The following is a 144,179-nucleotide window of genomic DNA, read 5'->3' on the forward strand; positions in this document are numbered from 1 at the left end:
GGCAGCATGTCATTAAGGAGCCCATTACCTATGGCATGCCCTTTTCTCATTGCTACATCAAGGTGGTACAGGAGTCTAAAGTGACACACTCAATGTTTTAGGAATAGCTTCCCCTCTACCGGCAGATTTTTGAACCCATGTATTTTTTTTTTGTACATGTATATATGCAGCAGCACATTACAAAACATTTCATGGCATATGGCAATGATGAAATCCGATTTTGATTCTCTTTATTCTTCTTCATACATTGCCTCACTTGCTGAGTTCCTCTAGCATTTTGCATATAATACTAGCTTCCTTCCTGGGGTGCATGGGGTGACCAGGGAAGGGTAGCACCCCTAATGAAAGGACTTGCTGTGTCCATTCTGGTGCAGCACACTCACCTTTGGTGCTGACTGGACATGCAGCTCTCACTAGCCATGTTTATCCAATGCAAACAAAGAAGACCCTAGTTGTGATGACTACTGATATCACTGGACACAGACATCTGAGTTTTGAGAGTGGAACTGCCTCAATACAACTACTTTTCCACTTTAAAGATTCCCACACAAGTTTCTTGTCATTATAGGATATGGCAGACAAGCAACACCAGCTTCCTTCCATTAAGACTCACCAATGAGAAATAGATCCAGGCTATCAGTATTTCAAGTCACCTTTGCTTTGAAAACTATTTTACAAAAATAAATTCTGCTTGATGAAACTGAATTATGACTGCATCAATATGTTAAATGTTATAACATTAAGTATACATTTTACCTTCAAGCTAGAAATTTACAAACATCTTAGTTAGCACAACCTCTCTCACCTAACAATTAAATGTTGACCGGACTTTTTAAAAAGCCAGAAAATCTATTATCTAAGAGATAGGCCATCTTAACTATAGTGTGCAATATTCTAGTAAACTCTGCCCTGGACAGTCCCAAGCCCAGCTGTAAAAGGAGAGTTGGGCATGGAGCAAGCAGGAATCAATTCCAATTGCAAGCTTTCCAAAGAAGTTGCTAACACTACTTCCATATTTTAATTTCTTTCTCTGGAAGCCAATTGGCACCAGTTACCGTGGTATTCAGGGGTAATTATTGTATTGCTTTTTTCTTTCATCAAACCTTTGAACCATCAACATTGTTTGAGCTGAATCAAAATTCAGATACCATCTTGGAGATGTGTACAAAGATTAGCTTTGTCACGTGTACATTGAGACAGTGAAATGCATTGTTTGCATCAAATCAATCAGCGAGAATAGTGCTGAGCTGCTCCCAACGCCAACCCTAATTGTAGGCCTTTGGAATATGGGAGGAAACCCATGGTCAAAAGCAGAACAAACTACTCACAGAAAGTGGTGAGAATCAAACACAAGTCATACAGATAGAGCTGTCGAGTTGCACTAACCACTACACTACAGTGGTTAATATTTCGCATTTCCTTTCAAACATTTAAGCTAGCATTCAGCCCCTTGAGCACATATCTGCAGTTGAACACCAACTAGAAACCTGATTTAACAACTTACGAGGTTCAAGTCAAAAAATTCTAATTAATTGCTAAATTATTTTTAACCAGCAAACCATTTCCTAATTACTGTTAATTCTGCAATGCAATTTTACTGGCACTTTAAGCATTGTACATCAATGCTAAAATTAAAAAGTACTGCAGATACTGGAAATCCAAAACAAAAACTAGAAATATTTAACCAACATCTGTGGAGGGAGAAACAAGTCAGACCATCTCATCAAGATTATCTTAATTCCTTGTACACAAAAGCACAGCTGAAATGCTGGGCATTTTTAGATCCATTAGTTGAGAATATTTCTGCACCTGGAAACCAAGCTAAAAATATATTAAATTTATGAGCAACACACATCAAAGTTGCTGGAGAACGCAGCAGGCCAGGCAGCATCTCTAGGAAGAGATGCAGTCGACGTTTCAGGCCAAGACCCTTCGTCAGGACTAACTGAAGGAAGAGTGAGTAAGGGATTTGAAAGTTGGAGGGGGAGGGGGAGATCCAAAATGATAGGAGAAGACAGGAGGGGGAGGGATAGAGCCAAGAGCTGGACAGGTGATAGGCAAAAGGGGATACGAGAGGATCATGGGACAGGAGGTCCGGGAAGAAAGACAAGGTGGGGGGACCCAGAGGATGGGCGAGAGGTATATTCAGAGGGACAGAGGGAGAAAAAGGAGAGTGAGAGGAAGAGTGTGTGTATAAAAATAAGTAACAGATGGGGTACGAGGGGGAGGTGGGGACTTAGCGGAAGTTAGAGAAGTCGATGTTCATGCCATCAGGTTGGAGGCTATCCAGACGGAATATAAGGTGTTGTTCCTCCAACCTGAGTGTGGCTTCATCTTTACAGTAGAGGAGGCCGTGGATAGACGTGTCAGAATGGGAATGGGATGTGGAATTAAAATGTGTGGCCACTGGGAGATCCTGCTTTCTCTGGCGGACAGAGCGTAGATGTTCAGCAAAGCGGTCTCCCAGTCTGCGTCGGGTCTCGCCAATATATAAAAGGCCACATCGGGAGCACCGGACGCAGTATATCACCCCAGTCGACTCACAGGTGAAGTGACAGGTGAAAAAACGCCATCCCCTTCTCGCAATTCCTCCGTCTCCGCCGCATCTGCTCTCAGGATGAGGCTTTTCATTCTAGGACGAGGGAGATGTCTTCCTTTTTTAAAGAAAGGGGCTTCCCTTCCTCCACTATCAACTCTGCTCTTAAACGCATCTCCCCCATTTCACGTACATCTGCTCTCACTCCATCCTCCCACCACCCCACTAGGAATAGGGTTCCCCTGGTCCTCACCTACCACCCCACCAGCCTCCGGGTCCAACATATTATTCTCCATAACTTCCGCCACTTCCAACGGGATCCCACCACTAAGCACATCTTTCCCTCCCCCGTCCCCCTGCATTCTGCAGGGATCGCTCCCTACGCAACTCCCTTGTTCATTCGTCCCCCCCATCCCTCCCCACTGATCTCCCTCCTGGCACTTATCCATGTAAGCGGAACAAATGCTACACATGCCCTTACACTTCCTCCCTTACCACCATTCAGGGCCCCAAACAGTCCTTCCAGGTGAGGCAACACTTCACCTGTGAGTCGGCTGGGGTGAGATACTGCGTCCGGTGCTCCCGATGTGGCCTTTTATATATTGGCGAGACCCGACGCAGACTGGGAGACCGCTTTGCTGAACATCTACGCTCTGTCCGCCAGAGAAAGCAGGATCTCCCAGTGGCCACACATTTTAATTCCACATCCCATTCCCATTCTGACATGTCTATCCACGGCCTCCTCTACTGTAAAGATGAAGCCACACTCAGGTTGGAGGAACAACACCTTATATTCCGTCTGGGTAGCCTCCAACCTGATGGCATGAACACCGACTTCTCTAACTTCCGCTAAGGCCCCACTTCCCCCTCGTACCCCATCTGTTACTTATTTTTATGCACACATTCTTTCTCTCACTCTCCTTTTTCTCCCTCTGAATATACCTCTTGCCCATCCTCTGGGTCCCCCCCCTTGTCTTTCTTCCCAGACCTCCTGTCCCATGATCCTCTCGTATCCCCTTTTGCCTATCAGCTGTCCGGCTCTTGGCTCTATCCCTCCCCCTCCTGTCTTCTCCTATCATTTTGGATCTCCCCCTCCCCCTCCAACTTTCAAATCCCTTACTCACTCTTCCTTCAGTTAGTCCTGACGAAGGGTCTCGGCCTGAAACGTCGACTGTACCTCTTCCTACAGATGTTGCCTGGCCTGCTGCGTTCACCAGCAACTTTGATGTGTGTTGCTTAAATTTCCAGCATCTGCAGAATTCCTGTTGTTTGACAAACATTTATAGCTTATTCTTGTCCAAGGTAATATTCATGGAGTGCTCAGATTTGAGTGCAGTTGGAGCCCAAGGATTGGGAGCAATTAACTTAGCCAAAGTGAAGAAAGATTGATTGAAAGAACCAAAATAGTAAGAATATACAAGGAACACCAAAGCAGGTTGTGAAAGATTCTACAAATTATGTAGAGATAAAGATTAATGAAGACAAATGTGGATCTATTAAGGTTAACATAATTTACAGCAAGATCCCAAAAATTGCAAAGTAACCCATTTCCACCAGGTGCATTGGGAACCTCAACATCCCAAAGATTAACTGATGACAGATAAGATTATTCTGTTGGGAGAAGGCATGGATTTGATATTACAAAACAATGGCATAAATAACTTCAGAAATGCTAGGGAATTAGCAAAAAAAATTGAGAAGTTAATGGTATCCCAAAGAAGCCGTGGTCAAAGTGTATCTGTTTGGACTCCAGCTATTGTGTTATCAACTTTAATAGGGAATCAAATGTTTTATTTCCACACTTGCTGACATGAAGCTTGGGCAGAATGGTGATAGTACTCAGTTAGAAGGATGCAAGGAGATTTCAAGGTGATTTTAATAATTGAGGGTGTTAATACATTGTATTTACCTACATTATACCGTATATGCTACATCATCCTCCAGGAGAAACAAAAACAAAGGCAGGTTTCTTTTAAAGCAATTTAACTTCAGTATAAAAGCAAACTGGTCTTCAATAGATATGGAAAACACCAAATTAACCAAAGAAGCATTGGTAAATTATTTCAGAGTTCAAAACCACCAGCTTCTTCAGCAAGTTAGACTTCAAAAATCTGCAAGATAAAGGCACTCTTCATAATTGTGCACTGAACTATCAACAAACTTGCATTTAAATAAGCACCCTTTAACATTAAGATATTTCTCAAAATTTGTTGTTCCATGATCAGGCATGGCCCTAATCACCTCAGCGAGAGGTCATCGATTAAGGGTGAAAGGTAAAATATTAAGCAGAATCCAAGGTGGAACTTCTTGATCAGTGGGTGGTGCATTTGTGGAAGGAACTGCCAGAAGTGGTAGACATGGGTTTGATTTCAACATTTAAGTTTGGATAGGTACATGGATGAAGGGCTATGGTCCAGCTGCGGGTCAATGGGACTAGGTAGAATTGCCGTTTGGCACAAACAAGGGCCCACTTGTGCTGTAGTGTTCTATGACTATGGTGTTGGTTTTTGTACTGAAAATTTTGTCAGATTGATTCAAGACCATTAAACTAAAATTACAAAAAAGTTTATGGTTGATTGACTGCCTATAAATAAAAAAACTTTTAAGTTAAATTATTAAATGTTACTCTCAGTTGGCTGATTGATATTTTTACAAAATGACAAGATACAGTAAATCAGGAACTCATAACACTTAATAATAACTATGTACAGTGTATGAATATATTTTATTCCACTTCAGGACAAGAGATCATTGCTCAACTGAGATTAAGTACATCCACAGAAGATAAACAAAGATGATTTATGCCAATATTTTTTAAATGTAGCACTTTAATTGCTGATGCAGCAGATATACAAATCAGAGAGCTGAAATAATAACTGCAGCACAGGCCCACAATCAGAAGTGAAAGTGTTCTTTTAAATCACAGCCCAAACAGCAACAAGTGTGATTGTGTTGTGACAAAGTAAACAATACAGCACACACGTTGGACAAATAAAAAAATCTGAAAATACTAGTTTTATTCACAACCCAAGTGGTACAGCAGGACCTTTTAGGTGGTGGTTAAGTTATCATGTTGCTCACAATCTGACATTAAAACAAATAAACAAAACCATAGCATAATTAAGCAAACAATGTATGAGCAGTACAGATGGTTGGACATACTGTAAACCTTCCATTAACTATTCTGCAACTCCATTTATAGATTCCAGCCACATTTTTTCAATGAGTCTCCAGCAGATAACTCACTGGAACTGCGTGTTTTTACAGGAACACGAGTAATGAAGGCACAGCTAGTGTAAGCACAGACATGTTGCACAATTTTATTTCTATCATTTTGTATAAAGTCCACATTACACTCATCCAGCTACAAAACAAATCTTTCCACAGTTTTATACATTTAGACAACAGGGCTGAAGAGAAGGTTAATTACTTTGGTTGATTGTTCTCCAGCAAGATATTTCTAAACAAATATTGGTCTCTCGGCATTTTGCTGTTCCTAAAAGCCATTGGCGGTGTCTCTAATACACGTTATTCTGAAGAATCCAAATTCTGTAGCACTGGAATGACAAATTCTGGGACTTCTATGAACTCCATTCCATGAACAACCAATTAATAGACAATACAAGAGTACCAACCATATTCTGAACTGGCTGATTCAAGGGCTCATGATTAACCAAAAAAAGTTAATTAAAATTTGTCCTACCAAGAAAATACAAAACATTATAAGGCTGTTAAGTAACTATTAGTTGTCTATAGTAAGCCAGTACAGTGCAGTTGTTCCTCAAGGCCACATAAGCAGACTTCACTGCTGTTTACACTCAGATGGTGGGTTTGAATCCTTCTGTTGAGAGACAGAAAAGCAAATTGGAATCATCAGAAACAGACATGGCTTGAATAAAGTATCTGCAGCACTACAAACATCCTTTGAATCTTCAACTAATATAACAAGTTCAAGCACATATACTGAAATGCAATTTGTATTCTACAAAAGTGATTAGTGACTCTGGTTGTAACATCTGAAATCCACTGCACTATTTGGGGAAAATAGATCTTAGAAAGCAGGGAAACATTATCTTTATCTACATATACATGAACAGGATTTCCAAACAGAGGAACACACAAGACAAGAGCTCTTTATGAACACAAAGCAGCCTATTGAATATATACCAACACACCTTTCAAAAGGTATAAAGTGAGTGATTATTAGTATGAAATAGGGAAAGAGGGAAGTATGGAAAGCATCTTATTGGCCAAAACCCAAAGTTGTATCTAAAAAAAATCTCATACTAGGAAACAGATCAATTTGAATTTGTTCGACTTCCACACATTTCCACCCAAGACATTGCAGAACAGAACACATGATAGCTACGCTTGGAGCAAAGTCAAATTTTAAACAAGCCAAAAGAACCTATCATTTTCTTTAGATCAAAGTAATATTACATTTTGAAGCATGTAGATTTAATCATTGTACAAGACACTAAATGTTTGGATCATTCTAAAGAACACCAAAACAAGCCTGCATATTCAATTGAGGCTTGGAGACAAGTTTATATCTTCCAGACAAACACACACTGACCAGACAAACTAGTGACACTACTCATTCTGGTTCAATTGAACCAAGAACAAAAAGGAGGCCAACATTTTGGATATATTGGCAGAATGTGGAATCTGAAACTTCAAAATATATTATACATTATTAAACAACACATACAAAATGCTGGAGAACTGAATAAGCCAGGCAGCACCTATAGAAATTAGCATAGTCAATGTTTCGGGCTGAAACCCTTTGGCAGGACTGGAGAAAAAAGTTGAGTAGATTTGGAAGGTGGGGGGAGGGAGAGAGAAATGCCAGGCGATAGGTGAAACTTGGAGGGGGAGGGATAAAGCAAAGAGCTAGGAAGTTTATTGGTGAAAGAGACAGAAGGCCATGGAAGGAAAAAAAGGCGGGGGGGGGTGGAGGCGCACCAGAGGGAGGCGATGGGTGGGCAAGGAGATAATATGAGAGGGAGAAAGGGGAATGGGAAATGGTGAGGGGGGACATTACTGGAAATTTGAGAAATCAATGTTCATGCCATCAGGTTGGAGGCTACCCAAACAGATTACAAGGTGCTGTTCCTCCAACCTAAGTGTGGCCTTATCACGACAGTGGAGCAAGCCAAGGATGGATACATCGAAATGGGAATTAAAATGGGTGGCCACTGGGAGATCCCGCTTGTTCTGGAGGATGGAGCGTAGATACTCAGCGAAGCAGTCTCCCAATCTAGGCTGGGTTTCATTGATATATAGGAGGCCACACCAGGAGCATCGAACACAGTATATAACCCCAACAAACTCACAGGTGAAGTGTCGCCTCACCTGGAAGGGCTGTTTAGGGACCTGAATGGTAGTGAGGGCTCTAAACAGCCACTACAATTCAGGGCCCCAAATATTGATGATCAAATCCTCCAACATTCAAGATAATTATCGATACCTTCAAATGCTTCGTAGTTCCTAACGTGAAGCAGTGAAATAGTTTCATTTTTCACTCCAGGTAACTTCTGGCATCTCCAAGCCTATTGCTTCAAACTGTAGTGAGCCAAACAGTTCTGAATCATCTTACTACTTATTTCTCACCAACTCAGTGACAAAAATCACTGCTTTTTAAATACAAACACATGTAACTGACGCTTAAAAAAAAACTGATCACTAAATACGGTAATGTCTCACGACCATGCAAGTGCATACAACTGATGCTACTTAAAACTGTACAGTAAGTCTCCTGTCCCAATTAAGCAGCATCGTACCATATTTCTGGATTACACTGTAATTGAATAGAATGCTTGAGCAAGCAAAGAATAAAGACATCTACATGCCAAATGATAACTCCAAAACATGACTGAAACATTGCTAGTTTGTAATTGTCTCCAAAATGTGCAGCTTAAATTCAAAACTCCACTGCATGCAAGCTAACTCACACTAGGTCTTGACATGCGTCAGCACTGGGCTTAGTTATCCATAGTGGTCCCTGCATCAGCAATACTTTTTCAGGCTGTTGCAATTCATTTAAGCTTCTATTGCACTGGAGATCAAACACTTCATTAACTTGGGGATTTCGAAAACAAAGGACAACATAAAAAACTTATTGTACAACACCATGTGTTAACTAAATTTTTTGTGAGGGGACAATGGGAAGTGGTGTACATGTAGGCAAGGGTGATCGGGCAATAAAAGGAGAGGTAAACATTCAGATTTCAGTGTACAGCAATTATCATTCAAATCATGTCCAATCAAGTCATTTAGGGTTGCAGTGGCAGGTCAAGTCATTATCATAAATGAAAAGCTAATTGCTCTGTTCTCTCAAAACTAGCACAATTCAATCCCCTCCTGCAGCACTAATATTACTTGATTAAAATGTCATCGCTTTGAAAAAAAGCCAGGAATTAAAAATTTACGGTATCCACATTTAATTATTGTAGTTACGAGCTTGATTTTATGACGCTGCCATGGAACCATCTGTTGTAAAGACATATGCCTGATAGACTGTTCCGGTGATTCTCTTTCCTCCAACACCTAGTCCTGCCCTTCAGTTTTAGTCAGCAACAACTCATGTTCAACTTCAATCTATGTACACAACACGCAAACTCCAGAAAGTATCACTTGTTTTAAGTTTAGCACAATACAGGAACATCAACAATGCTAATCTTGAGATGCTCACATACATTGAAGAGCATACAATTAGAAACACATGAACTTATATTCAGTATAAGCAGTTTGTTGAATAAAACTCCTCAAACACAACTTCAATAAACCTTCCAATCTCTAAAGCTAATTGATCACATTCAGCATCACTTCTACAAAAATTTACACAGCACGCACTACATCTAGCTGAATTTTAAAAATGATTTATAAACTGATGTCTCACTGCAGTAATTATGCCAGATTGGATTGAAAACTAGAAAGTCAAAACATTGACAGTTACTGCAGCAAGAACAAAATTAAGATGCCACTAATTAGTACTTGACAAAAGCATGTAGTTAGTTCAAGTATTATGTAATAAAGATCAGCAAGCCTTACCTACCAGGGGTAGGGTTATTTCTAGCCATCATTTAAACCTAGTAAGGAAAAATTCAAAGAGCAGCTGACATGAAAGTACAAAACTTGAAACTAGTTACGTTCAAATTCCAATTTAACATACTAATTCTGAACTAATAAAGCTAATCTCAAAAGGTAATTTGTATTATACTATTGAAATATTAATAATACAAATAAATCTCAAGGAAAGTTAGACATGGACCTTTTCAGAAAATTATGTACTATTCAAAACTAGAAGTTCCAGCAATTTTGCAATACACAAATATCAATATGAAAATCCATGTCAAAACTTCCCAAATGCTTTAAGAATGGGGAGAAAAAGATTGAGAATCTATTCACAATAGCTCCTGGGACACGGAGCTAAGACATTAATGAGCAAGGCAATTTCACAGTGTAGTCACTGCCATGGAGGCATCAATTACACAAATGACCATGCAGCTTGTTAAATGAAATCAAGGAGTCAGAAATCTACTCCCTATTTTAGGGAAGGCTCTGAAATGCTGCCAGTGAACACTGAACAAGGAACTTTCCCTAATGAACTTTCCATGAATAACACTATCTAGCTAAAGAACCAGGGTGACAAAACACTCAGAAATAAGACAAAAGCACACTGGAAACATTTTAAGAAAACGACACTAGGGCAATGCTCAACTATTACAACCTCTAATCTTTCTAAAGATGCTAACTGAGCTGTTGAATGTTACCACCATTCATCTTTATTTTAAATCCATAGAAAGTCTCAATCTTAATCTGTGGTTTGAAGAAATATTCAATTTCAGGCCAGTGGGCCCAGCAAACCTGCCCTACTATTCAGCATAATCACAGCTGATCATTCATTTCAGTGCTCTGTTCCCACATTCCCCCCATTTTCCTTGATCAATTTGGGCTCCAGAAATACCTCATTGAATACACTTAATTATTTGGCTTCCACTGCCCTCAGGGTTTCTATTCTTAATAGCATACTCTGGGTCCAAGGCTATGAGCCCATCTTGGACTCCCCCAAACACTGAGAACATACTTATCTTTCCTCTAAAACTAGTCCTGCCAGCCCAGGAATCAAGTCTGCAAAATCTTCATCAAACTTCAGTTTCTCACACAAGGAGACCAGAACTGCCTACAGAGGAATTCTGGGAAGAATCTCCCAAGGAATCCCTGTTCCTGTAAGCAAATCCACTTTTAAAGACAGCCAACATGTACCCCAACTACTTGCTGCGCCTGAACATTTGCTTTCTACAAACAATTTTCTTGAATATTGGTCTCATTACATGCTCCCTTTTCCTCTTAAAAAAAGTATGGATAACTCATACAAGATTTGGATAAACTCATCAGGACTAAAATGCTGTTTATTCCTTTCCACAGATGCTGTCTGACCTGATCCAGCATTTTGCCCATGTCACTCTGGATTTCTGGAATCTGCAGAATCTTGTGTTTATAATATGGATAATCTCCTTTTTATCCACAATCAACCGAATCTGCCATGCACTTGCCCACTCAGCTTGAATCAATGCAGACATTTACACTTCAAACATTTAACGCTATAGAAATTAACAATTTTTCAAGGAAGTGATCCCAATTGTAAAATACTCCACTAAATTTGCTCAGTTTCCAATTTTCCCTCCCTTGGTACAATTAAACAATCCAATAGCTTCATGTTTAACTACAAGCATCAATTTCTCCAAATCAACACTTCACATTCAACTTCATTTGCTTCAAACACAAAATCTGCAGATGCTGGAAATCCAGAGCAGCATACACAAAATGCTGGAGGAGCTCAGCATGCCAGGCATCAGTAAATAGTCAATGTTTCAGGCAGAGACCCTTTCTCGTTTGCTTACTTTTTAACCCAGCAAGTGGGCAATTGTAGGTAACTTTTTACTGGGGAAGTTACTTACCTGCTGGATTTGGTATTCTTGCTTGCTTTCTCATAATCAAAAGTAAGCCCAGCAGGCAAAGCAACTGAATATCTATGGAGATCTCCCATTCTGGAATCACACTAACCACTAGTTGCCAATTTTTATTCTTCCTGTTTTATAGCTTGTTTTAATTGGCCTAATAACAGCAGACCAGAGACTAAAAGAAAACATACAGCCACAACTTGGCCAATGCAGAATATCCACATGAATTCAAATCATTTACTTGTCATTCAACTTGTATCTTTGAAGATGGCATGCCACATACGGGGTTGACTAACTTGCAACCGTCATTTTGCTTTGCAGTCCATCTTTATAAGATTTTCCATTCCATTACAGATGTAATGAGATTCATCCCCCACCAATCTTCCTGCATCAATAACTAGGCAAGTTAAACCTCGAGTACAAAACTGCTTGGTCCATTAGCCCCACAGCCCACTTAGTTAAAAAGACATCTGTAAAATTATCCTAGTTTATCCCCCAAACTATTCCCTTTGAATCCTTCTCAGTATTATCAAACATACTGCCAATTTCATTGAGAAACTTCACTGACAACTCATTATATCCTAGAAAAACTTTTATACAAGATATTTGTGTCATAATGTCATCTTACTTCAATTCACTGTTTTCTATACTAATTTATCATTTAAAGCCAGAGAAATATAGCATGAGAAATTCAACCACTGAACTAAACAATACACCACCTCCAAGAAAGGTTCTGTCATTCATCCATACACTAGAGGCAATATTCAATGGCCAATCAACTAACCTACTCACACATTTTTAGGATGCAAGAAACTGGAGCATCCACGGTAAATCCATGCAGTCACAGGGAACACACAAACTCTACAGACAGGACTGAATTCAAGTAGCTGCACAACTGTACCAACCAAAAATTCTGTAGATCCCAATTCTTTACCTTCCATTATTTGCAAAAATTTCTGGGTGTTCAACATTTCAGATTTCTACTCATTGCAACATCAAGCACAATCATTTAGCAAAGTTGAACTTAACTGCCAAACGAAACTAAACAAGTTTGGTTTAAAGTTCCCTGCCCAATATTGTGTTGACAAATGTTTAATTAACCTCAACTCAGGAGCAGTGAAATAGGAAAGTCATTTACTACCACAAATAAGCTGCAATATCACACCAGCTGTAAATTGTTTTATAGAACAAAATTGAGCTTCACTTTTGATAAATGAGCTCAAAATAAGGACTGAAATTTCTAAAATTGAGGTGCTGATAGTGTGAAAGATGCAAAAGGAAAAGCTGATGGATTGAATTCCCAGCTCAGTATTGCATGATATACTTCTCCAAGGATTCCTAGCTAACTCATACATTACACTTCTACTGCCTTAAACAAAGTTATGCTGAGTCCTCCACATATTGTTGATCTAGTCAGAAGTGTCATATTTATTTGAGAAGTTTCAACTGATGTTTAAAAAGTGTTCAGCGTACATACCTCTACCCTGGTTGCATTTTCACTTTATAATACAATCAAAATCCAGCATCTTTCAACTAATATACTCACAAATTTCCCCAACTACTCAGCCATTTACAAATTAACAAATATTCAATTGACCAGAACATTTCCAGTTGAATTGCCAGAACAAAGTACAATAATTTTTCATGACATGGCCAGTTTCCAACTAATAAACATTCCTATGTGAATAGTCCCCTATGGAGTTAAATTGTATCTGCTTCCATCACCCCTTTAGGCAGTAGATTCATTTCTCCTTATCTCATCTCTTAAAAACTTAGGGTAACCAGTTATCTTAAATGTGGCCTCTGGTTAATGACCAATTGAAAACTTTTCCTTATTCACTGTCAAGCGAATGACTTTTAATGTTTTCATTAAAAATCACCTTCGACTGAATAAGGAACCATTTTCACTAAAAACACTTTAAACAGGTACCCTCAGGTGAAAATAATAATATTACCTAAATATCACAGGTTGCTGTAGCCTTGTACTCAGTGTTCATCACCCATGAAGTCTAGATTTTTGATATGCATTTCACTTGTTAAAAATAGCTAGTGAAACTTGCACTATCATAATCAGGCACATGAAATGAGTAATGCATTATATCAATACAAATAGTTGCACCATTCTCTTTAATTTGCAACAGAAAAACATTAAGGAACAATAACATTGTTAGGTAGCTAGAACATACATTCAGCCAAACAATAAACCTTCAGAATCCTCTATTCACTAATGAAGACTAAACAAAATTATTCACTATAGACACAAAGCAGTTCAGTAGCACAGCCAGCAGAGTTACAGCTCCAGCCAACTGGGTTCAATCCTGTGATCACATGAATTTCCTCCAGGTGTCCTGAATTCCCTCAATGTTTTAAAAGCATACAAACTGGTGGGATAATTGCCCATAGTGTGTAAAATAGGGGAAAATAAAATGGGATTAAAGAAAATGGGATTTTATAGCCTTTGTGGACTAAACTATTTCAGTGCTGAACTCTGGTTCTAGGTACATTGGCAGAATCATCCAGCCAGGAAGCAAGCCTTTCCACCCTCTGAATCCACGCTGATTGCTTTCTTGTTTACTTACATTTTTCTTCCCAATGCATACCTCACCCACTTTTATAATGGGATGGTGCTTATTAAAAAGTAGGCAAAGGGACAAAAGTTATAAGAACATCAGTTTCAGAAAACAGATCTGAACAAAAGAAAAATATCATTATGCTGTTGCCATTCATACAAATAACCTTGACACTAAATTGATTAAATTGAAGAGTACTTCAGAAAGCATGTGGTGGAATTCATGTCTAAATTTTCCAGATGTAATCAAAATAACTAGATGCTGAGGTACATCCAAGGGTGCGCTGGGACACACCCTCAATGGTGTAACCAGGGTGGTGGGGAGAAGTCCTTCAACATCAGACACCCTTGCCCAGGACACCCAGCCAAGGTTGATCAGACCCCAGCTTGTGTCCCAGCAGCACTGGTCCACGGGTCACACTTCTAGATCCACAGCCATCTGGAGGCTCCCTCATAACAAGTATGATGGGTCAGATAGCTTGATGTTTGATATTTTATTAGGAGTATTATGGGTAAGGGAGATGAACTTACGAGCATGGAGCAGTAAATGGAACTACAATGCTGTGACTTTTACAGAAACTTGGTTGAGAGGGGCAGGATTATTATACCAGATTTTCAAAGTTTTAGGAAAGATAGATACGGTGGCAAAGGGTGGGGGAAGGAGAGAGTTGCATTACCATTCAGGGAGAATATCACAGCTGCACTCAGGAGACATAAAAGAAGGGTCAGATATCAAGTCCATTTAGCTGAAATAGGAAGGGTGTAATCACACTGATGGGATTGTACTACAGACCCCCCCAGTAGCTACATAAATAATCAGATTACAGAACTGTGTAAAAATAACAGGGTTGCTGTCATGGGAGATTTCAACTTCTCTAATATAAACTGAGACCTTCTCAGTGTAAAAGGTTTAAGTGGAGCAGAATTTGTTCAGAGTATCCAGGAGGAGGTTTCTTATATCAAAATGTAGATGATCCAACAAGAGAAGGGGCTGTACTGGACTTGATGTTAGGTAATGATTCTGGCCAGGTGTCTGACCTTTCAGAAGGTGAACAGTGACCACAACTCCTTAACTTTCAGGATAGCTACAAGGATAGGTATGGCCTTTGGAGTTAAATTGGAGTAGGGCAAATTATGAGGGCATAATGCAGGAACTAAGCCTTAATTGGGAATACGTTTTATCTGCCAAGTCCACATCAGACACATGGAGGGTGTTGAAAGATCGATTGCACTGAGTACAGGAAAGGAATGTTCCTGTTAGGAAGGAGGGGTGGGATGGAAAGATAGGTGGTCCAGAGAGGCGATGAATTTAGCCAAGTAAAAAAAAGCTTCAGAAGTTAGAACCAAATGGAGCACGAGGATTCTAAAAAAGCCAGAAAAGTACTAATGGAGAAAATTAGAAAAACCAGGAGAGACCATGAAAAGTCCTTGGCAAGTAGGATTAAGGCAAATACCAAGGCATTCTATGCGTACATCAAGAGCAAGAAAATGTCTAGGGAGAGGGTGAGACCACTCAAGGATTGGTTGGCGGGGGGGGGGGGGGAGAGAGGAGAAACATGACGACAGTTGCTTGGATGCAGAGAATGTGAGTGAGGTACTTACTGAAGCAAAGTACTTATTATTTACCATGAAAAAGGATATAGAAGACCAGGAGATCAGTGCTGAGTGTACAGTGGAGTTAGAAAGTTCGTGAACCCTGTAGAATTTTCTCTATTTCTGCATAAATATGGTGTGAAGGAAGAGAAGTGGGTGTAGTTACTGTTACAAGAGAGAAGTTGCTCAAAAAGCTGAAAGACCTAAAGGTACATATGTCACCTTGACCAGAGGAACTGCACCCTAGGGTTCTGAAAGAGGTAGTATTAGAGATTGTGGTGGCATTAGAAAAGATCTTTCAAAAATCATTAGATTCTGGCATGGTGCCAGAGGACTGGAAAATTGCAAATGTTACTCCACTCTTTAAGAAAGGGGGAAGGCAGCAGAAAGGAAATTATAGACCAGTTAGCCTGACCTCAGTGGTTGGGAAGATGTTAGGAGTTAATTGTTGAGGATGAGGTGATGGAGTACTTGGTGATGCAGGACAAGATTGTACAAAAGTGAACATGGCTTCCTTCAGGGAAAATCCTGCCTGACGAACCTGTTGGAATTCTTTGAGGAGATTACAAGTAGGATAGATAAAGGGGATGCAGTGGATGTGGTATATTTGGACTTTCAGAAGGCCTTTGACAAGGTGCCACACATGAGGCTGCTTACCAAGTTAGGAACCCATGACATGAAAGGAAAGTTACAGCATTGGTTGATTGGTAGGAGGCAGCAAGTGGAAATAAAAGGATCCTTTTCCGGTTGGCTGCCAGTAACTAGTGGTGTTCCGCAGGGGTCAGTGTTGGAACCACTTCTTTTTATGCTATATATAAATAATTTAGATAATGGAATAGATGGCTTTGTTTCCAAGTTTGCAGATGATACAAAGATTGGTGGAGGGGTAGGTAGTGTTGAGGAAACAGGTAGGATGCAGAAGGACTTGGCCAGATTAGGAGAATGGACAAGAAAGTGGCAAATGAAATACAATGTTATAAAATTCATGGTCATGCACTTTGGTAGTAGACATACGCAGACTATTTTCTGAACAGGGAGAAAATCCAGGAACCTGAGATGCAGAGGGACTTGGGAGTCCTTGTGCAGAACGCCCTGAAGGTTAACTTGCAGGTTGAGTCAGTGGTGAGAAAGGCAAATGCCATGTTAGCATTCATTTCAAGAGGTCTAGAATACAAGAGTAAGGATGTGATACGGAGGCTTTACGACACTGTTGAAGCCTCACCTTGAGTACTGTGAACAGTTTTGGGGTCGTCATCTTAGAGAAGATGTACTGGCATTGGAAAGGGTCCAGAGGGAGTTCACAAGGATGATTTCAGGAATGAAAGGGTTATCAAACAAGGAATGTTTGATGGTTTTAGATTTGTACTCACTGGAATTCAGAAAGATGGGGGGGGGGGATCTGATTGAAGCCGTTTTAATGTTGAAAGGCTGGACAACAGATGTAGAAAGGATGATTCCCATTGTGGGAGAGTCTAGGACAAGAGGGCACAGTCTCCAGCACAGAGGGGCACGCTTTCAAAACAGATGCAGAGAAATTTCTTTAGCCAAAGGCTGGTGATTTTGTGGAATGTGTTACCACATGCAGCTGTACAGGCCAGGTCGTTGGGTGTATTTAATGCAGAGGTTGATAGGTTCTTGATTAGACAGGGCATCAAAGGTTAAAGGGAGAAGGCCGGAAACTGAGGTTGAGGAGGAGATAGAAAAAAAATGGATCAGCCATGATTGAATGGCAGAGCAGACTTGATGGGCCAGATGGCCTAATTCTGCTCCTATGTCTTATGGTCTTATATGACCTATATAAGTGCTTAAGGAAGTAGCCCAAGAAATAGTGGATGCATTAGTGATAATTTTTCAAAACTCGTTAAGATTCTGGACTAGTTCCTGAGGATTGGAGGGTGGCTAATGTAACTCCACTTTTTAAAAAAGGAGGGAGAGAGAAACCGGGGAATTATAGACCGGTTAGCCTAACGTCGGTGGTGGGGAAACTGCTGGAGTCAGTTATCAAGGATGTGATAACAGCACATTTGGAAAGCGGTGAAATGATCGGACAAAGTCAGCATGGATTTGTGAAAGGAAAATCATGTCTGACGAATCTCATAGAATTTTTTGAGGACGTAACTAGTAGAGTGGATAGGGGAGAACCAGTGGATGTGGTATATTTGGATTTTCAAAAGGCTTTTGACAAGGTCCCACACAGGAGATTAGTGTGCAAACTTAAAGCACATGGTATTGGGGGTAAGGTATTGGTGTGGGTGGAGAATTGGTTAGCAGACAGGAAGCAAAGAGTGGAATAAACAGGACCTTTTCAGAATGGCAGGCGGTGACTAGTGGGGTACCACAAGGCTCAGTGCTGGGACCCCAGTTGTTTACAATATATATTAATGACTTGGATGAGGGAATTAAATGCAGCATCTCTAAGTTTGCAGATGACACGAAGCTGGGTGGCAGTGTTAGCTGTGAGGAGGATGCTAAGAGGATGCAGGGTGACTTGGATAGGTTGGGTGAGTGGGCAAATTCATGGCAGATGCAATTTAATGTGGATAAATGTGAAGTTATCCACTTTGGTGGCAAAAATAGGAAAACAGATTATTATCTGAATGGTGGCCGATTAGGAAAAGGGGAGGTGCAACGAGACCTGGGTGTCATTATACACCAGGCATTGAAAGTGGGCATGCAGGTACAGCAGGCGGTGAAAAAGGCGAATGGTATGCTGGCATTTATAGCGAGAGGATTCGAGTACAGGAGCAGGGAGGTACTACTGCAGTTGTACAAGGCCTTGGTGAGACCACACCTGGAGTATTGTGTGCAGTTTTGGTCCCCTAATCTGAGGAAAGACATCCTTGCCATAGAGGGAGTACAAAGAAGGTTCACCAGATTGATTCCTGGGATGGCAGGACTTTCATATGATGAAAGACTGGATGAACTGGGCTTGTACTCGTTGGAATTTAGAAGATTGAGGGGGGATCTGATTGAAACGTATAAGATCCTAAAGGGATTGGACAGGGTAGATGCAGGAAGATTGTTCCCGATGTTGGGGAAGTCCAGAACGAGGGGCCACAGTTTGAGGATAGAGGGGAAGCCTTTTAGGACCGAGATTAGGAAAAACTTCTTCACACAGAGAGTGGTGAATCTGTGGAATTCTCTGCCACAGGAAACAGTTGAGGCCAGTTCATTGGCTATATTTAAGAGGGTGTTAGATATGGCCCTTGTGGCTACGGGGGTCAGGGGGTATGGAGGGAAGGCTGGGGCGGGGTTCTGAGTTGGAGGATCAGCCATGATCATAAAAAATGGCGGTGCAGGCTCGAAGGGCCGAATGGCCTACTCCTGCACCTATTTTCTATGTTTCTATAATATGATTGGATCTTGACACAACTTAAAACTGGATAAAGAGAACCCGATTAAATAATTAACACAAAAAACTTTATACTTATTCATTTACTTGTTGAGAAAAATGATCCAATATTACACGTATTTGTTGGAAAAAGTGTGTGAATCTTTACATTCAGTAACTGATGTGACCCCTTTGTACAGCAGTAACTTCAACCGAACGTTTCAGGTAACTAATGATTAGTCCTGAACATCAGCTCGGAGAAACTTTAGGTCATTACTCTTTAAAAGCTGCTTCAATTCCGGGACATTGATGGGCTTCCTTGCATGAACTGCTTGCTTCAGGTCCTTCCACAACATTTCTATAGGATTAAGGTCAGAACTTTAACTCAGCCATTCTAAAACACAAATTTTCTCCTTTTTAAACCATTCTGTTGTTAATTCACTCTCCTCTTTCTGATCACTGTCTTATTGCATTATCCAACTCCTATTAAGCTTCATGTGATGGACCACTACCCTGACATTCTCCTGTAAAATATCTTGATACAATTTTGAATTCATTGTTCCCCCAATGATTGCAAACTGTCCTGGCCGAGTCAGCAAAGTAGCCTTAAACCATGACTCTCCTTCCACCATGCTTCACAGCTGGGATGAAGTTTTGATGTGCAGTGCCCCTTTTCTTCCAAACATAGCAAGGCACATTTCTGTCAAAAGTTCAACTTTTGTCTCATCTCTCTACAGAACATTGTCCCAGAAGTATTGTGGAACATCCAGGTGGTCTTTTAGAAACTTGAAACATGCAGCAATGTTTTTTTTGGAAAGCAGTGGTTTCCTCTGTGGTGTACTTCCATGAACACCATTCTTGTTCAGTGTTTTTCTTATAGGGGACACAGAGACTTTAGCAAGTGCTAGATCTCCACAGGTCTTTTTCTGCTACCCTTTGGTTCTTTATCACCTCCTTCAGCATTGCACTGTGCGCTCTTTTGTGAGCTGTGCAGGATGCCCACTCCTCAAGACAGTAGCAACAAATTGTCTCAGGACAGGAGACAATTTCTCTTACTGTGGACTAATAAACACTCAGGTCTTTAGAAATGCTTTTGTAACCTTTTCCAGCTTCATGTATTGCTATAATTCTTCTAAGGTCCTCTGAAAATTGTTTTGATTGAAGCATGCTGCACATAAAAGCTTTAAGAGCAGGCTCTGTCAGTAGCCTGTTTGTCCTTTTTTTTTAAAAACCAGGCACCTCTACAACTTACACCTGATCATAGAAACCATAGAAACTACAGCACAGAAACAGGCCTTTTGGCCCTTCTTGGCTGTGCCGAACCATTTTCTGCCTAGTCCCACTGACCTGCACACGGACCATATCCCTCCATACACCTCCCATCCATGTATCTGTCCAATTTATTCTTAAATGTTAAAAAAGAACCCGCATTTACCACCTCGTCTGGCAGCTCATTCCATACTCCCACCACTCTCTGTGTGAAGAAGCCCCCGCTAATGTTCCCTTTAAACTTTTCCCCCCTCACCCTTAACCCATGTCCTCTGGTTTTTTTCTCCCCTTGCCTCAGTGGAAAAAGCCTGCTTACATTCACTCTATCTATTCCATCATAATTTTATATACCTCTATCAAATCTCCCCTCATTCTTCTACACTCCAGGGAATAAAGTCCTAACCTATTCAACCTTTCTCTGTAACTGAGTTTCTCAAGTCCCGGCAACAACCTGTAAACCTTCTCTGCACTCTTTCAACCTTATTTATATCCTGCCTGTAATTTGGTGACCAAAACTGAACACAATACTCCAGATTCGGCCTCACCAATGCCTTATACAACCTCATCATAACATTCCAGCTCTTATACTCAATACTTCAATTGATAAAGGCTAATGTACCAAAAGCTCTCTTTACGACCCTATCTACCTGTGACGCCACTTTTAGGGAATTTTGTATCTGTATTCCCAGATCCCTCTGTTCCACTGCACTCCTCAGTGCCTTACCAGTAACCCTGTATGTTCTACCTTGGTTTGTCCTTCCAACGTGCAATACCTCACACTTGTCTGCATTAAACTCCATCTGCCATTTTTCAGCCCATTTTTCCAGCTGGTCCAAGTCTCTCTGCAGGCTCTGAAAACCTTCCTCACTGTCTACTACACCTCCAATCTTTGTATCATCAGCAAATTTGCTGATCCAATTTACCACATTATCATCCAGATCATTGATATAGATGACAAATAACAATGGACCCAGCATTGATCCCTGTGGCACACCACTAGTCACAGGCCTCCACTCAGAGAAGCCATTCTCTACTACCACTCTCTGGCTTCTTCCATCGAGCCAATGTCTAATCCAATTTACCACCTCTCCATGTATACGTAGCGACTGAATTTTCCTAACTAACCTCCCATGCAGGACCTTGTCAAAGGCCTTACTGAAGTCCATGTAGACAATATCCACTGCCTTCCCTTCATCCACTTTCCTAGTAACCTCCTCGAAAAACTCCAATAGATTGGTCAAACATGACCTACCACGCACAAAGCCATGTTGACTCTCCCTAATAAGTCCCAGTCTATCCAAATGCTTGTAGATTCTGTCTCTTAGTACTCCCTCCAATAACTTACCTACTACCGACGTTAAATTTACTGGCCTATAATTTCCCGGATTACTTTTCGATCCTTTTTTAAACAACGGAACAACATGAGCCACTCTCCAATCCTCTGGCACCTCACCTGTAGACAGTGACACTTTAAATATTTCTGCCAGGGCCCCTGCAATCTCAACACTAGTCTCCTTCAAGGTCCGAGGGAACACCCTGTCAGGTCCTGGGGATTTATCCACTTTAATTTTCCTCAAGACAGCAAACACCTCCTCCTTTTCGATCTGTACAGCTTCCATGATCTCACTACTTGTTTCCCTTAATTCCATAGACTTCACGCCAGTTTCCTTAGTAAACACAGACGCAAAAAACCTATTTAAGATCTCCCCCATTTCCTTTGGTTCCGCACATAGCCGACCACTCTGATCTTCAAGAGGACCAATTTTATCCCTTACAATCCTTTTGCTCTTAATATACTGTGAAAGCTCTTTGGATTATCCTTCACTTTGACTGCCAAGGCAACCTCATGTCTTCTTTTAGCCCTCCTGATTTCTTTAAGTATTTTCTTGCACTTCTTATACTCCTCAAGCACCTTATTTACTCCCTGCTTCCTATACACGTCATACAACTCCCTCTTCTTCTTTATCAGAGTTGCAATATCCCTTGAGAACCAAGGTTCCTTATTCCTATTCACCTTGCCTTTAATCCTGACAGGAACATACAAATTCTGCACTCTCAAAATTTCTGTTTTTAAGGCTTCCCACCTACCGATCACATCCATGCCAGAGAACAACCTGTCCCAATCCATACTTTTTAGATCCTTTCTCATTTCTTCAAATTTGGCCGCCTTCCAGTTAAGAACTTCAACCCTAGGACCAAGATCTATCCTTGTCCATGATCAAGTTGAAACTGATGGTGTTATGATCACTGAAACCAAAGTGCTCCCCTACACAGACTTCTGTCACTTGTCCTAACTCGTTTCCTAACAGGAGATCCAATATTGCATCCCCCCTAGTTGGTCCCTCTATATATTGATTTAGAAAACTTTCCTGAACACATTTTACAAACTCTAAACCATCCAGACCCCTAACAGTATGGGAGACCCAATCAATATATGGAAAATTAAAATCCCCTACCACCACAACTTTATGTTTCCTGCAGTTGCCTGCTATCTCTCTGCAGATTTGCACTTCCAATTCTCTTTGACTGTTGGGTGGTCTGTAATACATCCCACTAATGTGGCCATACCTTTCCTGTTTCTCAGTTCCACCCACAAGGACTCAGCAGACAAGCCCTCTAATCTGTCCTGCCTGAGCACTGCTGTAATATGTTCCCTAACAAGCAATGCCACTCCCCCACCTTTCATTCCTCTGCCTTGATCACATCTGAAACATCGGAACCCTGGAATATTAAGCTGCCAGTCCTGCCCCTCCTGTAGCCAAGTTTCACTAATTGCTACAATGTCATAATTCCACGTGTCAATCCACGCACTCAACTCAACCGCCTTCCCCGCAGTATTCCTAGCATTGAAATATATACACCTCAGAAGATTTTTACCACCACTCACAACCTTTCTATTAGTGGATTTGCTTGAACTTTTAACATCATTTATTTTCACCCCAGCTGTACTGTCAGCTCTGGTACTGTGGTTCCCATCCCCCTGCAAATCTAGTTTAAAGCCCCCCCAATAGCATTAACAAACCTCCCTGAAAGGATATTGGTCCCCCTGTAGTTCAAGTGTAACCCATCTCTCTTGTACAGGTCCCACCTGCCCCAGAAGAGGTCCCAATTATCCTGAAATCTGAAACCCTGCTCCCTACACCAGTTCCTCAGCCACTTATTCATCCTCCAGAGCATTCTATTCCTATCCTCACTGGCATGTAGCACAGGTAGCAATCCTGAGATTACCACCGAGGTCCTGCTTTTCAACTTCCTACCAAGCTCTCTATACTCACTCTCCAGGACCTCTTCACTCTTCCTTGCTAAGTCATTGGTACCGATGTGCACCACGACATCTGGCAGATCACCCTCCCACTTCAGAATGTCATGCAATCGATCAGAAACATCCTTAACCCTGGCACCTGGGAGGCAACAAACCATCCTGGATTCTCTGTCACGACCACAGAACCTCCTATCTGCACCTCTAACTATTGAGTCCCCTATCACTACCGCTCTCCTCTTTTCCCCCCTCCCTTCTGCACTGCAGAGCCAGACCCAGTGCCAGAGATCCAGCTACTGCAGCTAGTCCCAGGTAAGTCATCCCCCCCCAACAGTATCCAATGCGGTATACTTGTTGTTGAGGGGAATGGCCACAGGGGAACCCTGCTCTGCCTGCCCTTTCCCCTTCCCTCGCCTGACAGTGACCCAATTTCCTGCCCTCTGTTCCTTTGGCGTAACTACCTCCCTGTAGCTACGATCTATAATCTCCTCATTCTCCCGAATGATCTGCAGGTCATCCAGCTCCTGCTCCAGTTCCCTAACACGGTTTGTTAGGAGCTGCAGTTGGATGCACTTTCTGCAGGTGTCGTTGTCAGGGACACCGGAGGGCTCCCCGACTTCCCACATCCTGCAAGAGGAGCATTCCAACATCCTGCCTGGCATTCTCTCTACGCTAGACAATCTGAACAAAAAACTTACCAGAACCTACCCTGGCCTGTGCCTGTTCTCGCCGAAGCCTGTTGAGCCAAAGCCGTCCCACTCTGACTCAGTCCACTCCAATGATGGCCGCTACAACGATGGCTGCTGTATATGGTGGTCTGCTTTTTAAACCTTGGCGCGCTACGTCATGCGCCTGCGCAGTGCAGACCCTTCTCCCCAAGCAGTTTTAAAAAAAAAACGACTTTTTCGACCCAAATTCTTCCGCTCACTTCTTCAGCTACTTGCTTCGACTGAAACAAGAACCGTTGAAATTTTCCCTTTTTAAACCTTGGCGCGCTACATCATTGATTGGATCACCCGACTCCAAGTAGCTTTTATAGCAGGTATTACCTCAGAGGGTCACATACTTGTTCCAACAAATGTAATATTGGATCATTTTTCTCAATAATATTTTGTGTTATTTATTTAATTGTTTCTCTTCATCTTGTCTTGGAACTATGTGAAGATCTGATCATATTTTAGGTCATTTATGCAGAAATAGAGAAAATTCAACAGGGTTCACAAACTTTCTAGCACCACTATACAAATACTTTACTTTAGGGCTTTTAAAGGTCAAGGAGGAGGAAGTGTTGGGCTTCCTAATGAGTATTAAGGTGGATAAGTCACCAGAGCCTGATGGGATTTACCGCAGATTATTGAAGGAGGCAAGAGACAAGATTACTGGGCCCCTGACCAATATCTTCGTGTCCCCTCCAGCCACAGGTGAGGTCCCGAAGGAGTGGCGAGTGGCTAATGCTGTATCACTGTTTAAGAAAGGAAACGAGAAAATCCTGGGATCTACAGATTGGCGAGTCTCACATCAGTTGTAGGGAATTTGCTGCAGAAAATTCTTGGGACAGGATATATGAGCATTTGGAAACGCATGGCCTAATTAGGAAGAGCCACCATGGTTGTGTTTGTGGCAGGTTGTGTCTTACCAACTCGATTACATTTTTTGATAAAGTGACAAAAGATTGATGAGGGTAGTGCATGGATGTTGTCAACATGGATTTCAGTAAAGCGTTTGACAAAGTTGCTCATGGGAGACTAATCCAGAAGATTAAGTTGCATGGGGTACGGGGCAAATTGGCTGTTTGGATTCAGAACTGGTTTGCACAGAAGACAGTAGTAGTTGAAAGGACTTATTCCAGTTGGAGGTCAGTAATTGCAAAGTTCTGCAGGGATCTGTGCTGGGACTTCTGCCTCTTTGTAATGTAACCTAGATGAAAATGTAGATGGGTGGGTTAGTAAATTTATGGATGATACCAAGATTGAAGTTGTGGGTAGTGTAGAAAACTGGTAAAGAATACAGCACGATACAAATCAGTTGCAGATATGGGCTGAGAAATGGCAGATGAAGTTTAACCCAGATAAATGTGAGGTGTTGTACCTTAGTAGGAAAACATGTAAACAGTACATTGTCACAGGCAAGATACTTAATAGAGTTACTGAGCAGATCCAAATTCATAGCTCCTTGAAAGTGGCTACACAGATCCACAAGGTGGTTAAGGCAGCTCATGGAACGCTTGCTTTTATTAGTCAAGGCATTGAGTTCAAAAGTCAAGATGCTATGTTGCAACTTTAAAGAACTATGGTTAGGCCACTTCTGGAGTATTGCATACAATTCTGATTGCCACACTAGGAAGGATCTTGAGGCTTTGGAGAGGGTGTAGAAGGTATTTACCAGGATGCCACCTGGTTTAGAGGGCATGTGCTATCACAAGAGGCTGGATAAACTTGGGTTGTTTTCTCTGGAGTGCCAGAGGCTAGGTGAGATCTGATAGAGGTATACAAGACTATGAGTGACATATAGAGTTGACAGGGAATACCTGTTTCCAGAGTTGAAATGTCTAAGACCAGAGGGCATTGAAGGTGAGAGGGGGATGTGAGGGGCAGGTTTTTCTAATCAGAGGCATGAATGTCTGGAATGCACTGCCTGGTATGGTGGTAGAGCCAAATACATTAGAGGCCTTTGAGAGATGTTTGGATAGGCACATGGATGTAAGGAAGATGGAGGGATATGAACATGGTGCAGGTAGGAGGGATTAGTGTTTGGGTGTTCCTGAATTGCTTTTTAGCTGGCCCGGCACAACGTTGTGGCCCAAATGGGCTGTTTTCTCTCAATGAGAGGGTTTTGCATGATGGGTTAGGTTGAACTATTATAAAACAACCAAACTAAAAATAAATTCTTCATGCTTTTTACTAGGTCTAATTAATTAGAGCTCAAGTTTTGAGTTTGTAAATGTTATGCTTAATTTAATACTGTTCACTATAGGCTTAGTGTCAACACCACACCCTGTTAACACTTTGGATGGAAAAAGATAACTTGAGAAAATGATTCAAAACATTTTACGTGTATTTGAGAATATCATGAAGGAGACAAGAGATTTGGTAAATAGTTCAGGGTAGCAATGACCTTCACAAAAACATAAAACGGCACTGAAGTTGAAAACAAGCTAAGCACCATTTAGCAACACATCTACTGGAAAGTAAACAAACTCCCACCTTAGGGTCATAATCTGGGTCATTCTCTTCATCTGCTTCTTCTTCTCCTTCCTGCTTAAAACAGAACAAAGGTAGTGGTCTAATTTTACCCTTAAAACATCAAGATCACACATCCCAACCAGAATTCAGTAAAACAAAAAAATCTTACTATAATCACGACACATTCCACATCCCATAGCAAAGCATTCTCCGCCACCCCCACACCCACCATATAAAGGGAAAAAGATCACCTCATCATCTGCCTCTTCACCCTCTTCATCATACTGTATTGAGAAAAAACATCAGATTTTGTTTTGCATTTTATATCTAATGAACCAATACAAAAATAATTTGCCATATATGTATTCAAATGCATCTAATTTGACAGTCAATTTCATAAACCAATTTCAAGAGCTCCATTGCAGCACTAACATTTCAGCATTTAACTGAGTAAATTATTCAGATACAAAAAACAAAATGAGTCACTTTAAAAGTTTGAGCATAACGATACAATTTCAAGATTATATATCTAATTGGCATCTAAATTTAGCACAAACACAAAAGTTGAGATTCACAAGTGGAAAAACTTCAGACAGTATACTTGCTGCCCTATAAAAAAGCATGGCAATGGAGACGATCTGATATGATCAGAAAAACGTTGCCTTCTAGAATACGTGAACAGTCACCTTTCTATTCTAGAACAGCCTATTTTGATAACACAAATAATTTACTATAAACAGATTGCATTCAATATTACTTCAAATAGATTACTAGTTATATAAAATATTTAAGGATAAGCTTTTTAGTCAAGCAACACACATCAAAATTGCTGGTGAACGCAGCAGGCCAAGCAGCATCTCTAGGAAGAGGTACAGTCGACATTTCAGGCCGAGACCCTTCGTTTGACGAAGGGTCTCGGCCTGAAATGTCGACTGTACCTCTTCCTAGAGATGCTGCCTGGCCTGCTGCGTTCACCAGTGATTTTGATGTGTGTTGCTTGAATTTCCAGCATCTGCAGAATTCCTCGTGTTTGCCTTTTCAGTCAGTGTGTCTTATACTGTCACCATCAAAAATAAAGCTCTCCCAACTTAAATAGAAATCACTTTTAAATAAAGATATTATCTTCTGAGTCATCATTGACATTTCAGAGGCACATAATAAATTTCTGCAGTAAAACCTTTTTTTAGTTCCATTTTATTCAATAAATTGGGCTTTCAATCACGATATGCACTTCAAAAATGTATTTGTTCATGGAATATTCATCACAACAGAATTTACTGCACGCCCGCAGTTGCACCCAATATTGTATGCCAGGCCAAATTACAGAACATTTTGTCCGGGGTCATAGGCATAGAAGACCATGTAAGGATGGCAAGCTTTCCTGTCCTGTTGAATATTAATGAATCAGTTTCGTCTATTCATTATTACCCTTATTGATAGCAGTTTTGTCACAGATTTGTTACAATACTGATTCTAAACTTCCCTGCTATGATGTGATTCAAAGCTGTCTCAAAATCACCAGGCCTTAATACTAATCCACTAAGTTAACCACTGTGCCATATCCACGCCAATAACATGCTGGTCATTTCTAATGTAAACTATTAGTTTTTCACATTTTAAGTTACAACCTCAAACACTCGGTCTGGGGAACATGATGACTTAACAGCGGAACATCTACAAAGTTGCTGAACAATTTTCTTCTGTATGTCTTTTTACTGGTGTGCTAAACCAGCAGCTTATTGGAAAGAACTAAAGTACTAGCGCAGTTTATACTATTCCACTGCTTAAATTCAGAAAATGGCTTACATCATCATCGTCATCTTCAATAGCTTCGCCTGTGAAGTATAACACTGCTCGTGGAACTACACGCTCATGCAAAAAGTGACCAATTTCAAAGTCAGCAGCGAGTATCGCCTCAGAGTCTTCATCCTGAAATAGCAGAAGTAAAACAAGTTCTAGCTTCATTTTTATCTGCAATGCCAAAATCTTGCTTTAATGTAGCCAAGTTAATATTGATTGCCCGTGTTCCAAGATTAAAGCAGTATCACGCCTCAATACACTGTTCATTTAAGAATATTTAAAAAAGGCAAGCAAACATCTCTTCTCCACCTCACCTGCCCCATTGTAATGCAAAGATCTCATTCCAACCCAGCACCCCAATTTCAGAACAAGCACCGATGACAAAAACAGGCTGAATGAGCAGTTTACCAATAAGTCTAATTAAATAAGTACAATAATAGATGGCAAACTAGATTAAAACAAGGAAAATACAATTTAAACTCTATTCCTGATGAGAAATTAGCAAACTCTGGCTGATATTACACAATACACTGAAAACATTGAAGTAACTCTTCACTTGAAAGCAAAACTAAGCTAGAAAATTTACTTTTTAACATTAAAAAAATCTTTCAAAGACCAGGTTACTGTTTCTGTGCTGTACCTGCCACGAAATTTCAAAACCATGACTAGTTTGAAAGAACAGGGCAGCAGAGTTAAACCTCACTACTCAAATATTCCTTAAGTGGTTTGAGCTGTCTTAAAGACCTCTCTGAATTTGTTTGTTCCTAGTTCAGAAGGTATACACACAATTCAAATTACCACCCTACACTCAAACCAGAACATTGTTGTGTGTCGGCCACATAGAAACCAATCTTATTAATAAACACATAAATTAACATGGAAACCATTTGTCCCTCTAGCATATTCTATATTTCAAATATGGCTGGTCCAACTAACATCAATATAATCTTACCTGTATTTAGTAATCACTCACACTGCAACCCCTCCATCAAATAGTATAAACCCCTGCCTTGAAGTCAGAACCAGTTTTGCAGTCCTTTGTGAAAGAGCATCCCATTGCATTTGAATAGCAACCTCAAATTCTAGATTTTACCCACAAGAGGCGACATCCTTACTACATCCACACTGTTACACAAACAATTCTAAGCAACACACGACAGCAAATTCTTAATGAATGTATATAGCAAATAAACCCTTAAAATCCCTCTGGCTCTTAAGTTTAGAAAAGTGAGAAGAAACATAAGTTCAGCCTGTCCATAAAACAAAATGCCACTTCAGATGTCAGTTTAACCCCTTTTTTGCAGCCTTGATGGTGATAAATAAAGAAATAAACCATTTCTAGCTGATTTCACATCTTAGAAACATAGAAAGCCTACAGCGTAATACAGGCCCAATGGCCCACAAAGCTGTGCCACACATGTCCTGAGCTTAGAATTTACCTAGGGTTACCCATAGCTCTCTATTTTTCTAAGCTCCATATACCTATCCAGAGGTCTCTTAAGTGATCCTATCATATCCGCCTCCACCACCATCACCGGCAGTCCATTCCATGCATTCACCACTCTGCGTAAAAAAAACTTACCCCTGACATCTCCTCTGTACCTACTTCCAAGCACCTTAAAGCTGTGCCCTCTCATATTAGATATTTCAGCCCTGGGGAAAAGCCTCTGACTAACCACACAATCAATGCCTATCATCTTATACACCTTTATCAGGTCACCTCTCATAGGTCACTCAACCTATTCCCATAAGGCATGCCCTCCAAACCAGGTAACATCCTCGTAAATCTCCTCTGTACTCTTTTATGGTTTCCACATCCTTCCTGTAGTGAGGCGACCAGAACTGAGCACAGTACTCCAAATGGGGTCTAACTAGGGTTCTATATAGCTGTAACATTACCTTTCGGTTCCTAAACTCAATCCCATGATTGATGAAGGCCAATGCACCATATGCCTTCTTAATCCGAGACAACCTGCGCAGCAGCTTTGAGAGTCCTATGGACTCGGACCCCAAGATCCCTCTGATTCTCCCACTACCAAGAGTCTTACCATTAATACTATATTCTACCACCCTATTTGACCTACCAAAATGAACCACTTCACACTTATCTGGGTTGAACTCCATCTGCCATTTTTCAGTCCAGTTTTGCATCCTATCAATGTCCCACTGTAACCGCTGACAGCCGTCCACAATATCCACAACACCTCCAACCTTTGTGTCATCAACAAATTTACTAACCCAACCCTCCACTTCCTCATCCAGGTCATTTATAAAAATCATGAAGAGTAAGGGATCTGCTCTGCGAACTCAAGGCACACCACTGATCACCTGCCTCCATGTAGAATATGACCCATCTACAAACACTCTGCCTTCTGAGGGCAAACCAATTCTGGATCCACAAAGCAATGTCCCCTTGGATCCCATGCCTCCTTACTTTCTCAATAAGCCTTGCATGAGGTACCTATCCAATGCCTTGTTAAAATCCATATACACTACATCTACTGCCCTACCTTCATCAACTTGTTCAGTCACATTCTAAGAAAATTTGATCAAGTTTGTAAGGCACGACCTGCCTTTGACAAAGCCATGCTGACTATTCCTAATCATATAATGCCTCTCCAAATGTTCATAATTCCTGCCTCTCAGGATTTTCTCCATCAACTTACCAACCACTGAAGAAAGACTCACTGGTCCATAATTTCCTTTTCTACTCCCGTTCTTGAATAAGGGAACAACATCCACAACCCTCCAATCTTCCGGAACCTCTCCCATCTCCATTGATGATGCAAAGATCATCGCCAGAGGCTCAGCAATCTCCACCCTCGCATCCCACAGTAGCCTGGGGTACATCTCGTCTGGTCCTGATGACTTATCCAACTTGATGCTTTCCAAAAGCTCCAGCACATTCTCTTTCTTAATATCTATATACTCAAGCTTTTCAGCCCACTGCAAGTCATCCCTACAATCGGCAAGATCCTTCTCCATAGTGAATACTGAAGCAAAGTATTCACCAAGTACCTCTGCTATCTCCTCCGGTTCCATACACACTTTTCCACTGTCACACTTGACTGGTCCTATTCTCTCTCATCTTATCCTCTTGCTCTTCACATACTTGTAGAATGCCTTGGGGTTCTCCTTAATCCTGTCCGCCAAGTGCTTCTCATGGCCCCTTCTGGCTCTAATTTCATTCTTAAGCTCCTTCCAGCTTGCTTTATAATCTTTTAGATCTCTATCATTACCTAGTTTTTTGAACCTTTTGTAAGCTGTTCTTTTCTTCTTGACTAGATTTACAACAGCCTTTGTACACCATGGTTTCGGTACCCTACCATCCTTTCCTTGTCTCATTGGAACATACCTATGCAGAACTCCACGCAAATATGCCCAGAACACTTGCCACATTTCTGCCGTACATTTCCCTGAGAACATCTGTTCCCAATTTATGCTTCCAAGTTCCTGCCTGATATCCTCATATTTCCCCTTACTCCAATTAAATGCTTTCCTAACTTGTCTGTTCCTATCCCTCTCCAATGCTATGGTAAAGGAGATAGAATTGTGCTTGCCATCTCCAAAATGCTCTCCTTGACCAGGTTAATTTCCAAATTCCAGATCAAGTACAGCCTCTCCTCTTGTAACCTCATCTACATATTGTGTCAAGAAACCTTCCTGAACACACCTAACAAACTCCACGCCATCTAAAACCCTTGGCTCCAAGGAGATGCCAATCAATATTTGGGAAATTAATATCTCCCATCACAACAACCCTGTTATTATTACACCTTTCCAGAATCTGTCTCATCTGCTCCTTAATGTCCCTGTTACTATTGGGTGGTCTATAAAAAAACACCAGTATTAATCCCTTCCTTTTCCTAACTTCCACCCAGAGACTCTGTAGACAATCCTTCCTTGACTTCCTCCTTTCCTGCAGCTGTGACGCTATCTCTGATCAACAGTGCCACACCCCCTTCTCTTGCCTCCCTTCCTATCCTTTCTGAAACACCGAATGCCTGGCACAGGAAGTAACCATTCTTGCCCCTGAGCCATCCAAGTCTCTAATGGCCACAACATTATAATTCCAAGTACCGATCCACGCTCCAAGTTCATCTGCTTTGTTCATAATACTCCTTGCATTAAAATAAGCATCTCAAACCATCAGTCTGAGTGCATCCCTTCTCTATCACCTGCCTGCTCTCCGCCTTGCACTGTCTACAACCTTTCTCTATTTGTGAACCTCCTCTTCCTCCGTCGCTTCAGTTCAGTTCCCACCCTCCAGCAATTCTAGTTTAAACTCTCCCAATAGCCTTAGCAAACCTCCCCGTAAGGATATTGGTCCCCCGGGATTCAAGTGCAACCCGTCCTTTTTGCACAGGTCACGCCTGCCCCAAAAGAGGTCCCAATGATCCAGAAATATGAATCCCTGTCCCCTGCTCCAATCCCTCAGCAACGCATTTATTCTCCACCTCACTCTATTCCTATATCTTCATCCTCACCTTTCCTCATAAATATTAAGGTTTCAATCAAGAGGTTAAAAAAGTACTCAATTGTTCTTACTTGCATTTGGATATTAACAGACAATTCTGCTAATTAGTAAAACAAATGTATAGCACCAAAGGGCAGATCAGCAATAAAAGAAACTGTGCATTATATACAATAATGATAGAAAAGCTAAAATCCCTTTTTTCCAAGGAAACTGTGACAACCTGTCGGACCAAAATACAACTTACCAACTCTCCATTCTCTGGAACTGTGAAGAAATAAAGTGAAAAAGGCATGTTAGAACTTTATTTACCAACACAATTGAAGATGTATAAATAACATCAACCATTCACTCACCTTCAGGAGGTGAAAAGAAATTGAAAAAAGAATCATTTGGTACAGTTTTTGTAACAGTCCGAACAGTACCACGGCCCTTATGCTTCTGCTTCTTTTTAATGGTTTTCATTGTTATGTTCTTCCCCTTTTTCCAGTCAATATGGCAACTGCAATGAAAGTTGCAGAAAAGTATTCTTAAACACAGCTAGATATTGGAGACAGGATTTTTAAAAAAAAACACACCAAAATATGGACTGACTTGACAGCACAAATAGAATTTAGCAAAGTTCAAAGTACACTATTGGTCTGCATCCCAGGGTACTTCAGGTGGCGGCTCTAGAAATCGTGGACGCATTGGTAAACATTTTCCAATGTTCGATAGATTCAGGATCAGTTCCTGCAGATTGGAGGGAAGCTAATGTTATCCCACTTTTTAAGAAAGGAGGGAGAGAGAAAACAGGCAATTAGAGACCAGTTAGTCTGACATCAGTGGTGGGGAAGATGCTGGAGTCAATTATAAAAGATGAAAAAGCGGCATATTTGGATAGCAGTGGCAGGATAGGTCCGAGTCAGTATGGATTTATGAAGGGGAAATCACGCTAGACTAATCTGGAATTTTTTTGAGGATGTAACTATGAAAATGGACATGGGAAAGCCAGTGGATGTAGTGTACCTGGACTTCCAAAAAGCCTTTGATAAGGTCCCACATAGGTGGTTAGTGGGCAAAATTAGCGCACATGGTATAGGGGGTAGGGTACTGACATGGATAGAAAATTGGTTGGCAGACAGGAAACAAAGAGTAGAGATTAACGGGTCCTTTTTAGAATGGGAGGCAATGACTAGTGGGGTACCGCAAGGCTTGGTGCTGGAACCGCAGCTATTTACAATATACATTAATGATTTAGATGAAGGGATTAAAAGTAACATTAGCAAATTTGCAGATGACAAAGCTGGGTGACAGTATGAAATGTGAGGAGGATGTTATGAGAATGCAGGATGACTTGGACAGGTTGGGTGAGTGAGCAGATGCAGTTTAATATGGATAAATGTGAGGTTATCCACTTTGGTGGCAAGAACAGGAAGGCGGATTACTATCCGAATGGTGTCGAGTTAGGAAAAGGGGAAATATGAGATCTGGGTGTCCTTGTTCATCAGTCTCTGGAAGTAAGCATACAGGTACAGCAGGCATTGAAGAAAGCTAATGGCATGTTAGCCTTCATAACAAGGGGAGTTGAGTATAGGAGCAAAGAGGTCCTTCTGCAGTTGTAGAAGGCCCTGGTGAGACCGCACCTGGAGTATTGTGTGCAGTTTTGGTCTCCAATTTTGAAGAGGGACATTCTTGCTATGGAGGGAGTGCAGCGTAGGTTCACTGGGTTAATTCCAGGGATGGCGGGAATGTCATATATTGAAAGATTGGAGCGACTGGGCTTGTATACACTGGAATTTAGAAGGATGAGAGGGAATCTAATTGAAACATATAAGATTATTAAGGGATTGGACACGCTAGAGGCAGGAAACATGTTCCCGATGATGGGGGAGTCCAGAACCAGAGGCCACAGTTTAAGAATAAGAGGTAGACCATTTAGAAATGAGTTGAGGAAAACTTTTTCCACAGAGAGGGTTGTGGATCTGTGGAATGCTTACCCTAAGAAGGAAGTGGAGGCCAATTCTCTGGATTCTTTCAAGGAAGAGTTAAATAGAGCTCTTAAAAATATCGGAGTCAAGGGATATGGGGAGAAGGCAGGAACAGGGTACTGATTGTGGATGATCAGCCATGATCACAGTGAATGGCGGTGCTGGCTCAAAGGGCCGAATGGCCTGCTCCTGCACCTATTGTCTATTATCAAAGTATGTATACGGTGCACAACCTTGAGATTCATCTTACAGGCAGCCACAAAACAAAGAAACACAATAGAACCCATTAAAAAAAGACTATCAAACACTAATGTGCAAAAAATCATGCAAACAGAAGTTCATGAAAGCAAGTTCACAGAAATGAAGCCAGTCCCAATCTATCCAGGAGCCTATTAGTTGCAGGCCGCAGTCTCAGTTCAGCAAGCTGGTCACCACCAGCCCTGACATCTGAAAAAAAAAACACCAAATCTAATGGAGGTTAGGGTAGACTACTCTGAACACTGTGGTAAGGTGAGAGAATTATTCTGTCTCTTTATTCACTTGTCCAAAGCTATGGAATATATTTCTGTGATGGACAGAAAAACAACCCGATCTGGTATAGGTTCCTAGAAATTCTTGAACAGGTACATCCACCTTAGGTAAGTAGCCCTCGTTATAAGGATCAGGCTGCTCTATTTCTTTCTCTAGCTTTTATGGACTTGGAAGATGCATGAGCACTCAACTTCTGCCTGATTTCACCTGATGATGTTCTGATCACAAACTATCATGGTGCCTGCTGCCAAACTATTGATTCGTTGGTGAATTGATCTGAAGCCCTTAACAGCTTCACCACTCCCGAGGGGGTGACAAAAATTTTGCTGTGTCTGAGATGAAGTATGCCCTTTGTTTTCTTGTTTTAAATTTCTCACTTTGTCTAAGTTTGGTTAATTGAAAATGGAGAAGGGAAGGAAGAACAGGCAGACATGTTCTCAGTCTCCAACCCAATGGATCAATGGACTGTGGCCAATTGCAGAAGTAGTGGAGCATAAACTAGTAGTGCTTTGTTGGAGTATTTTGCCTTCACTGCTCTTTCTGCTTCTCCATTTCCCTGTCGGTAATGTGGACTGCTTGAATAGTGTTTGAACTCAAGTCCCTCACAAAGGCTTTGAATTCTGAGTAGCTGAATTGTGAATTATTGTCCAACACAAGAGTCTCTAGTATGCCATGGTGAGCGAATGCAGCTTTCAGGTGTTGTACAACTGCTGTTGAGGATGTAGAGGACACAGATTGGAGACCTCAACTTTCTGAATAGTATGTGTGCCTGCAATTTGCCATGGAAAGTCTGTGAATTCTGTGGGACAGAGAGGTTCGATTTTCGTGTAGTTTTCTGAATGCTTCACATAACCTCCCAGCTGTGTGTTCAGACCAGGCCTCCACAAAGATTGCCTTTTTCAATGCCTTTATGTCCTTGGTGGATTTGACAGAAGATTTTAGCGTGCACTGAAACAGGAATGATGAGTCTGGCGCTCTTTAGCTACAAACCATCAAGATGATCAGTGTGTCTCCTTCAAGTCAACAAGATCTTAAAGCGCGAGCTTCTTTTGGCACAGCTGACCATCCATACTCACAGTATTGCATGACCTTACTGCAGATTTGATCCTTTTTCAACTCAGTGCGAATTCCATCTGTTTTACTCCGTGATGCAGGAAAGCTTTCACGTACCTGAGTTAAGTAGCGTTGGCATCTTCCACAAGTCAGAGTCTGTCCACTCACTTTTGTATGGCATCCTCAACAGGGCGTCTGGTATTGCGAACGATTTGCTGGGGACATGTTTAATGTCATAACAGTATCACACAAGCCTCATACAGAATCTTTAAAGACGCATAGGTAAATCAACCGAGTGTTGAGCTGCAGTGGCTTGTGGTCTGTTTCAAGTTGGAATTTAGTACCTTATCAACTAGCAGTTGAAGCACTTAAGCCCACAGGAGCCAGCTTCTCCTTTTTAATTTGGACTTAACACTGTTCAGTAGGAGTCAGTGCTCTTGGTGCACGTGCTACCGGTTTCCACACACCACTGCAGTACTGCATGAGCATACCACCCCTGCCCTCCCTCCAGCCAAAGGAAGAAGCATCTGTTGAGACCGTGGTTGTTTTGGTTGGATCAAAAAACACCAATGTTGGTGGAGAGATTAGCTCTGCTTTAGATTTTGAGAATGGCTTCTTCAGTCATGTATCCCAGGTCCAAACGTTTTTCAGAGAGGAAGTCAGTGATTTTATTTTTTCTGCCAAGTTTGGAATGAAATTTCCCAGCCGGTTTACTGGAGATCACTGATACATTCAGGGGTTGTTCCATGTTCTGAACTCATGCCAGTTTGCCTGAATCTGGTCGCACCTCTTCTGCAGACAATTGGTGGCCTCAGACCTTCACCTCCAACTTTACAAATTTGCATTCCTTTTCGTTCAGGGTGATTTCAGCCTGTCTGTTAATTCAAGGCAGCTTCCACTCTTGTCATGTTCCTCAGTTGAGCCTCCAAAATAATATAGTCCTTGTGACAGGTTACTCCTTCCAGTCCCTCCAGTAATTAGCTCAACCTCATCTGCAAGAGCTTGGGGCTGATGGGATGCCAAAAGGGAGTTGTTTGAAGGTATTGCGTTCATATAGTGTGATAAAGGTTGTGAACTTCAGGGACTCAGGAGCTAAATTAATCCACCAAAACCCCAAGTTTTTCATTTATTTTGGTGAAGAACTTTGCTCCACCCAGCGTACCCAATGCCTGCTCAGAGGGCAGGCTCTATTCAATTTGGTCAGATCAACACAGAACCTCACTGTGCCATCTGGCTTGGGAACAAGAATAAAGCCTGCACACCAGTCAGTAGGTTCATTCACTCTAATTACAATGTCAAATGCCTCTATTCTCTCAAGTTCAGCTTTGACTTTGTTCTTGGCAATGGAACTGGTATCCTTGCTGTGGTCAGAAAGTAGGGTGTCATTCCTGGCCTCAGTTGGGTAAGATATTCTTCTTTCAGTACCCCCAGGGCCTGTGAACAACTCCAGGTACTTCTCCTGCCACTGAACATTGTTTAGCAAATACAACCTTGCAACGTTCTGCTTCTCGAAGGCATCTGATCCCATTAGTGGTGAGAACAGTTTCTGAACAACATGGATATTCTTTTAACAGTTTCTCACTTTTACAGATGGAAGCAGTGAACAGTCCTTTCACACTGAACTTGTGTTTACCTGGCCCCATGAGCACCTCTTTGTTGGGTTTAGTACACTGCATGTTTTCTTCACCAGTTTTGTGAACAAACATTTGGGGCTGGATGTGACATCTGTCCAGGGTCCCGTCACTGCCTCAGTTTGCAATTGCACCTTAATATGCCAGCCTTCTCTATTTAAAACTAGAGCCCCAAGAAAAACACTCTGTTCGTCTGAATCATGGTTTTCTTTGACCTCCTGAAAAAGTTTTTGAGTGACACTGGCTTTTATAATGGGCAACTCTATTGCATTGGCGGCATTTCACTTATTTTGCTAGACAGATCTTTGAAATGGAACAGAGATCTGACGCACTTCCTGCAGTTGGACATTTTTCCTGCTCTCTTCTAGCTTTACCGTAGCATTGTTTTTGTGCCCAAGTTTTGCCTGTTGCTGATTAACATTCCCACTCTGGCTTACCTTATAATAGCTTTCATAAGTGTGAGTTTTGAGCGCAGCTGAAATCTTACAATTTGTTGTTTAGTAGCCTGACAATTCTGGCTCCAGTGAGCTTATCTCTCAGATTTCCATATGCACAGTTGTCTGACAGGGCATACAAGTCTATGAAGTAATTTACACTTCCATAAGGCTCCTGTTTTCTGGAGTTGTACTTTGCTCTCTCATATATCACATTTTGCTTTCCTGTAAAATATTCTTTGAAGTTGTCCAGCACTGTTTTGTACTCCTTTTTCTAAGCATCTGTCAATTCTAATCCACCTATGTTATTTGTTTTGGCACGCATGTAATCAGTGCGCTTACTTAATACTCTTCCGAAGCCTGTGAGAGATTGCTTGCAACCTTAAATCAAATTTCTGAGCCATCTCTCAAAGTCCCCTGGTTTAGAGAAATTAAGTGTCTCGGGGACCTTTATTAGGTACACAAATGTAGGTACTGCAGGTATTTGCTCCATTGTCTTGTTTGTTAATTTATTGTTTTATTTACTTGGACTACAAAAGTCTCATTTTCTCTCTGAGAATTTGACTGGCTCCTCTGCTGTGTCCGTGTCTCTGTGCACTTCCCCAGGCTACTGGCCCACAGAATATTACAATGTATCCACTTTTGGGTGTAACTTGAAAGTGACTGCCTAGCAACCCTGGCCCTTTCTCAGCTCAGCCTCATGGTGCATACAATATAGCAAACTATATTGGCCCTTTTTCATAGATACATGTGAACAAGAGCAGTCTTTCTGTAAATTCTTTCTTGTTGGGATCTCACTTGGTCTGTAGCACCAATTTATCAACAAATAAGCACTTCTGACACAATGTTATTTGTTACTGAGGGATAATGCAGAGCACACCAGGACACCAGCATGCAGGTACTCAACTGATCACAATTCTAACTCCTTTACTATAGCATTGCACTGCTTGTACAGTATGTGAAGTCCTCTCATGTGAAAGTAGCTCTGAGTGGCACAGGATCAAAACTATTAACTACCATTACAACTGCCTCGCCTCAGATTTGCCATTTCCACTCAGCTCCAAGTCTGCTCCAGCAATGGCCAAGCATTAGCTCGTTCCTCACTTTCGAGCCAGTGCCTCACACCTTGGTCAGGCCCATATATGCCACTGTATTCACCATCCTGCACTTTCAAGACATCAGTTCACACTGCAAAAATGCCAGGTCATATAGGCAGTTCAAAAGCTTAGTTATGAAAGGAAGTTGCAGGCTATTGATTACAGTGATAGATTTCCAGAAAAAGTGATTAATACAGTAGCTAGTTGTTTTGTTTGCTGTCAGCAAGTAGTCACTGTTTCACCAGCACCATCTTAAACCAAAGATTTGAAAAGATTCACACCAGAAAACCGATAACAGATTTAAAAAATAAGGTGAGTAGGGCAGAAAGGGCAGCAACAGGAAAATAAATTTATGAAAATAATATATCGCTTAAGTAGAGTAAACCTATCATTTAGGGCTCAGTGGATTTACTTGAATATTTATTGTTTCATGGTATTGTTGAAATTCATCACAAGGGTTTCATGATGTTCATCACTAATTGTTAATCCTGTTGTTGATGTGTGTTGCACTAATTGTTAAGTAGTTATCTCCTCTTACACATTTCAAATTCTCATCTTCTGCCAAAAAAAATCTTAAGTGATACAGCTCTGATGAAGGGTCACTGACGGCAACTGCTGCCTGACACGCAAATGTTTTCTGCCAATGCTCCAATACAAGCTGCCTAAGATGCCTTCCAGTAAGTCAGTAATTCCTGCCACATACTGAAGAAAATCAGGCAGAGAATTTAGTAAGTTTGGATTTATAAACAGTGAGCTTTTTTCCTTTTAGTCAGGCTTAGGAAGAGGTGGAGGGGTGAAAGACAAGAAAGAGGCTTATTAACAATTTATATAGAAACGGCAGGAAGTTGCATTGTGACTATAAAGAAAGCAGATCAATAGCAGAGGCACAACATAAAAGAAGAGCCTGTACAACAGCAATCTTGCAGCTAAACACTTAAGTAGATAACTAAATTCAGAGTTAATGAACAAGGCCATGAGACAAAGGAACAGAACTAGGCCATTCAGCCCGAGTCTGCTCAATCACTCTATTGTAGCTGATGTATTATCCCTCAAAATCCTATTCTTCTGCCTTCTCCCTGTAACCTTTGACACCCCGTCTAATCAAGAACCTATCAACCTCCACTTAAATATACCCAACGACTTGGCCTCCAATCGACTGTGACAATGAATTCCAAAGATTCATTAACTTCTGGCTAAAGAAATTCCTCATCTCTGCTCTAAATGGACATTCCTCTAATCTGAGGCTGTGGCCTCTGATCCTAGACTCACCCCCCCCCCCAACTATAGGAAACATCCTCCCCAGAAACACTATCTTGGCCTTTCAATATTCCATAGGTTTCAATGAGCTCCCCCATCATTCTTCTAAACTTGAGCTAGTATAGGCCCAGTGCCATTAAACACTCCTCACACATTAACCCCAAACAAGAGAAAATCTGTAGATGCTGGAAATCCAAGCAACACACAAAATGCTGGAGGAACTCAGTAAGCCATACAGAACCTATGGAAAAGAGTACAGTTGATGCTTTGGGCCAGCATTTTGTGTATCACACATTCTCGGAATTATCCTCATGAACACCCCCGGAACCTCTCCAATGCCAGCACATCTTTTCTTAGATAGGAGCCCAAAATTGCTCATAATATTTCCAGTGCAGTCTGACCAATGCCTTAAAACCTCAGCATTATATCCTTGTTTTTATTTTCTAGTCCACTTCATTAAATAACTGAACAGTAAGGAATGGCCAAAGGCACAGAAGTAGTCAAGCAGGTGCCACTTTGCAACTGCCACAGTGGTACATAAAGATACAGCATTTATCAAACTTTTTCCAACCTCCCTCAAAAAAAAACAAAATTAACACAGAAAGCCAAGTTTTTAAAACAACTTTAAATGACCTTTCAAATATGGCCTAGAAACAACTCAGTACCCCCGCCCCCCCCAAACCCATTGGAGCAAACAGGCAATGCTTAGGCACACCAACATCCACTGAATTATTTTAACAGAAACAAATGCCCTCCAATCCCTGTCCTCCCTAACAACAAAGAAACTGATTTTTTTTTTAAACTTGGCAGCTAATCAGACAGATAAATCCCTACTGTCATTGATTGAAGCACTACAGCAAAAGGTGTTACAAGCAGTTTCAATTATACCCTTCAATAATAAACAGGAAAAATATAGTTTGCTCTGCTTCACAGAATATCTGAATACCTTAGAAATAAATTCTGAGGGGCATCACGTGATGTCGTAGGATTGAGACGTGTAAATCTAGCTCTCCCGTAAAAAAATCAGCAAAGTACCGTTTAAACAAAGTAAAGTTAATAAATACTTTCCGAAAACTACTTACAAACTTCGTAAGACTATTTTATGACATGCCTCGTAAACCGCAACAGAAGAAGTCTGTTGTTGTGAAGGCACCACGAGATGGGAAGAAAAAACGGCCTACTGCAGCGATGGAGCCTCGGATTCAGGTTGGATCTCCTTCAGAGCAGACGCATTTTATCTCTGGCGTAGAAGAACGGGGAGCAATGGCGGCGGTAGCGGTCTCTCGGAAGAAGATGCCGGAATTGCGCATGTGCAAATCGACACAATTTAAACTACAAGAACCGAGGCCACTGCAACTGAAAGTGACTCAGAGTCAGAATTGGATATCGCAGAGAATACAGATGAAGAGGAGGAGGAAGAACTGGAAGAGACTGGAAGTAAAGGAGACGACAGAGACATAAGAGAGGCTTTATTGCAATTAACGGCTGAATTAAGAAAATTAAGAACAGAGCTTAGAGACGTGAAGATGTGCTATGATAAAGCTATGAAAAGACAGGATAAAATGGATAAGAAACTTAAGATGGAAAGAACAATGGAGCATATTAACGAGAGTGGAAAAAAGAAAATAATGTGCTTATCTGGAACACGGAAAGAAATCGACTCTTGGAGAAAGTGGACGTGTTGGAAAATTTTAGTAAACGTAATAACATTAAAATTGTTGGTCTTAAAGAAGGTATAGAGAGAGATAACCCAATAGAATTTTTTCAAAGATGGATCCCGAAAACCTTGCAAATGAAAGAGGAAGACCGATCAATTGAAATTGAGCGGGCACATAGAGCTCTAAGACCAAAACCACAAGATGACCAATATCCACGATCAATTTTAATAAAATTCTTAAGATTTCAAGACAAAGAAAGCATTCTATAGGTGGCTGCCCAAGCTGCCAAGAAGAGAAAAGGGCCACTGATGATAGAAGGGAAGAAAATTTTTTTCTACCCTGACATAAGTTATGAACTTCTGAAGAGAAGGAAGAAGTTTAATCCAGTGAAAAAAGCCCAATGGGATCACAGTTATCAATTTATATTGCGTTATCCTGCAACCTTGAAGATTTTTTTGCCTGGTGGAGAAAAAAGATTTTTTGACGATTACCGGAAAGCGGAGGAGTTTGTGCGAGATTCTTTGAATATTCACCAGATACAAGAACAAACTTAGGGGAGCGAGATGGATTGAAGATGAAGACTGGATCAAGGATTAGGCCTGTTGAATTTTTAGGCAGATGAATATATAAATATATTATTATATGGGGGGGGGAAGAAAGGTTAAAGTTTGAGGAGTATTAGCTGGGAATAATAACATTAATTTTTTTGATACAGGGGAGCTGGAAGAAACACTGACCAATCGCTACGTTATTCATGTGTGCAAGCGTGGCAATAGCCACGACCCGCACAATGGAGGGGGGTAGTGCTGTGTATCTTTTCATTCACAACATTAGTGGGGGGGTATTTTGTTCTTTCTTTTTTTGTATCTTATCTATCTTTTTTTTTTCTTTTTGCCTGGATGATTGGGAGGGAAACACATAGCAACATGGTGAAGTTCAAAGAGATTCCCCAGGGAACTATAAGAGTTGAGAAGCTAAGTAATGTTTTAGATCTTAAGAGATAAATATGTAACATTTTTAAATATTTGGAGCCCTTATTTATAGCTCCGATGATGAAGATCTTGGTTCCTTGGGGGAAAGTAACAAATATATATAAAATTTATTTTTATCCCATGGAGCATGTGCAAACCTTCCAATATTCAGGCCGTTCCTTTTTTTTCTTTTCTTTTTTAGGTAGGAGTATATATCGGGGGGGGGGGTGAGGGTAGATTTTTTTTTCTCATGTATCACTGAAAACTCAATAAAAATTATATAAAAAAAGAAATAAATTCTAAAAATGCTCAAATTTGATCATACTGAGGGTCTTTATATGAACTAGTGATAATACAGAACATAATACAACCATTCAAAGTTGAAAAAGGTCATGTGGAACTGTAGGAGCATCAACAACAAAATTCTCAGTTCTATAATTATACAGAATCAAAGATAACAAAAAAAATGCTAAAAACACTGAGGCAGAGTTAATATTTTGGGTCAGAGAGCCCTCATCAGCAATTAACATGTTGGCACATCTTCCAACAGAAAAATACACAGGGAACAATTTATATTTAAATGTACCACTTAAAGAAAACTGCATCTTAAACTGCTATGCAAGTTGAGGACGACTTACCCTGTGCACCCCATAATTTCTGGTCCATCAAATGAAAAGGGATCCGACTCATCAGGCTGTGATCTCATCTTGTATGTTTTTGTCACTACTTCATTTGTGAAATACTCATTTGGTTCAAACATAAATTCCAGGGTAAAACTCTACACAAAAAATACAGTGATATAAAGATCAAGTTCAATTAAAACAAATGTACTATTTTTATTTTTTAATTTACAATTTATGCCAAGAATCTTGCCCTGAAAATAATGCAAATGGGGAGACAGCTAATGAAATTATCATGCTTAATGCAAGGAATATTATAGAGACATCTATCCATGGTAACAGGCTCTTTAGCCCAACAAGCCTGTGCCACCCAATTACACCCAAGTGATCAATGAATCGACTAACCCACACGTCTTTGGAATGTGGGAGGAAAAGCAGAGCACCCATGCAATCAAGGGGAAAACAAACTCCTTACAGACAGCAGAATTCAACCTGGGTGGGTGGTGCTGTAAAGGCATTATGCCAACCACTATGCTACCATGTCACCTCTACACAGGCTTATTACAAGCAACATTAGGTGTCAAAGTTCTCAGGAAATTTAAGAACCCTCAAGCAACGCCCCCTGATATAACTCAAAAGTACAATATTTAATAACTCAGAGCGGTAGAAAGTGACTAAACTTACAGAATACTGTTTGACTTTGAGTACTTCAAATTAAATACAGACACTCTGGAGCAATTCCTTGAAAGCTGAATTAACTATTGTCCCAAAGGGGCACCAGCAACATTGAACTCATTGTTGAAAAAGCCTCAAGTTTATGAGGCCAATGTGGAAACCACATATTTCGATAGATGACCTCAATGTGTTTGCTGGAATGGATAGGCAAAAGACTTAAGGTAGTGTGTTCTGATAACTATTTACGCTAGGCTACTGTCAACTTCTGATGTACGAACCTAGGGCTGAGTGCTCAAAAGTCTTTCATCACTGAGCAGTCATTGGTCAGGATTCCCAAAAACAGACATACACCCAGATTTTCCATGGCTTTTGTCAGTTTAGCTGAGGGTGCAAAATGTCACATTTCCAACTTTTCCTCACAATACTAAACATGGTGAGATAGAAACATAGAAAAACTACAGCACAGTACAGGCCCTTTGGCCCACAATGCTGTGCTGAACATGTACTTTAGACATTACATAAGGTTACCCATATCCCTCTTTTTCTAAGCTCCACGTACCTATACAGGAGTCTCTTAAAAGACCCTATCCTTTCAGCCTCCACCATCGACGGCAGCCCATTCCACGCACTCACCACTCTGCATAAAAAACTTACCCCCGACATCCCCTCTGTATCTACTTCCAAGCACCTTAAAACTGTGCCCTCTTGTGATAGCCATTTCAGCCCTGGGAAAAAGCCTGACTATCCACATGATCAATGCCTCTCATCATCTTATACACCTCTATCAGATCACCTCTCATCCTCTGTCGCTCCAAGTTCACTCAACCTACTCTCATAAGGCATGCTCCCCAATCCAGGCAACATCCTTGTAAATCTCATCTGCACCCTTTCTAGTTTCCATATCCTTCCTGTACTGAGTTGACCAGAACTCAGCACAGTACTCCAAGTGGGGTCTGACCAGGGTCCTATATAGCTGTAACATTACCTTTCAGCTCTTAAAATTCAATCCCATGGTTGATGAAGGCCAATACACCATATGCCTTCTTAACCACAGTCAACCTGCACAACAGCTTTGAGTGTCTTATGGACTCAGACCTCAAGATCCTTATGATCTTCCATACTGCCAAAGAGTCTTACCATTAATACTATATTCTGCCATATTTGACCTACCAAAATAAACCACATCACATTTACCTGGGTCGAACCCCATCTGCCACACTCAGCCCAGTTCTGCATCATATCAATGTCCTGCTGTAACCTCTTACAACCCTCCACACTATCCACAACACCCCCAACCTTTGTGTCATCAGCAAATTTACTAACACATGCCTCCACATCTTCATCCAGGTCATTTATAAAAATTATGAAGAGAAGGGGTCCCAGAGCAGATCCCTGAGGCACACCACTGGTCACTGACCTCCAAGCAGAATATAACCTGTCTGCAACCACTCTGCCTTCTGTGGGCAAGCCAATTCTGGATCCACAAAACAAGGTCCTCTTGGATCCCATGCCTCCTTACTTTCTCAATAAGCCTTGTATGGGGTACCTTGTCAAATGCCTTGCTGAAATCCATATACTTTATACTTCATTGTCACCAAACAATTGATACTAGAGCATACAATCATCACAGTGATATTTGATTCTGCTCTTCGTGCTCCCTGGAGTACAAATCAATAGTAAAAATTTAAATTATAAATCATAATTAGAAAATAGAAGTTGGAGTTTTTCGAGGAGGTTACCAGGAAAGTGGATGAAGGGAAGGCAGTGGATATTGTCTACATAGACTTCAGTAAGGCCTTTGACAAGGTCCCGCATGGGAGGTTAGTTAGGAAAATTCAGTCGCTAGGTATACATGGAGAAGTGGTAAATTGGATTAGACACTGGCTCGATGGAAGAAGCCAGAGAGTGGTGGTAGAGAATTGCTTCTCTGAGTGGAGGCCTGTGACTAGTGGTGTGCCAGAGGGATCAGTGCTGGGTCCATTGTTATTTGTCATCTATATCAATGATCTGGATGATAATGTGGTAAATTGGATCAGCAAGTTTGCTGATGATACAAAGATTGGAGGTATAATAGACAGTGAGGAAGGTTTTCAGAGCCTGCAGAGGGACTTGGACCAGCTGGAAAAATGGGCTAAAAAATGGCAGATGGAGTTTAATACTGACAAGTGTGAGGTATTGCACGTTGGAAGGACGAACCAACGTAGAACATACAGGGTTACTGGTAAGGCACTGAGGAGTGCAGTGGAACAGAGGGATCTGGGAATACAGATACAAAATTCCCTAAAAGTGGCGTCACAGGTAGATAGGGTCGTAAAGAGAGCTTTTGGTACATTGGCCTTTATTAATCAAAGTATTGAGTATAAGAGCTGGAATGTTATGATGAGGTTGATTAAGGCATTGGTGAGGCCGAATCTGGAGTATTGTGTTCAGTTTTGGTCACCAAATTACAGGAAGGATATAAATAAGGTTGAAAGAGTGCAGAGAAGGTTTACAAGGATGTTGCCGGGACTTGAGAAACTCAGTTACAGAGAAAGGTTGAATAGGTTGGGACTTTATTCCCTGGAGCGTAGAAGAATGAGGGGAGATTTGATAGAGGTATATAAAATTATGATGGGTATAGACAGAGTGAATGCAAGCAGGCTTTTTCCACTGAGGCAAGGGGAGAAAAAAACCAGAGGACATGGGTTTAGGGTGAGGGGGGAAAAGTTTAAAGGGAACATTAGCGGGGGCTTCTTCACACAGAGAGTGGTGGGAATATGGAATGAGCTGCCAGACGAGCTGGTAAATGCGGGTTCTTTTTTAACAATTAAGAATAAATTGGACAGATACATGGATGGGAGGTGTATGGAGGGATATGGTCCATGTGCAGGTCAGTGGGACTAGGCAGAAAATGGTTCAGCACAGCCAAGAAGGGCCAAAAGGCCTGTTTCTGTGCTGTAGTTTCTAAAAGGGAAAGTAAGGTAGTGCAAAAAAACCGAGAGGCAGGTCCGGATATTTGGAGGGTATGGCCCAGATCCAGGTCAGGATCCATTCAGCAGTCTTTATCACAGTTGGAAAGCTGTTCCCAAATCTGGCCGTAAGAGTCTTCAAGCTCCTGAGCCTTCTCCCGGAGGGAAGAGGGACGAAAAGTGTGTTGGCTGGGTGGGTCGTGCCCTTGATTATCCTGGCAGCACTGCTCCGACAGCTTGCGGTGTAAACTGAGTCTAAGGATGGAAGATTCTTCACTGATGCTGCCTGGCCTGTTCAGTGTATCCAACATTTTCCATTATTTCAGTGCTTTCACACTACATCTACTGCTCTACCTTCATCAACGTGTTTAGTCACATCCTCCAAAAAAAAATTCAATCAGGCTCGTAAGGCAGGACCTGCCTTTGACAAAGCCACACTGACTATTCCCAATCATATTATGCCTCTCCAAATGTTCATAAATCCTGCCTCTCAGGATCTTCTCCATCAACTTACCAACCACTGAAGTAAGACTCACTGGTCTATAATTTCCGGGACTATCTCTACTAGCTGAACAAGGGAACAACATCCGCAACCCTCCAATCCTCCGGAACCTCCCCCGTCCCCACTGATGATATTTACTCGATGAGTATGCCTCAGCTGTCACAAGACGATCTGGGTATTCCCTAACCGAAAACCTTGGATGAATTATGAGGCCAAGTCCCTTTTAATGGCTAGAGCTGCGGTTTTTAGGTCCAGGGATACCAGTCGCTACACGGAATCCAGGCGTGAACTCTGGAAAGCCATTATTGCCTCTTGGCGCCAAGTTGGAAACCCAGGCTAACCAAAGGAATGCCAGTAGACTATGGCAGGGTCTATATGAGATCACTGGGTGCAAAGAAAAGGCTGAGAAAATATCAATAACTGTGGCACTTCTCTTCCTGACAAACTTAGCGTATTCTATGCAAGATTAGAACAGAAGAGGAGCATCCCGCTCCCTTCGGATGAAACGGACGTGGTGGCATCAAGATTCATCGTCACCGAGGAGGACGTCAGAAAGGCCTTCCTGAAGATAAATCCAAGGAAGGCAACGGGCCCAGATGGGGGCCCAGATGGCGTCCCAGGACAGGTTCTCCGGGCCTGTGCAAGCGAACTAGCTGAAGTGTTTGCTGACGTCTTCAACTGCTACTTGCTTCAGTCTAAGATCCCTTCGTGTTTTAAGAAGGCAACGAAAATCCCAGTGCCAAAGAAGAGCAAGGTGGCATGCCTGAATGACTATCGACCTGTGGCTCTGACTTCAACTACTATGAAGTGCTTCGAGCGATTATTTATGGCACACATCAACCACAGCCTACCGGTCAACCTCAACGATTTGCAATTCGCCTACCAGAGCAACAGGTTGACGGCAGATGCCATCTCCCTGGCCCTACATTCCTCCTTAGAACACCTGGAGAATAAAGACGTATACGTAAGGCATTGACTACAGCTCTGCCTTTAATACCATCATTCCAAATAGACTGATTCCTAAACTCCGGAACCTGGGCCTTAGTGCTCAGATCTGCAGCTGGATCTTCAACCTCCTCGTCTCCTCTACAATCACTCTGAGCACTGGTGCCCCACAAGGCTGTGTACTCAGCCCCCTGCTGTTCTCACTGTACACCCATGATTGTGTAGCCAAGTTTCCATCAAACTCAATATATAAGTTTGCTGATGACACAACAGTTGTAGGCCGTATCTCGGGTAATGATGAGTTTGAGTAAAGAGAGGAAATTAAGAACCTTTCATGGCGCAAAGACAATAACCTATCCCTCAATGTCAGCAAGACGAAGGAATTAGTTGTTGACTTCAGAAGGAGTAGCGGACCACACGACCCAATTTACATCGGTGGTGCGCAAGTGGAAAAGGTCAAAAGCTTTAAGTTCCTCGGGGTCAGTATCACAAATGACCTGACTTGGTCCAACCAAGCAGAGTTCACTGCCAAGAAGGCCCACCAGCACCTTTACTTCCTGAAAAAACTAAAGAAATTTGGCCTGTCCCCTAAAACCCTCACTAATTTTTATAGATGCACAGTAGAAAGCATTCTTCTAGGGTGCACCACAACCTGGTATGGAAATTGTCCTGTCCAAGACTGGAAGAAGCTGCAGAAGATCGTGAACACAGCGCAGCACATCATACAAACCAATTTTCCATCAGTGGACTCAGTTTACACCACACACTGTCGGAGCAGTGCTGCCAGGATAATCAAGGACATGACCCACCTGGCCAACACACTTTTCGTCCCTCTTCCCTCCGGGAGAAGGTTCAGGAGCTTGAAGACTCATACGGCCAGATTTGGGAACAGCTTCTTTCCAACTGTGATAAGACTGCTGAACGAATCCTGACCCGGATCTGGGCCGTACCCTCCAAATATCCGAATCTGCCTCTCGGTTTTTTTGCACTACCTTACTTCCCATTTTTCTATTTTCTATTTATGATTTAAATTTTTAATATTTACTAATTTAAACTATTTTTAATATTTAATATTTGTAATCCAGGGAGTGTGAAGCGCAGAATCAAATATCGCTGTGATGATTGTACGTTCTAGTACCAATTGTTTGGCGACAATAAAGTATAAAGTATGATACAAAGATCATTGCCAGAGGCACAGCAATCTCCTTCCTCACCTCCCACGGTAGCCTGGGGTACATCTCATCCAGTCCCAGAGACTTATCCAATTTGATGCTTTCCAAAAGCCCCAGCACATCCTCTTTCTTAATATCTATATGCTCAAGCTTTTCAGTCTGCTGCAAGTCACCCCTACAATTGTCAAAATCATTTTCTGTAGTGAATACTAAAGCAAAGTATTCAATAAGTATCTCTGCTATCTCCTCTGGTTCCATACACACTTATGCACTGTCACACCTGATTGGTCCTATTCTTTCTCATCTTATCCTCTTGCTCTTCACATACTTGTAGAATGCCTTGGGGTTCTCCTTAATCCTGTCTGCCAAGTGCTTCTCATGGCCCCTTCTGGCTCTCCTAATTTCATTCTTAAGCTCCTTCCTGCTTGCCTCATAATCTTCTAGATCTCTATCATTAGCTGGTTTTTTGAACCTTTTGTAGGCTGTTCTTTTCTTCTTGACTAGATTTACAACAGTCTTTGTACACCACAGTTCCTGTACCCCACCATCCTTTCCATCTCATTGGAACGTACCTATGCAAAACATCACGCAAATATCCCTAGTACTTGCCACATTTCTGCCATACATTTCCCTGAGAACATCTGTTCCAATTTATGCTTCCAAGTTCGTGCCTGATAGCTTCATATTTCCCCTTACTCCAATTAAACTCTTTCCTAACTTGTCTGTTCCCATCCCTCTCCAATATGCTCTCCCACCGAGAGACCCGACACCTGACCAGGTTCACTTCTCATTACCGGATCAAGTACAGCCTCTCCTCTTGTAGGCTTGACTACATATTGTGTCAGGAAACCTTCCTGAACACACCTAACAAACTCCACCCCATCTAAACCCCTTGCTCACAGGGAGCTGCCAATCAATATTTGGGAAATTAAAATCTCCCACCGCCACAACCCTGTTATTATTACACCTTCCCAGAAGGTCTCCCCATCTGCTCCTCGATGTCCCTTGGATGGTCTATAAAAATAAACACCTAATAGAGTTATTGACCCCTTCCTGTTTCTAACTTCCTCCCAGAGACTCAGAAGACAATCCCTCCATGATTTCCTCCTTTTCTGCAGCCTCTGATCAGCAGTGCCATGCCCCCACCTCGTTTCCCTCCCTCCCTGTCCTTTTCTGAAACATCTAAAGCTTGACACTCTAAGTAACCATTCCTGCCCCCGAGTCATCCAAGTCTCTGTAATGGCTTCAACATCGGAGATCCACGCTTTAAGCTCATTTGCTTTGTTCATGATGCTTCTTGCATTAAAAGAGACATCTCAAACCATCGGTCTGAGGGTATCCCTTCTCTATTACCTGCCTGTCTTCCCTCTCGCACTGTCTTCAAGCTTTCTCTATGTGAGCCAACTACCCCTTCCTCTGTCTCTTCAGTTTGGTTCTCACCCCCCAGCAATTCCAGTTTAAGCTCTCCCCAATAGCCTTAGCAAACTTCGCTGCCAGGATATTGGTCCCCCTCGGATTCAAGTGCAACCTGTCCTTTTTGTACAGGTCATGCCTGCCCCAAAAGAGGTCCCAATGAGTCAGAATCCCTGCCCCAGCTCCAATCCCTCAGCCACACATTTATCCTCCACCTCATTATTCCTAAACTGTAGCGTGGCACAGGCAGTAATCTCGAGATGACTACCTTTGAGGTCCTACTTCTCAACTTCCTTCCCAGCTCCCTGTAGTGTTTTCAGGATCTCCTCCCTTGTCCTACCTATATCGTTAGCGGTTCACCTTCCCAGTTCAGGATATCGTGAGAAGAGGATGGAGAGAGGTTTCAAGAGGAGATGGATAAGCCGAACAGAAACGGCAGATGGAAAACAAGGACGAAACGTGCTGTCATTCATTTTGATAAATGTGCTTGCTCTTGCAGAAACATGGCTCTAGCACAACATCCCATTCACCATCAATCTACAAGCCATGACACTCAAGTATTTTTTGGGACTGTTTTTCTGCTATCGTAACTACAAACCCCATTTCCAAAAAGTTGGGATATTTTCCAAAATGCAATAAAAACAAAAATCTGTGATATGTTAATTCACGTGAACCTTTATTTAACCAACAAAAGTACAAAGAAAAGATTTTCAATAGTTTTACTGACCAACTTAATTGTATTTTGTAAATATACACAAATTTAGAATTTGATGGCTGCAACACTCTCAACAAAAGTTGGGACAGAGTTAGAATAAGATTGAAAAGTGCACAGAATATTCAAGTAACACCGGTTTGGAAGACTCCACATTAAGCAGGCTAATTGGTAGCAGGTGAGGTATCATGACTGGATATAAAAGTAGCGTCCATCAAAAGCTCAGTCTTTGCAAGCAAGGATGGGTCGTGGCTCACCCGTTTGTGCCAAAATTCGTGAGAGAATTGTTAGTCAGTTCAAAAGGAACATTTCTCAACACAAGATTGCAGAGAATTTAGGTCTTTCAACATCTACACTACATAATATTGTGAAAAGATTCAGAGAATTCAGAGACATCTCAGTGCATAAAGGGCAAGGTCGGAAACCACTGTTGAATGCGCGAAACCTTCGAGCCCTCAGGTGGCACTGCCTAAGAAACCGTCATGCTACTGTGACAATTATAGCCACCTGGGCTCGGGAGTACTTCGGAAAACCAGTGTCACTCAACACAGTCCATTGCTGCATCCAGAAATGCAGCTTGAAACTGTATTATGCAAGGAGGAAGCCATACATCAACTCTATGCAGAAACGCCGGCGAGTTCTCTGGGCCCGAGCTCATCGCAGATGGACCAAAAGACTGTGGAACCGTGTGCTGTGGTCAGGTGAGTCCACATTTCAGCTAGTTTTCCAAAAAAACAGGCGTCGAGTTCTCCGTGCCAAAGATGAAAATGACCATCCAGATTGTTGTCAGCGAAAGGTGCAAAAGCCAGCATCTGTGATGGTTTGGGGGTGCATCAGTGCCCACGGCATGGGTGAGTTGTATGTATGTGAAGGTACCATTGACTCTGAGGCGTATATTAGGATCTTAGAGAGACATGTGTTGCCATCAAGGCGACGTCTCTTCCCGGGACGTCCATGCTTATTTCAGCAGGACAATGCCAGACCACATTCTGCACGGGCTACAACAGCGTGGCTTTGTAGACACAGAGTGCGTGTGCTTGACTGGCCTGCTGCCAGTCCAGATCTAGCTCCTATTGAAAATGTATGGCGCATCATGAAGAGGAGAATCAGACAACGGAGACCACGGACTGTTGAGCAGCTGAAGTCTTATATCAAGCAAGAATGGACAAAATTTCCAATTGCAAATCTACTACAATTAGTATCCTCAGTTCCAAAACAATTAAAAAGTGTTATTAAAAGGAAAGGTGACGTAACACAATGGTAAACATGCCTCTGTCCCAACTTTTGTTGAGTGTGTTGCAGCCACCAAATTCTAAATTTGTGTATGTTCACAAAATACAATTAACTTGGTCAATAAAACTATTGAAAATCTTTTCTTTGTATTTTTGTCAGTTAAATAAAGGTTCATGTGAATTAACATATCACAGAGTTTTGTTTTTATTGCATCTTGGAAAATATCCCAACTTTTCTGGAAATGGGGTTTGTATATGTGCTATGTGGCTATTGGCACTGTGCGTTTGCACTTTAGCCCCAAAGTATCTGTTTTGTTGGCTAGATTCATGTGTATGGTGGAAACGACAACTAAACTTGAAAATCAATAAGATGAAGGCGTGGGAATTGTTGATGTTCAAAAGAATCTGAATATGCTTGTACACAAACCACTGCAGGATAACCTGAAGTGCAACAAGTTATCAGGTGAGCAAACAGCATGTTAGGCTTGAGGTTTGAATACAGTCTTGCATTGTGTATGGTCTTGGTTTTACTATTCAAGGAAAAATGTTCTGACATAGCAAAGTGTCACTAAACTGGGGTTTCTGTATGAGTAAAGATTCAGTAGACCATGGCTGTATGCCACGGAATTCAAAGAGATAAGACCTTGATGAAGCTTAAATAATTGTGATCTATTCTATAGCACCAAGGCCACAGCTTGAAAACTAATAGGCTGTTTGGGATTTGAATTCTTCATTCAGAAGGGGAGTGATGCATCACAATTATCTGCCTTAGACAACTAATGGAAGCTCAACAGTGCGCGTTCAAAAAAGATTTTCTAGTCAACGAAAAAGGAAACTGTGCCAAAGTGAAGATTGTGAAGACTGGTGGACCAGGCTCAAAGCACCAGATGGGTTTCTCCTGCTTCTATGTCCATAAACCCTTAGATCAGTGCTGATATACAAAAGCAAATACAATGAGCCATAACTAGCCATAGAGATAATGCTGCAGTGATTAGTGCAATCTCAGTGAAAGCTGACCAAGTCAACAGACAGATTGCCACTTTAGACATCAGTTATGTATGGATAAAAGATGGTGTTGCTGTCCCTTGGTAGCTCCCACTTGAGCTGTTGCAGCATAGCAACTACTTGTGAAAGGAACAGCAATTAGATTACCAGACTGGTAACACCAAGGGGTCTATTTATGATCCAGAGTTCAAATCCCACAATGCAGTTTCTATTCAGTTAATAACTGGAGATTTTAAAATCACAGCTATTCTCAGTAACACTGACCATGAAGCCATTGGATTGTTGAGAGAAATCCTGTTTTCTTCAACATCCAAAGACAAGAGGGGCAATTTGTAGTTGTCAATCAAAATAGCAACCCTCTTGTATTGTGAATAAGCCAGAGCACAAAGGTGAAACTCAGCGTCACAGAGAGAATCTGCAAATTCTATGTTGACAGCACCAAATGTTAAGTTTGAACCCAGGTTCGCTGAAACTGAGATAACAGCACTACGTAATCTCGCTAGGTGATTCCTTGGGGTCAAAGAGGACTCGAATCCAAGCTGAAAAATATCTCCACAGTCCTCACTTGGACAATGAGAAACCAGCAGGACCCATGATCAAGGGTGTTAGAATGAAGTATTTTACATTCATCTCCAACACAAAAAAAGACAGTTGGATAGATAAGATAGAGGCAGGAAAGTTCTTTTCATTGGTAAATGAGGCTAGAACTACGGGGCATAGCCTGAAGATTCAGGGGAGTAGATTTAGGACAGATGAGAAGGAAATGTCTCCCACCCCTTCACCAAGGCATAATGAACCTGTGGAATTCTTGGTCCAAGGAAGCAGTAGAGGCTACTTCATTATACTCAAGATGCATTTCGGTAGATTTTTGCATAATAGGGGAATTAAATTTTATGGGGGGGGGGGAGGAGGGAGGCAGGTAGGTGGAGCTGACTGTGACCAGATCAGCCATGATCTTATTGAATAGAGATCAGACTCAACAGGCCAGATGGCCAGCTCCCATTTCTTATGATTATGACAACATTTTCAAGAACTTTCCCCCACTTCTTCCATGTCAAATCACTTTTCCAGGAGGCTCATATCCTTTTCAAATCTGGCAGTGGAAATGAAGATCATTTGGCCTCCTACTAGAACTCTGAACAATTAATCTCCACAGAATGGAATTCCCCTTTGACCTCAGCTATTGCTTGCAAGTTGGAGAAATATGATCCAACACCTGCAGCCAAATGGTCCCAGATACAGGGTCATGAGGCAGAGAAGTTACTGAGACAGACTAGCTCATTTTTTTTTAAATGGTAAAATTCATGCAATAAAGATAACAATCCTTTTGGCTTGTGCCTCTAGTACACACAGTGAAATGCTTTGGTAGAAGGTCAGATTGTCACTTCTTGATCAGGGGAGCACCTGAATTGCTGAGCTATAATAGCTTTGCAAAATTAAGGCCTGTTATTGGGATTAACTTAGAAGATTAATTTCACTCAATGTGGAGCTACACAACAGATCAAAGTCCAATACCAACTAGATTCTGCTTACTTATTGAGTATGAATGAATGAAAAACATGCAGCCTTGCATCTTGCAGCACCTTTCAGAATCTCAGGGTACACTAAAGTGCCTTACAGACAAAGACAAATGACAGTATCATTCAGATTAGCAAGCAGTTAGGGCTCTTCAAGACCATCCAAGAAAACAATTTAAAAATATTCTAAGCAGCTTACCATTGGTTGTCCAGGATCTGAAAATTTGACCTTCAAATCTCTTAAATGCTTTAAAATAGGTTCATCGTGTTCCTGAAGATAGACATTTCAAATTTACATGTATTGCATTTGATTTAGCAGTGGTCTCCATACCTGCCAGAGTCTGGCCCCATATCACAGTTACCCTTATAATATCAAAGCTTAACAAATCCCAGCAACAATATCCAATAAAAAATACAAAAGATAAATAGCACACACACTTTTAACTTACCCAAGAAACCACAAACCTACATGACCATTATTGGGTCAACCATATTATCGATTCAAGCATCAAGCAGGCAAGTTAATTGTATTAAACAATGTCAGAATTTGCTGCCCTCTGCTGGAATCTTAATGCCCATTGCAAATGACCTCAGATGAACCATTTTACTTGAAAAATGATACCCAAACAAAATCCATTAATTCCAATGGGCTTTATAGAATAAATTACCAAAGGGAAACTTGTATTTTAATAATTGCACTATAGTGAATTTGATGCTCCATTTTGGTACAGAGTGCAGTTGTCAAGGGATCTTGTTCTGAGTATACATTGTGTACTTTAATCCATATTATTTCATTATCCATTTAAACAACCCTACCTGTACCATGTCACTGAGCAAATCCACATTCTTGAAGACAGTTAACCAAAATTCTGGAATTCCCTTTGGCGCATCCTTTTCCTCATCTTTCTTTTCTTCCTCCACCTTCACCTTTTCTTTCATTTCATCCTGTCATGAATCAAAACAGTAGAACTATAGATATTATCCAGAGAGGGGGCTTTTAAGGGCATCATGTACAAAATACAAGTGGAGGTAGAAAACTAGAAATGTTCAATGAAAAGCAATTCTTGATAACTGTTAACTTCAAATCAGGCTGAAAGAATTAGATAACCAAATGTTTTGAGATACAGGCAAAAAAAAGGCAGGAATATGGAATTTAATCAGACTACCAAAATCATTGAATAGTGGTAAAGTTTAAAGGTCAAAATGACATATTGGACAAGTATTACTATGTCAGATGGAGCTAACTATCTGCTGGAGCGTTTGGCTCAATTCGAGAAATTTATGAGAAAACTAATTAGCCAAATGAATAAATCCACATGATCAAGAAAATAGGCAAATAATAGAATGAAGGGGTGAAAAGAAATAGATGAATAAAAACTAAGGACTACTTATTTTAATTAAAAAATGCTGGATATTTCCCCAAAAGCCTGATAAGGTCTTTAAATACACAAGGATTAGTACCGAGATGGAAAACTGGGATTGTCGTTTGAAATTGTTTAAAGTCTTACAAGAATCCTATGGTGGAAAAACTATTAAAATACCAAAAGATTCATCCAGCTGGTGGTACAAGGTGCTCTTCCACACTAAAGTCACTGAAACAATCTAAATGACATTATGTAATTATTACGTTATTTAAAACAAGGTGTTGCAAAAAGTACCAAGTTTAGATATCACACTATCTAGCTTACATTATAGATAACAAGTGCTACACAGGTTAAATTCTAATAAATCATGTCACCTGCACAAATACAGCTTACAAAATCTAGAATATTTACTGATAATTCCTCTTCTTCATCTCCTTGCCACTTGCACTCCTCCTCTGTCGGCTCAAGGATGGCATTGATAATATCACTCCTCTAAGGAATGAACAAGAGATTCATTAGTTAATGGGAATTCTTAACCCAGATCTTTTACTCTCCAAGTAACTTATGCAGCTACATGATTAAGACAATATAAAAGGCAATAAATGGCAAAGTGCATCTTTTGAACAGTTATTATGGCAGTGCAAGGAAGTTTTCCAGAATTAGTTATACATTGTTCAATGCTGTACTAACCGCAAATCTATTCGAGCAAGAGGACTTAAAAATCTTACAGCAAAGGCCATCAACAGAAATTGTTTTCACAAAATGCCCAGAAATTAAAAGTACACTGGTCTTGTTCCAAATAATGGACTCAAAAAATCTGTGAGTTGAGCTACTTTCTACCTAATGGTAGCTAACCACTCGTTTTCAAAATTGTAAAATGCTTTGTGTGTATATGTGTGTGTATAATATTTATACACATATACACACACACACAAAGACCAATACAGTCACAGAGCACAACGGCACAAAAACAAGCCCTTTGGCCTACCTGGTCAATGCCAAACTGCCCAGTTCCATCAACCTGTACATGGATCACAGCCCTCCATAGCCCTTCCATCCATGTCCTTATCCAATCCTCTCTTAAATGTTGAAATCAAACCCACACCCACCACTTCCACTGGCAGCTCATTCCACCCTCTTAAATAAAGAAGCTTGCCCTCAGGTTCCCCTCAAATATTTCAGATTTCACCCTTAGCCTAAAGATCTCTGGTTCTAGTCTCATCCAACCTCAGTGGAAAAAGCGTGTTTGTATTTTCCCGAACAAGAGATGCTGGAAATCTAAGCAACACACACAAAATGCTGGAGGAGCTCAGCAGGCCAGGCAGCATCTATGGAAAAAGTACAGTCGACGTTTTAGGCCAAGCCCTTCAGCAGGACTGGAGAAAGAAAGATGACGAGTAGATTTAAAAGCTGGGGGATGGGAGAGAGAAACACAGGGTGATACGTAAAACTGGGGGAGATGAAGTGAGGAGCTGGCAAGTTGATTGCTGAAAGAGATACAGGGCTGGAGAAAGGGAAATGGGGTTGGCAAATGGTGAAGGAGGGTCGATTACCAGATGTTCAAGAAATCGATGTTCATGCCATCAGGTTGGAGGCTACCCTGACAGTGTTCCTCAAACCTGAGTGTGGCCTCATTGCGACAGTAGAGGCAGCCATGGATCAACATGTCAGAATGGGAATGAGAAGTGGAATTAAAATGGGCAGCCACTGGGAAATCCCAGTTTTTCTGGCAGATGGAGTGTAGGAATCTTCCCTATCTATATCCTCAATTTTGCATATCTAATGCATTGTGAAACTGCAGACAGTTTGAACACAATTATTTAAAAAGCATCTCATCTGCTAATCAGGTTGTACAAGACCAAGTAGATTGGAATTGTCAAAAAAATCCAAGTGCAAAATATCAGGGGAGATTTACAATTCCTATTCAATAACAAATGATCCAGTGATCCACGCCTCAGGTGGAAACCTGTTAGGAAGTATGCAGCACTTAAGAGTATGGTGTGGAGATGTACAGATCAAATTTGAAAATGCTATTGTATTGCTGTTCGAATGTTATTGTTCTGAATTCAAGACAGAAAATAGACTTTTCAAATCCAAGCTCAGGTGCATGACCAACGAACCATCTCACCTGATCAAAAAGCGGTTGATAGAGAGCAGCATACTTTCTTTGCAATTCATGGACTTCTTCATAGAACTTGGCTTCTATATGTGCGCACTTCACCTGAAGGTTCTTCAAAGCATTTACACGCTTCTTCACAATTTTGGGCAAGCTAAATACCAGAATAAGATCAATTAGAACTTACTTGCTCCTAGAATACAGCCAAAGACCCAACACTATTTACATTGTGGACCTCAGGAAGGTGCAGGCTGAACCTCACTGAACGTAAAAGCCTCCTCCATGGAGGGAAGCACCAAGTTTCTCAGTGTGCACATAATAGATAATCTCACCTGGTCCCTCAACACCACAAAGGATTGCAAGGATTGCTGAGAGGATCATTGGGGTCTCTCTTCCACCCACAGATATTCATCAGAGGTGCTGCATACATAGCACTGTCAGAGATCCCTCACATCCATCCTATAATCTCACTGACCCCTACCATCAGACTGGAGGTACCATAGCATTAGGACAAGAACTGTTCAGAAGAGAAATAGCTTCCTCCAAGCTATAAGGCTACTGAACTCACTTCACCACACAGATCCAATCACATATGAAGTGCCAGTAACATTATACTGTTTACTTTTTAAACTTGTGTCATAAGTTAATTTATTTGTGGTAATATTACTTGGGCAGGTGAGTTATATGTTCTGTGTTATGCATCTTGGTGCAGAGGAACATTGTTTCATTTGGCAATATACTTGTGTATGGTTGAATGACAAACTGAACTTGAAGATTATTATTTTTGTTGTGACATTGCTTCATTTATGTATTTTAGTTTGAATACTGAAGGTCAGCAAAACATCAAAAACAGTTAAGTTACTCACTTGCTTACTATAACCTGCAGGTTATTGCCCTTCAAATGCCTATCCATTTCTCTTTAGAAAGCCCATACCAACAATATCCACTACCCACAAAGACCAGATCATAAGCCATCTCTGCAGTAACAGTATTCTCTAATTGCTACATCTTTTGCCTCTTATGAACAGCTTCTCCATCAGTCTTATGCTTTATCAAATCCCCTCTCAAATTGTTTGCTTCAATAAGAACAAACTGTCTTCAAGTTCCTCATCCTAGTAATCCTAATTCTAGTACACTTATAACGGTGTGGTGACTATAACCAATCTCAATACTCTAGTACAGCTTAACCAGCAATTGTAAAAGGTTGTAATAACGTGTATGTTTTTATTTTTTGTTTATGAATCCCAGGATCTTATTTGCATCACAAACTATACCCACATGGTTAGATTTATGCACATGTCCCTATTACAAAGTTTCCTTTGGAATTACTGTATATCCAACCTAAAACGCTTCTTTGATCTTTCTGTCCAGAATTCACCACTCATTTTCTCTGCATCAATGAACCACAAACCAGCCAACACAAATGCCAATTCCATTATTACACACCCTCATGCAATCTATTACTATCTCATTACCCATCTCCCCCACCAACTTCACTGTTTAGCACACCATGAGATTTGGGAAACTGCAATCCATGCTGCCTTCCAAGTCAGGAATATACCTCCACAAATAAGTTCCAGGCACAAACGAACACCATTTCTCAACTTGACTGCTGGTTACTTTTACCAAAATTCAAACCAACAAATGCTAATTTTGGAGTTGGCCCATTTTACTTGACAACCCAAAAGAAGGAAGTTTCACTTAGAATGCTCAAATCAAGATGAGTCAGTATTTTAAAAACTCTCCAAATGTACAGCCATTTCCAGTAGTTCTCTATTCCAATTAGATCCTCAGTTGAGGAAGCTGAGATTCTGGGTCCAGCTATGCATCATTGCAAAGCATTTCCCATTTGGCAACTTGACTCTTAAGAACACAATGCTGGCCGAACGTGTCATAAAGTTAATTTCCAATATTAATACTGATTCAATGCACCTGTCACACAGAGCACACACACACACACACACACACACACACACACTTAGTGGCCATTTTATTAGGTACACCTACTAGGTAATGCAAATATCTAATCAGGCAAACATGGTAGCAAATTAATGCATAAAATCATGCAGACATGGCCAAGAAATGTGATCTAGGTGACTGACTGTGGAATGATTGTTGGTGCCAGATGAAGTGGTTTCAGAATCTCAGAAACTGAGCTGGGATTTTCATGCACAACAGTGTCTATGTTTACAGAAAATGGTGCGAAAAACAATAAATCCAGTGAGCAGCAGTTCTCTAGGCAAAAATGTTTTAACGACAGAAGTCAGAAGAGAACAGCAACTCAAATAACCACATTACTCAGGAAACTCGAATAACCACGTGTTACAACAGTGCGTGCAAACAGCATCTCTAAATACACAACACGTGGAACTTTCAAGTTCAGGCTGCAGGAGCAGACTAGTTTCCACTACTATGGCCACTTTATTAGCTACACTCCTGACATGTAACAGCTAACAGTGACACAATAATCTTTACCTTTCTATGTAACCAGATGGGTTTCCAACAAGTCCGTCAAGTCGCTCCTGCAGTGCTGCCAAAATCCGTGGATTCTGCATCATCTGAACTGTAAGTTGTCGAGCTGCTTATGTAGTGGGTGGAAATCGCACAACTCATTATGACAAGTAGTGGATTGCCATACAACAGTTTTTATACAAAGATTACAGTAATTACTTAAGTTACAGGAAGGGAAAACTTCAAAAGTTGCAGCTACAGCTATCAACATTCCTGAAAAGAAAGTATAAATCTTAACACTGAGAAAAGCCGCATCCATCATCAGCGATCCCCACCACCCAGGTCATGCTCGCTTCTCACTAATGCCATCAGGTGGAAGGTACAAGAGCCTCAGGACTTGCACCACCAGGTTCAGGAAGTTACTACCCCTTCAGCCATTAGGCTCTTGAACAAAAGGGGATAGATACACTCATTTAGGACGGTTATATTGTTACTTCATGCTTGTTATTTATTGCTATTTATTTATACTTGCTTTTGCAGTTTGTTTGCAGTACCTAATGTTTAGTTCCTGTCCTATAGATTTGCACAGAAAAAGAATCTCAAGGTTGTATGTGGTGACATGTACTCTGATAATGAATTTTACTTTGAACTTCCATGCAGTATCTATTGCTTTTATTGACACTCTACTCAATTTACTTTTAAAAGGCAAGATTTGAAACTTCAGCTCCAGCAAGAGGGAAAAACTTCAATGCCTCAACCATGAAAGTGGACCTAATAGGTTTTTTTGTGGGGGGGGGGGCAACAGGATGGATATCTTTCGGGGAGCAGGAATGGATGACACAAAGCAGTTGTGGCAGCAGGCAGAATACTGATAATTATCAGTGAAAGGCAAGATTTGATGCCAAACCAAAAAGGTGAAAGGTGAACTGAGATTTGGAGAAGATTCAAACAATACCAGTGGTAACAATTGAACCGGGTACACAAACCCATTTCCTTTTACTCTCCTGAGGTGTTAACAGATGATTTTCAAATGTGCAGATTTTCATAAATTTTACCAACTACTTTTGATCTCTTGCTATTTTTGTATCTACTGATCACCAACATGTTTATTGGATTAACGACCATTAAGCACGCTACTTCTCTTTAACTAATTCTCATTACCCTACCAGTTAACACTCACTCCTTTCATCAAAACAGCACTATTAGAGTAACAAAAGTTGTCTGTATTCATATTAATTATAATTACTGATCTATTTCTAAAGCTCAGTGAATTCAAGATGTAAAGTTGTGCAAAAAATACCTTTGTTATCTTCAGATGCTTCTTCTTCCTCAATATCTTCCACATCCTCCATATCTTCTTTCTGATCACTTTCAGTCTGCTCTTTGCTAAAATAGATTTTCAAACAAGACATTTCAACAACAATAACTTTGTAATCACAAAGAATGTATTAGGATAAATGCCTTCAACTTTAAAAGCTGACCTACAGCTACAAATTAGTAATACTTTCTAAAATCCAATTAAAAAATAATACTTAAAATCCATTCTGACAAGAAGTGAACTAGGAACCACAAACACGAGAAAGTCTGCAGATGCTGGAAACCCAAAGCAACACATACAAAATGTCAGAGGGACTCAGCAGGTCAGGCAGCATCTATGAAAATGGATAAACAGTCAATGTTTTGGTGTGAGGCCCTTCTTCAAGGCTGTGAAGGAAAGGGGATGCCACCCAAATAAAGTTGGAGGGAGGGGAAGGAAGCATCATAGATTCAGGTCAATTACAGGTCAACAAGATTTAATAGTACTTGGTATGACTGCCAATTTATAATATTCTGGATTGCCTAGAGTGCAGACTATGTACATATACAGATTACGAAGTCAAGTGAAATTAGCTTGCAGATTTTTTAACACTAGTTAACATTTCTTAGCACTGCACCTAGTGAAAATAGAGGATTTTTTTTAATTGCCAAAAACACTACAATGTATTGTAATTTTTTAAATTAGATATCACTTGTGCACAAGTCTTCTACAGATTTAAAGTGCTATTGCTTGCTTTACTAACCAAATACAACAGCCAAGTTAACGCTCATCAACTATTACTATTAATTTGACAAAATTCGGGAGGACTTCAAATTATTGTTCATTCCAATGAATACTTTACCTGAACTTCATGGATGCCTGTGATTGCTCACCATTGTTAGGCCAGATCAAGGATGCTGAACAAATAATGTCCATTCCTGGGTATCTCCACTAAATCAGTAGCCATAATTTAAAACAATGTGATTGCATCCAACCACTGCCTTACACTTGCCAGGATTACTGCTATTACTTTGCCTTACACAATACAGAGACAGTAAAAAACAATTAAGTTCACATATTGTTACTAACAGACTATGGATACACCAAGTTATGATAATAAAATTGAACCCTTCATTGCCATGATGTGAATATCCCCAGTTATGTCCCATCCCTAGCTGCTTTTAAGCCAACGTTCTTTGATGCAAGCAATATTTGGGGTGGAAGTGCTCCCGTTATTTTGTTGAAGCTAACCAATCATACACTAAAATTCTAATAGCAGGTGGTCAGACATGGCAGTGCTTCAATCATCACACACATTTTTATTTTGAGGGGTTAAGATTCCAGCCAGATTTTCCCAAAATTCATATCAACTCGAGAATTACTAGGCTTTCTTAATGCCATTCTGGTCAGATACTGTCTTAATGGTGATCACCCTTGCAACATGCATATTGGAGAAGATGCATGCTCATACTTAAATTGAAGCTACAATGGTCAGGAACTGAATGATTCTGGGAAAGCAAACTGAGCAGTTTACTGGTGAATCCCATTTGACAGCACCATTTTATTGATGATTTGACAGTTGGCTACATCTGCCAGAAATGGCCCCAAGTTCCATACGCACATACTGGATTCTGTGGTTCAATACGAGAACACAAAGACATTCAACTCCCACTTCTGCTCCACCATCATTTAAACTGTCAACCTGAAATTTACCCCAATATTATTTTCCTGCACTAAATCCTTATTCTTCAATATCTTTAATATCCAATCTTTTTCTTGAAAAAAAACCTAAGAGCAATAGATGACAGTTATCAGATTCCAAAGGTTTAGAAATTTCTCGTCTTCCTCGAGGGGTGACTTGTTACTTTGAAACTGCTAACCTTGATGTTGGATACCCAAGTTAAGGGAAACATTCCTGCATTTATCCTATCGAGCCCTATGAGAACTTGGCAGGTTTCCATAGAATAACTATCATTCTTCTAAACTTGAGAGAATAAGCACAACCTGCCTAAACAATTTTTTCAGTGTTCACCAAGCTCTGTTAGTGCAGCAAGACACATGTATGACTGAGCAGACTCTTTATTAAAATCTTTTTTTTAAGTAAAGGCCAAAATACCATATGCCTTAATTGCTTGTTCAATCTACGAGTTAACTTTTCATGTGCATGGACACCCATGTTATCTGACAAAAATTTCAATGTCACTTTTGAAAACCTCATTTGTTTTTCTACTGAAGTAGATGAACTCACATTTTACATTCCATTTACCTGAAATGTGCCCAGTATTTTCATCACAACCCAACCTAAGCTCAGCTAACTTGAATACTTAATAATCCTCACTCAAATCAGATTGAGCATAAACAAGTGAAAATCTGCAAATGCTGAAAATCCAAGCAACACGCACAAAATGCTAGGGAACTCAGCAGGACAGGCAGCATCTGTAAAAGAGTATAGTCGACGTTTCGGGCTGAGACCCTTCATCTATACGCTACCTGGCCTGCTGAATTCCTCCAGCATTTTGTGTGTGTCACTCAGATTTAGACACTTTAAACCACCACTATGCTCAACTCGGGAGCCGCACACGCAGATGTCTAGGCGACTCGAGGGTGGCCCCAGCACCACACCCTGCAGTACCCAACCCAAATGGACGCACTTAGAACACTACAGAACAGAAAGACCCTTCAGACCATTTCATCTGCCCTGAATCATTAACCTGCCTAGTCCCAATGAAATGCACCCCTTATCCCTCCATACCCCTTCCATCAGGTACCTCGCCAAATTTGTCTTGAAAGTTGAAATCGACCCCACATACACCACTTGCTCCGGCAGCTCATTCCACACTCTCACCACCCTGAGTGAAGAGGATCCCCTTCATATTCCCATTGTATTTCAGCTTTCACCCGGAACCATGATCTCTAGTTGCAGTCTCACCCAATCTCAGTGGAAAAGGCTGCTTGCGTTTACCCTATCTATACCTCAATTTTGTATATCTCTATCAAATTTCCCCTCAATCTTCTATGCCCTAGAGGATGAAGTCCTAACCTATTCAACTTTCCCTATAACTCAGGTCAAGTCCCGGCAACATCACTGTAATATCTCCACGCTTTCAATCTTATTTACATATTTCCTGTAGATAGGTGACCAAAATTGCACACAATACTCCACATTAGACCTCACCAATGTCTTATACAATTTCAATATAACACCCCAATTCCTGTACTCAATATATTGTTGCAGGTCTTCAACTTATCAAGTACACTTTTGCCAGAAAACAACCTGTCCCAATCCACACAAGCCAGATCCTGATACCATCAAAATTGGCCTTTCTCCAATTTAGAATCTCACCCCACAGACCAGACCCATCTTATTTCATATTTACTTTGAAACTAATCACATTATGATCAAGAGATGGAAAATAACACATGAACTGCTGGAGGAACTCAGCAGGCCAGGCGGCAACCATGGAAAGGAGTAAACAGTTTACATTTCAGATTGAGACCCTTCATCAGGACTGTAGATGCAAAGTGTTTCCCTCTACAAGCTTCTGTCACCAGCCCAGTCTCGTTCACTAATCACAGATCAAGTATCGCACACTCTCTCGTTGGGACTTCTGTGCACTAAGGAAATGTTACTGAACACAAACTCTATCCCATCCGGTCCTTTTACAGTATGGGAGTCCCAGTCAATGTAGAAAATTAAATCACCCACTATAACAACCCTGCATTTCTTGCAAAACTCTGCAACCTCTCTACAAATTTGTTCTTCTAAATCCCATGGACTCTTGGGTGGTCTATAATATAATCCCATTAACGTGCTCAAACCTTTCTTATTCCTTAGTTCTACCTTAACGCCTTCAATATGCTACCAATTATTAATTTACTACTATATCTTTCAAAATGGTTTTCTAATCTCCTGTAGCCAATTCATATTTGAGTTTTTAAAATTCAGATAAGATTCTGAATAAACTGTCACTCTTAATATGTACATGGAATTCCATCACATGATCACACTTACCTAAAGCCTCCTTTAACAACAAAATAACCTTCTCCACACGTAACACTGTCTTTAGAAAATGTTCCCCTCAGTGGCTTGTCATTGACTTAGGAAATCATTTCTTTAAACCTTGAATTAATTCTCCCACTATTACTAATTTGATTAATCATTCTGTGCAGATTACAGTCCACTGTGATTCTTCATTACCCTTTGATATGTGCCTCTACCTTTCTTAGAAATAATATGCCCTCCCTTACCATTAGGGAGCCTGAAAACAACCCCCACCAATGTATTGTTTTTGCTGTTTCCAAACTGCTGCTGCTTCATTTTCCAAGCTATATTCCTTTTTCTTTTTTTTTTTAAAACCAGTGATTTCTCTTCCTTTTCCATTTTGTTAGTCTCTTCTAAAAGGTATCTTGGAATATTTATTACCAAGCTTGATCTCTTTGCATTCCAGACTGTACCCATCCCTTTCCGCCATGCAGTTATCAACCACCAAAGCTGTGCCCATTCAGACAAAGAACCATCTAAACCATCTTCTCTGCTCTAATGGATGTTCACTTTAGTATACATTGCTCCCTTCCCATTCTGGTCACTTATACCCATTTCATTTCCATATACCATCACCTTGTTCCTTAACTTTCCCCGACCCACCCTCCCAACTGCTACCAAAATTTGAGCCTCATCCCCACCCCAGCTATTTAAATTACCAGACCCATACATTCATTAAATACTAAACACAGTCAATTTACAGATTAAGTAGTTTCTGTGATTCAGATACTTACTTGTCAATGTCTGCCATCTTCAAAAGTTGTATCTGGGGAGGAAAAGGGAAAGTTCAATGTGATTTCAAAGTTACGGATTTTAACTGTTAATTTATCTATTTAAAGATACAGCATGGAATCAGCCCTTCTGCGCCAACAAATCTTGCCACCCAGTAACCCACCTACTTATCCCTAGCCTAAACACAGGATAACTTGCAATGACCAATTAACCTACCAACCAGTACGTCTTTGGAAAATGGGAGGAAACCGGACTACCTGCAGGAAACCCACGCAGTCTTGGGAAGAACGTACGAACTATTTAGAGACGGTGTTGATATTGAACTCCAATAATCAAAACTCTTAACTCTGAGTTGTAACTCACTACTACTCTACTATGGCACCTGTGTTCTCCTGAAAAATCAAGTTTATAGGTAAATCAAACACCAGAAATATAGCCCCTGAAAGATTCTCTGTAGCCATCTTTAGAGCTACAAATCATTAAAATATTCATCCTAAACTAAACAGAACTTGATCACAGTAAGCACCCCAGTAAGGAATTCTCAAATGTACACTTATTTTGGGCAAACAGACAAACTTTTAATAAGCTGCATACAACAGGATATCATTCCAGTTTTAAAGAGTAGCAAAGCAATTCCAGGTATAAACAGTTAAGTTAGTGCGAAATACAAAACTAAAATACAGAAGTGACAAGGAGGATAGTATGGTAGACATGTGCCAACTAAAAATCTTACCAGTTGCAGTATCAGTTTTCACAACTGGAGGGCACTATAATACATTCTTGCAGTGCAAAAATCCGTATACCATTTTAAACTGCCAAATTCGAATCAGATTATTGAATTATTCTGAAAAGTGACTGAAATGTATCATAAATAAACCAAATATGTAACTAGTGCATCAAAAACATGAATTTTGTTGCTCTTCATATGAAAAACAATTGCAAATAATGGGACATGTGGCAAGACAGACAATCATTGCTCTTAATCACCATAAATTTAGATCCAAGGGTCAGGGACTGTAAAATTATCTTCAGCCACAATTTCACAGCAGTGTTGCTTTCTACTTTTCCTGCAGAGACAATTACTACACTTCAGTAATTCACTGACCATTAGCCAAAAGTTACATCAACAGCCATTCAAAAGTAGAATAGACTTGCAAGCTAAATGCTGACTCCTGATGTCAAAGCACTTTAATCCAGTGTATCACTACCACTTTACTTGCTTAATTTCCCAGCAGAGAATGGAAACTAGACCATGCAGAACGCACCAACTTCATCCATCTCCTTGAGCCAGTGAGCACAAATGAAAGCCCCTTAATTTTTTTTGTATTATCTCCAGCCTGTCATCTAATAAAACTCTGCGTCCACAAGAGATTTAAAATACGAGATTTGTGACTGCTTCAAGTCAGATTTCCATGTGTCACAAAGATACCTGCATTAGCATACCTGTTTGATGACAGATTTCACTATTTGTCAACAGCCACATGATCTCAACCTATAAATAAGAGATTCTGCAGCTGCAACAAAGCTCAGTTTTTACTTCATCCCCTCCCCCCCCCACCTCGTATTAACTCACCTGCCAGCTTGTACACCACCTCTCTGCCCCACCTTGTTCTGGCTTCTTTTCCCTTCCTTTCCAGTGTTGAAAAAGGCACCCTGCCTGAAACATCCAACTGTTTCTTCATCTCCATAAATACTGCCTAACACTGCATTTCTCCAGGTGTTGCTGAGTCAAAAATGTACAGCACAGAAATAAGTCCTTTGAGGTCCATTAGCCCATGCCAAACCACTTTAACTGCTTAGTCCTAGTAATCTGCACACAGACCATAGCCCTCCATTCCGCACCCCTCCCCACACATATCTGTCCAATCTTCTCTTAAAATTGAAATCAAACTCCCATGCACCACTTGTGCTGGCAGCTCGTTCCACTCTCACAACCCTCAGTCAAGATTCCTCTTAAACATTTCACTTTTCACACTTAACTCAAGATCTCTAGCTGTAGTCCCACCTAATCTCAGTGGGTGCCTGCTTGCATATACCCTACTTATCCCCTTCAATTTTGTACACCTCTATCAAGTCTCCACCTTCAGTCTACAACACACATAAAAGTTGCTGGTGAACGCAGCAAGCCAGGCAGCATCTCTAGGAAGAGGTGCAGTCAACGTTTCAGGCCGAGACCCTTCGTCAGGACTTTGTTTGTTGTTTGTCCACCTTCAGTCTTCCATGTTCCAAGGAATAAAGTCCTATCCTATTGAAGCTTTCCTTATAACTCAGGTCCTCTAGTCCCAACAACATTCTTGTAAATTCTCTGTACTCTTCAATCTTAGTGTCTGTAGGTAGGTGACCAAAACTACACACAATACTCCAAATTAGGCCTCACCAACATCTTAAAACTTCAACATAACATCCCCTTTCCTGTACTCAATATTTTGATTTATGAAGGCCAACGTGCCAAAAACTTTCTTTATGACCTTCATGATCTCAATCTCCCCTTTGAATGGTAATTTTATATTTCAAAATAAAGGTGCTGAATTTCATCAGTTTTTATACTGGTCAAGCTAGAAAGTGCATAGAAGGATCCTAGGTCTTGAAGTATTGTCAAGGTACCAGCAAGCTTTCCTGGTATCCTGAACAATTTCAAACCTCACAAGACCTCTTGGCATAATCCAAAGAAATTTTCCCTATAACTTTCCTGTTCCTGATCTACTGAATGATGAACTCTTCAAACTGATCTATTCTGCAATGTCAGCCACATGAAATGGTCTAAGAATTGAACCATCTTCTTTACCCGCTGCTGCTTGTAGTTATACTTGCATCTAATGCAGTGAAGTAACCCAACATTGTACCCAACCCAACACCCAAAGTTGTATTTAACCTTAATTCATGCCATGTATCAAAACATTTATTCAGTTAAAACTGGCATATTAATCAGCCTGAGCCACCGCAAAGTAATAAACACACACAGCGTCTCATATTCTCCCCTGTATCTTCAGAAATATACTGAGGATTTTCATCTTGAATTCTGGTGAGAACTGGTCAGTTTGCACATCCCTGGAAGTCTTAACATACCAATTAAAGACTGATGTTTTACAACTTTAAAAGTACGTGGCACTGAAACTGAAGTTAAGGCACAAAGCCTTTATCACCACATCTCTTATATGGACAAATTATTCAAGAGATTCAGTACTAAAATCCAACATTTCATATTTACCATTTGCATCTATTCATCCAAATAACAAATAATTAAACTTTCACTATTAAAGAACAATTAAAACCTTGCTGGGGACTCAACTGTAGTCACAAACCTTGATATACCTTTATCTGGAACAGTTTGTCTTGCATCCTATCTGTGCACAAAAATGAAGATTTACAGAAGGTAGGTTTCAAGTGTTGGTTCTCAGTGTCCCCCTCATTAAGTGTTGGTTCTCAGCCTCATTAATTGCACCATTTTGTATTTTTCACCGTCCCATTTCAACATTAGCCTTCAACTGCCAATTCTCTAAAACATAGTTGTGGCTACGTTCAATACTTTAGGAACAAAGATAAGCCCATGTACAACTGTTCTCTATGTACAGGTGGTGATGACCCATCTTCTAGCACTACTAGTTCTACTGATGGAGGATTAACCTCACCTCCCACAATGAAGTTGGTTGGGAATTCCGGGTTTTAGACCCAGTGACAATGAATAGTGAAATACTTACAAGTCAGGACAGTATACAATTTGTCACGTGACAATACATTCCCATGCACTTGCTGAACTGATTTTATTAGCAGAAGCTGCAGTTTGGGAGATAACAAAACAGCAACTGAAGTACACCACAATGCCTGCAAATTTGAGAAAAATTCAAAGCTAAAACATCTACAAAGAAAAAGTCAAATTCCACTAAATTTGACTATATTTCTGTATCAAAAGCTCATGCTTGGCTTGCTAATTGTCTGCCGAACTACGTACACATATGCTAGTTTTTAGGTGAGTTTTAGGAACGTTTGCCAGATTTTTGAACCATTCCTCTTCTGCATATTTTTTTTAAACTGTAACCTATCTTTTATCTTGCACATTACTGCCACAAAACAACAAATTCCCCGACATACGTCAACGACAATAAACCTGACTCTGAAACAACTCAAACCCAAAGCAATTCTCTTAAGCAAGACCTCTTGGCAGGTCAATAGATGGAAAAGCCAAATATCATGAATGATTCTTCTCTCCCATGTACCATTAAAGATGGATCAAACTTTGTCTCACCACCAGTTTTCTCTTTTTCAAATTAGCCTTCAAATTTCCATTAGGCAACTAAACTGCCAGCCCTCAATGACACAGTTTTTCTTTAAACCACAGAAGTCTATATTTGTATAACCTATGCCAATTCACCAATGAGAAACAGGAGCAGGAGAAACTCATTCGGCCCATCGAGCCTGCTCCGCCATTCAATAAGATCATGGCTAATCTGGCCAAGGACTCATCTACACCTACCTACCTGCTTTTTCCTCCACAACCTTTAATTCCCCGACTATTCAAAAATCTATCCAACAAATAAATCCTCTGAAATGATTCGTTTCAAGTGAGTGATCCGACATATCCTTACACAGGTAAGAGGACTTATGAATCTGATCTCAATGGCGAAATACTATTTTATTGAGTTGCTTGAAAATTAGTGACTTTCAAATTCTGGGCAATTGCAAAAACAGGATGATTCAACCAAAATCAAGAATGAAAAATAATCAAGCCTACCTGCCAACACCACAACATAGTAACATTCACGAATAAGCTGAACGTGCTTTGTTGGAATATACCACCATCAGTAATAACTGAGATTGCGAACTTTCAATAGCTTCTTCCATTCAAGTCCAACCCTTAATGTTCAGCCTGTCAATCCAGTCAACAACCTCTTAACTGAAGTCACCTCCTGAAACAGATCCTACAGAGTCTGTCATCGTCACAAATACACTTCTACAATCTTCATTTGTGCAGTCACAAAGGTAAGATTATAGAAAAACACTATAGATTCCACTGTAGGTCGTCTACTGTTTTTGAGGGAGGTATCCAGATACCTCTACTAGATTCTAAAGTAACAATTTTTGTGTAACAGACACACTTCTATTCCTCAAAGCAACCTATATAACCATCCCCCTGCATTCTACAGGTTCCCTTGTCCATTTGCTCCTCCTCGCTAATCTCCCTCCCAGCATTTATTCCTGCAAGCAGCATAGGTGCTACACCTGCACATTCACCTCCTCCCTCACATCCATCCAGGGCCCCAAATAAGTCTTTCCAAGTGAGGCAACATACCCTCTTCAAACCTACTGGGGTCATCTATTGTGTCCAGTGCTTCTAATGCAGCCTCTACATCAGTGATATGTCATAAATTGGGGGACCACTTCGAACACCCCTACTCCATCCACCAAAAGCGGAGCTTCCTGGTGGCCAAGCATTTTAATTCCAATTTCCAATCCCATTCCAACATGTTGGTCCATGGCCTCCTCTTATGCAGGATGAGACCACCCTCAAGAGTGGAAGAGCAACACCTTATTTCCAGGTTAAAAAGAAGTTCCCTCCCCCCCCCTTCAATTTTCTACCTGCACCTTTTACCTTTCCTACCTATCATTCCCCTTGCCCCTTCTCCTACTCTATTAAGATTCCTTCTTCTCCAGTCCTCCAGCTTTCCCACCCACCTAGCTTTACCAAACACCTTCCAGCTAGCCTCCTTCCCCTTCCCTCACCTTTTTATTCCCCTTTCCTCTCCAGTCCTGAAGAAGGGTCTCGGCCCAAAATTTGCCATTGTTTATTGTTTATTCACCACCTGTGGGGATCCCCCCAGCATTTTGTGTGTGTTGCGATATAATACTAAATGTTTTTGTTTTGCTAACCCATGCATGGCTATCTTACAGAGGACATGAATCATGACATTGAGTAAGTAACGCAATGTGGACCAACACCAGTAGCTGATGGATGGCCACGAAAATTACATTTGCCTTGTGACTGCATAATCATGAGGCACCGTTGTACTATTGCAATGTGGATTTAACAGGTGATCATTAGAAGGCAATGATTGATAGGCTAAGCAAGCTAGGACTTCTCTCTTTGGAGCAATGGAGGACAAGAGGCGAGTCCTCCCAAAACTAATTGATAAGCTCAGACCTTGGACTTAATAGCTCCTTGTGCAGCTGGATCCTGGATTTCCTCACTTGCAGACCTCAGTCAGTTTAGATTGACAAAATCATCTCCACCACAATCGCCACCAGATCGTGCTTGCCCCCCCCCCATTCTACTTGCTTTATGCTTATGATTGTGTGGCTAAAGCTCTGCTCCAATGCCATATTCAAGTTTGCTGACGACAATACTGTCATAGACCAAATCCAAGGTGGTGATGGATCAGCATATGAGAGAGACTGAAAATCTGGCTGATTGGTGTCATAACTCTTACCCAATGTCAGCAAAACCAAGGAGCTTATTATAGACTTCAGAAGGGAAAAACCAGCTAGTCCTCACCAGAGGATCAGAGGTGAAGTTTAGCAGTTTTAAATTCCTAGGTATTATTATTTCAGAGGATTGTCCTGTGCAAGTGCAATTACGAAGAAAGCATGACAGCGCCTCTACTTCCTCAGGAGTTTTCAGTGATGCAGCATGGCATCTAAAACTTTGACAAACTTCCATAGATGGTGTAGTGGAAAATATACTGACTGGCTGCATTACAGCCTGGTATGGAAACACCAATGCCTTTGAACAGAAAATACTACAAAAAGTAGTGTAATCAGCTCGGTCCATCATAGGTAAAACCCTCCTAGCTACTGAGCACATCTACATGAAACACTTGTAGGAAAGCTGTAACAAGAGAAAATCTGCAGATGCTGAAAATTCAAGCAACACACACAAAATGCTAGAGAAACTCAGCAGACCAGGCAGCATCTATGGGAAAAAAAGTACAGTTGACGTTTTGGGTCAAAACCCTTCAGCAGGACTCAGATAGGAAGGAAAGCAGTGTTCATCATCAGGGACACACACCACCCAGAATATGCTCTCTTCTTGTTGCTACCATCAGGAAGGTAGGAGACCCCCCCCCTCCCTGCCCCCCAGACTCACCACCAGGTTCAGGAACCATCAATACCCCTCAACCATCAGGTTCTTGAACCAAAGCAAATAATTTCACTTGCCCCATCATTTGAAATGCTCCCACAACCAGAGGACTCACTTTCCATAAGACCATAAGACACTGGAGCAGAATTAGGCCATCTGGCTCATCGAGTCTGCTCGCCATTCAATCCTTTTTTTTTCTCCTCAACCCATTCCCGGCCTTCTCCCCATAACCATTGATGCCATGTCCAATCAAGAACCTATCAATCTCAACCTTAAATACACACAATGGCCTGCCCTCCACAGCTGCATGTGGCAACGAATTCCACAAATTCACCATCCTTTGGCTAAAGAAATTTCTCCGCATCTGTTTTGAGAGGGGGTCCCTCTATCCTGAGGCTGTGATCCTCTGGTGAACACTAGCTGGTTTTTCCCTTCTGAAGTCTATACAAGCTCCTTGGTCTTGCTAGCATTGGATAAGAGTTCTAACACCAATCAGCCAGATTTTCAGTCTCTCACATCTACTCTGTCTAGGCCTTTAAACATTCCAAAGGTTTCAATGAGATCCCCCCACTCCATCCTTCTGAATTCCAGTGAGTACAGACCTAGAACCAAACATTCCTCATATTACCAGATTGATTCCTGGGATGGCAGGTCTTTCATATGAAGAAAGACTGGATGAACTGGGCTTGTACTCGTTGGAATTTAGAAGATTGAGGGGGGATCTGATTGAAACGTATAAGATCCTAAAGGGATTGGACAGGCTAGATGCAGGAAGATTGTTCCCGATGTTGGGGAGGTCCAGAACGAGGGGTCACAGTTTGAGGATAGAGGGGAAGCCTTTTAGGACCGAGATTAGGAAAAACTTCTTCACACAGAGAGTGGTGAATCTGTGGAATTCTCTGCCACAGCAAACTGTTGAGGCCAGTTCATTAGCTATGTTTAAAAGGAAGTTAGATATGGCCCTTGTGGCTACAGGGGTCAGGGGGTATGGAGGGAAGGCTGGGTTCTGAGTTGGATGATCAGCCATGATCATAATAAATGGCGGTGCAGGCTCGAAGGGCCGAATGGCCTACTCCTGCACCTATTTTCTATGTTTCTATGTTTCTATGATAACCCTTTCAAGGACTTCAAGGATCTCATTTATTTATTATTTCCTCTTTGTTGTCGTCTGCACTCTGGTTGAGCACCCTAGTTGGGCAGTCTGCCATTGATTCTGTTATGTCTATTAATCTATAGATTTAGAGTATGCCCACAAGAAAATGAATCTCAAAGATGTATGTGGTGACATACACACTTTTGATAAAATTTACTTTGAACTTTGAATGTTTGTGTACAAGAGGCACAGATCAGGTGGATAGCCAGAGACTCTTTCCCCAGGGCAAAAGTGGTTAATTTAAGGTGGCAACATTTTAAGGCGACTGAAGGGAAGTATAGAAGGATTGCCAAAGATAGGTTTTAACTATTTTTAATCAACAGTGGTGCATGGGTAGAACCCCCTGCCGGGGAGTCAGTAGAGGCAGATATATTAGGAATATGCAAGAAACTCTTAGATAGCCACATAAATGATAGACAAATGGAAGCCTATGAAGGAGTGAAAGATTATGAAAAGTATGACATAATGGGCTGAAGGGTCTGTACTGTGCTGTAGTGTTCTATGTTCTATAATGTAGTTTCCTAGCCAGTGATTTAAAAAAAAACACTGCATTTCATCAAAAGGAACCCAATGGTAGGGTTAATTATAAAATTATTGATGTCATATTGGTGACCATTTTCCAATGGGTCATTTTGCATAACAGCTACAATTGCAAAGTAAAGAGTAAATGGATAGGATGAAAATATTGCATTTCAATAAAACCACACAAACAAGGTCAATCATTGATGGATGAAATTTATTACCTTCAATGTACCAGCATAGCCCTTGACTATAAGTATTAAGACCCCAAAACTAGCACTATATGCATTGTGCTAAATCTCTGCCCTTCCATATACTTCTGAGACACATCACCTGTAAAATAGCACTTGAAAAGGTAATATTGTGGTGTCTGCAATATCTTCCAAATCCACTCACAGGATAAGCCAATGCCAAGCATTCCCTACTAGGCCAAGATACCCAGCAATGAATCTTTATTTACGCTTAGCACCAAAAAGTAGGGTACAGTCATATACCCAACATTAGACTCACGTAACATCAGAAGTCCAAGTCAGCGCAAGAGATTATCAGGTCGGCATAGAAAATGATTCCAAATATTTCTTAAAGTGGGAAGCCATGGTCCATAACCACTCAAAATCGAGCAACAACATTTGTGACGTTATGAGAAACTAGAATCCATCTGTCTGAGCCACAAAGTCGTCCAGCATAAATGACAGGAGTCCACCACTAATCCTGACCCACTCAGGGAAGAATCTACAGTGCCCAACACCACTTCTTCAGTACCCCAAAATCTGAATTACTGGAGTGAGACTGCCTAAGTGAAAGCCGTAGAGCTACAAGAGCTGCTGGACAGGAAAAACAAAAAGATGCAGTTACCAGGTTTTTTTCTGCATTTACAAAGTTACAATGACACTAATTATGCTTATATGTACTCAATGATTTAGAGGCAAAATATTACTTCATCTTCATGACATGTGCCCCAACCAACAGGTACGCTAAACGAGGAAAACAAGTTTCACATGGTACGATTCTTAAACGTTCCCCCACCCCACCCCCCCAAATTCTCCTCTTCCCAAGACAGTGGCTATTCCTTGAAATTAAGTTCATCATTCTGAAGTTGGCAAATTGGGACTACCTTAGAATGTACTGAATGAATAGATGTTATTGTAGCTTTAAAACTCCAGCCTCAGATAATTAATAGGATGCAAGAATGACCAGTTGATTTTTTTTAAACCAAAGTAAAAGCAATAATATGTTTCTCTGTAACACTGCAAAGCTCACCATATGTCTTTTTGTTTAAAACTATAGATCACAAAATGAGCACTACCAATCATCCTTGAAGTAGTAGCTTCTCTTGCTTGGGTAGTCATCTTTCTTGTTTAGTTAAATACTTGAACACAAGGACACACAGTTGCATTTGATTGTTGCCCTCAAGTATATGTACTGTACATTCCAACAGAGTGTACAACAGGGACAGAATTTCTTCTCCATATTGTCAACACCAAATGGATTGTTGGTCTAATGCTGTAACACTTGCTAAAACCAGGGAATGAAACAGACAAGGTATGAACTACAGACCTTACTCTGCATTCCTTGGTTACTCAATAAGCTTAGACCCACCAGGGAGGCCACAGGGTTTTCAAAGGTTTAAAAATATGACCATAAAAATATTGCACAAATACCAAATTATGAGAATGGAATTAAAAACTTCCCCAAAAATTTACAGTAGCACAGAGTATACCCCACCACCCTGCCAAATAAGAGGTAGAACAATTTCAAAAAGGACAATAAATTAAATACACTTTATGCCAGGAATTAGCAAAAAAAATCCAGCTGAAAAATAAAAGGATAAATTTATAAAAATCCAACTTGTTCCCAAGAAAACTGTTGTTAAACAGTTGTTAAAATTATTTTCTTTCCAAGACTGAAAAGAAAATTTTTTTTAAATAATGATGTTAATTTAGATGAAACAAAAACAAGCTGCAATTTAGAAATCACTAAAAACTACTGATAATTTTGAATATAGACAAAATGTCCATTTTGAAATCAAGATATGCAACCTTCTAGGTCCAATCCCAGTTTACTATAGGTTTATCTTCATCAGCTGATTACATGTTACAGACCCACAAAATGTTGACTAGGCCACACTTGGGAATGTTGCATACAGTTGTTTGCTACAGTATAGGAAAAATGTGATTAAGCTTGAGGGCCCAGAAAAGATTCACAAGAACATTGCCTAGAATGGAGGGCTTGAGAATGGATAGTCTGGATTTTAGGAAAGGAGGCTGATAGGTGACCTGATAGAGATAATGTAAAATTATGAGAGACATGCATACAAGTCCAGGGAGTCTTTTGCATTGATTGGAGTGCTTAAAACTAGAGGACATGACCTTCAGGGAGGGAGGAAATTTAAAAGGGATGTAAAGGGTATTCCCCCCCCACACACACACAAAATAGTTGACATCTGGAATGAACTGTAGTGGAGGTGGTGGAGGCAGGAATATAAAAAACACTTCAGACACATGGACAGGTATTAGAATGAATGTGACAGAAGATCATAGAATTAATACAGGCAATCAACAGAACTGTGGTGGGCCAAAGGGCCTGATTACATACTATCCAATTCTAGGGCTCTAAATTTTCCAAGCCAATAAACTCAATCTTTTCTGACTCTTCATAACAGCAGTCAGTTGCACAAGTCCACAGCACTGTGCTACAGATTTCTCCATCTACAGTACCAGTGACAAAGGGCAAAATGACTGCTAATTCAGTGAAGTACAATGTCGTGGACTAGCTACTTAGGTTCTCCCAGCTAAAGGATTTTATTGTGCACATGCTTTCTGGAAAAACAATTTTATGGGTCCAACACAAGGTGCTGAAGAACTCAGCAGGTCAGGCACCTAGGGAATAAGACAGCTGATGTCTTAGGTCAAAACAATCCTGACCCCGTTGAGTTCCTCTAGCACCTTTTGTGTTGCTCCAGGCCAGCATCTGTAGTCACTTGTCTCAAATGTACAGGTCCAACTGTTTCTGGGGAAAAAATACGATTTCCTATCAAGGACCAACTCTGTTAATGTTGCATCTTATGTGCTAATTAAAAGTGTCAGATTCCTATAGCAGTCAGTGAACTCTGAACACATGCTGCCCACACACCTATTATATTAGCCCCAACTAATCCCATTTTGTTCTCTCATATTCTCACAAGCACCCCCCCACCGCACATCCAGCAAATTACAGTAGTGGCAATTTAATGTAGTGAATTAACCAATTCTACTTCGGGATGTGAGAAAACATTAAGACCTGGACAAAACTCACATGGTCATAAGAATGTACAAACTCCACATAGTACCATAGCAGAAAAGGATTGAATTTGGATCACCAAAGTATAATTGCAAAGGTACTTACTAGACAATGAAAGAGCTTCATCTCAGCAATTCCCCTATTGTCTGTCTTTCCCAACTAAGCAATAAAATATGTTATGCTGTTCAGTCAAAATATAAAAGGACAAAAGGATCTAAAAGTGCAGAGTTCTGGATCATGACAACTCAGGGAGAAAGTGTTTTGTTATTGACAGTTCATTTGTTTTGATCAAATATCGTAACTAGTCATGATTCCATAAGCGTTGAGATGTACCACACATTAATTTGCTTATAATGTTAATTGGCTAAAATACTAGAACTTCTGATTACAAACACTATACCATGGAATCCTTACAAACTATAACTACTAAAGCAGATTTTGTCCCTCTAAACCAGGGGTAGGCAACCTTAAACACAAATGATTTTCTAGCACGCATTATTATTAATTTGAGGCCAAACATAACTAGATGTATTTAAATGGATAATTCCCATATTTCAAGTTTTTATAGCATTTTTCTGGCCCACCGTCCACTCATTAATACGCAATCCAGCCCACAGAGGCAAAAAGGTTGCCAACCACTGCTCTAAACCAAGTGTTCCCAACCTGGGGCCATGGCCCCCTCAATTAATGGTAGGGGTCCATGGCATAAAAAAAGGTTGGGAACCCCTGCTCCAAATCCTCAACTCACTAAAAACCTCAACAATCAGCCTATATCATAGATTAAAAGCTGGATAGCAGGATTTTTTTTTTTAAAAGATTGAGAGATGTAGAGTGTAAAGGACATATCCCAAGACTTGAGGGACTCAGTTTTAGAAAGGTTGAACAGGCTATTCATAGAATATGGGGCAATCTGGAATTGCGTAGAGAATCAAGAACTGGTTTAACGTCAAAGAAACCTGAGGGGCAGTTTTTTTTTTAAAAGCCAAAGAGTAATCATTTATGGAATGAGCTGTCAAGAGGAAGAATGACAACATTCAAAAAGTGCTGTAACAGGTTGGTAGGAAATGTTTCTCAATGTGGACCAAACTCAGGGAAACGGGACTGGCTCAGATGGGTACCTTGGTCAGCATAGACTGATTGTGCCAAAGGGCATGTATCTATGCTGTATGACATTTTTACAAAACCAAATCACGTGGGAAAATTTAATCAGTTGAATCTTGATTAAAGCAACCTATGATTTAGAAAAACATTTATATCTGGTTAACACTCCAATTAATGACAATTTTCAAATAGATGATAAAAACATCATATACTTTGCATTCCATAAATCAAAGTTGTAAATTTCAAACTGACAACATTAAGTGAACACGGTGTTAATCATATTAATTCTCACCCATCAGACTGTTGGGCAACCCAAACATGCAGGCTTATGGGAACCAGTGCCTGAGGTGTTCTAACTAGACAAGGTTTGAAGTTAACCACAAGAAATTCTGCAGATATTGTTAATTGAAAGCAACACACACAAAATGCTGGAGGAACTCAGCAGGTTAGGCAGCATCAATGGAAATGAATAAACAGTTAACGTTTTGGGCCAAGACCCTTCTTTGGAATTGGAAAGGGAGAAGATGCCAGAATAAAAAGGTGGGGGAGGGGAAGGAGGACAAGCTAAAAGTTGACAGGTGAAGCCAGGTGGGTGGAAAGGGTAAAGGGCTGGAGAGGAAAGAATAGAAGAGAGTGGCCCATAAGAGAAAGGGAAGGAGGTGGAGACACGGGGAGTTGATAGGCAGATGTGAAGAGGTAAGAGGCCAGAGTGGGGATCAGAAGAGAGAAGGGAACAAGTTTTTTTAACTAGGATAAATCAATGCTAAGGGTTGATGTTACAAAGGATGCAGTTGACAAGTTACTGTCATATTCGAGTTACATTTAGACCCTTTCTCACACTAGATTGCCGCACCAAGTGTGGGAAGCCATCGGCTAGTATCCGGTTGAGATGCTGAGCGGTAAAAGAATAAAGGTTGTCTCCGGCAGATCTCGGGGTGGGTGGGGGTGCCAGCGGCCTAGGCCGCCGCCAGATGACACGACATGCGAGCTTTCACAGACAGAGCCTGGGGTTGCGACAGGACAAGTAGAACAAAAGCGAAATAGTGGAACCGAGCCGCCGGCCGCCGAGCCGAGGTCCTTTCCCCTTTAATACCACTAACACCCGGTTCGGGAGCTCCACCACGTGTTGCTGGGGTAAGTGTGGAGAAGGTGAATGGCTCCCCCTCCCCAGTCCATATTACCAGCGGCCGGGAAATGTGTAAGAAGGGGTGGGGGGGGAGAAAAGAGGTGGTGCTTACGCGGCGGCGTGATGGAGGGAAGTGCGACACAGTCGGGTAGTCGAGGCCCAGGAGAGTGCGGGGGTGGGGGTGACGCATTCCCGCCACGCCAACCCCCAACGCCCCACGGCCTAACCGACCACTTCCCATCGCCTCACCCCCATCCCTGACAGGCCATGCAGCACCGCTCTCTCCCCGACACACACGTGCTCTCCCGGGTGAGGAGAGGGAAGAGCGGTGTGGAGGAACCTGGAGCGGAGGTCGGGGCCTGCTCCATTCCGCAACTTCTCCCCCCTCCCAAATCCCCCTCAAAGGGGTCTCTCCCTCCCAAAACCCTCGACGGGTCTCTTCCCCTCCCCAGCCACCGCCCCCATTTTTCAACACTGAGCCTATCGGACGCCCAGTTTCTCCTCTGATTGTACCCCAGGTAGGGGTGGTCGGGTGAGGGGCTTCGGATCCCGGCGCTCCCCGACCGCCGCTTACCGGACGCACGGCTCCTGCGGCGCGAGCTGCTCTCCGATGGCGCTAAAGGAAGAAGAGCGTGCCAATTGGCTGGATATAACCACGAGGGGAACGCGCGCACCACAGTCCCGCCCCGTCTACTCCTGGCTCTCCTTAGGCGCTGCGCCTGCGCACCTCACGGCTCTCCCCTCTCCCCATCTCCCCGGCTCCTTGACCGCCGCGCATGCGCGGCCCTCCGGCCGGACCACAGCGCTGATGAAGCTGCAGCCCTCCGTGCGCGCGCCGTCTCCAGCCCGCGCTCCGCTCCTTCGGGGGGCGGCGTGCAAGCTGTCAATCAAAGCGCCTGTCAGAACTCATTCATAATTCCCGTGTTCATTGTTCGCGAGGTCTGTCTTTAACTGCGCCCTATTCAGGTGGGCTTGTAATGGAGCACAAATTACCTTCACGTAAAATTCAGATCGAAGCCTGCCTTGTTATTATTCTGGGAATATTGCACAGACCTGATGGCACTGAGGAGGCAATACCTATTTAGATCAGGAAATTTACCCCGAACCCGGTCCTTATATTTCCACCACGTAAATGGTTTTCACTGAGTAAATACGGAGGATGTGCTTGTACTCGCCACAGGGTCAGGAACCAGAGCAAGTTCAAAGTTATTGACAAAAGAGAGAGAAATATGAGAAGGCGTTTGTTTATGAATGCAGGGAAGTATGATGTTCTAAGAAGGCATTGTTCGAGAATCAATGATGATTTCCAAAAGGGAGTTTACACTGTGATTGCAAAGTCAAAGAAAAAAATATTACAGTATTATCATTTTCATTTTCTTGCGGGCACCTACAGGAAATAAAGTTAAAAAAGAATCATGGAACACTAAGAATGACAACATCCAATGTGCAAAAGAAAGACAAGTTGTTCAAATCAAAATTAATAATGTCCTGAAAGGTGCAATGATTGATTTAGTATAGGAGAGGCTTTGGAGAAGGTGAAGGGTAAGTGAGACCAGTTAGAGCCAGCACAGATACAATAGGCAAAGAGCATCCTGTTTATTTTTTAAAGAAAATTTGATTTTTATTGGTATATCTATATAAAGATAATAAGAAATATATATATTACTTGTTATAATTTATAATTCCTTTATACATTGCATCGTGCTACTGCTGCAAAACAACAAATTTCACAATATATGTCAGTGATATTAAACCTGATTCTGATTCTGTTTATACAGATCAGATCATTACACAGAGCATTGAGCTAGAATAAGGTAAAATAAACTTGTAAAAGCTACCAAAAAAGTGCAGTGCAGGTAAACAATAAAGTGCAATATCATAAGGAGGTAGATTGCGAGGTCGAGAGTCCATCTTATCATTCAAGTCTAATAACAGTGGTATAGAAGCTGTCCTTGAGCCTGACAATACATGAATTCAGGCTTTTGTAACTTCTGTTCAGTGGCAGAGGGGAGAAGAGAGAATGTCCAAGATGGGTGAGAACTTTGATGATATTCCTGCTAATCAATCATAAGTCATAATTATAAATTTAATTTCCTGTATGCTCCAAAGCCTTCAATTATTCACGAAGAGAAGGTCATGAGTCCCCCCAAGCCTGCTCTACTGTTTAATGTGACCATGTCTGATTTATGCTGGCCTCAACTCTTCTTCTGTGTCAGTTCCCCGTGACCCTAAATTCCTTGATCTGTCAAATACTATCTACCCCCACACTAAATATATCCAATGATCCAACCTCAATCATTTTCAAGGCCAAAGAATTCCAGAGATTCACCTCCTTCTGAGAGAAGAACTTTCTACACGTCTCAGTTTTAATTGCAAGCCCCTTATTTGTCTCCTTGTTTGCGAGTCTCCACTAATGAAAACATACCCCCAGCACGCTCCTTAGTTCACCCCTCATTCTTCCAAACTGCAGACGGATACAGACCAAGTCTGTCCAGACCCTCTGAGGAGGACAGCCCTCTCATCCAAGAGATTCTGCTGGACTGGAGGAACTCAGCAGGTCAGGCAGTGTCTATGGAAAGGAATAAACAGTCAAGATTTTGGGTCGAGACCCTTCATTAGGATTTAATCAAACATAATGGTTCACCCCATCACCCTCAAACCCCTCTATCTATCACCCTCAGTCACTGCAATGTGCACACTTTAAACCATTTTTATAATGCAGTTTATATTATAAATACAAGCTGGTATTTACATATTTATGCACATTTCATTCCATATCTGTACTTTAACTTCTAACTTCATTTTTATTTAAGTCCTTATTCTTTATAATTGTTGAATGCTATTTTTGTTAGTCACACTCTGACTAACGCACCACAGCAAATTCCTAACAATTGTAAAAATAGTGAAAAAAGTTGATCCTTGATCTTAATAACAATGTAAATTATTTATAGAACACTTTTCATGCAAATGATATAGTTCAAAGTGCTTTACAATGGGATACAGTTAATTAAAAGTGAGGTTAAATAAATAGGTTTTGAGCTGGTGGTTAAAAGTGCCAACTGGGTCTGCATCCCTTATAGTTTTAGATCCTAGGTCTTTGAAGGGAAAGGAGCAGAAACCAAAATAAAAGGTGGGGGCGACTGGAAGGAGTACAAGGCGGCACAGTTTAAGAGACCAAGAGCAGCAGAGAACACAGAAGGGGAAACAGTGAGAGAGGGTCTCTCTGAATTCCCACTGAAGAAAAATGTTAGGAATCTTCTTATCTCAAATAGATTTCATGATGGAACAGAAAATTATAATCACAAGAGATGCTGGAAGTCATGAGCAACACATACAAAAGACTGGAGGAATCGTCTTGGGTGTTTCCAAATGGAAGGGGGCTGACACTATTCCTGGTGTTGCCCCACCAACATTCTCTACTAACGGAATACAAACTCCTTATTCATGAACTCCAAACCCTCGGCAATAGGAAACAACATTCTGGCTGCCTTCATAGCTGTGGATTTTACCTGTTTGTAAATTAACCAACGATTCACCTCTAATCTTTCCAACCAAAGGGCAAATCAAGGATCCTGGGGCCTGACAGGCAACAGTACTGAATTGTTACAGACTGCACGTTAGCAGGTCAGGCTAGAACTCCATAGTAAATAGAAGATCACCTTTATTCACCAAATACATCTACGTGTATCCACGAGAGACTAATCAAGAAAGTCATGAAGCATGGGATCAGTGGAACCTTGGCTGCTTGGATAAAAAATTGGCTTACAGGAAGAAAGCAGAGGGTAGTAGTGGAAGGAAAGTATTCTGCCTGGAGGTCGGTGACTAGTGGAGTGCCGCAAAGATCTGTCCTGGGACCCCTGCTCTTTGTGATTTTTATAAATGACCTGGACATAGTGGTGGAAGGATGGGTGAGTAAGTTTGCGGATGACACGAAGATTGGAGGAGTTGTGGATGGAACTGTAGGTTGTCAAAGGTTACGAGAGGATATAGACTGGATGCAGAGTTGGGCAGAAAAGTGGGTAGATAGAGTTCATGGAAACTTAGAAACATAGAAAATAGGTGCAGGAGTAGGCCATTCGGCCCTTTGAGCCTGCACCGCCATTCAGTATGATCATGGCTAATCATCCAACTCAGAACCCAGTACCTGCCTTCTCTCCATACCCACTGATCCCCGTAGCCACAAGGGCCTTATCTAACTCCCTCTTAAATATAGCCAATGAACTGGCCTCAACTGTTTCCTGTGGCAGAGAATTCCACAGATTCGCCACTCTCTGTGTGAAGAAGTTTTTCCTCATCTCGGTCCTAAAAGGCTTCCCCTTTATCGTCAAACTGTGACCCCTCGTTCTGGACTTCCCCAACATCGGGAACAATCTTCCTGCATCTAGCCTGTCCAATCCCTTTAGAATTTTATATGTTTCAATCAGATCCCCCCTCAATCTTCTAAATTCCATAGAGTATAAGCCTAGTCGATCCAGTCTTTCATCACATGAAAGTCCTGCCATCCCAGGAATCAATCTGGTGAACCTTCTTTGTACTCCCTCTATGGCAAGAATGTCTTTCCTCAGATTAAGGACCAAAACTGCACACAATACTCCAGGTGTGGTCTCACCAAGGCCTTGTACAACTGCAGTAGTACCTCCCTGCTCCTGTACTCGAATCCTCTTGCTATGAATGCCAGCATACCATTCGCCTTTTTCACCGCCTGCTGTACCTGCATGCCCAGGCGGTGAAAAAGGCAAATGGTATGCTGGCATATCAATCCGGATAAGTGTGAGGTGATGCATTTTGAAAGGACAAACCAGAAGGCTGAGTACAGGGTTAATGGTCGGTTACTTAAGAGGAGTATGAATGAACAGAGGGACCTTGAGGTTCAAATCCATACATCCCTCAAGGTTGCTGCACAGGTTGATAGGATAGTTAAGAAGGCCTATGGGATGCTAGGCTTCATTAATAGGGGGATTGAGTTCAAGAGTAGAGAGGTCATGTTGCAACTCTACAAATCTCTGGTGAGACCACACAAAGTATTGTGTTCAGTTCTGGTCACCTCATTATAGGAAGGATGTGGAAGCTATGAGAGGGTGCAGAGGAGATTTACCAAGATGTTGCCTGGATTGGAAAACAAGTCTTATGAGGCAAGGTTAGCAGAGCTGGGACTTTTCTCTTTGGAGCGCAGAAGGATGAGAGGGGACTTGATAGAGGTCTACAAGATTATGAGAGGCATAGATAGGGTGGATAGCTAGTACCTGTTTCCCAGGGCACGAATAGCAAACACCAGAGGGCATATGTACAAAGTTAAGGGAGGGAAGTTTAGGGGAGACAATGGGGGTAAGTTTTTTACCAGAGGGTTGTGGGTACCTGGAATGACTTGCCAGGGATGGTGGTGGAGGCTAAAACATTAGGGGTATTTAAGAGCCTCTTGGACAGGTACGTGGATGAAAGAAAAATACAGGGTTACGGGGTAGTGTGCGTTTAGTACTTTTTTTCTCTTTCAATATTTTTATTGATTTCTTACATAAAAGGTGTACTTTTTTTTAAGGAATATATGGGTAGGCACAACATCAAGGGCCAAAGGGCCTGTACTGTGCTGTAGTATTCCAGTGTCTAGTGTGTATTAGGAGTTCACAGTAGTGTGTTGGTCAGAGCATGACAAGCAATAGAAAACAACAACATTCAACAATTAAAATGAATAATGTATTATATAAAGTTAGAGGTTGAAGTACAGATAAAATATGCATAAATACATAAATGTCAGCTTGTATTTATAATGTAAACAGCGTTAAGTGCAGTGGCTTAAAGTGTGTACAGTGCAGTGACTGAGGTAATAGATGGAGGGGGAGGGGGTGCTATACAGAATGGTTGTTCAGATTAACTGCCCTTAAAATGATGTGATGAAGTGAAATTTTGTTTAATAGCTCTAAAACACTATTACTGCTCAGCTACACTGACTGGTGATCAGTTGTGTAACTGCAACAAGTTATCTGCCAGGAAAGACTGTTTATATTAAAATGATAGCGTTCATGTAGTCTCTCAGATAAGACCTTTTTTTTGTTTTTAAAACACAGTAAGAGAATGAGGGGAGATTTGACAGAGGGGTACATATAGGGTAGATGGAAGCAGGCTATATCCACTGAGGTTGGGTGAAACTGGGGCCAACGGGCATAGGTTAAGGGTGAAAGGTGAAATAGTTACGGGGAATCTGAGGGACACTTCTTCACTCAGAGAGTGTTGCAAGTGTGGAATGAGCAGACAGCAGAAGTGATGGATGAGGGTTCAATTGCAAAATTTTAAAAAATGTTTGGATAAGTACGTGGATGAAGTTTATTTTTTATACAACTCTTTATTCTTTATAATTCTTGAATGGTGTTATTTTTGATTGCATGTTGCACAATGGCCAACACATCACAGCAAATTCCTAACATGTGTAAATGTGTATGGTGAATAAAATTGATCCTTGATCCCTGAGAGAGGTAAGTAAGCCTATGGTCCAGGTGTGGGTCGATGGGACTGGGAAGAATAATAGTTCTGCAGAGACTAGGTGGGCTGAAGGCATACTTCTGTGCTGTAGCTCTCTATGGCTCTAACCCCATAGCACAGAAAGAATCACTCTGCCTCTCATCAGTTGCCTCAGTGGACCACATGAGGAGGTATTAGTGACAAATGCTGTGCCTGGAGAGATATGAGATCGAAGTCGAGTTTATTGTCATATGCACAAGTATATGTGTATCAACATCTCCTCCACAATCTCCATCAGCATAGGTAAGGAGCTATGTCCTTAGACCTCTGCTCTAACTAGTGCGGCTAAGTACAACTCTAATGCCATAGTTAAGTGTGCTGGTGACCAAAGGTGGTGATGAATATGCATAGAGGAGGGAGACTGAAAACCTGCTTGAATGGTGCCACAACAATAACCTCTCACACAACATCGGCAGATTCAAAGAGCTGATTATTGACCACAGGAGGAACAAGCTAGATGTCCATGTTCATTCATTTAATTTCCTTTCACATTAACATATCAGAGGGTATTTCCAGGGACCAGGATATAAGCGTCATGACAAAGAAGACAAAACAAGCCTTGCTTTCTTTGAAATTTGCATGGATTTCGCACCAGGTGTCACCAAAAATCTTTGACAAACTTCTTTTGCTTTCTTTTCTTTTGCGCATTGGTTGTTTATCAGTCATTGTTTATAAGACCCTCAGATATAGGGGCAGAATTAGGCCATTTGGCCCATCGAGTCTGCTTTACCATTTCATCATGGCTGATCCATTTTCTCTCTCAGCCCCAATCTCCTGCCTTCTCCCCATATCCCTTCATGCCCTGACTAAGCAAAAATCTATCAATCTCTGTCTTCAATTTACCCAATGACTCAGCTGCCACAGCTGTCTGTGGCAACAAATTCCACAGATTCACTACCCTCTGGCTAAAGAGATTCCTTCTCACCTCCATTCTAAAAGGACGCCCCTCTATTCTGAGGCTGCATCCTCTGCCTTAAGACTGTCCCAGCGTAGGAAACATCCTCTCCACATCCACTCTATTGACGCCTTTCAACGTTCCATAGATATAGGTTCTAACAGTTCCACAATTTTCTAATGTATTTCTTTATTTTTCCTATAAATTCCTGCAAGAAATGAAATCTCAAGTTAATATATGGGAACATATATGTACTTTGATAATGAATTCTAATTCAAATTTTGAATTTTGAACATGAATGCACAGGTGCAATGAAAAACTTACTTTCCACAGCATCACAGATACGTAGCATCAGATAAGCAACAGTCACAAGGAAAGCATAAACATAAATCATACACAATCTTTACAAGAAAGAAAACAAAGAGAAGAAAAGTCAATTTTAGTGTAAAGTGATCAAAATGGTGCTAAACTGTAGTGATTAGGGGTTGTCCATCTTAATCTTGTGTTTTACCCAAAGATAAGCATTTTAGATTAGATGTTATCTCATCACCTTTTGGTTCATCTCCGGAGTGGGACTTCAATAGTGAGTCTAATGTTTCTGGGCATGAGTGTCTAGGTAACAGAGGAGTTAGCAAAATGGTATTAAAGTACCAGTGACCTGGGTTCAATCCTGCCACTGCCTGTAAGGAGTTTGTATGTTCTCCGCATGATGATGTGGATTTTCTCCAGGTGCTCCAGTTTCCTCCCACATTCCAAAGATATGTGGGTTAGTAGGTTGGTTGGTCACACGGGTGTATTGGGTGATGCAGCCTCATTGTGCCAGAAGGGCCTGTTAATGTGCTGTATGTCCAAATAAAAAGCAAAAGAAATATTTCATCTATCCTTACATGACTCCAGCTCTGGAAGCCATCAAAAGCTGAGTCAGCCTCAAAACCTGCTGACAAAAACAACAAAGTGCTGACATGTTCTGAATGGCTCTGACTAAAACCCCACGAATGTGCATGTATTTGCAAAGCTTTGTAATTTAATTCCTAGTTTCAGATGACAATCCTTTGGAAATAAAGGACGTGTAATGCTGGATTCACAGACCTGCATCACAGCTAACTCCTGTTGTGGACAGAAAACCTCTCAACTTCTTCAGCTCTCCAGCTGATAACTCACAACTTTCTGACAGAGTCAAAGCAGCTGATATCTCCCACATTTTGGCAATTCATCAAAGTCAAAAGTCCAGGTCAAAGTAAATTTATTATCAGAATATGTTGATGTCACCATATAGTACCTTGAGATTCTTTCTGAGATTTCTTAAAGACCATAAGGCATAGGAGTAGAATTAGGCCATTCAGCCCATAGATTCTGCTCTGCCATCCCATCATGGCTGATATATTATCTCTCTCAACCCCATTCTCCTGCCTTCTCCCCATCACCTTTGATGTCCTGGCTTATCAAAATCCTATCAACCTCCACTTTATATCCACGTAATGACTTAGCCTCCACAGCTGTCTGTGGCAATGAATTCCACAGATTCACCACCCTCTTGCAAAAGAAATTCCTCCTCATCTCTGTTCCAAAGGGACCTGTAAAGGCAGGGAGACTCAATGATTTATGCATGAAATAATGTCTGGATGGTACACAAACAGAAGCTTTTCACTGTATCTTGGTGTGTGAATAAGAAAAAGAAGAGATAACATTTATTTGTCACATCTGCATTGAAGCATACAGTGAAATGCATCATTTGTGTCAACAACCAACACAGTCCAAGGATGTTCTGGGGGCAGCTGGCAAGTGTCGCCATGCTTCCGGCACCAACATAGCATGCCCACGGGTCACTAACCCGAACCAGTACGTCTTTGGAACGTTACGTGCTGCTCCACCACCCAGGACATTGTTGTTCATTTGATCAGCACTTTACCCTAAGTATCTAAGTATCTCCTGTTGGCCTGAACTACAGAATGTACAGGATTGACTACAGTAACCTACCACCTTTATCTGGTAAATAAAATCTTTGTGTGACATCCCTGGGGACAGCACCAGCCCTAAGTTCTCACAGCAACCCAACAATATCAAGTATTTCGAGTGAGCGGCATGGTAGCATAGTGGTTACCATAATGTTTTAGAGGGCTAATCAACCGGGTTCAATTCCTGTCATTGTCACATTGAGCAGCGTAATTGTGCACCATGGGCTAATTAGGCTGAAGGAGTAAGAAAGTAGGATTAAGGTGAATCCCAAGGCATTCTAAACGTACATCAGGAGCAAGAGGATAACCAGGGAGAAGATAGGAGCACTCAAGGATAAAGAGGGGAACCATTTGCGTAGAATGTGAGTGAGGTCCTTAATGAGAATTTTACTTCAGTACTTACCAAGGAAAAAGACATGGAAGACCAGGAGATCAGTGTTTAAGTGCATTAATATGTTAGGGCATGTAGAGGGCAAGGAGGTGGAAGTGTTGGGCCTGCTGATGACTATTAAGTGGGATGTCCCCAGTGCCTGATGGGATTTAATTCAGGTTATTGAGAGAGGCAGGAGATGAGATTGCTGGGGCCTTGACCAGCATCTCCATGTTCTCTCTAGACACAGGCAAGGACCTGGAGGTCTGGCAAGTGGCTAATGTTGTATCTCTATTTAAGAAGTGAACAAAGGAAAATCCTGGAAACTATAGACCGGTGAGTCTCACATCAGTTGTAGGAGAAAATTCTTAGGGATAGGATATATGAGCATTTGGAAACATATGGCCTAGTTAGGAAGAGCTAGCATGGCTTTGTGCAGGGCAGGTTGTGTCTTACCTACTTGATTGAGTCTTTTGACAAAGTGATGAGAGAGTTTGAAGAAGGTAGATGTTGTCTACATGGATTTTAGTAATGCATTTGACAAGGTCTCTCATGGGGTGCTAACCTGGGAGTTTAGGATGCATGGGGTCCACGTCGAGTTGGCTGTTGGATTCAGAACTGGCTTGCTCATAGAAGACAGAGGGTAGTGGGTGAAGGGACTTACTCGATCTGGAGGTCTGTAATCAGTGGAGTTCCACAGGGATCTGTGTTGGGATCTCTGCTGTTTGTGGTGTATATAAATGACCCAGATGAAAATGTAGATGGGTGGGTCAGTAACTTTGCGGATGATACCGAGATTGGCAGAGTTGCCGATCGTGTAGAAGACTGGTAAACAGTGCAGCATGATATAGATCAGCAGCAGATATGGGCAGAGAAATGGCAGATGGAGTTTAATCCAGATAAATATGAGGTGTTGCACCTTGGTAGGGTAAATGCAAAGAGGCAGTACACTGATAAGTGCAAGATCCTTAAGTACTGCTGAGCAGAGAGGTGCAGGTTCATAGCTCCTTGAAAGTGACTGCCCAGGTCAATAGGTTATGAAGGCTTATGGAATGCTTGCTTTTATTAGTCAAGGCATTCAGTTCAAAAGTCAAGAGGTTATGTGGCAACTTTATAAAACTCTGGTGAGGACACATCTGGAGTATTACATACAGTTCTGGTCGTCCCACTATAGGAAGGATGTTGAGCCTTTGGAGGGGGTGCAGAAGAGGGTAGAGGATGCTGCCTAATTTAGGGGGAATGTGCTATCATAAGAGGCTGGATAAACTTAGGTTGTTCTGGAGCGACAGAGTCTGAGGGGAGATCTGACAGAGGTTTATAAAGTTATGAAAGGCATAGGTAGAGTGCACAGGAAGTACCTTATTCCCAGGATGGAGGTGTCTAATACCTGATGGATTGCAATGAAGGTGAGAGGAGGTAGGTTCAAAGGCGATGTGAGGGGTAAGTTTTCACTCAGAGAGAGTAATGGATACCTGGAATGTTCTGCCTGGTATGGTGGTAGAGTTAAATGCTTTGGAAGATTTTAAGAAATGTTTAGATAGGCAAATGAATATGAGGAAGATGGAGGGATATGGATATTTTGTAGGTCAGAGGGATTAGATTTTGAGGGTTTTTTGGTGTACTTTTACGCCGGTTCATTACAATGTTGTGGGTTGAAGGGCTTGTTCGATGTTCTAAAGTAATACCATTCTTTTCCCAACCGTCCACTGTCCATTCTCCTCCATCGGCTGCCTGACATGCTGATTTCCTCCAGCATTTTCTGTATGTTGCTCCCGCTTTCCGGCATCTGCAAAATCACCCATTCCTTGCTTTCACTGCACCCAATTCATATAAGCTCCATCATGCATCTTCAAGAACATTACAGCACAGCACAGGTCCTTCAAAGTTTAAAGTGCAAAATAAATTTATTATATAAGTACGTATATGCCACCCTATACTACCCTGAGATTCATTTTCTTGCAAGCATTCACAGAAGAATTAAGAAATACAATCAAATCAATGAAAAACTATACACAAAAACTGACAGACAACCAAAGTGCAAAAGAAGACAAGCTATGCAAATAAAGATTAACACTGAGAATATGAATTGTAAAGTCTTGAAAGTTAGGTTGTACAGCCATTTTAGTGTTGAGTGAAATTTTCCATCCTGATGGTTCAAGGGTAATAACTGAAAGGGAAGTCTGCACTTTGGTGTTTCCATTCCAGGCCATACTGCCATCAATCAGGATACTCTCCACCGTGCATCGATAGAAGTTTGTTAAAGTTTTAGATGACATGCTGAATCTGCGCAAAGCTCAAAGAAAGAAGGGCTCAAACATAAGGAATTCTGCAGATGCTGGAAATTCAAGCAACACACATCAAAGTTGCTGGTGAACGCAGCAGGCCAGGCAGCATCTTTAGGAAGAGGTACAGTCGACGTTTCAGGCTGAGACCCTTCATCAGGACTAACTGAAGGAAGAGTGAGTAAGGGATTTGAAAGTGGGAGGGGGAGGGGGATATCCAAAATGATAGGAGAAGACAGGAGGGGGGAGGGATGGAGCCAAGAGCTGGACAGGTGATTGGCAAAGGGGATATGACAGGATCATGGGACAGGAGGCCCAGGGAGAAGGAAAAGGGAGGGGGCGGAAAAACCCAGAGGATGGGCAAGGGGTATAGTGAGAGGGACAGAGGGAGAAAAAGGACAGAGAGAGAAAGAATGTGTGTATATAAATAAATAACGGATGGGGAACGAGGGGGAAGTGGGGCATTGGCGGAAGCTAGAGAAGTCAAGGTTCATGCCGTCAGGTTGGAGGCTACCCAGACGGAATATAAGGTGTTATATACTTATATAATATACTGTAAAGATGAAGCCACACTCAGGTTGGAGGAACTGTAAGGATGAAGCCACACTCAGGTTGGAGGAACAACACCTTATATTCCGTCCGGGTAGCCTAGTAATAGCTGAGATATTTAGATTTTATAAAGGGAACCAGTCAGAGGATGAAAACACTTCTGAATACATTGTAGAACTGCGCAAAATTTCCCAGTACTGTGATTTTGAAGATGGACTTCCTGATGCATGAAGGGACAGGCTTATATGTGGCATGCATGATCAAAGCACTCAAAACTGGCTACTGTCAGAAAGAGACCTAACCTTAGAACGGGCATTGACCATTGCAATATAATTGGAAACAGCAGAAAAGGACATGACAGAACTACAGAAAAAAGAGTCTAGAATGTGAAATGCATAAAATGTTCCTGAATGGTGCAAAATGCCAAAAATGTTATCGATGTGGCAAATCCTCCCGCAATGCAAATGTTTGTTGGTTCGAAGAAAACGTTTGCAGAAAGTGTTACAGACAAGGCCACATAGAGAGAGTGTGCAAATCAAACAAAAAGCACAACCAAAGAGAAAAACCACACAAAGTGAAAAATTTCAAACACAAAACGAAACAAATGCATGAAGTGACTGAATGTGAAAATGAATCAGACAACACAGAGTCTGACAAAGGTGAGCTGTCATGCCTAGAACTGTATAGAATTTCTGAAGCAGATCACAAACTTATATGGATCTCATCAGATGTGTTTGGTGTAAAACTGAAAATGGAGCTGGATTCAGGGTCAGCTTTGTCTATAATTTCAAAGGCTCGCTACAACAGACTGTTTTCTAAGCTACCATTGGAAAAGACCTGGTAGAGACCTACACAGGCAAAAAGGGGGCCTCCCAAAGGCAAACTGAAAGTAAATGTGATGTATGGAGGCAAAACACAGCAGCTAGAGCTTTGTGTTGAAAAGTGGAGGACCAGTATTTTTTGGCTGTGAGCAGTTGAGAAAAATCCAACTGGACTGGCACACACTCAAAGCTTTCAATGTGTCATCAACAGGCAACTGCAGCCCGAATGGTAGAACTAACCAGAGACTGTCACCACTGCTTAATACTAATGAGAAGGTGTTTAAGAAGGGTATTGCTTAACTCAAAGGCAAGGAGGCCAGTATTGAACTGGATGAAGCAGCAACACCAAGATTCCATAAAACTTGTCCAATGCCTTATGCACTACAACCTAAAGTGAATGCTAAACTTCAGAGCTTGGGGATGTCTGGGATTCTCTCCAAGGTTGAGTGGAGCGATTGGGCCAATCCCATTGTTCTGGTGATCAAGAAAGGGAAGGCCTTTATGTGTTGTTTGCATATGTGGGACTTCAAAGTGAGCATCAGCCCAGTGCTGCGTACTGTGCAGTATCCCCAGGCATGAATAGAAGACATTTTTGCATCTTTGGCAGGCGGAGAAGTTTTCAAAGACTGACTTGTCACAAGCCGATCTGCAAATGGGGATTGAGGAGACAAGCAGGAAGTTCCACACAATCAACACTCACAAGGGACTGTTCCAGTATAATCATCTCGTCTTTGGCATCACATCAGCTCCAGCAATTTGGCAAAGAGCAATGGACCAAGCTCCAAGATATCCCAGGAACACAGTGTTACCTCGATGACATCACTGTGACTGGCAAAATGATGAAGAGCACCTCCAGAACCTTGGTAAAGTGCTTACCAGGCTGAGTGAGTATGGTCTGTGCACAAAGACAGAGAAATGTGAGTTTTTAAGAATAAAATCTCATATTGTGAACATGTCATTGACAAGCATGGCTTACATAAATCACAAGAGAAGACTGAAGCAGCACTGCAGGCAGCCAAACTGGAAAATGTGTCACAACTCAGGTCAAACTTGGGCCTTGTAAACTACTATCACAGGTTTCTTCCAAATCTTGCTACAGTGCTTCACCCATTGAACACACTGTTGCAAACAGGGACAAAGTGGGAATGGTCAGAAAGATGTGAAAGAGCATTCAAGGAAACGAAGAGACTAATAACATCAGATGAACTGCTCACCCATTATGACCCATCCCTGTCCAGCAGACTGGCGTGTAATGCATCCCCTTGTGGCAATGGAGCAATTTTGTCACACACTATGAAAGATGGATCTGAAAGCCCGATTGTGTTTGCTTCAAGATCACTGACAAGCTCAGAATACAACAACACACAGATTGACCAAGGGGCCCATAGTCTCGTATGGGGATTAAAGAAATTCCATCACTACCTCTACAGACAAAAGGTTACTCTAGTTACAGACCACCAGCCCCTTGTTCCCATTTTCAGTCCCAGGAAGGGAATCCCAGTGACGTTACGACGTTGGGCACTTTTCCTAGGAGCCCACTCTTATGGCGTGGAGTTCGAGGGTACCAAACAACACAAAAACGCTGACAACTTGTCACATCTTCCACTGTTGACAACTGAAGAAGAAAATCTTCATACTGTGACCCAGCAGAGGTGTTCCACGCCACGTTGGTGGACCAGTTGCCGATAACAAATTCTGAGGAATGTCCCGACATTGTCAAAGGTCTATGACACCACCATGCAAGGATGGCCAGCTTGTGATTATCCTATGTGTCCAGAGTTCCCAGTGAGACGAGACCAACTGTCTGTATATCAAAGAACCCTGATGTGTGGATCTTGTGTTGTGATTCCCTCTAAACTGCGCACCAGAGTATTAGAAAGTCTTCATGAAGGACACCGGGGTGCAGTCAGGATGAAGAGTCTTGCCCTGAGCTACATGTAGTAGCCAGAAATAAATAGACAGATTGAAGGCTTGTCCAAAAGCTATTTGGGATGCCACAATGTTCAGAATGCACCCCCACTGGCACCTTTACACCCGTGGGAGTGGCCCTCTGCACCATGGCAAAGAGCACCTATTGATTTTGCTGGGCCACTCATGGACTCCATGTTTCTGATTTCTGTGGATGCTCATTCGAAGGGCCTGAGGTCACACCAATGAAGTCAACCACCTCAGAAAAGACTGTTTCTGCTCTGAGGGTTATCTTCCCCAGAAGTGGCTTCCCTGAACAAGCTATGAGTGACAACGGACCACAATACATGTCAGCAGAGTTCAGGCTATTCGTGAAGAAAAATGGCATCAAACATTTCAAGTCAGCTCCTCACCACCCAGCAACAAATGGATTAGCTGAAAGGTTTGTCCGAACCTTCAAGAAGCCCATTAAAGTGATGGACAAGGAGGATATTTCTCTACAGCACAAGGTAGGTAACTTCCTTTTTGGGGTATCGAAACTCTGTTCATGCAATGACAAATTCAACACCTGCAATGCTGTTCATGAGCAGGAATCTGAGATCTCGTGTAGACCTCCTGAAACCAGATCTACAGAGGGAAGTGCAGAATAACCAGTTCAGCCAGTTGCCAAGTGAATCAGGAAGGAGCTTTGAAGTTAGCCTACCTCACATGGTTACTGAGAAGACAAGTGGACAAGCGGTTCTTGTGTACAAGAACCGGAACTCTGATGTACACAGTAGATGTTGGAGATCAGCCATGGAGTTGTCATGTGGACCAGATACTGGATACTCAGCCAAAGATCACACCTGAGTCAACTGTGTCCAATAAGATGGACACATTACAGCCACCGGACTTATCTCTCAGTGATGATCATGTCACTAACAGCAATGTTACACCAGCAATCGAGAAAGTTGTCTTAGATAAGACACCTGCCAAACCTGATGCAACTCCACAGGTCCAAAAATGCTATCCTGAAAGAAACAGAGTGCCAAAATACTGAACCTTTAGAACTGTGAAATTAGTTATGGACGGTTATTGTGAAAGCATGTTTATTTGAATATGGTTTGTGAAGGAGAAATTGAATGTTTTGTACATATACAGTTTTACGTTACATTAATCAAAAGGGGAAGGAAGTATATGTATGGATCAATTTCTTTGAGTGCAATGCCTCCCCTTAGCACTACTTATTGACTGATAACTTACCCATGCGCATTGATCTGTGGTTCTCTCTCTGCAAAGTGAATATACCAGTTAATCTGACTTCCGCATGCGTGTTTTTTTAATTGTACAGACAGAACACAAATGAGGTCTCCATAATGATGCAATACAGTCATACGGTCATAGTAAAGTGCAGCACAGAAACAGGCCCTTCGGCCCATCTAGTACATGCTGGACTATTTAAACTACCTACTCCCATTGACCTGCACCAGGACCATAGCCCTCCGTAACCCTACTATCCATGTGCGTATCCAAACTTCCCTTAAATGTTGAAATCGAGCTCACATGCACCACTTAAGCATGCAAAAAGCTTTCTTTATGACCCTATCTACCTGTGACACCACTGTCAATGAACTATGGACCTGAATTCCCAGATGCTTTTGTTCCACCACATTCCTCAGTCCCCTACCATTCACTGTGTAAGATCTACCCTGGTTGGTCCTACTGAAGTGCGACAGCTCACACTTGTCTTCATTAAATTCCATGTTTTCATGACCCTATGAGTGAAAACGTTTCCCCACATTCCCCTTAAACTTTTCACCTTTCACCCTTAACCCATGACAAAGTCCCACCCAACCTCTGTAGAAAAAGCCTGCTTGCATTTACCCTCTCTGTTCCCATCATAATTTTGTATGCCTCCATCAAATCTCCTCTCAGTCTTCTATGTTCCAAGGAATAAAGTCTAACCTATTCAATCTTTCCTTATAACTCAGGTGCTCCAGTCCTGGCAAAATCCTTGTAAATTTTCTCTGTACTCTTTCAACTTTATTTATATCTTTCCTGTAGGTAGCTGACCAAAAATGCACACAATACTCCAAATTAGGCCTTTTACAATTTCAACATAACATCCCATTTCCTGTACTCAATACTTTGATTTATGAAGGCCAATGTTGCAAAATCTTTTTTATGACCCTACCTGCGATGCCACTTGCAAAAAATTTATGGATGTGTATTCCCAGACCCTCTTGTTCCACCACACTCCTCAGTGCCCTATCGTTTACTGTGTAAGACCTACCCTGGTTGGTCCAACTAAAGTGTAAGACCTCGCACTCGTTCACATTAAATTCCATCTGCCATTTTTCAGCCCATTTCTCCAGCTGATGCAGATCTCACTGCAAGCCATGATGGCCTTCCTCACTGTCCACTTCACCCCTCCCCAATCTTGGTGTCTTTTGTAAGTTTGCTGATCCAGTTAACCGATCCTGTGGCACTCCACTAGCCACAGGCCTCCAGTCAGAGAGTCAACCATCTACTTCCACTCTCTGGCTTCTCCCACAAAGCCAATGCCTAATCCAATTTACTACCTCATCTTGAATGCCGAGTGACTGAACCTTCTTGACCAATTTCCCATGCGGGACCTTGTCAAACATCTTGCTTCCATGTAGACAACATCCACTGCCTTGTCTTCATCAACTTTCCTAGTAATTTCCACAAAAAACTCGATAAATTAGTTAGACATGGCCTACCATGCACAAAGCCATGGTGACTATCCCTAATCAGTCCATGTCTGTCCAAATACGCATATATCTGGTGCCTTAGAATACCTTCCAATAATTTTCCCACTACTGACGTCAGGCTCACCAGCCTATAATTTCCTGGTTATTTTTTGAGCCTTTCTTAAACAGCAAAACAACATGAGCTTTCCTCTATCCTCAAGTACCTCATCTATCACTAAAGATGATTTGAGTATCTCTGTTAGGACCCTGGCAATCACTGCACCTACCTCCCACAGGATCTGAGGGAACTTCTTATCAGGCTCTGGGGATATATCCAGCCTAATTTGCCCCATGACAACGAACACCTTCTGCTCTGTAATCTGTATAAGGTTCATGAAGTTGATACTACTTTGCCTCACTTCTACAGACCCTGTGTCCATCAGCTGAGTAAATACAGATGCAAAAAAATCATTTAAGATCTCTCCCATCTGGTTTGGCCCCACACCTGGATTACCATTCTGATCTTCCAGAGGACCAATTTGTTCTTAACATATTGGTAGTCTCCTTCATCTTGTCCTCTAGAGCAACCTCATGTCTTCTTTGCACCTTCCTGATTTCTTTCTTAAGTGCTCTCTTATATAGGACTATTAAAACAAAAACTCCAGGCCATCCTAAAAGTTGCTTCCCCCCAGGCCTTTAATCTGATCAATATCATTCTAGTTAGCCCCACTCCTTCCATCTAAGTTTATAATGCTGTTTACATTGTAAGTATGTATTTATGCGCATTTTTATTCCATATCCATCTTTTAACCTCCAACTTATTTTTATTCAGTTTTTTATTCCTTAGAATTGTTGAACGTTGTAATTTTTTGTTGCATGCCGCAAACCACAGCAAATTCCTAATATGTGTAAATACTTATAAGATGGCGGCAGGCATGGTTGCAGCAGCCTCCCTGGGTCCAAACAAAGGTGTAATTGTTCATCCTTTATGCCTTTTTTACAATCACAAAACACTGCTGGTTATCTAGAACATCAACTACTGAAGGTCTATCCCACTAGTGAGTTGCTGAATAGCGGCAGAGCTGGACTTGTTGCACATCGTGTTGCCGCCTGTTTCAGCTCCAGAGAAGTCAGAGGTGGGGCGCAATCCAACAAATGGTGGAAACGGTTGTGTTCGCAAGATCCTTTTGAGCATTGGTAACATGGAATATTCCGAGCCTGATTCACTCGTTCATTGAGACTGATGGCGGGGGAGCAGCTTGGCCTTGGTTCTGGCATGAACCAGGCCTTCATGCCTCAGGGTCACCTGTTGCAGCTGCCAGGGAAGGAGACACTGGATCCAGCTGTGTGCCGCTGGATTCCATGCTACGTTGTGGACTGGCCCCTCCCATTGGTGCTGCCCTCCAGTGTTTGCTTGGTGGAAGAACAGCCAGACTGCATCCATCTGCAGCTGCACTTGTACAAGATGAGGAACTGCTATGTGCTTACTCTTGCAGAGACATCCCATTTACCATCAATCTACAGGCCATGGCACTCAGGGTCTTGGGCTATAATATTATTTTTTGTAACTGTGTGTTTGTCTACTATCGTGCTATATATGCTGTGTGCTGTTGGTACTGTGTTTTGCACCTTAGCCCCAGAGGAACACTTTGGCTGTGTTCATGGATATGGTTGAATGACAATCAAACTTGATCTTGAACTTGAATAAAGTTGATCTTTGATCCTTGATTTTCTGTGGAGTTCTAATTTGACTTGTTAATGTGCAGATTAGAACCATTCACACTGTCAGCTCCCAGCAGCTCAACCACAAAATAGCAGCTCTCTTTCCAACACTGCTAGAAAGCTCTTCCATTCATGGTACCCACTGACAAAGTCCAGCATCCACACAGCTGACTCACAGCCACCTCAATGCAACTTTAGAATGGTTGATAATTGATAGCCCTGCGAGCAATGGAATCAGAGAACAGACTGGAGTCTCCGGTCTCCACTCCATATTCGAAGGCCGGTGACACGGACGTGGGATGTCTGCAGACTGTCCAGGACGTTGAGGTGACAGAGCAACATTGGCCAACCTGGTGCCACCCCCCCCACCCCCCGGCCCCCACCACCAAGGTCAGCGAGCTGGCGCGGGTTCCAGAGCCAGAATTCTGTGCAGGCAGGAGGAACGAGATCCAATGATCCCCTGGGATCATGAATTGGTAAGACCGGAGTTTGAGGCCTGGTGTAATCAGGGGGGGTCCCATCTTCGGCAAGCTCCACCATGAGGCCTGATGTCTGGTAATCTATGGGTCCTGTAGTTGATGGTGAGGGCTGAGTTTAGGCCCTTTGGCTGAAGCCTCAGATCAGCGAATCTCTGCGAGTCTGCTGGGGTAATTGTCTGTATCTCCTAGCCTGCTGGGGGCTGGAAGACAAAGCAGACAGCCTATGTTAGGGTTAGAGTACTGCGTATGTGCATGAGTGGGAAGTAGGAATGTGGCTTCTTTTGCTGTTGTTGTTTTGTTGCTTGTTGTGTTCCGCGTTGTTCTGCCGAGCATCGTGAACGTGCTATATCAGCACTGGACTGTCTGGTGACACCTGCAGCCTGTCTCCAGCCTGTCGTTAGGTGTGTCGGTTGTTAACACAAATGAAATCTTTCACTGATGCACACATGAGGAACAAACTTGGATTTTGAATTTTGAATCTTTAATGGAAAGGAAAGAATAAAATTCAAGCGGCAGCAGCTGGACTGTGTTATTTTCACAGCATTTTCAATGCTCAGACCACTGGTTTCCTGCTTTCTATACTGGGGTCACGTAAAAGCCTCCACATACATTTCCTGAAAAGTGCTGCTGAGATGGGTAGTTTGTTGATTTTTATCTGTGTCTTTTCTCTTGGTTATCCTTTTATCCTCTGCCAAAAGACTCCAAACCTTTAGGTTCAGTCATCCTTTTAAAAACATGTTCAATCCCTGGATGAGAAAGTGCTTCACAGGCTGTTTTCCTGTGAGCTGCTTCCACAACAATGTCACAGTGACATTCACTTCCCAAACCATCCTGGACCACGGGATGTTGGGTATAACTCTGCGTCAGGTCTCTTATGCTTGGTGTGTCAACTATCAGTTTTAAATTTGAGGTTGAGAGGCTACAGATAAGCATAATAATTAGGGAAATGGGAGAATTACCTGAAGTTGGTCCAAGGTTCAGCCATGATCTTATTGAAAGGCAGGCTGATCTGAAGGGCTGAATGGACTCCTTCTATGTCATTATTACTTTATGAGCATCAGGCTCCTGAACTTTACTCAGCTCCACACTGCACTGGCTCCACAAACTATGGACACACTTTCAAGGACTCTGCAACTCCTGCTCTCAGTATTATTTATTGATTATTTTTATTATTTGCCTGAATTGTCTTCTTTTGCATATTCATTGTTTGCTGTTCTTTGTTATGTATAGTTTTTCATAAGTTCTATAGCGTTTATATTCCTGCAAGGAAATGAATCTCAAAGTAGTATGGGGTGGCATATACATTGATATATGATTAATGAATATGATATAGTTGGGATCACAGAGACATGGCTCCAGGGTGGCCAAGGATGGGAGCTCAACCTTCAGGGATATTCAATATTCAGGAGGGATAGACATGAAGGGAAAGGAGGTGGGGTAGCATTGCTGGTTAGAGAGGAGATTAACACAATAGAAAGGGAGGACATTAGCCAGGAGGATGTGGAATCGATATGGGTAGAGCTGCATAACACTAAGGGGCAGAAAATGCTGGTGGGAGTTGTGTACAGGCCACCTAACAGTAGTAGTGAGGTTGGGGACGGCATTAAACAGGAAATTAGAAATGCATGCAATAAAGGAACAGCAGTTATAATGGGTGACTTCAATCTACATATAGATTGGGTGAACCAAATTGGTAAGGGTGCTGAGGAAGGGGATTTCTTGGAACGTATGCGGGATGGTTTTCTGAACCAACATGTCGAGGAACCAACTAGAGAGCAGGCTATTCTGGACTGGGTTTTGAGCAATGAGGAAGGGTTAATTAGCAATCTTGTTGTGAGAGGCCCCTTGGGTAAGAGTGACCATAATATGGTGGAATTCTTCATTAATATGGAGAGTGACATAATTAATTCAGAAAAGGTTCTGAACTTAAAGAAGGGTAACTTTGAAGGTATGAGACGTGAATTAGCTAAGATAGACTGGCAAATGATACTTAAAGGGTTGACAGTGGATATGCAATGGCAAGCATTTAAAGATCGCATGGATGAACTACAACAATTGTTCATCCCAGTTTGGCAAAAGAATAAACCAGGGAAGGTAGTGCACCCGTGGCTGACAAGGGTAATTAGGGATAGTATCAATTCCAAAGAAGAAACTTACAAATTAGCCAGAAAAAGTGGCTCACCTGAGGACTGGGTGAAATTCAGAGTCCAGCAGAGGAGGACAAAGGGCTTAATTAGGAAAGGGAAAAAAGATTATGAGAGAAAGCTGGCAGGGAACATAAAAACTGACTGTAAAATCTTTTATAGATATGTGAAAAGAAGAAGATTGGTTAAGACAAATGTAAGTCCCTTACAGTCAGAAACAGATGAATTGATCATGGGGAACAAGGACATGGCAGACCAATTGAATAACTACTTTGGTTCTGTCTTCACTAAGGAGGACATAAATAATCTTCCGGAAATAGTAGGGGATCGAGGGTCTAGTGAGATGGAGGAACTGAGGGAAATACATGTTAGTAGGGAAGTGGTGTTAGGTAAATTGAAGGGATTAAGGGCAGATAAATCCCCAGGGCCAGATGGTCTGCATCCCAGAGTGCTTAAGGAAGTAGCCCAAGAAATAGTGGATGCATTAGTGATAATTTTTCAAAACTCTTAAGATTCTGGACTAGTTCCTGAGGATTGGAGGGTGGCTAATGTAACCCCGCTTTTTAAAAAAGGAGGGAGAATTATAAACCGGTTAGCCTAACATCGGTGGTGGGGAAAATGCTGGAGTCAATTATCAAAGATGTGATAACAGCACATTTGGAAAGCGGTGAAATCATCAGACAAAGTCAGCATGGATTTGTGAAAGGAAAATCATGTCTGACGAATCTCACAGAATTTTTTGAGGATGTAACTAGTAGAGTGGATAGGGGAGAACCAGTGGATGTGGTATATTTGGATTTTCAAAAGGCTTTTGACAAGGTCCCACACAGGAGATTAGTGTGCAAACTTAAAGCACACGTTACTGGGGTTATGGTATTGATGTGGATGGAGAATTGGTTGGCAGACAGGAAGCAAAGAGTGGGAACAAACGGGACCTTTTCAGAATGGCAGGCAGTGACTAGTGGGGTACCGCAAGGCTCAGTGCTGGGACCCCAGTTGTTTACAATATATATTAATGACTTAGATGAAGGAATTAAATGCAGCATCTCCAAATTTGTGGATGACACGAAGCTGGGCGGCAGTGTTAGCTGTGAGGAGGATGCTAAGAGGATGCAGGGTGACTTGGATAGGTTAGGTGAGTGGGCAAATTCATGGCAGATGCAATTTAATGTGGATAAATGTGAGGTTATCCATTTTGGTGGCAAAAACGGGAAAACAGATTATTATCTTAATGGTGGCCGATTAGGAAAAGGGGAGGTGCAATGAGACCTGGGTGTCATTATACACCAGTCATTGAAAGTGGGCATGCAGGTACAGCAGACAGTGAAAAAGGCGAACGGTATGCTGGCATTTATAGCGAGAGGATTCGAGTACAGGAGCAGGGAGGTACTACTGCAGTTGTACAAGGCCTTGGTGTGACCACACCTGGAGTATTGTGTGCAGTTTTGGTCCCCTGATCTGAGGAAAGACATTCTTGCCATAGAGGGAGTACAAAGAAGGTTCACCAGATTGATTCCTGGGATGGCAGGACTTTCAAATGATGAAAGACTGGATTGACTAGGCTTATACTCTCTGGAATTTAGAAGATTGAGGGGGGATCTTATTGAAACATGTAAAATCCTAAAGGGATTGGACAGGCTAGATGCAGGAAGATTGTTCCCGACGTTGGGGAAGTCCAGAACGAGGGGTCACAGTTTGAGGATAAAGGGGAAGCCTTTTAGGACTGAGATGAGGAAAAACTTCTTCACACAGAGAATGGTGAATCTGTGGAATTCTCTGCCACAGGAAAGAGTTGAGGCCAGTTCATTGGCTATATTTAAGAGGGAGTTAGATATGGCCCTTGCAGCTAAAGGGATCAGGGGGTATGGAGAGAAGGCAGGTACAGGGTTCTGAGTTGGATGATCAGCCATGATCATACTGAATGGCGGTGCAGGCTCGAAGGGCTGAATGGCCTACTCCTGCACCTATTTTCTATGTTTCTATGTTTCTATGTTCGATCATAAATTGACTTTGAACTTTATTGCCAAAAAGAAACCCAGCATTGAACTTCCACCTTCATAAATCTTACCTCTTCAAGTTCATCTACAACTAAAGTTAAAAACATAAGTGCTTCTGCATGTGGAGGAAATCTTGAGCAGCACGCAAAATGTGCTGGAGGAACTCAGCAGGTCAGGCTGCATCTATGGAGGGAAATAAACAGTCAATGTTTCAGGCTGAGACTCTCCATCAGGATTAAAGTTGTTAGATCAGAAACAGGTTTATTATCACTCTCTTATATGATGTAAAACGTTGAGTGTGTGTCTTCAGGCTCTTGTACCTTCTCCCTGATGGTAGCAATGATAAGAGGGCATGTCCCAGGAGGTGGGGTCCTTCATGATGGTGCCTTCTTGAGTCACCAACTTTTGAAGGTGTCCTCCATGGTGGGGAGGACTGTGCCTTTGATTGAGCTGGCTGAGTCAAAACCCATAACTGTAATATCAATTGTATCACATGGCCTATAATTGTGAAGCAAAATGACCACCACACTGAGCACAGGGATGCCCCAGGGCTGTGTGCTCAGTCCACTGCTGTTCACTCTGCTGACCCACGACTGTGCTGCAACACACAGCTCGAACCACATCATCAAGTTCACCGATGACACGACCATGGTGGGTCTCATCAGCAAGAACGATGAGTCAGCATACAGAGTGGAGGTGCAGCGGCTAACAGACTGGTGCAGAGCCAACAACCTGTCTCTATAACGTTTAACCATATAACAATTACAGCATGGAAACAAGCCATCTCGGTCCTTCTAGTCTGTGCCGAACTCTTATTCTCACCTAGTCCCACCAACCTGCACTTGGCCCATAACCCTCCATTCCTTTCCTGTCCATGTATCTATCCAATTTAACTTTAAACGACAACATTGAACCTGCCTCAACCACTTCTGCTGGAAGCTCGTTCCACACAGCTACCACTCTCTGAGTAAAGAAGTTCCCCCTCATGTTACCCCTAAACTTTTGCCCTTTATCTCTCAACTCATGTCCTCTTGTTTGAATCTCCCCCGTTCTCAATGGAAAAAGCCTATCCACGTCAACTCTATCAATCCCCCTCATAATTTTAAATACCTTTGTCAAGTCCCCCCTCAACCTTCTATGCTCCAAAGAATAAAGACCTAACTTGTTCAACCTTTCTCTGTAACTTAGGAGATGAAACCCAGGCAACATTTTAGTAAATCTCCTCTGTACTCTCAATTTTATTGATATCTTTCCTATAATTCGGTGACCAGAACTGTACACAATACTCCAAATTTGGCCTTACCAATGCTTATACAATTTCAACATTACATCCCAAGTCCTATTCTCAATGCTCTGATTAATAAAGGCCAGCATACCAAAAGCTTTCTTCACCACCCTATCCACGTGAGATTCCACCTTCAGGGAACTATGCACCATTATTCCTAGATCTCTCTGTTCTACAGCATTCTTCAATGCCTTACCATTTACCATGTATGCCTATTTTGATTAGTCCTACCAAAATGTAGCACCTCACACTTATCAGCATTAAACTCCATCTGCCATCTTTCAGCCTACTTTTCTAACTGGCCTAAATCTCTCGGCAAGCTTTGAAAACCTACTTCATTATCCACAACACACCTATCTTAGTATCATCTGCATACTTACTAATCCAATTTATCACTCCATCATCCAGATCATTAATATATATGACAAACAGCATTGGACCCAGTACAGATCCCTGAGGCACACCACTAGTCATCGGCCTCCAATCTGACAAACAGTTATCCACCACTACTCTCTGGCGTCTCCCATCCAGCCACTGCTGAATCCATTTTACTACTTCAATATTAATACCTAACAATTGAACCTTCCTAACTAACCTTCCACGTGGAACCTTGTCAAAGGCCTTACTGAAGTCCATATAGACAACATCTACCACTTTACCCTCGTCAACTTTCCTAGTAACCTCTTCAAAAAATTCAATAAGATTTGTCAAACCTGACCTTCCATGCACAAATCCATGTTGACTGTTCCTAATCAGACCCTGTCTATCCAGATAATTATATATACCATCTCTAAGAATACTTTCCATCAATTTACCCACCACTGACGTCAAACTCACAGGCCAATAATTGCTAGGTTTGCTCTTAGAACCCTTTTTAAACAATGGAACCACATGAGCAATATGTCAATCCACTGGCACCATCCCCGTTTCTAATGACATTTGAAATATTTCTGTCAGAGCCCCTGCTATTTCCACACTAACTTCCCTCAAGGTCCTAGGGAATATCTTGTCCAGACCCGGAGACTTACCCACTTTTATATTCCTTTAAAGCCCCAGTACTTCCTCTTCTTTAATCGTTATACTTTCCATAACTACCCTTCTTGTTTCCTTTACCTTACACAATTCGATATCCTTCTCCTTAGTGAATACCGAAGAAAATGTGGTAAATTGGATCAGCAAATTTGCTGATGATACAAAGATTGGAGGTGTAGTAGACAGTGAGGAAGGTTTTCAGAGCCTGCAGAGGGACTTGGACCAGCTGGAAAAATGGGCTGAAAAATGGCATATGGAGTTTAATACAGACAAGTGTGAGGTATTGCATGTTGGAAGGACAAACCAAGGTAGAACATACAGGGTTAATGGTAAGGCACTGAGGAGTGCAGTGGAACAGAGGGATCTGGGAATACAGGTACAAAATTCCATAAGAGTGGCGTCACAGGTAGATAGGGTCGTAAAGAGAGCTTTTGGTACAATGGCCTTTATTAATCAAAGTATTGAGTATAAGAGCTGGAATGTTATGATGAGGTTGATTAAGGCATTGGTGAGGCCAAAGCTGGAGTATTGTGTTCAGTTTTGGTCGCCAAGTTACAGGAAGGATATAAATAAGGTTGAAAGAGTGCAGAGAAGGTTTACAAGGATGTTGCTGGGACTTGAGAAACTCAGTTACAGAGAAAGGTTGAATAGGTTAGGACTTTATTCCCTGGAGCGTAGAAGAATGAGGGGAGATTTGATAGAGGTATATAAAATTATGATGGATATAGATAGAGTGAATGCAAGCAGTCTTTTTCCACTGAGGCAAGGGGAGAAAAAAACCAGAAGACATGGGTTAACGGTGAGGGGGGAAAAGTTTAAAGGGAACATTAGGGGGGCTTCTTCACACAGAGAGTGGTGGGAGTATGGAATGAGCTGCCAGATGAGGTGGTAAATGCGGGTTCTTTTTTAACATTTAAGAATAAATTGGACAGATACATGGATGGGAGGTGTATGGAGGGATATGGTCCGTGTGCAGGTCAGTGGGACTAAGCAGAAAATGGTTCGGCACAGCCAAGAAGGGCCAAAAGGCCTGTTTCTGTGCTGTAGTTTCTATGGTTTCTGAAAGAAATTGTTCAAAATCTCCCCCATCTCTTTTGGCTCCGCACTTAGCCGTCCACTCTGATTCTCTAATGGACCAATTTTATCCCTCACTATCCTTTTGCTATTAATATAACTGTAGAAACCCTTTGGATTTATTTTTATTTTACTTGCTAAAGCAGACTCGTATCTTCTTTTAGCTTTTCTAATTTCTTTCTTAAGATTCTTTTTACATTCTTTATAATCCTCAAGAACCTTATTAACTCCTAGCTGCCTATATTTGTTGTAGATCCCTCTCTTTTTCCGAACCAAGTTTCCTATATCCCTTGAAAACCATGGCTCTCTCAAATTTTTAACCTTTCCTTTCAACCTAACAGGAATATAAAGATCCTGTACCCTCAAAATTTCACCCTTAAATGACCTCCATTTCTCTATTACAGCCTTCCCATAAAACAAATTGTCCCAATCCACTCCTTCTAAATCCTTTCACATCTCCTCAAAGTTAGCCTTTCTCCAATCATAAATCTCAACCCTGGGTCCAGTCGTATCCTTCTCCATAATTATATTGAAACTAATGGTATTGTGATCACTGGACCCGAAGTGCTCCCCAACACATACCTCCGTCACCTGACCTATCTCATTCCCTAACAGGAGATCCAACACTGCCCCTTCTCTAGTTGGTATCTCTATGTATTGCTGCAAAAAACTGTCCTGCACACATTTGACAAACTCCAAACCATCCAGCCCCCTTACAGAATGGGCTTCCCAGTCTATGTGTGGAAAATTAAAATCTCCCACAATCACAACCTGTGCTTACTATAAATATCTGCTATCTCCTTACAAATTTGCTCCTCCAGTTCTCAGTCCCCATTTGGTGGTCTATAATACACCCCTATAAGTGTCACTACACCTTTCCCATTCCTCAATTCCACCCAAATAGCCTCCCTGGACGAGCCCACTAATCTATCCTGCCAGAGCACCGCTGTTATATTTTCTCTGACTAGCAATGCAACACCTCCCCCTCTTGCCCCTCCTATTCTATCACACCTGAAGCAACGAAATCCTAGAATATTTAGTGGCCAACCACACCCCTCCTGCAACCACGTTTCACTAATAGCTACAACATCACATTTCCAGGTATTAATCCATGCTCCAAGCTCGTCCACCTTTCTTACAACGCTCCTAGCATTAAAATAGATGCATTTAAGAAACTCTCCACCTCTTACTCTCTGAATGTGAACAAAACAAAAGAGATGGTTGTTGACTTTAGGAGGACGGAATGACAACTCTCTGCTGAACATTGACGACTCCTCTGTAGAGATCGTTAAGAGCACCAAATTTCTTGGCGGGGAATCTCACCTGGTCCCTCAACACCAGCAAAGAAAGCCCAGCAGCGTCTCTACTTCCTGTGAAGGCTGAGAAAAGTCCATCTCCCAACCCCCATTCTCACCACATTCTACAGAGGTTGTATTGAGAGCATCCTGAGCAGCTGCGTCACTGCCTGGTTCGGGAATTGCAACGTCTCGGATCACAAGACCCTGCAGCGGATAGTGAGGTCAGCTGAGAAGATCATCGGGGTCTCTCTTCCCACCATTACAGACATTTACACCACACGCTGCATCCGTAAAGCAAACAGCATTATGAAGGACCCCACGCACCCCTCATACAAACTCTTCTCCCTCCTGCCATCTGGCAAAAGGCACCGAAGCATTCAGGCTCTCACGACCAGATTATGTAACGGTTTCTTCCCCCAAACCATCAGACTCCTCAATACCCAGAGCCTGGACTGACACCAACCTACTGCCCTCTACTGTGCCTATTGTCTTGTTTATTATTTATTGTAATGCCTGCACTGTTTTGTGCACTTTATGCAGTCCTGGGTAGGTCTGTAGTCTAGTGTAGTTTTGTGTTGTTTTATGTAGTTCAGTGTAGTTTTTGTATGTTTCATGTAGCACCATGGTCCTGAAAAACATTGTTTCATTTTTACTGTGTACTGTACCACCAGTTATGGTCGAAATGACAATAAAAAGTGACTTGACTTGAAACAGGAGTAGTCTTACCTAAGAGACATAAGATTCAGATGTGAGTCCACGGACTCAGTCTTCAGTCAGAGTACAGCACGGAGGGAGTTCAATTCCCATTGCTGTGGGTAAGGAGATGTGTTCCGCTTTCCTTCCACATCGCAAAGACATATAGATTAGTAGGTTAATTGGTCACATGGGGGTGACTGGGCGAAAGGGACCTGATATTGTGCTGTACCTCTAAGTAAAAATAATAATTTCCAGGTAGTTGCCGTGATTTCCCTGCTGTTCTCAATCACTGACGGTGAAGTACATCTCCTAAAACCGAGGACTTGTACTCTTGGCTCTTGGAATTTAACATCTCTCTATGCGCCATTAAATCAGAACCCATTGGTACAGGCCTGACTGGCCTATCGAGGGAAGTAAACACAGTCCACAGATAATCTTATGAAAGCAATTGTTTATTAAAGAAATAAGCTCCAAGCCCTTTACCAATGTGTGTACAATGCCTTTCAATAGGGCTGACTTAGTAAATATGCAGAATTTGCAGGTTTGTTACTAAACAGGATTCACATCGTTATCACCAACAATAATCTGCTAATGCAGCAAATACCAAGAGACCAGGGTCTGTTCCTCTCGTCCGTCAGCTGGACCACATTCCTTCCTCTAGTGCAGCGTACTGAAAGGTTGGAATTGGGATTTAGGCTATGCTCTCTTCTTGTTACTACCATCGAGTAGGAGATACTGAAACCTTAGGTCCCACACCACCAGGCTCAGGATCCGTTTTCACTCTAAACACAAGAGATTTTGCAGGTGCTGGAACTCTTGAGCAACACACGGAAAGTACTTGAGGAACTCAGCAGGTCAGGCAGCATCTATGGAGAGGAATAAATGGTCCACATTTCAAGCCGAGACCCTCCATCGGGACTGGAAATGAAGGGTACAGAAGCCAGCAAGGAAGGTGGGGAGAGGGGAAGGTGTGCAGGTGCAAGCGATAGGTGAGACCAGGTGAGGGGGACGGTGAGTGGGTGGGGGGAGTGGTGATAAAGTAAAAGCTGGAGGTGATAGGTGGAAGAGTTAAAGGGCTGAAGAAGAAGGTATCTGATAGGGGAGAACAGTGGACCATGGACCATGAGAGGGAGGAGGGGAACCAGGGAAAGGTGATAGGCAGGTGAGGAGAAGATAAGGGTTGAAATAATAGAGAGAAAATTTATAAGGATATTGCCAGGATTCGAGGACCTGATTTATAAGGAAAGATTGAATAGGTTAGGACTTTATTACTTGGAACATAGAAGATTGATGCATCACTGTCTGGTATGGAGGGGCTACTGCACGGGACTGAAAGAAGCTGCAGAAGGTTGTAAATCTAGTCAGCTCCATCTTGGGTACTAGCCTACAAAGTACCCAAGACGTCTACAGGGAGCAGTGTCTCAGAAAGGCAGTGTCCATTATTAAGGACCACCAGCACCCAGAGCATGCCCTTTTCTCACTGTTACATAGAACATAGAATAGTACAGCACAGTACAGGCCCTTCGGTCCACAATGTTGTGCCGACCCTCAAACCCTGCCTCCCATATAAGCCCCTACCTTAAATTCCTCCATATACCTGTCTAGTAGTCTCTTAAACTTCACTAGTGTATCTGCCTCCACCACTGACTCAGGCAGTGCATTCCATGCACCAACCACTCTCTGAGTAAAAAACCTTCCTCTAATATCCCCCTTGAACTTCCCACCCCTTACCTTAAAGCCATGTCCTCTCGTATTGAGCAGTGGTGCCCTGGGGAAGAGGCGCTGGCTGTCCACTCTATCTATTCCTCTTATTATCTTGTACACCTCTATCATGTCTCCTCTCATCCTCCTTCTCTCCAAGGAGTAAAGCCCTAGCTCCCTTAATCTCTGATCAGAATGCATACTCTCTAAACCAGGCAGCGTTACCATCAGGTAGGAGGTACAGAAGCCTGAAGGCACACAGTCAGCAATTCAAGAACAGCTTCTTGCCCTCTGCCATCCAATTCCTTAATGGACATTGAACCCTTGAACACTACCTCACTTTTTTTAATACAGTATTTCTGTTTTTGCACGTTTTAAAAAAATCTATTCAATATACATAATTGATTTTCTTGTTTATTTATTATTATTATTATTTATTATTTTTTTCTCTCTGCTATATTATGTATTGCATTGAATTGCTGCTGCTAAGTTCACAAATTTCACGTCACATGCCGGTGATACTAAACCTGATTCTGATACTGAGGGGAGATTTGATGGAGGTATACAAAATTTTGAATGGTATAGATAGGGTAAATGAAAGCAGGCTTGTTCCACTGAGGTTGAATGGGACTACAACTAGAGGACATGGGCTAAGAGTGAAAGGTGAAAAGCTTAAGGGGAACATGAGGGCAAACTTCTTCACTCTAAGGATCGTGAGAGTGTGGAATGAGCTGCCAGTTCAAATGGTCCATACGAGCTTGATTTCAACGTTTAAGAATGGTAGGGGTATGGAGGGCTATGGTCCTGGAGTAGGTCGATGGGAGAGGGCAGTTTAAATGGTTCAGCATGGACTAGATGGGCCGAAGGGCCTATATCTGTGCTGTATTTTTCTATGACTCAATTGGTATTGGTTTATCGTTGTCAAATGTACTGAGATATAGTGAAAAGCTTGTCTTGCATATCTTTCATTCAGATCAAACCAACGCAGAAGTGTGTTGAGGTAGAAGAAGGTAAAACAATAACAATGCAGAATAAAGTGTAACAGCTACAGAGAAAGTGCAGGGCATGAAAATAATAAATCTCAAGATCATAATGAGGTATATTTTGAGCTCAAGAGTCGATCTAATCGTACAAGAGTTTAATAACAGTGGGATAGAAGGTGTCTTTGCTGATACTTGCTTTCAGAGTTTTTTTATCCTCTGCCCAATGGGACAGGGGACAAGACAGAATGTCCAGGATGGGTGAGATTATTGATCATGTTGGCTGTTTTACTGAGGCAACAAGAGTTCATGGAGGTGAGACCGGTTTCTGTGATGAGCTGAATGGCATCTACAACTCTCTGCAGCTTCTTGCAGTTACGGGCAGAGTGTTTGTGTACCACTGGTCAATATTGTGGCGGCTGTCCTAGGAGACAATGAGAGTGCTACGTGGTTAGGGCCTGGACCTCAACTACCCTTTGCTCTTTGCTTTACCAGCCTGAACTAACAGGACCAAAACAAGTGTGTGTCAGGTTTGGGGTGGGTAGGTTCGTCTGAAACACTCAGGTCTCACCATGCCTGCTTTGCCCAGTACATTATCCAGGTCAGGACTGCTGTGTGTGACCCTGATTAGTGGCGATGTATGGGCAGTGAGCCTCAGGGGATAGTTCAGGTTCAGAAAATACCGGCACCTGTGAATTTTTGGTCTCATGTTGGCCACTTTGAGATGGCTGCAGTCAGGCCTGGTTCAGATTGACTATAGTGGCATTGTGTTTGGACTGGCAGAAGCCGGGCTGGATTCGGATTGGCTGAGGCTAGTTCAGTCTGGGATTGGCTGTGATGTGGTTGGATTCGGATTGGCTGAAGCTGGTTCAGTCTGAGATTGGCTGTGACGAGGTTGGATTCGGATTGGCTGAAGCTGGTTCAGTCTGGAATTGGCTGTGATGTGGTTGGATTCCAATTGACTGTCATGCAGCTTGATTCAGATTGAATGTGGTCAGGTCAGGTTCTAATTAGAGTGGGGCATATCAGGTTCAGCTTGGGTTTTAATTTCGTATCCAATCAGATCTCTATTTTGCTTCTACTAAACTCTGGAATCCTCTTTCCAAATCTCCCTGCCTTGTCGTCCCTCTCCTTTTCCAACACAGCCTTCCCACTGTTTTGTCTCTGACTCTCCTCACAGAAGGATCAGACTTGGTTTGAAGACACTCTCTAATACTGGTGTATCTTACAATGTTAAAGATGCAATATACTGTAAATGCAAGGTGTGGCCCCTACACTTCCAGAGTCCTCATTTTTCTCTCTTGCTTTGAGGATTTGCTGCTGATGCCTCTGCAGCCTGGAGTTCCCCATTAACTGCAGACTCTCTGCCACAGCACTGCAAATGAGCCGATGTGATCTGTGGTTTAAAGATGGCTCAGGCGAGCACAGGAAGGTTCAGTTGGAAGGTTGAGTTTGAAGGCAGAATACAGGGTTAAAGGCAGGATTTCTGGCAGTGAGGAGGAACAGAAGCACCTTGGGGTCCCCGTCCATAGACCCCTGAAAGTTTCTGCACATGTAGATCAAGTGGTTGAGAGGGTGTATGGTGTGTTGGCCTTCATTAACTGGGGGGTTGAGCTCAACAGTGGTGAGGTCACGTTGCAGCTTGGTCAGACCCTGGTTAGGCCAGGTGGAAATAGCTAATACAAAGGAGCATAATTTTAAGGTGATTGGAGGGGGAATGTCAGAGGTCATTTCTCTACACAGAGAGTGGTGGGTGTGTAGAACGCCTAGCCAGGGGTGGCGGTAGAGGAAGGTATATTAGGGTCATTTAAGAAATTCTAAAATAAGCTCATGGATGAGAGAAAGATGAGGTCTACGTAGGAGGGAAGGGTTAGGTTGATCACAGAGTAGACTAAGAGGTCAGCACCAAAGGACCGGCCGTGTTCTGTGTATCCTCTACAGAGAAAGTGCAGGGTCATAATGAGGTCAGCTGTGAGGTCACGAGTTCATCTTTATGGTACGAGCAAGAGTCTTATACAGCGCTGCAGTGTTCTGTGTTCTGCGTGTCCTATTAACAGTGAGGATGTGGATGTGGTGAGGACCTATGAGTACCTGGGGGTGCACCTGGATGACAGACTTGAGTGGGGCACCAACACAGAGGCTGTGTACAAGAAGGGCCAGAGTCACCTCTACTTCCTGAGGAGACTGAGGTCCTTTGGAGTATTGCAGGCCTCTCCTTCACATGTTCTACCAGTCTGTTGCCGCCAGTCAAAGTGGACACACTGGACACTGTGGTAGAACAAAGGACCCTACAGAAAATCCTGGCAATTCTGGACAATGTTTCTCAACCTCTGCATGCCACCTTGACTGAGCAAAGGAGCACTTTTAGTAACAGACTGAGACAACTGTGCTGCTCCCAACAGCGATATACGAGGTCATTTTTACCCTCGGCCATTGGGCTCTATAATGAGTCAACCTACAACGAGGGAAGTGATGAACCCCGCCCCTCCTGTTAGAGTGTTTGAGCTAACTTTTTTTTATTCTTTCTACTTCCCTTCTAATAATTGTATATCTGTATTCCTATGCACTTGCAATGCTACTGTGACAGTGCAATTGCATTTGGATCAATAAAGTATCTCTCTATCTATCTGATATGTCTTGTACTGTGCCGTAGTGCTCTATGTTCTAAGAGGTGCCCCCAGCACCACTTCACTGCCCCTGGGCTAAGAGCGACCTGTAGCGAGTGTTCAGTTCACTCTGCATGAAGCAAGCTTTGATTGAGTTAATCCCAGCAGGGAAATGCACACACATCATCCTCTTGGAAACTACCCAATTCTAACAAGGTGGCAAATTGCTGCTAACAGAGGTTTTTTTCTTCTCTCAGTGCTGGCCGAGCAGAATGCTAATTACATTCCCCATTGCCTGCACAACAAAGGCTCATCGTAACCCAAAACTGCGGCCCTTGCCTTCGAGAGACACTACTGGAGAGGCTCCAGTACACTCTCAGTTACTGCCCCACCGTTTGCTCCCTTACTGAGAGCCTTGAAAGGCCACCACAGAGCTGAACACAGGAGGACTGGAGTCACGTGGGCCTTTTCATTTCATTGTCTCTCAGTCTGTGACTGTCCTTTGGCAAGGTTGGCAACTATTTCCCAGGCCTCGTTGCCGTGTGGGCGCAGTGATGGGGCAGCACTGTAATGTGGTGGCTAGCGTAATGCTTTACAGCGCCTGTGACCCGGGTTCGCTTCCCGCCACTGTCTATAAGGAGTTTGAATGCTTTCCTCGTGACTGCGTGGTTTTCCTCCGGCTTCTCCGGTTTTCTCCGACGTTCCAAGGGTATAAGGTTAGGGTTAGTAAGTTGTGGGCATTCTCCAGTGATGCCAGAAACATGGCGACACTTGCCAGCGGCCCCCCCACCCCCGTACATTCTCGGTCATTGACAGAAATAACACGTTTACTGTAAGGTTTATGTTTCAATGTACACAGGACAGATAAGGCTAATCCTTATTAAAAAGAGCTCATCTTTATAATTATAAAACTCTTCCTTGCCAGAGTCTGTCTGGATTCTTTTGGCTGTTTTAATAAGACCACAAGACATAGGAACAGAATTAGGCCATTTGGCTCATCGAGTCTGCTCCACCATTCCGTCATGACTGACTTATGATCCCTCACAACCCCATTCCCCTGCCTTCTCCCCGTAACCTTTGACTCCCTATCTAATCAAGAACTTATCAGCTCCTGCTTTAAGTATACCAATGACTTGGCCTCCACAGTTGTCTGTGGCAATAATTTTCACAGATACACCACCCTCTGGCTAAAGAAACTCCTCCTCATCTCTGTTCTAAAAGATGCCTTCTTACTCTGAGGCTGTGCCCTCCGGTCCGAGACTCGCCCCCCCCACCCCCATAGGAAACGTTCTCAATGTCCACTCTATCTGGCCCTTTCAGTATTTGGTATTGAGATCCTGTTGCCCCCCCCACCCTGATTCTTCTAAACTGCAGTGAGTACAGGCCCAGAGCCATCACACTCTCCACTTTGCTTGCAACCTCTGTTCTAAATGGACGTCCCTCTCCTCTGAGGCTGTGCCCTGTGGTCCTAGACTCTCCCACTATAGGAAACATCCTTGCCACATCCACTCTATATAGCCCTATCTAGGCCACTCTGTTTAGATCTAAAACTGTATCTCAGCATTAAAACATTGCAGAGGTCAGTAAACCACACACAGCAGCAATATAATCAAAGAAATCTTTTACTTAAAAGTGCTGTTTTAGTTGTTATTCATTGTCCCAAATCTCTCCGGCGATTGTTGATATTGTACATGTTGCTGTATGCATTTATTTACTGTAACAACAGAATGGGACAGGAGTTGCCACGTTGCTATTACGATAGCCTTGCTTCTAGGCAACCCTGCCATATTATTTGACGTCCTACAGTATTTAAAGCTCTGGCCTTTTCTTGCACAGAGGAAGTGCTGTCAGAAACTGTGATGCTGTTTGAGGTCTGACCTTTACACATTGCTTTACCGACACAAGGGGCTCCTGGAGAACAAGAAAATAACTGCTATGCTGCATTTGGAAGTCTCCAGGTGAGGCATAGACCAAATACTGGCAAATGCCATTGGTTCAAGATTCAAGAATGTTTATTGTCATTCTTCAGTACACGAGAACAATTGTTACTCTGGATCTGATGCAGTTGCACACTCATTCAGCTCCATCATGGGCACCAGCCTCCCCAGCATCGAGGACATCTTCAAAAGGTGATGCCTCAGAAAAGTTGGCATCCATCTTTAAGGGACCCATCACCCAAGACATGCCCGCTTCTCATTACTGTCATCTGGGAAAAGGGACAGAAGCCTGAAGACTCACACTCAACGTTTCAGGAACAGCTTCTCTCCACCATCATCAGATTTCTGAATGGCCAATGAACCCATGTACACTACCTCACTTTTTTTTTCTTTTTTTGCTCTCCTTTTGCACTACAGATACTTGTTTCATTAATTTTTTAAATGTATATTTCTTATTGTAATTTGAGATTGGCATCCATCTGTCTGGAAGGACAAACAACAGGAATTCTGCAGATGCTGGAAATTCAAGTAACACACATAAAAGTTGCTGGTGAACGCAGCAGGCCAGGCAGCATCTCTAGGGAGAGGTACAGTCGACGAAGTCCTGACGAAGGGTCTCGGCCTGAAACGTCGACTGCACCTCTTCCTAGAGATGCTGCCTGGCCTGCTGCGTTCACCAGCAACTTTGATGTGTGTTACTTGTCTGGAAGGACAATGGGTGATGTTGATCATCATCACAAGCCTGGGCAGAAGGTATGGAGTTCCTGAGATGCCCAGTCGTCAAGATCCCCCTCTCGGCCTCACCAGTGTAGTCCAAAGGAAGATTTATGAAACAATATGCTTGGCACCAGCTTGGCTGCAGGAGCTGCTGGAAGGATGTTCAACGACATCCAGCCGCCTTAGGGGTTCCACTCCAAATCTGCTGTCTGGGTTTACTCCTGTAGCCTTTTTCTCTCCTGAGGCTGTACACAAGGCAGTGGGGCTATTTACCCATCACTAGGGATCTGGTTCTCGGGCATGGGTACCCGGGCATGTCCGCACACCGGCAGGTCTGCGAGCTACATGTGCAGGGGCCAGACCTTCTCCCCGTCCTCTGTAGTTTAGCCCGAGTCCGACAGGAGTTCAGTTTCTGTGTGTCACCAGTGAGGAGGCACTACCTAAGGCTTGCTGTTGGACAGGCTGTGTACTGGCAGGGACAGACTTACACATTCAGCTCTCCTTTTCACAAGACTACCGCACTAGACGCGTCACAAGCATCATTTTGACACCTTTTTGTAATGTATAGTTTTTAGTACACATTACAATGTACTGCTGCAAAACAACAAATTTCACAACAGACAATGCTCCAGTGATATTAAACCTGAATCTGATTCTAAACACAACGAACACAATAAAAAAGCAATAAATATAAATATAAACGCAATTCTATAAAACATATTCACGGACTGACTGTATGTACATGAAGTGACAGTAGGTGATGTGTATGCAGTGGTGGGTTAATGGGAGAAGGCATTGATTAGCCTGACAGTCTGGGGCAACTGACTGTTTCTGAGCCTGGTCGTCCTGGTGTGGATGCTACGAAGCCCCTTCCCTGAAGGGAGTGGGACGAACAGTGGGGCAGGTGGGATCCTTCATTTATACTGCTGGCCGTTTTCCGACACCTTTCTGTACGGTGGGCAGACAAGTGCCAGCTGGGCAGTTTGAACTACCAGATGTAGAGGCCTCTAGTCTACAGCACTGTAGTCTCCATGATGCAGCATGTTAGGATGTTCTCCACTGCACATCTGCAAAAATATGTGAGATTTGAGGCGCATATAGTCCAGCTCTCTTCAGCCTCCTCAGAGAGTAGAGGTGTCGGTGAGCTTTCCCGATTGTACAGAATGTGTTCTGTCTACGATAAGAGGCTGTGTGAGGTGGGCACTCCCGGGAGTTTGAAACTGCTCACAGTTTCCACTGCTGCACTACTGATGAAAGGAGGGCTGAGAGTAGTGAGGGTTTTCCTGAAGCTGATAGCCACCTCCTTTGTCCTGTTGACATTGAGGAAGAGGTTAGGTCTTGAGCTCTTCCACCTTCTTTCTCTAATCCATCTCATCGTTGTTGGAGATGAGCCCCACCACTGTCATGTCATCAGTGGACTTGACAATGTGATTGGCAAGTTGGTGTACCTGTCTTGGCAGTCATACAGTTGTTAACCAGCAAGTGTTGAATGGCTCTTTATAAACTGAGGCAAACGAATGCTTGGATTTTTTAAAGTCCAGGAAGAGCATAAATGGCACTAATCTCCTCGACTGGGTTCAGCCATGGGGAGAACTGAAAAACTCCACACAGACAGCACCTGAGGTCAAGATTGAACCCACGTCTCTGCTCCAGCTCAGAATCTCCTGCCTCTAGTTTCCTGGCTAGGACTGGCTCCAGGAGGTGTTTAAACCAGTCCCCTTGCACCTAAACATCAGGGGACAGGCTTCAGGAGATCAGTAGTGAGACAGGTTAGTGATCTATGGTGCTAACTCAAACATGCAGTGTCACTCATCGCTGCACTGTATTTTCAGCAGCAATCTGACTTAAATTCACAGAGTCATGGAATAACACAACACTGATAGCTCAACCAGTCCTTGCCAACCATGGTGCCCCCTATGCTAGTCTCAATTTCCTGCATTCCGCCCATATCTCTCTAAGCCTCACCCCTCCATGTACCCATTCAACTGCTTCTTAAACTATAATATTGTACCTGCCTCATCCACTTCCCCTGGCATCTTGTTCCATATATTTGCCACTCTCATTGCTGGGGGAAAGGTTCCATTCAGTGCAGGTTGGCATTTCCATTGCATCCTGGATAATGGACTACCTGACTGACAGACCACAGATTGTGCGGCTTCACAGCTGTGTGTCAGACATGGCTATAAGCAGCACTGGGCTCCACAGGGGACTGTATTGGCTCCCTTCCTGTTCACCCTGTATACCTCAGTCAACACTGATGCAACATCTGCAGGAATTCCCTGATGACTCAGCAGTAGTTGGGTGTATAAAGGGAGGACAGGAGGATGAATACAGAACCCTGGTGGAGGACTCTGTCAAATGGTGCAAGCTGAATCATCTGCAGCTCAACGTCAGTAAGACAAAGGAGATGGGGATGGACTTTAGGAAGACTAATCCTGCACTGTTCCCTGTTGCTATTGATGGTGAGGACGTGGATGTGGTGAGGACCTACAGGTACCTGGGGGTGCACCTGGATGACAGACTTGAGTGGAGCACCAACACAGAGGCTGTGTACAAGAAGGGCCAGAGTCACTTCTACTTCCTGAGGAGACTGAGCTCCTTTGAAGTATTAAGGCCTCTCCTTCACATGTTCTACCAGTCTGTTGTCACTAGTACAGTCTTCTCTGTGGTGATGTGCTGAGCAATGGCGTCAACACGGGTGATGCCAACAGGCTCAATAAACTGATTAGAAAGGCTGGCTCTGTTATAAGAGTCAAACTGGACACACTGGAGGTGTGGTAGAACAAAAGACCCTCTGGAAAATCCTGGCAATTCTGGACAATGTTCCTCACCCCCTGCATGCCACCTTGGCTGAACAGAGGAGCACATTTAGTAATACACTGAAACAACTGTGCTGCTCCAAAGAGCGCTATATGAGGTCATTCTTACCCTCAGCCATTAGGCTCTATAATGAGTCAACCTATAGCCAGGGAAGGACCTTGTAATCTTTGGCTTGTAAATCTTGTACATCTTATCTTTAAGATAACTTATTCTTATTCTTTCTTACTTCCTCTAGTCCTGGCAATGTCCTTGTAAATCTTCTCCACACTCTTCCCAGTTTAACCATGTCTTTTCTAAAACAGGGTGACTTAAACTGTGCAAGAGTGGCTTCAGTGATGAATCTGTGTATCTCAGCACTCCTGACCTGAGGTCCGCAAACCAGCAAAGTGTGAGTGACCAGATCGAGGGCCGTGGGCTCAAGGTGAGAAAGGGGAAGTCAGCCCCACATTGAGACAGAGCAGAGTCCTACCCCTGTTGGCAGGAAATTAGATTGGATGACATTAGCTTTATTTGCCACATGTATATTGAAACATCGAAACATACAGTGAAATGCATCATTTGCATCAACAAACAACACAGTCCAAACGTGCTTGGGGCAGCCCACAAGCATCGCCACTCTTCCGGTGCCAAAGTAGCAAGCCCACAACGTACTGACCCTAACTGTACATCTTCTGGAATGTGGGAGGGAACTGGAGCACCCTGACGAAACCCACGTGGTCATGGGGAGAACATACAAACTTCCTACAGGCAGTGGCGGGAATCGAAGTCGTGTCACTGGCGGGGCTGCTGAGTTCACTGCACTGTGAGCTTCCAATCCTCGGGAAGTAGACCCGTAGCCAAGGATGAACGGTCTTCTTCTGGGAGACTCTTCTGAACCAGAATTGCTCCACCATACCCAGGAGGAGGGCAACTGCACAGCAAGAAGGAAAGGTCCTGCAGTCATCATGAGTGCATCTCCATAGCAACCAAGGTTCAACCACAGGGCAGTTCCATAGATACCAAGCTGAGTGCCATAGTAACTGGGATTCCCATAGTAACCAGGAGGAAACTCTGTGGTAACCAAAATTCAGCTCTATTGTAATCAGGAGCTAGTCCTACAGGAAATACAATTCTATGGTAACCATGGGGCTGCACCATAGCAACCAGGGGTTCATGGCTGCCATCAGCCAAAAACCTCATAGCAACCATGTGTTAATGACGTGAATAGTGTGTTTCACTCTACGTTTGGATGTACATGTGACAAATAAAGCTATGCTTTATCGCTGCAGAAGCACAGAACTTGGGGGAGGATACAGGGAAGGGTGAACAGTCAGTCAGACCTCTGCAGAGGTCTGTCAGATGCCCATGGTCCACGGTGGGATGTGCAAGAACTCTATCAAGGCAACCCAATGTGAAAGGACTGTGGAAGATCCACAGGAGATAAAATCGAGAACGTTTTGACTGAGCTGTCGACAAATTGCCAGTTGTCTCAACAAATGTATTACATGTGGTGTTTAAGAGTCATCATCAGAGTTTAACTAAGAAAAGATTTAATTAATATCAAATACAAATAAGGAGGTTATAATGAGTGTTATTGTGAAGATTCATTAACCTCAATAAATATTTGGCATTCACAAAGAGAATAAAACTGAAAATTACATGTCCCAACATAAAAAAGTCAAAGTACAGAAACATAAATTGATGCAGTTAATGTTTTCTTGCAGTACTAATTTACTGCCGAGAGAGAAACTGAATTATGCGTCAAAAGCTTGTCCTCAGATATTGTTTCAAAGTGATACTGGGATTTAATATTTGGTAGAAGCCCATCGTGGACCAGACCTGACCTCATACACTCCCTGAACACGTATGGCTGTTTAATATAGAGAATTACGTCCAACATATACCCATTCAGCCTGTCTGGTCTCTGGTAGACTCTAAGAACCACACCATAGGAACATAGAAAACCCACAGCATAATACAAGTCTTTCAGCCCACAAACACAAAGCTGTGCCGAACATGTCCTTACCTTAGAACTACCCAGGCTTACCCATAGCCCTCTATTTTTCTGAGCTCCATGTACCTATCCAGGAGTCTCTTAAAAGACCCTATTGTATCCGCCTCCACCACCGCTGGCAGCCACAAGAGGGTTAAAAGCTGTAAGTTCCTTCAGCGAACATTACCAGTAGCATGTTCTGATCCAACTATGTAGATGCCATGGCCAAGGAAGCTCACCAGTACCTCTACTTCATCAGGAGGCTAAAGAAATTTAGCACGCCTCCTTTGAGCCTCACCCATTTTTATTGTTTCCCTGTGGAAAGCGCCCTATCAGGGCACATCGCGGCTTGGTACGGCAACTGCTGTGCCCATGACTGCAAGAAACCTCAGAGAGTTGTGGGCACAGCTTGGCGCATCATAGAAACCGACCTTCTCTACCCCTCTCAGCAACATAATCGAAAACCTGAAAGCACGTACCCCCAGGCTCACGGACAGCTTCTGTTATCCCTTAAATATGAAAAAATGGACTATTGACCTCACAATCTACCTTGTTATGGTCTTACACCTTACTGCACTGCACATGCTCTGTGATTTTAACATTTCCCATTCTGTTATTGCATTTCCCTTGTACTACCTCGAAGTACTGGTGTCTGTATAGACGGCATGCAAAACTACTATTTTTCACTGCACCTCAATACATTTGACAATAACTAACCAATACTGTACCAGTTCCAAAAAGCTGCCATTGCTAACAGAAACTAAGCCAATTATTGAAGCGCCTACTCAGGAGAAGAAATCTACTGCCTTTTCTTACACTGGGCTGGGTCTCCAGACCCACAGTGGTGTTGCTACCCTCTGAAATGCCCCAGAGAGGCAAGGGTGACAAACGGTCCTGGTCAAAGCTCAAAGATCAAAGTAAATTTATTATCAAAGTACATAAGCACACTCACACCCACTGGCTAACTCCAAACCCCCCTCCCACAAACACATCCACTGGCTAACTCCCCCACCCCACATATCCACTGGCTCATCTCCCACAAACACATCAACTGCCCCCCCCCCACACATATCCATTGGCTCACTCCCAGACACACCCACCCACTGGCTTAATCCCACCTGCCCTCCCACACAAACACAAACACGCACGCACACACACACACACACACACACACACACCCAGTGGCTCACTCCCACCCCCCCTCACACCCCCCAACCCCCATGGGCTCACTCTCACTTGCCCTCCCACACACACACACACACACACACACACCCAGTGGCTCACTCCCACCCCCCCTCACACACACACCCCCCACGGGCTCACTCTCACTTGCCCTCCCACACACAGACACAGACACACAGACACACAGACACACACACACTAGCTCACTCTCACTCACCCTCCCATGCTCTCACACACACACACACACACACACACACTGTCTCAAGCCACTCGCCCTCACACACACACTCAGTGGCTCACCCCCCCCCACACACACCCAGTGACCCAATCCCACCCCCTCCCTCCCCCCCACCACATACAGACTCACTCCTCCCCCCACATACACACACACACAGGCTCACTCTCACTCATTCAGAATTTGTTTGTCCACAGAAGGGAAATGGTGGTTGTAGATGGTTCAACTCTTTATTCCTCTCCACAGATGCTGTCTGACTTGCTGAGTTGGCCCAGCATTTTGTGTGGTTCAGTATATACCAGTTTCCTTCCATTTATAACCACCAAGGCAACATTTCAAGCCAAGACCCTTCATCAGGACTGGAATTAGAATGACTTTACACACAAGATATAATGATGGAGAACAAGGTAAAAAAAACTGATCAATCAGGGAGTCAGTGTCACGTGTTAGTGTTGAAATTGTTCTTGGTTCTGGAGTCAGCTTTGTTTATGTGGGCAATGATTAATCCAATAAGTCAGCAAGAAAGGTTTTCCCAATCATCACCCCTACAGACAAACATGGCGCTCGAGGAAGCCTCTGATTGTTGCACATGGGAGGTTTGGTGTCATTTACTTACCAGTCACACAAATAAACAGAAGAGATTCCGCAGATGCCAGAAATCTTAAGGAACACACACAAGATGCTGGAGGAACTTAACAGGCCAGGCATCATCTGTGGAGAGGAATAACCGTTGATGTATTGGGCCAAAACCTCTCACTATGTTAGACTGGAAAAAACCTTTGACATTTCAACAACTAAATATACCACTTCTTACATCTATTGAACTTCAAAGAATGGAATTTTGGATCGCATATGTTGCGTATTTAATATTTCAGTAATATTGTAAATAGTTTGACTAAGCGTACTTTGTTTACATAATTCTCTACGGGTTATACATAAAAGCACGTGAATGGCATACATCATTATGCCACCATGTCAAATACGAGCTCCTCACTAAAGTAAAAATGGAGTAGACACATTACACCAGGCTCCTATGATTTTCTTTTGATTAGTTTCTTGAGTTACAAAATATAACAATGAAGAAGTTTCAAAACAAACCTGAGATGAGTACCTACCTGTTGAAGCACAGTGAGACAATCAAGTTTAAAAAAAGCACAACACAATTCTCTTCAGAAAGAGGAGAGAGAAAAATGTACCAGTTAAAAAAAATAGCATCTGAAATGCCACATCCCCTGTAATAGAGTCAACTGAGAGTGAATTACGGAAGGTTCTGGATGATGCCACAGCAGTGTTCAAGGATTGTATTGGAAAACTCAACACATTAAGGATAAAATAGTGTTAAATCAAAATGCTACACCTATGTTTTACCAAGCCCATATGATTTCTTATAACATCCATGATAAAATAGTCAGTGAGCGAGATTGCATGGAAGCTGAAGGAATTCTTTCCAAGGTTGAATGGAAACCCTAGGCAACACCAGTGGTCCCAGGAGCTAAAAACAATGGGTATGTAGCGATCGTATGTAGGTGATGCAAAGCTGCCCAGGCACTCAGTGTTACCTGGATGACACCATTGTTACCTGTAAGGGTGACAAGGAACAGCTCCAAAATCTCATGATAGTATTAAAATAATTAGACGATTTAAAGGCTCAAAGCATAATGCAACAAGTGTGAATTCTTTAAACCAAGCATCACACCATTGACGCACAAAGATTACGCAAGCGTGGTGAGAAAATTCAAGCAGAGGTGGATGTCCCAAGGCCAAAGGACATGTCACAGTTGTGGTCCTTTATAGGATTTGACAGTTACTATAACAGATTCCTGCCAAACCTGAACACTGCCCCAACCCTTGAGCTCATTACTACAGATCAGGAAGAAATGGCAATGGACAAAGCAGGGTGAGGTGGCTTTCCAAAAGGCAAAGGAAATGGTGGTGTCAGACACTGTATTCACACATTCTGATCCACATCGTCCAGTGAAGCTTGCCTGTAATGCCTTGCCTTATGGTATGCTGTAGGTGCGGTCATGTCACATGCTCTGAATTCATTGCATAGCCTTTGGAACACACACAAAATGCTGGATGAACTCAGCAGACCAGGCTGCATCTATGGGAAAAAGTACAGTTGATGTTTTGGGCTGAGACCCTTTGGCAGGACTCTATGTTTTGCAACCGCTGCAGAGAGATTTAGGGTGTGAGATGTTTTAACCAGTACTTGCATGGGAGAGAGTTTGCACCCTTGACTGATCATCAACCACAAGTGTCCATTTTCAATCTACAATAGCTGTTCCACGAATTGCAGCAGCACAAATGCACTGGGCACTGTTTCTTACAGGACACAGTTACAAGCTCGAATTTAAGAGGATGATGAATCATTGAAATACTGTTGGATTCTCCCATTTACCTTTGGAAAAAGAAATACCTCAATTATTTACAAACAAGGGCACTCCTCGACATATTCTCCCTAATGCAAATCAAAAGTCTCCCTATTGCAGTAGAGATGATCCAAAGGGAAACCAGAAAAGACTCCACACCATCTCTGGTCTACATGGCAACCCAAAATGGCTGGAATGTGCAGCAGAAACTCCAGTTTCCCCATTTTTACCAAAGTTGGGATGAACTTGTCCTTGATGTAGTTGGCTCATGTAGGGCTTGGAATTTGTTGCACCATCCAAGTTGAGAGCTGAAGCATTGGGGGAGCTACATGCCAGTCACCAAGGCATAGTCAAAATGGGAGCTTGAAGCTTTGTCTGGTGGCCTGGGATGGATCAGTAGATCGAGCAGCTTGCCATGCACTGGGCAGAATGCCAACAAGTCCAGAAGATGCCAAAAGCAGTGCTGCCCCATTCCCGGGTATGGCCTGCATTTCCCTCGTAGCAGATTCAATGGATTTTGCCAGAACATTCATGGGGACAAATTTCTTGCTAGTAGTGAGTGCAGCTACAAAGTGGCCAGAAATGTTCTCAATCGCCTCCACCACAGCTTCGCACACAGCTGATGTGTTGAAAAGCCACTTAAGGACTGGTGTTCCAGAACACTTGGTCAGTTTCAATGGACCACAGTTTGTTGTGGAAAAGTTTAGTTATTCCTAAGAATGAATGGAATAAGAATAGGTTTATGGTTTCTGTACCATAATCCCAGCTACAAATGGCTTTCTGAACGGTTTGTCCAGAGTCTGAAGGATGCACTGTGAGCGATGTCAGCAGAACACACTACACTGACATGGAATCAGAAGCTCGCCAATTTCCTCCTTGCATATTCTAATGCAACACACTCCTCATCCAACAATTCACCAGCAACGCTGTTCCTGGGTTGTCCCTTGTGCTCATGCTTGGACCTGCTCAAACCCAATCCCAGAGGAATATGCAGGAACAGCAGCTGAGACAAATTGAGGGCTCCGCAAACAAGGACGTTTGATATTTCACTCCTGGACAAGCAGTCCTAGAGAACGATTACAGAGGTGATCAAAAGTGGGTGCTTGGAAAGATCAAGGACAGAACTGGACCACTCTCATTTACAGTGGAGTTTGCATTGTATCTGATGTCATCTGGAGACGACACATTGATCAGTTGAGCAGAGCAAGTCAATTATTGGAGAAGAAAGGTGTCCAGAGCTGTCAGAACCTCATCCTGCAGTCCCAGGGTCAACTGCTACAACTACCACAGGGGAGGTCCCAGAACCTGAGATTGCTTCACAGCCACAAGTATCACCTGCCAGGCAGGGTGATTCCCTTTGTCAAGAAAGACGTTTCAATTTCATCAACATTGCCTCCATTTTCCACCCTGCTCTTTAATTCACTTGATCCATTTTTGACACCTCCTTTCCCTTTCTCGATCTCTCTGTCTCCATCTCTGGAGACAATCTGTCAACTGACATCTTTTATAAACCCACCAATTCCCATGGTTATCTTGACTATACCTCTTCCCACCCTGTCTCCTATAAAATGCTATTCTCTTTCTCAGTTCCTTTGTCTCTGCCACATCTGTTCCCAGGATAAGGCTTCTTCACTTGTTCCACTTGTCCTTAACTACCACCCCATGAGCCCCCACAACTTCTGCCATCTCCAAAGGGATCCTATCTCTAAACATATCTTTTCCTCTCCCCCTCTCTCTGCCTTCTGCAGGGATCACTCCTTCATTGATTCCCTTCTCCAGTCATTCCTTTGTTGTCCTAATCTCCAGAGATTAGGACGGCAAAGAGGTGGTCGCGGGAGGCAAAAGAGCAATTAAGGGATTACTTTGAATCAGTGGACTAAACTGTGTTCATGCACTTATCTAGAGATCTGAATGACTACACCATGGTTGTAACAGACTTTATTAAAAAGCTGTAGATGAGTGTGTCCCCATTAAATCATTCAGCATCTTCCCCGCTCAGAAATCCTTGGATGAACATGAGATAAGAAATCTGCTGAAGGCCAGAACAGAGGCTTTAAAATCTGGAGATCAAGAAAGCTACAAGAGCTGCAGGTATGATCTCCGGAAAGCCATGTCACGGGCAAAGTAGACATTCCAGGTCAAACTTGAATCAACAAGGGATGTTTGACAGCTGTGGCAGGGTTTGAATGCCATAATCTCCTACAACATTAAATCAAGTGACACGGGAGACAGTAGGGCTTCATGTCCAGATGAGCTCAGTGCCCCTGTGCTGCTTTGATGTTAGAACATGGAGGAACCATCGCAAGCCCCGACTTTCCTGATGACCCGATGATCTCGGTATCTGAAGCTGACGTGTGGGCTGCCTTCGGGAGGGTGAACCCACAGAAAGTGCCTGCACCAGACGGGCTACCTGGCCCACATACTGAAGATCTGTGCTGACCAGCTGACTGGTACGTTCATTCAGATCTTTAACCTCTCATTTTGGCAGTGTGCAGTACAACCTACTTCAAGGAAGTTTTAATCATACTAGTGCCCAAGGGGAGCTTGGTAACCTGCCTCACAGGCTATCCCCATTTGCACTTACATCCACAGTGACGAAGTGATTTGAGAGGTTGGTGATGAAGCGTATCAGCTCCTGCCTGAGGCGACTTGAATCCACACCACTGCAGATGCCATCTCATTGGATCTTCGCTCAACTCTGGAACATCTGGGCAGCAAAGGTGTATACTTCAGGATGCTGTCTATTGACTACAACTCAGCATTTAGTACCATTATCCTCCCAAAACTAATCAATAAGCTCCAAGACCTAGCCCTCAGTAGCTCCTTGTGCAATTGGATCCTGGATTTCCTCACTTGCAGACCCCAGTCAATTCAAATTGGCAACAACATCTCCTCCACGATCTCCATCAGCACAGGTGCACCACAAGGCTGTGTGCCCTGCCCTCTGCTCTACTCACTTTACACCTCTGACTGTGTGGCTAGGCACAGCTCCAATGCCACATTCAACTTTGCTGACGACACCACTATCGTAGGCTGAATCAAAGGTGGTGACAGATCAGTGTACAGGAGGGAGACTGAAAATCTGGCTGAGTGGTGTCATAACACCAACCTCTCACTCCATGTCAGAAGCAGCAAGGAAATGATTGTAGACTTCAGGAGAGGTAAATCAGAGGTCCATGAGCCAGTTCTTGTCGGAGGATCAGAGGTGGAGAAAGGTAGCAACATTAGATTCCAAGGTGTTACTATTTCAGAGTATCTGTCCAGGACCCAGCACTTGTGAAGAAAGCACAGCAGCGCCTCTACTTCCTCAAGAAACTGCAGAGATTTGGCACAACATCTAAAACGCTGGCAAACTTCTTTAGATAGGTAATGGAAATTGTATTGACTGGATGCACCATGAGCTGGTATGGAAACATCAATGCCTTTGAATGGAAAATCCTACAAAAGTTAGTGGATTTGGCTCAGTCTATTACCTCTATGCCCTTCCCAAACATTGGGCACATCTACTTTAAAAGTTGCCGTAGGAAAGCAGCATCCATCATCAAAAATCCCCACCACCCAGGTCGTGCTCTCTTCTAGCTGCTGCCATCAGGTAGAAGGTACAAGAGCCTCAGAACTCGCACCACCAGGTTCAAAAGCAGTTACTACCCCTCAACCTTCAGACTCTTAAATGAAACAGGATGACTACACTCAATTTCACTTGCCCCATCATTGAAACGTTCCCACAACCAATGATCTCACTTTAAGGACTCTTTATCTCATGTTCTTGCTATTTATTTATGTTTCTGTTTGCAGAGCTTGTTATCTTCTGCACTCTGGTTGATCCTTCATTGATCCTGTTATAGTTACTATTCTTTAGATTTGCAGTAAAATGAATTTCAGGGTTGTGTACGGTGACCTACACTTTGACGGACCATCAACTACCCTGTGATGGTAGTATGCTGGGGCTTTGGCGCATCGATGACAAGGTTACTCTGTGATATGGCAGTGACTGGAGCGAGGCTCAGGAGGGTCACCAACGAGTTGGCTGAAGAGGCAGAAAGGGCAGCTTTTGGCTGTGGCTGAGGAGAAAGGACAGAAATTTGGGGACCAACTAATCCCATTGAAAGCTGTAGGGGGTGGTCAGGCCACTGCTCTGCTACCGGGAGATGTACTGGATCTGAGGAAGCAAAACATCAATGAATAGTCTCCGTCTGATGACCCTGCAGCTTACCTATTGGAGATGTGGCAGGAATCATCTTCCTGTAAATCTCACTGATAATAAAAATTTACTTTGAACTTTAATCTCCCTCTTGGCACTTATCCCTCCAAGCAGCCAAGGTGCTACACATGCCCATTCACCTCCATTTAAGGCCATAAACAGTCCTTCAAGGTGAGGCAACACTTCACCTGTGAACCTGCTGGGGTCGTCTATTGTATATGATACTCCAGATGCAGCCTCCTCTCCTTTGGTGAGACCCATTGTAAATCAGAGTACCACTTTGTCAAGCACTACTGCTCCAACCGCTAAAAGCGGAACATTTTAATTCTGATTCCCATTCCTGTTCTCTGACATGTCAGTGCATGACCTTTTAGCCATGATGAGGTCACACTCAGGGTGGAGGAGCAATGCTTCACAGTGGTGCTAGAAAGTTTGTGAACCCTGTAGAATTTTCTCTACTTCTGCATAAATACGACCTGAAATGTGATCAGATCTTCACATAAGTCCTAAAACTAAATAAAAGGAACTCAATTAAATAAATAACACAAAAAACATTATACTTGTTCATTTACTTATTGAGAAAAATGATCCAATATCACATGTACTTGTTGGAAAAAGTATGTGAACCTTTGCTTTCAGTAAATGGTGTAACCCCCTTGTATAGCAATAACTTCAACCAAACGTTTCTGGTAACTGTTGATCAGTTCTACACATTGGCTTGGAGAAATTTTAGGCCATTCCTCCTTACAAATCTGCTTCAACTCTGGGACATTGGTGGGCTTCCTTGCACGGACTGCTTGCTTCAGGTCCTTCCACAACATTTCTATAGGACTAAGGTCAGGACTTTGACTTGGCCATTCCAAAACACAAATTTTCTTCTTTTTAAGCCATTCTGTTGTTGATTTACTCTTGCCTTTCAGATCTCTTTTTTTGCATTAAACAACTTCTATTAAGCTTCAGGTGATGGACTGCTACCCTGACATTCTCCTGTAACATAAAATTTTGAATTCATTGTTCCCTCAACAATTGTAAGCTGTCCAGGCTCTGGGGCAGCAAAGTGGCCCAAACCATGATGTCTGTTCCACCATGCTTCAAAGTTGGGATGAGGTTCCAAACATAGCAATGTACATTTCTCCCAAAAAGTTCACCTTTTGTGTCATCCGTCCACAGAACATTGGCCTAGAAGCATTGTAGAACATCCAGGTGGACTTCTGCAAACTTGAGATGTGCAGCAGTGTTTTTTTTTTGGAGAGCAGTAGTGTCCTCCATGGTGTCCTTCCACAAACAGCATTTTTGTTCAGTGTTTTTCTTATAGTGGACACATGAACAGAAATCTTAACAAGTTTTAGAGATTTCTGCACATCTTTTGCTGTTACCCTTGGGTTTTTTCCACCTCTTTTAGCACTGCACGTTGTGCTCTTAGTGTGACCTTTGCAGGATGCCCACTCCCAGAGAGGGTAGCAATAGCACTGAATTTTCCCCATTTGTCAACAATTTCTCTCACTGTGCACTGATGAACACACAGGTCTTTAGAAATGCTTTTGTAGCCTTTTCCAACTTCATTTCTTTGCATTAGTCTTCACTGTGGAAGACACTAGTAGTGTGCCAGAGGTCCGCGAGTCCCTGTCACAGTGCCATTGCTATACAAAAGAAAAAGTACTAGGCAAACTGAAAGGTCTTAAGGTGGACAAATCAGCTGGACCAGATGGACTACCCCTCAGAGTCCTGAGAGAGGTTGCTGAAGAGATACTGGATGCATTGGTCATGATCTTTCAAGAATCTCTTGATTCTGGTATGGTCTTGGAGTACTGGAAGCTTGCAAATGTCACTTCTCTCTTTAAGAAGGAAGGAATGGATAGAGGAATGGCTGACCGGCAGGAGTCAGCAAATGGGAATAAAAGGGGCCTCTTCTGGTTGGCTGCCAGTGACTTGTGGTGTTCCTCAGGGGTCAGTATTGGGACCGCTACTTTAACATTATTTGTCAGTGATTTGGATAATGAAATTGATGGCTTTGTGGCAAAGTTTGCAGATGATACAAAGATAGGTAGTGCTGAGGAAGCAATGCAATTGCAACAGGACTTGGACAAATTGGAGGAATGGACAAAAGCGTGGCAGATGGAATACAGTGTTGGGAAATGTATGATAATGCATTTTGGTAAAAGGAACAATAGTGCGGACTATTATCTAAATGGGGAGAAGCTTCAAACATCAGAGGTGCAGAGGGACTTAGGAGTCCTCGTGCAAGACTCCCAGAAGGTTAATTTACAGGTTGAGTCTGTGGTAAAGAAGGTGTTCATTGCATGGTGAACAGAATATAAATGCAAGGAGATAAAGCTGAGCCTTTCTAAGACGCTAGTCAGGCCGCACCGGAGTATTGTCAACAGTTTTGTCCCTGTATGTCAGAAAGGATGTGTTGTCATTGGAAAGTGTCCAGAGGGGGTCACGAGGATGATTCCAGGAGTGAAGGGGTTAACATATGAGGAGCATTTGGTAGCTTTGAGCCTATGCTCACTGGAATTTAGAAGAAAGTTGGGGGATCTCATTGAAACCTATCAAATGTTGAAAGGACTAGATAGGGTGGATGTGGAGAAGATGTTTCCTATGGTGGGTGTATCCAGAACTAGAGGGCACAGCCACAAAATTGAGGGCCAACCTTTTTGAACAGAAGTAAGGAGCAATTTTTTTTAACCAGAGAGTAGTGAATCTGTGGAGAGCTCTGCCACAGACAGCAGTGGAGTCCAAGTCCATGGTTACATTTAAGGCAGAAGTTGATCACTTCCTGATCGGCCAGGGGATCAAAGAAAGGCAGGTTTATGGGGTTGAATGGGGTCCAGGATCAGTCACGATGGAATGGTGGAGCAGACTCAACAGGCTGAATGGCCTAATTCTCTTGCTATGTCTTATGTATCTCTATAGTTCTTCTGCTAAGGTCCTCCGAAAGTTGTTTTGAACAAGGCATGGTGCACATAAACAGATCTTTCTTGAGAAGAGCAGGCTGTGTCAGTAACCTGACTTTGTGTGTCTTTTTTATAGGGCAGAGCACCTCTACAACCCTCACCTCCAATCGCATCTCATTGAGTGGGACAACTAACTCCAAGGAGCTTTTGTAGAAGGCATTACTCCAGTGGTTCACATACTTTTTCCAACAAATACATGTAATATTGGATTATTTTTCTCAATAAATAAATGAACACGTGTAATGTTTCTTTTGTGTTTTTTAAAATTGGGTTCTCTATCTAGTTTTAGGACTTGCGTGAAGATCCGCACATTTTAGGTCATAATTAGATTATGGGGACACTCAGTCCTCATTTATTGTCATTTAGAAATGCATGCATGCATTAAGAAATGATACAATGTTCCTCCAGAACAAAAAAAACAAGACAAACCAAAGACTAACACCGACAAGACCACATAATTATAACATATGGTTACAGCAGTGCAAAGCAATACCATAATTTGATAAAGACCAGACCATGGGAACTGTAAAAAAAAGTCTCAAAGTTCTGATCAACTCCTGATAGTCCCCGATAGCAGGCGGCAGAAGGGAGAAACTCTCTCTGCCATAAACCTCCAGGCACCGACAACTATCGATGTATTGGAAGCACCTGACCACAGCTGACTCCGAGTCCGTCTGAAAACTTCGAGCCCCCGATCAGCCCTTCGACATCGAGCACCGAGCACCATCTCTGCCGAGCACTTTGACCCCGCCCCAGCTGCCGAGCAACAAGCAAAGCCGTGAATTCGGGGCCTTCCCCTCGGGACATTCTGGATCACACAGAAACAGTGGCAGCGAAAAAGGCATTTCAGAAGTTTCTCCAGATGTTCCTCCGTTCTCTCACGTCTGTCTCTATCAAATCAGGATTGTGCACGGCATCCTACTTGACAGATTACAGATATCATTCACCGGAGTGGCCGCGCGCGCTGTCACGCCACCATCTTCTCCTCCTCCAGAAATAGAGAAAATTCTACAGGGTTCACAAACTTTCTAGGACACTGTAGTTGTATTATATAGCATACTGTGTATAAGATGAGTGGAGAGCAATATGTTACCTATCTGAGTTGCCTTCTATGTTGAGTTGGAGGTGATAGCTAAGCAGGGAAGAGTGCAGCATATTTAATATCTCAGTACTATTTAAGTAATATTGTAAATATATTGTTTGATTTAGCATTCTTTGTTTATTTACATAATTCATTTCAGGTTATATGTAATGGCATTCATCATTACACCATGCAACACTGTCTGGTATCGAGGGGCTACTGCACAGGACCGAAAGAAACTGCAGAGGGTCATAAATGTAGTCGGCTCTATCTTGGGTACTAGCCTACAAAGTACCCAGTACATCTTCAAGGAGCAGAGTCTCAGAAAGGCAGCGTCTATTATTAAGGACCTCCAGCACCCAGAACGTGCCCTTTTCTCACTGTTACCATCAGGTAGGAGATACAGAAGCCTGAAGGCACACACTCAGCGATTCAGGAACAGCTTCTTCCCCTCTGCCATCCAATTCCTAAATGGACATTGAACCCTTGGACACTACCTCACTTTTTTAATATACGGTATTTCTGTTCTTTGCATGATTTTAACCTATTCAATATAGGTGCACTGTAATTGATTTACTTATTTATTTTTTAAAATTCTATATTATGCATTACATTGAACTGCTGCGAAGTTAACAAATTTCACGACAGATGCCGGTGATTCTGATTCTGAGGTCACATGTGTGCACCTTACAGAAGTACGGACGGAGTAGACACGTTACCCTGGCCTCCTGTGCTTCTCTTTCCACCAGTTTCTGCAGTTACAAAATATAACAGTATAGTCAAAAACACAATTGCCACACTCGCTATCAGGTGTGGGTAAGCGTGCCCGACGAGGGCCACTCGTTGGGAAAGAACACACAGATGGCAAAGGAATACGGCAGTGCAAAGGGTTTTGTTTAGTGCCAGGCAGAGAAAGTGCAAAAGCTGCCCAATAGTGGTGAAAAAAAGTATTTACAAATAGACAAATGAAAACAAACCTGAATGTACAAAAATTTACAAATATACGGAGGCTTTCTCCCCGACACACTTTGTCTTTAACTTTCCAATATAACTGTTGCCTGACCACCAAATCCAACCTCCACACCCTCTCAGCAGAGATAGACTGGGGGTTTAGATCTGCCTCTGCCTGGGAACGGGTCTGAGGAGAGGGGGAATAATCACGTGACCAGACCATAATAATTATTTCAGATGCAGAATTGGAGCATTTTAAACAGGGATTCTAATATCCTACAGTTTTATTCCACAACAGTGTGGGCACATGGCCAAGTGGCTAAGGCATTGGACTAGCGACTTGAAGGTCGTGAGTTCGAGCCCCAGCCGAGGGAACGTGTTGTGTCCTTGAGCAAGGCACTTAATCACACATTGCTCTGCGACGACTCTGGTGCCAAGCTGTATGGGTCCTAATGCCCTTCCCTTGGACAACATTGGTGTCGTGGAGAGGGGAGACTTGCAGTATGGGCATCTGCTGGTCTTCCATACAACCTTGCCCAGGCCTGAAGACTTTCCAGGCGCAGATCCATGGTCTCGCAAGACTAACGGATGCCTTTACTTTAATTAATTCCACAACAAATGCCTTAGTTAAACCCATTGATCAGTGCCCATATGCTCAGATGAATATAAAAGAATAATGCCTTCCCCCCACCCCAGCAGCGGTGTTGCCTGTGTAGGATATGGTGCGCCTGCTCCCACTAACCCAGGCATTATTTAAGGACGCCCCAGACTGTCCCTCGGGTCTTTTGGGGCTGTTCTACTGTCTACAACTGATGTAACAGTGTGAGTGAAAATAAATGAAAGCATTTGGAATGCCTGTGTCTAGAATCCTTATTTGTATGAGTTATAAACCAGTGACCACGTTAACTAAGGGGATTGTTTTGATTAGACAAGCTAGCGATTGTTTTACCGTTGGGGTGTGTAAATGGTGAACTCCCAAGAACTGCAGACAGGAGGGCAAAGTGTGTGAACTCCTGGGGAAACTCGACCAGGGACAGAACGAGGAGAGGGACAAGTCGGCCAAGGGGCGAAGTTAGTGGGAGAATTACCATTGCCAACCTAAAATTGTTATAAACATGAGGGATTCTGTAGATGCTGGAGGTCTCGAGCAACACACACAAAATGCTGGAGGAGCTCAGCAAGTTGGGCAGTATCTACCAAATAATTGACTCTTGTTTTCCTTCAAAGGTGCTTCCTGACTTGCTGTGGTCCTTCAGCATTGTATGTGTGTGTGTGTGTGTGTGTGTGTGTGTGTGTGTGTGCGCGCGCGTGCGCACATGCATATGCCTGTTTATTTATTTAGAGATAGAGTAGGGTAACAGGCCTTTCTGGCCCAATTCCACCCATGTGACCAATTAACCTACGAATCCAAACGTCGCTTGGATGTGGGAGGAAACTGGAGCACCCCAAGGAAACACACATAGTCATGAGGAGAACCTCCAATCTCCTTACAGACCGCAGTAGAATTGAATCCAGGACTGGGGTAGTGGAGGTATAATTTGTCCATCAGTGCTGATCACCCCATCCTTGACCAAGCTGTTCCACCATGAACACGATCTGTTATGAGTCAACATGATGCTTTCAGATCAGGTCATGCATAGCACATATCTCCGCCGCACCGTTCAGGTGTGTTTCTGGGGTACAGGGGCTAGCCACCCTTGTGCCTGTTCTATGTACTTGCTGTTCTGTCGCTGAGCAGCAGTGAACCATCTGATTGGCCTATCAGAGATAGGGAACTAGTTGACTTGATCAGCAATTCTGATCTGGCTATTGCTCACGATTGCACTTAATAAAAAAAAGGTCACTGATGCAGTAATAGTGTTATGCCAAGCGTTACCTGACTCTGCCACATCCGACGACTGTACTCCTGGTCAGATCAGAGGACCCTTATTGGAAGAAAACAATACCCTCTGTGTTGATCTAAATTTTCCACGTTCAATTGGGTTGCCTTGTTCATCACAGATCTCCCCACAATTGCAGGTGCAAGAAACCAGAGCCCAGCGAATGGAGAAGGAGATATCTGGAGTCTCAAGAGTCTGTAGAAGTTGGAATGTGGGACACAAAACAAGCAGTTAGGGGAACCCAGAGGGCCAGGGGGGATAACCTGCATCAGGACTGGGTTTTTTTTATGCTCCTCAATCTCCTGGAGTGATCGAAGCTGGGACTGGTAATTATATTGGTTCCACTGCCTACAAACTGGTAACGGGGGTTATTATTGTCACATGTACCCAGCTACTGTGAAAACCTTCATTTTGCATGCCATCCACACAGATCATTTCATCACATCAGGGCATTGAGCTGGTACAAGGGAAACAATAACAGAATGCAGAATAAAGTGTCACAGAGAAAGTGCAGTGCAGTAACCGTTATGGTGCAAGGCCATGATGAGTTAGATTGTGAGATTAATAGTCCAGGGGACTGTTTGCAATTCTTGTTACAGTGGGATAGAAATCGTCCTTGAGCCTGGTGGTATCTGCTTTCGGACTTTTGTATCTTCTCAGTGGGAAGGGGGAGAAGAGAGATCATCCAGGGTGTTAATTTTGTTTATGTTGCTGCTTTGTACCAAAGCAATGAGAATTGTAGACAGAGTCCAACATGGTTTCCATGACGTGCTGAGCTGTGTCCAGAACACCCCACGGGTCCTCATGGTCTGACAGAGACAAACTTGCATGGGAATGGCCTCAGGTCGACCACATTTTACTCGGGACACTCCAGCCTGGCATGAATGCGTGTGCGCCGTTTACCAACATCACTTCCGGGTTCTGTGTGAAGCATTGTACTTTGGGAACTGAAGATCTTTATCATGTACACAGATAATAACACAGTCACGTGCAATGCAGATGCCATACTGAGCCGTGAAACCTCTGGCTAGGATGTTTTCTAAGATGGGATGCCACTGTAACGTGGCAGTTAGCATGATGCTAGTACAGCTCAGGGCATTGGAGTTTTCCAGTGCAATTTGTGAGGAGTTTGTACTGCATGGGTTTTCTCTGGGAGCTCTGATTTCTCCCACAGTCCAAAGATGTACTGGTTACTGGTCATTGCAAATTGTCCTCTGATTAGGCGAGGGTTAAATAGGTGGGTTGTTGGGTGGGGTGGCCAGAAGTGCCTGTTCTGCACAGCAACTCTAAATAAATAAGGTGCGCTGATAGAAATTGGCGATGATCAAATGGGACATGCAAACATCTTTTAGCCTCCTGAGGGACTGGCAAGCTTTCTTGGCCATGACATTACCTGGTTGGAGCAAAACGTATGGATTAGCTGGTGATGTTCACTCCTGGGAATTTCCTCTATTCTCCCTCCCTGCATTTCCCACCAACTGCTGTATGGGCATTACTGTCAATCTTAAAGTGTCTGTAGGGTAGAGATACTGGGTCCGGCTGGGGCTTCCCACCAAATCGTTTCTGCAGAATCCTTCTGTAGGCAGAGTTGTCTTTTTCTCAACAATCAGTTGTCAGCTGACTTCACAGTCAAAATATGTAAATGTTACCATGTACGACCTTAAGATTTATCTTCTTGCAGGCATTTACAGGGAAATAAAGAAATACAATAGAATTTACAAAACACACTGTACATAAACACTGACAAACAACCAAGGTGCAAAATAAGACAACTTGTGCTAAAATATATAATACTGAGAACTTAAGTTGTAAAGATTCTTTGAAAGGGAGTCTTAAACAAGAGAAAATCTGCAGACGCTGGAAATCCGAGCAACACACACAAAATGCCTGAGGAACTCAGCAGGACAGGCAGCACCTATGGAAAAGTACAGTTGATGTTTTGTTCAGAGAGTTTGTCGGTTATGAAATCGGTTCAGTGTTGAGCTGAGTGAAGTTATCCATGCTGGTTGAGAAGCCTGGTGGCTTCTGAATCTAGTAGTGTGGGATTTGAGGTTCCTGTGCCTCCTGCCTTAATGTTGTTGTGAGAAGGGGCTTGGATGGTGGGTCTGCAATATAAGACCTTCATTTTGCCATCAATATTTCAGGATTAAATGCATTAATAATACTTTTTTTTAAAGAGCCAGGTTGAGATTTTGGCCATGTTAGTTTAATGATACAGCACCCGAACACATAAATTGAATTCCATTTACAATGGAATGTGGCAAAGTCTTGAATAACTAAACAGGTTGGTTAGGATGCTATTATTGGGAAGGAGAGACCTTGCTGGAAAGATCAACGGAATACAACTACATTGCTAAACTTTGCACAGAGTGTCACACCCTCTGGATTAGTTTGCTTCAGTGTGTAAATGTTACCCATCTCTTGCCTTTAGTTGCTTTTTGACAATGTGCTCATATACAGTGCCTATGAAAAGTATTCACCTCCCCTCCCAGAAGTTTTCATGTTTTATTGTTTTTCAACGTTGAATCACAGTAGTTTTAATTTGGTTTTCTTAGACACTGATCAACAGAAAAACTCTTTCGTGTCAAATTGAAAACAGATCCCTACAAAGTGATCTAAATTATTTACAAATATAAATCAAAATAATTGCTTGCATAAGTATTCACCCCCTTTAATATGACACACCAAATCATCATTGGTGCAGCCAATTGGTTTTAGAAATCACATAATTAGTTAAATGGAGTTCTATTTTTGGAGACCTGTGTGCATGCAAGGTATTTCAATTGATTGTAGTAAAAATACACCTCTAGCTGGAAGGTCCAACTGCTGGTGAGTCAGTATCCTAGCAAAAACCACACCATAGAGAGAAAAGAACACTCCAAGCAACTTCGCAAAAAGGTTATTGAAAAGCACAAGTCAGGTGATGGATACAAGAAAATTTCCAAGTCACTGACTATCTGTTGGAGTACAGTTAAGTCAATCATCAAAAAATGGAAAGAATATGCCACAGCTGTAAATCTGCCTACAGCAGGTCATCCTCAAAAACTGAGTGACTGTGCAAGAAGGGGACCAGTGAGGGAGGCCACCAAGAGACCTATGACAACTCTGGAGGAGTTACAAGCTTCAGTGGCTGAGATGGGAGAGACAGTGCATATAACAACCGTTGCCTGGGAGCTTCACCAGTTGCAGCTTTATGAGAGAATGGCAAAGAGAAAGCCACTGTTGAAACAAACTCACATGAAATCTCGACTAGAGTTTGCCAGAAGGCATTGGGAGACTCTGGAATCAGCTGGAAGAAGATTCTATGGTCTGATGAAACCAAAATTGAGCCTTTTGGCCATCAGACTAAAGGCTATTTTGGCGTAAGTTAAACACCACACATCATCAAAACACACCACCTCTATTGTGAAGCATGGTGGTGGCTGCATCATGCTGTGGGGATGCTTCACTGCAGCAACCCCTAGAAGGCTTGTGAAGGTGGAGGGTAAAATGCATGCAGCAAAATACAGGGATATACTGGAGTAAAACCCGATGCAGTCTGCAAGAGAACTGTCACTTGGGAGAAGATTTGTTTTCCAGCAAGAAAATAACCCCAAGCATAAAACCAAAGCTACACAGACATGGCTTAAAAACATCAAAGTTAATGTCCTGGAGTGGCCAAGTCGAGTCCAGACCTCAATCCAATTGAGGATTTGTAGCTGGATTTGAAAAGGTCTGTTCATTCATAATCCCCACGCAATCTGACAGAGCTTGAGCAGTTTTGTAAAGAAGAATGGGGAAAAATTGCAGTGTCCAGATGTGCAAAGCTGCTAGAGACTTATCCACAAAGACTTAAGGCTGTAATTGCTACCAAAGGCATATCTACTAAATACTGACTTAAAGAAGGTGGGTAATTAGGCAGTCAATTAGTGTTTAATAATCGTAATAAATTTCGACCAATTTGTATAAATCTGTTTTCACTTTGACACAAATGAGTCGTTTCTGTTGATCAGTGTCAAAAAGAAGTTAAATCCACAGTGATTCAATGTTGTAAAAGAATAAAACATGAAAACTTCCAAGGGAGAAGGGGTGTGAATACTTTTTATAGGCACCATAGATTAGGATTCTGTTAACAATCAAAGTTCTGTAATTGATAAGCCCCAAGGTGATAAGAAGCACAGATCGAGTGGACAGCCAAAGACTTTTTCCAGGGCGAAAATGGCTAATATGAGGGGACATAATTTTAAGGTGTTTGGAGGAAAGTATAGGGAAGTGAGCATGTCAGAGGTAGGTTTTCACACAGAAAGTTGTGGGAGCATGG

General features: G+C 42.4%; 1 protein-coding gene across 6 annotated transcripts; it reads right to left on the minus strand.

The window, feature by feature from the left end:
* Nucleotides 1-5,842: 5,842 nt before the first annotated feature.
* On the minus strand, nucleotides 5,843-83,272 carry nap1l1 (nucleosome assembly protein 1-like 1). Of its 6 annotated transcripts, none has more exons than XM_063058441.1 (16): nucleotides 83,149-83,272; nucleotides 68,327-68,358; nucleotides 63,554-63,639; nucleotides 62,278-62,383; nucleotides 59,815-59,956; nucleotides 58,080-58,178; nucleotides 57,139-57,267; nucleotides 56,522-56,593; nucleotides 44,220-44,359; nucleotides 33,336-33,481; nucleotides 33,227-33,246; nucleotides 28,512-28,634; nucleotides 26,957-26,989; nucleotides 26,727-26,777; nucleotides 9,594-9,627; nucleotides 5,843-6,377 (listed from the first exon to the last, which is right to left on the minus strand). In XM_063058441.1, exons 2-15 carry the CDS (start codon nucleotides 68,341-68,343, stop codon nucleotides 9,622-9,624), a joined length of 1,170 nt encoding a protein of 389 aa, XP_062914511.1. In that variant the 5' UTR covers nucleotides 68,344-68,358; nucleotides 83,149-83,272; the 3' UTR covers nucleotides 5,843-6,377; nucleotides 9,594-9,621. The 6 variants fall into 6 exon arrangements, with proteins under 6 accessions (XP_062914511.1, XP_062914510.1, XP_062914509.1 ...); XM_063058440.1 differs by having other exon boundaries at nucleotides 9,590-9,627; XM_063058439.1 differs by lacking the exon at nucleotides 9,594-9,627 and having other exon boundaries at nucleotides 58,098-58,178; nucleotides 62,278-62,380.
* Nucleotides 83,273-144,179: the final 60,907 nt, after the last annotated feature.

Source organism: Mobula hypostoma, chromosome 9 (assembly GCF_963921235.1).
Source record: "Mobula hypostoma chromosome 9, sMobHyp1.1, whole genome shotgun sequence".
Lineage (NCBI taxonomy): Eukaryota > Metazoa > Chordata > Chondrichthyes > Myliobatiformes > Myliobatidae > Mobula > Mobula hypostoma.

Excerpts from the sequence above, each read along its gene's own strand:
- nap1l1 (XM_063058436.1), bottom strand. Across the intron at positions 57,268-58,079 it reads CAGTAAATATTCTAGATTTT|GATGAAATGAAAGAAAAGGT; the intron begins GTAAGCTGTATT and ends GATTCATGACAG. Across the intron at positions 33,247-33,335 it reads TTTCTTTTCACCTCCTGAAG|TTCCAGAGAATGGAGAGTTG; the intron begins GTGAGTGAATGG and ends ATTTCTTCACAG.